Below are 144,179 nucleotides of genomic sequence, written 5' to 3'. Positions count from 1 at the left end.
AATTTTCTTTCAGCTGACTAGGTTAAAAGGAGTTTGTGGACCACACTTCCTACATTCGTATTTATGCAATGGAAACTATGCACAAAGAGTTCTAATACATTTGATTCTCATTTTATTCAATGAACACAGGCTATCTCTGTATGAAAATAAGGATGATCAGGAATAAAGGGAAACAAGGCATAAAGGAAAATAGAGACCAGAGGTGACAGACATCAAGCAAGCAAGCAAACAAACCCCCTTAAGAGTCTATCTATGTAGGCGGAAAATTCTGAACAAAGGTAAAGAAAGAGTTACTTATTAAATCAAGTTTCCTCAGTAGTCTGCTTTTCTTTCTTGGTAATGGGTAGGAGAGAAGTCTGAGACATGGAGAATTCATCTTCCATAGTTGTGTTTTGTTGCTACTATTTTTCCAATCTATATTTGTCATTTTGGGGGATGGAAATAATTCCTCAAAGAGTACAATTTCCAAAATGATAGACTAATTTGGACTATAGGGAGAGCTGTTCTGTCAAGTTAACCAATTCACTAAAGAAGATTCTGATTCTGTATAATAAATTGTTCTGAGAAAGTTGAATGGAAATCAGTATAATGTGTGTTTCTTTAAATTGGTAATATACATACAATTTTATGTATCAATTTAAAATAAATAAGTTGAAAAACGGTTATTCATCCAATAGTGTTCATAAATCCTTCATCCTCATTGTTTTTCTCTGGATGCATTCAATTGCTAGTGTTGAACCTCACTTATCATTAATTTTATATTAGTAATAAAAATGATAATTTCAAACACAGACTGTGTGCAACTTGCTTATGAAAATGTGCATGTGAATAAACATCACTTATAATCTGAATGATATGATTATCAGCAGAAAATTTGATGACCTTTTATTTCTGGTCTTGTTAATTTGTTCTTGCAAAGTCCATCTAGTACAAAACTTGAAGTTAAAAAAAGAATAAATACATTTTTTTCATGCTACACAAACCCAAACCAATTGTAATGACTAATTTATATTGAACTTGCTTTCTGTACACATTATAGAATAGTTTGAGCTTCGTGGGAACATTAAAGGAGAAAGAAGTAGCAGACTATGAAGACAACATGCAACCAAAAAGCTAAGAAACTGAATCAATCATCTTGGTATAGAAGAGAGAAGACACAAACACTGCTACCTAGACATGTTGTTTCAGCACCGTAGATCACTCTACATAAAGATATAAGAATCAAGTCAGTGTCTTGGGAGTCAGATTTCCTAAAGTCACATTGCCCAAGTTGTCAATTAGCTATTTGAAAAAGGTGACTAATGGATTGTCTTTTCCGCATATTAGTAGAAAACAAGGTCCCCATTTGTGTTAACCTTTTAATCTGAATAATTTCAGTAGGGATAAGGAGCACTCAATGTGATTTTAGAAGTTCCCTATGAATCTATGGTTAGTTAAACTATTTTTCCTTGGGCATATTCATTGCATAGGTTACTTAATATTGTCAGATTATTAAAGCATAATTTGGGGAACCCAGAGTATCCTCAAGATAATTTGGACAACATAAGGCTACTTACCTCTAAAGAGAGAGAAAAATAAATAGAGCTTATTTTCTGTTCATTTTGTTTTGTTTCGTGTTACTTTGTTTCTTTGTGTGTGTGTGGGGGGGGGATTTAATGTGTATGGGATTAGAGGCAGCAGTGATAAACAGTATGCAACATGCAAATGTAATTAAGAGCATTCCAGAGAACAATGACAGAACTAAAATACTGAATAGAAAACTGACATTATGCCTGATCTGTTTTAGGAGAATAGATATTTTGAACTGACATAAGGATGGTAAGTCCTAGTTGAATTTAATGAGACAGGAAAAGGGAGCAGAATAGAAGTGGCATACATGCCGCTAATATCAAGGATTTGGGGCTTTTTTCAATTTTCTTTCCCTCCTAAATAATAACTGCACTATTTTTGGAATAGGCATGAGTTCCTATTGAAGTTGTAATTATATTTTCTTGTGAAATCTCTTACAGTGGTAACAACTAGAAACAAAATTGTTGAAAAAATCAAAGTTTTGAAACAAACTAATCAAAAGGAAAAACTGCAGTGGCATTATTAGCGGAGTAGTTACATATATTCAAAATTTTTTAATGGATAAAATTTTCAATTCAATTTTATTTAAAAGTGATTTAAGATCTGTTTGGTTTTGTATAGATTGATGAATGGCCAGAATCAGATGAGGAAGAAAATGGGTTGGGCATAAAGCACAAATATTTTTGTTTTTCTTTATGTTTCAAGGCTAAAGTTTTTAAAATGTGGGAACTTCTAAATATTTGTATGGATATAATTGAATTGTAGAATATGATCTCAAAGACATTAGAGGAAAAACTCTTTTTATAGGGCAATGATAATAATCCAAGTTCCCCATACCCCAATTAAAAGAAGTAGCCCTCCAGTGCAAAGAAGGAGGAAAAAAAGTCCTCTTGTCACATTATTTTTTCTTTAGTGTGAATGGACGAGTATAGGTCCATGCTACTCAAAGTACAGTCTATGGACCAGTAGTTTCAGTATCACCCAGGAACTTGTTAGAAACACAGAATCTCAGGTCCCATGCCAGATCTTCTGAATCAGAATTACCATTCAACAAAATAACCAGGTAATTCATATGCATCTTAGCCGCTGAAGGGGTCGTTACAAACTCTGGTACTGTGAATTAGGGCTATCCAATAGAACTTTGTTCAGTGATGGAAATGCTCTATGTCATTTAATACCGTAGTCGCCAGCCACAAGTAGCTATTAGGCACTTCAAATACGGCAACAGCTAATGAGAAACTGATCTTTGTATTTTATGAAATTTTAACTCATTTAAATTTAAATAGACACTGGTTGTCAGTGGTACCATATTGTATAGTGAAGTTGTAACTTTTTATTAAAATGTATTTATGGGACTAACATAAGCCTCTGAAGCTGTGGGACATTTGTTCCTTTTCTATCGTCAGCCTTCACAGGGCTTGCATAGTACACTGATACTTCTAAGTGTTATTTATATATTTATGCATCATTTGCACTATTCCTAGGATGTACTTATATTACACTACAGTTATTTGTGTACCTGGCTGTTGCTCACCATGTTCCCACCATCAAGCTAACACACCAAGAAGAGTAACTAGAAGTTTCTTGAGGGAGAGATACGTCTTAACGATCTCTGTATTCCTGTACACCCACTACCAAGTTTGGCATGTATCAGGTACTCTATGCACATGCATTGAATTAAATAGGCAAAGAAATTAGCCCATAGGCATTTATCTTAATAAGACGTAGTAAAAGCATGGTAAATTTAATGCAACATTATCTCAGACAATATCCATTAATGCTCATCCCACCAAAAAATAAAATAAAACAAAACAAACAAAAAACCAGCCAAACAAACAGAAATAATAACAACAATAAAATGTTGCGTAGCTCTAATCTGTTTTAGCCCTTTAAAATCAGGCTGATGTAAGGAAAATGCTGATACAGATTACTAAACCCGTTGCACATCTTGGCTAGGTTATTTATGAATAATACGCAAATGAATATTTTGTACTGTCTTTTCTGAATTGGCAAGAGCACCAGAAGTGGACCTGGGATGCAGAAGAGGGAAGGCCTCCCTGAGGGACTGGCTGGCTGAGACACTGAGGGTAAACAGCCAAATTCTCCAAGTCCCAAGCTGATATGAGCTGAAAGATCAGCTACAGAAGGCAAATAACCCTGGGGTCCCCGGCAGTAGGTGGGGAGCCTGACCCTCATGCCAGGGTATGAATATCCAAATGCCTTTCTGACCAGCAGTTCAAACAGCCAGGTAAACAGCTTGGGGCCCAAGCAGATGGCTTTTTAAAGCTGCCTTCCCCACTCTCCCAACCCCAGAGATGGGGCAGACTGCCTGTGTCAATAATGGCTTCTGACTTTGGACTCAACAGTCCTTCTCATCACAACTCTCAAATTGTGTGGCTTGTGAATAAACTATGACTATACTATAACCCAATTCATGTGCTTTGGTTATTTCCACTGCTTTGTAAATCAAGATATGTCTAATTTAAGACTGGAGCTATCCATCCCTTTATATTATCAGAATTCATCACACCTTAGGAAATATATATTCTGATATATTGAAATATTTTATTTGATGAATTTCATACTCATCATTCATTTTTTAAAAAAATGATTTCCCAATATTTATTAAGAGTTCTGGCAAACAGAGGCCTTTTGTTTGTTTTCATCTTTCATTATAGAAATTGTCAAACATATGCAGAAATGGAGATAATTGATAAAAATCCACATACCTAGCACCCAACTTCAAAAATGTTAATCTATCTCATCTCATTATTTATCTTTATATTATCTCACCTTATCTATCTCTCCCATTATTTTCTCTCTCACACATTTATTTATTTTTCAAATGGACTATTTTAAGCCAAATCTCATCATACTGGTATTTCACCCATAAGCATGTCACTACAAATCTGTAACAGTGAAGGAATTAAAAAGAAATAGAATAATACCATCATCACAACCAAATAAAACAATAATTTATTGTATAATATTCAATTCTTTTTCAATTTTCCCTGGTTATCTCAAAATTATCTTCTTATATTTAGCTGATTTGAATCAGAATCTGAGAAAGGTACAAACTGTATTTGTCTAGGATGTGACTCTTAAAATACCACTTTTAAAAATTGTGGTTAAAAACACTTAATGAGATCTATCTCCTTAACAACTTTGAAGGGTACAATACAGTAATGTTAACTGTAGGCACAATGTGTACAGTATATCTCTAGAATTTATTAATCTTGCATAGCTGAAACTTTTTACCCTTGGAATAGCAACTCCCATCTTCCCCTCCCCTAAACTCCTGGCAAGCACCATTCTACTCTCTGTTTCTATGTGTTTGGCTATTTTAGATTCCTCAGGTAAGTGAAATCATGCAGTATTTTTCCCGTGACTGGCTTATTTCACTAAGCATAATGTCCTCAAATTTTAATCACGTGGTCACATATGGCAGGATTTACTTCTTTTTATAAAGCTAAATAATATTCCATTGTGTGTCTATATCACATTTTAATTAATAACAATTCCTCCTCCCATGTTTCAATGGCACCTTTCGTCAAATGAACTGTATTATTTGTGCTATAAAATTTCCCACATTCTGAATTTGACTAATTGTATTCTTGTGGTATTCTTTAATATGTTCCTTTCTTAGCTCCTATATTTCTTGTAAACCTGTGGTCTGATACAGAGATGTATTCGATTCAAGTTCAAAGTTCTTTAGCAAGAATTTTTCTTTATGGTTCTCTGGCCTGTTATTGCATTACACCTGAAAGTTTCTTCGCAAAGTAGGTCTCTGAAAATGGAAGTAACTCATGGTGTTAAGTTCTTTTTCAATGAATATTTGAAGTTTACTCAAGGGTTAAAGTGAACATGGATACTAGTGAGGCTTTTTCTTTTTTTTTTTTTTTTTTTTTTTTTTTTTGAGATGGAGTCTCGCTCTGTCGCCCAGGCTGGAGTGCAGTGGCCGGATCTCAGCTCACTGCAAGCTCCGCCTCCCGGGTTTACGCCATTCTCTCGCCTCAGCCTCCCGAGTAGCTGGGACTACAGGCGCCCGCCATCTCGCCCGGCTAATTTTTTGTATATTTTAGTAGAGACGGGGTTTCACCGTGTTAGCCAGGATGGTCTCGATCTCCTGACCTCGTGATCCGCCCGTCTCGGCCTCCCAAAGTGCTGGGATTACAGGCTTGAGCCACCGCGCCCGGCCTAGTGAGGCTTTTTCAAAACATTCCTAGTAGAAGAGGAAATGTGCCTTAGAATTTTTAATCCTAATTAATGGGATTTTCTTAGTTTCAGAGAGAACTGGATTAACACAATAACAAAAATTAATTTCCACATTTCTCAGGTGAACTGTTTCATAGGTAGCAAATGTATACATGAGTTTGGAGAAATACATCTACAAGATAGACCTCAAGATTCATCTGTGGTTGCTCGTCAGAGGATGGGACCAATATCCATCGAAAATTTGGTTTGGTTGTGGAGACTGATGATACCATACATGATACATACACCAAGACTGTGTGAAGAAATTTATTATGTACATATTGGAGCTTTCTGGGGAGAGCAGGGCAGGCTCAAAAACAGATATGACAATGACTCAAGAGAACATGGAGGGTGCTATAGCTCTGTTTTTATTGTAATTAGGGGATGAGGATAGGAAGAGGATTCCTCTGTGTGGTTTGAACTTGCCATATCCAAGCTTCCTTACTGGTTTTCCCAGATGTTGGGCAAAAGGGCAAGGGACTGGGGTGGGCTTAAAAACGATCACAATCAAGTATCAAAAACAGTCTGACTATTTTGTAAATTAGTAATTTGATTTGATATTTGAAAAATACAATGAACAGAAAAAATTAAGACATTTGGGAAATTTTGCTTATAGATATATATTTTTTTCATGACTGTGTATGTGTGTGTTTAAACAATACCATAACTAACACTTATGGAGACCCCCTCTGTCTACAGGACACTATTTGTTTACTGTATTATCCATGTAATACTATATTTATAACAATCACATGAGTTGACTATTTTTTTAACCTTATTTTTCACATAAAGAAATTGAGGTCCCAAGACATTAAGTTGTGCACATGTACCCTAGAAATTAAAGTAAAAAAAAAAAAAAAAAAAAGACACGTGCTCAATGTCATATAGCTAAAAGTGGTGGAGCCAGGGTTAAAGTTCATGGATGTGGCTCTGCAGAGATATTCCTAACCACTATGTATATACCTAGAGGCTCTAAGCTTTACGTACATAAAAGTCTATCCTCATTAAAGCTTATGTGACTGGACTAACCAAAATTTGTTAGAGCATAGTCTTAGAAATCACATCTTAATCATAATTAAGAAATCACACCATAATATTACTCACTCCAAAACTAAGAATGATACAATGCAATCGTTAAAAGTTTGGTATTAGAAAGACCCAGGTTTCCAATACAAAAAAATTAGCTGGGCGTGGTGGTGGGTGCTTGTAATCCCAGCTACTAGGGAAGCTGAGGTGGGAGAATCGCTTGAACTTGTGAGGCGGAGGTTGCAGTGAGCCAAGATCACACCACTGCACTCCAGCCTGGGTGACAGAGTGAGACTCCATCTCAAAAAAAAAAAAAAAAAAAAAAAAGGAAAGAAAAAAGAAAGACCCAGGTTTCCACCTGGCAAGTACTTTAGTATTTTAGCCTGGCATTAAAGATTGGTTAATGTCCTTACCTTGACTGCCCAATTTAAGGTTTAATATCTCTTGACATTAGTTAAATGGTTTCCCAACAGTAGCTCCAAGGTTTTAGCAATTTTGCGAAAACGATCTTTGAAGGTGTAAAAATTATATTTGCTTTTATAACTTGCTATAAGTAGATTTTACTTGCAGTTTTGAAACGATTTTTGAAGAGCCATACTCAGAAAAAAATAACTTCATAAAAGCAAGTTGTACCCTTCCATCCTGTAGGAGAATATAGAGGATTACTTCTTTTTTAAGTAGCTCATACAACCCGAAGCAAAGGCTTCCAGAGTCACAGAACCATTTTTGTTGACTCTATTCTTCAATAAAATCTACTGACGCTATGTCCAACAAACAGGATCAATTTAGTCATGTTTTTTTTTTTTTTATCTCCAATACGGTCAAAATAATTACATGATTAGCAATATTTTCTGTCTTGCAGACTGGAGTTTTGTCATTATAGCAGATGCTACGAATTGTGCTATATTGTCTTAACACTGAAATGAAATAAGTTAACGTTGATTTTGTGCTCTATTCCCTCTCAGTTTGTACTGCACTGCCCTCTGGAGGATAGAACTCACCATAGCGCATGCATTGTAATTTTAGGAAAAATCTTACACTCCTCCACAAAAACTGTGCTTCAAGAATGTGTGGTTCATGACAGTAACACTAGAAAAAAATAGCAAACTTAAAATACATATAATTTATTTTAATATTTTAATTGGCATTATTGAGAAATGTTGTTGGTTTATGTGAAGTATTTTAACTTTAAATAATTGTGCATTTTGGCCGGGCGCGGTGGCTCAAGCCTGTAATCCCAGCACTTTGGGAGGCCGAGACGGGCGGATCACGAGGTCAGGAGATCGAGACCATCCTGGCTAACATGGTGAAACCCCGTCTCTACTAAAAATACAAAAAAAAAAACTAGCCGGGCGAGGTGGCGGGCGCCTGTAGTCCCAGCTACTCGGGAGGCTGAGGCAGGAGAATGGCGTGAACCGGGAGGCGGAGCTTGCAGTGAGCCGAGGTTGCGCCACTGCACTCCAGTCTGGGCGACAGAGCGAGACTCCGCCTCAAAAAAAAAAAAAAAAAAAAAAAAAAAATTGTGCATTTTAAGAGTCTAAATTTTTCCCTATCTTACAATAATTTGAACTCTGAATCTATCAGATTTACTTTCCTAATATTGTTTTCCCTTTTTATTTTGAAAATATGTGGAATTTCCTAAAGAATAGATTTTTTTTAATTCACTTGCCATTAGTTTTCATACACAAAGTTAGTTCTTTAAAAATGTACATGTGTATGGTGTTTTACTCTGTTTTCACACTGCTGTAAAGACATACCTGAGACTGAGTAACTTATAAATAAAAAAGGTTTAATTGACTCGCAATTCCGCATGGCTGGGGAGGCCTTGAGAATCTTACAGTCATGGCCTAAGGTGAAGGGGAAACAAGGCACGCCTTACCGCAGAAAAGCAGAAGAGAGAGAGAGAGAGATCAAGGGAAATTGCCACTTTTAAGTCATCATATTTCGTGAAAAGTCCCTCACTACCACGAAAACAGCACGGGGTAAACCGGCCCCAGGATCCAATCACCTACAACTAGGCCCCTCCCTCCACACGTAGGGATTAAAATTCGAGACAAGATTTGGGTGGGGACAGAGCCAAACCACATCAAATGGTTAGGTTATAAAAATGAGCTATTAAAATATTTTTAGAGAAAATAAATCTATTGAACTTCACTGTTAATATCAGTGCAACCAAGAAAGAAAGATGGGGAAAAAATCTCTCAAGCATATCTCAATGACTTTAAAAAACATCTTGTACTTTGAAAGTGATTGTTTTTTTAAGTCACTGTCACAGAAACAAACTCAGGGTGAACTTCATGAGACAAAATTTGTGAAAAATGACAGTAACAGAATTGACATTGGTCTGTATGAACTTGGTGTAACCAGAGAAGCTACTTAATGGTATTGTGTGTGTGTGTGTGTATGTGTGTGTGCTTTAGACAGGCACTCCAAGATTTCTTTGGCTGTGACCTTTGGGCTGTGAAGTATATTAATTTAACCAAAAGAACATAGGAATCTTTTGGATTTCTTCTATTTTCCTTCCTATTTTTAATCTAGATTTTTTTTCACTTAACAAAAGCATATACACGCTGACCTCAGACTGCTAACTAAAGTCTCATACGGGCAAATTCTCATGTAAAACTTTCAATTTGCCAGTCCAAATCAGGATTAGTGACCAAAAATAATGCAGCAAAAAGGGTAAGGTTTGCTTACTCTTATAGCTGTTTTCAACTCATATAACTTTAAGGCTATTCTACATTGTCCTATGTCAAGATCTAAAAGTGAACAAATCACTTTCTTTTTCTTTCTTTCTTTCTTTCTTTTTTTTTTCCTGGGCTCAAGCACTCAAGCAATCCTCCCACTTCAGCCTTCCCAGTAGCTGGAACTACAGTTGGGTGCTACCACACCCAGCTAATTTTTGTAGAAACAGGGATTCACCATGATGCTCAGGCTACTCTTGAACTGCTGGTCTCAAGCAATTTACCAGCCTCAACCTCCCAAAGTGCTGGGATCACAGGTGTGAGCCACTGAGCCCGGCCCAGATCACTTTCAATTTGCTTTTGAGCTATAATATAGGCACAGTCCAAATAGCCAACTAATACACACAAATCAAAACATGAGAATCACTTTCCAAATGATATTGCATGCAGGAGGTGTGATTTAAGAGAAACCAGGGAGTGCGGCAGGAAAAAAAAAAGAGGGAAGTTCACTTTTTTATAATTGTACTTCTATTACTGGGTTAGACATTAAAAATACATGTTAATTTCTAAATCAACAACCTGAAATCTATAGAACTGTGTTAAAGAAGTATTGCTTTTTAATATTTATTAAATGAATAAATAGATTCATTCATTTAATAAATATTAGTTTATTGAATGTCAGATTTGTGCAAATTATGGTGCTGTTCACTTTGATTATCTAAAACAGAAAACACTGTGCTTTAATATGTATGACTTAGAATCTCTATTCATTGTCCCTTTCTCCACTTGGATTGTCAATATCCACCTAAAATGTGTGAGAATTTGAAATTCAAATGTGAATTAGCTTACATAAGCCAGAATCAGATGCAAGATTATACCACATATTTAGGGTTTCATTTTTACCTATTATAAAATTATTATTTATTTAGCAAACCATCAGAGTATATTTGCTCTTTTCTTCTGGATATACACCTTTTACAGTAAGTGCTCACTCTACCTATCAGATTTCATTTAAATTCATTCAGTAAGTCAGGGAGTCCCTGTGTCAGTATGTCATTATGTCATTGCGTTACATTGCTTTTCTGGTGCATTTTAGCATTCTTACAATAAAGTTAATTCTGAACTCATTTCCACTAATTGCAAATTTGCTTTTATCCCATTCTGACTATGGAAATATTTTAATAAGTTTATGCCAATAATTGTATAACCTAATATTCATGTACTTTATCTGTAAATCACTATAATCTGAATTAATCTAGCTACATATATGATTTATTTAATATTGTTTAGTGATCCCAGCGGGGTTACAACATATTTCAGAGTCTTATGTGCATGAGCTTTCACTTTTCTTAGAATTTTACAGTAAGATTTTGGCTTTCTGTGTTTAGTTTTTAAAATAACATTTAAAAGAAAATTTTGAGGTTGCCAAACCCCTTGCTCATCATATAGAATTGCTTAGAATTGCTGACTTCTACATAGTGCATATACGGCTTCTCATTTGCTGATTTCTTCACAGTAATAGAAATGTTGCTAATATGATCACCATCACCCCCAAAATACATTTCCACCCTCACCCTTGAAGAATTTGAGATGCAAGTTTCACCTATAATTGCACTGGTATAATTTTACGTTGCTCTCTGTATTACAAAAATTGTTTTAACTAGAATGAATAAACTTTGCCCCAATTCTGACTGCCGATCTCATTGTTCAATTGCAGAGTTAGATTCATACATCTACCCCTTTACTTTCTTGGCTAAATATACTTACCCTTTATTAACTGTCATAAAGTATGGTTACTATGAAATATATACACAAGTGGATTTTACTGAAATGAACTTTGAGGAATCCTGTGTAGGAACTTATTGAATGTGTTTTTCTTTTTTTTTTTTTAAATTATACTTTATGTTCTAGGGTACATGTGCGCAACATGCAGGTTTGTTACATATATATACATGTGCCATGTTGGTGTGCTACACCCATTAACTCGTCATTTACATTAGGTATATCTCCTAATGCTATCCCTCCCAGCTCCCCCGACCCCACAACAGGCCCCTGTGTGTGATGTTACCCTTCCTGTGTCCAAGTGTTCTCATTGTTCAATTCCCAGTAAGAAAATGTGGCACATATACACCATGGAATATGCAGTCATAAAAAAGGATGAGTTTGTGTCCTTTGTAAGGACATGGATGCAGCTGGAAACCGTAATTCTCAGCAAACTATCGCAAGAGCAGAAAACCAAACACCGCATGTTCTCATTGAATGTGTTTTTCAAAATCTAAGCAGCTGAAATGAGGTACACGATTTCAGGTCTCCAGTTTTTTCACTAATTTGAAATACACTGCCATTAATAAGCATAGCAAAAGGCAAAACACATGTGATACAATGTATTTTCTTAACCAAGATGGAACTCCACTGTTAACAATAAGGCAAATTATTTTGTCCTTTGAGACAAAGTCATGAGAGCAAATACTGTCATATGAGAGTCTTTGAGGGGTAAAATCTGGTAATAAGTCTAACTGAAGCTCCATATCCTAAATGGGATTAATATATAAATATCTAAGGAGTGAATTTATTTAATTAATCTTAAGCAATCCACACCTCTCCAGTCTTTACATCTGGGGCAACTTTGACTTTTAATCCCTGTCTTTTAAAAGTTTCTAATAGAACTAGATATTATCAGCATAGAGAGCAGTTGTACATCCACTATTCATAGGAATTATCTATACCTTAAGCTAATGATCTTTGGCATCTTTGTTCATAGCCCTGAAGAGGGAGTATAACCCACTAATGCATTTTTGTAGATGATCTAAAGGTAGGAGTTTCAGTGTATACTAGTTAAAACCAGAAAACTGTTGTAATTGACCTTGAAAGGTTAAAAGAATAAAGAGGAAAAAAAAGTTTAATAAAAAAAGTTTAAAAATATGAACTTCTAAAAATTAATAAAAAATAATTTGGATTATTCACATAAATATGAAATTCACAACTTGGAAAAGTATATACAGAATATTACCCATAGCTGTTTTAGATCAAGACAGAAGTTAAAGTATAATGCTCATTTTAAAACTGTACTACTTTAAATTATATCTATATGATTGTTTTTAACTTAGGAAAGCAATTAACAATAAGTTTTTTTAATATAATTGAGAAGTTAAATCTTTTATCGGTTGAAATTGACTTAATCTAATAAACCTCAGGTTATTTTTGTTCCTGATTTTTTTTACTTCCTAGAAACCAAGCCAGGGAATGGATGGTCTCTTCAAAAAACAGCACTGGGAAAACTATCTATCTACATGTAAAATAATAAAATTGGGCCTTTACCTTACACCACATATAAAAATTACTCAAAATGAATCAAAGACCTAAATATTAAGAGGCTACCACACGCTTAGAAGAAAACATAGGAGGAAGTTTCATGACATTGGATTTAGCAGATTCTTTGAATATGATATCAAAAGCATAGGTAACAAAGGAAACACTATATTACTTGGACTTGTCAAAATTAAAAACTGTTGTGAATCAAAGGGCATTTTCAGTGAGCAAAAATGCAATCCACAAATAGGAAAATATATTTGCAAATCTGACCTCTGATAAAAAATTAATATCCAGAATATATAAAGAACTACTACAACTCAAAATGAAAAAAGCAAATAACCTGATTTTAAAATGGCCAAATAACTTGAATAGACATTTCTCCAAAAAGATAAACAAATGACCAGTAAGCCCAGGAAAGATGCCAAATATCACTAATCATTAGGAAAATGAAAATCAAAACCACAATGAGATAACACTTTACACCCACTAGAACGGCGATTAAAAACAAACAAACAAACAACAACAACAACAAAAACAAAAACACACCAAAACCAGAAAATACCAAGTGTTGACAAGGATGTGGAGAAATTGAAACTCTTATGCACTGTTCATTGGGATTTAAAAGGTGTAGTTACTGTGGAAAACAGTATGGAGATTCCTCAAAAAAATTAAACAGAGAATTAACACGTGATCCAGTAAATCTACTTTTGGGTTTACATTCAAAATAATTGAAAGCAGAGACTCAAGCAGATAGCAGCTTTATTCACAACAGAAAAAAAAAGGTAGAAACGACCAAAATGTTCATCAACTGATGATTGAATAAACACAATGCCATATATTCCTACTGTGATGGTTAATTCTTTTTCTTTTTTCTTTTTTTAACCATCGACATAATCACTTTATTAGATTATAATAGTAATTAAGAGCTTTTTCAAAGTTACTAAAGAATACTGTCAATTACATATAAAATATTTTTAAGTGTTACGGTATCACATAAAGAGATAATCAATTTTTTTGTTTTTATTTTTATTTATTTTTATTTTTCTATTATACTTTAAGTTCTAGGGTACATGTGCACAATGTGAAGGTTTGTTACGTATGTATGCATGTGCCGTGTTGGTTTGCTGCACCCATTAACTCGTCACTTACATTAGGTATTTCTCCTAATGCTATCCCTCCCCCATCCCCCCACCCCACAAAAGGTCCCTGTGTGTGATGTTCCCTGCCCTGTGTCCAAGTGTTGTCATTGTTCAATTTCCACCTATGAGTGAGAACATGTGGTGTTTGGTTTTCTGTGCTTGTGATAGTTTGCTCAGAATGATGGTTTCCAACTTCATCCATGTCCCTACAAAGGACATGAATTTATCCTTTTTTATGACTACATAGTGTTCCATGGTGTATATGTGCCACATTGTCTTAATCCAGTCTGTCATTGATGGACATTTGGGTTGGTTCCAAGTCTTTGCAATTGTGAATCATGCCACAATAAACATACGTGTGTATGTGTCTTTATAGTAGCATGATTTATAATCCTTTGGGTATATACCCAGTAATGAGATTGCTGGGTCAAATGCTGTTTCTAGTTCTAGATCCTTGAGGAATCACCACACTGTCTTCCACGATGGTTGAACTAGTTTACACTCCTACCAACAGTGTAAAAGCGTTCCTATTTCTCTACATCCTGTCCAGCACCTGTTGTTTCCTGACTTTTTAATGATTGCCATTCTAACTGGTGTGAGATAATATCCCATTGTGGTTTTGATTTGGGTTTCTCTGATGACCAGTGATGAAGAGCATTTTGTTACATGTCTGTTGGTTGCATAAATGTCTTCTTTTGAAAAGTGTCTGTTCATATCCTTTGCCCACTTTTTGATGGGGTTGTTTGATTTTTTTCTTGTAAATTTGTTTAAGTTCTCTGTAGAACACTTTTTGACAAATGATGTTAATTCTATGTGTCAACTTGGAGAATGTTTGGGGATGAAATTAACATTTAAATTGGTAAACTTCGAGTCAGTAGATTGCTCTCCATAATGGGGGTTTGTCTTATCCAATCAGTTGATGTCCTGAATAAAACAAAAAGAATGATCTTCCGGAGCAAGAGGCAGTTCTCCAGCAGACTATTTTCAGAGTTCACGCATACCATCAGCTCCCCTGTCTCTCCACCTGCTGGTCTTGGGGTGGGAATGACACCATTAGCTCTTGGGTTTCAAGCATGCTGGTCCAGACTGCAGATTTTGGACCTTCCATCCTCCATAATCATGTAAGCCAATTTCTTGTAATAAATCTCTTAATATGGAAATTGATTCTGTTTCTCTGGAGAACCCTAATACACCTACAATGGAATGTAACTCAACATTAAAAAGGAATAAAGCACTGATACATGATAAAACATGAATGAACCTCAAAGACTTTATGCTAACTAAAATAAGCCAGAAACAAAGGACAAATATTTTAAGACTCTATTTATGTGAGGTACTAAGAATAGTCCGATTTACAGAGACATCAAGTGGAACAGTGTTTCTAGTCTACAAAGATTGGGGAGAAAGGGAAATTGGAAGTTATTATTTAATGTGTACAGAGTTTCAGTTTGGGAGGATGAAAAAGTTCTGGTGATGAATGGTGGAACTGATTGCACAATAATGTGAATGTACTTAATGCTGTTGTACTGTACACTTCAAAAAATGATTAAACTGGTATAGCAAGTTTTATGTTATATATATTGAAAAGCAATCAATATTATATTTCATTGACTTGCAAATACATCTAAAGCCATTTGTATGGAATCACAGAACTTAGATTTGGAAGAGATCTTAGCAGCTCTACCATTGAATCACTTGTTTTATACTTACATACTTGTTCTTCTTTCCCAAATAGACTTAGTTTCTGCTAGAATAACACTAAGATGGAAGGTCCTCCCTTCCTGTGGGAACGTGTTCCTTCATTCAAAGGAGTCTTTCAAATGGTCAGATGGTTATTCCTCAAATCTAAGCCAAATCTACCTCCCCATATCTTCCCCATGTTGTATATATTTGCAGCCCCCAAGCCAATCCCTGAGCAAGACCAAATAGCATGCAAGTGTACACCTTCCGGAATGAAAATAGCTATTGGATTCACAATGTCTTGTCTTCCCCAGTCTATAAATTCCTCATGATTTTTCAATTGTTTATCTTATGCCCAAGTTCTTACACAGGCCTTGCACTGCGGGCTCCTCATTTCCTCTCTGACCTCTTGCCTTCCTACCCATCCATTCACCCACTCTGACCGAGCCACACTGGCCCCCTTGTTCATCATGGAATACACTGGGCATGCTCCTGATTTTACCTTGGCCATGCCCTCTGAATAGAATACTCTTACCCCAGATATTTACACTGTTCCCACCCTTACCTTCTTCACTCTTTGCTCAAATGTCCCTTTTCAATGAAGCCTATTTTGGCCTCCCTGTGGAAAACGATAATCTGCCCCTACCCACTCTGAATGTTGGGGCCTTCCTACTCTACTGTATTTGGTTCCATAGCTCTTATTGCTTACTAGCATACTATATAATTAACTTATTTGAATTAACCTATCACTGTATCCCACCATCAAACATAAGCTCACAAGGGCAGGGAATTTTGTCTATTTATTCACAGATATGTCACAGATGCCTACATAGTACCTGGCCATGATATGTTTATTATCTGTCATATTTTTACATGTTTAATAAATATATGTGGAATGAAAGAATGGCTACTTTTAGACTAGTTAAGAGTGTAGGCTTGGGGCATCCAGATGCCTACATTTAAATCCTGCCTCCATTACTTCTGAGTTAGTGACGTCGAGCAAATTATTTGATTTTCAATTTGTACTTCTCTAAAGTTTATATATATACTTTTAAGTATTATTATTTTTCTTTTCACAATGCTCTATATTTTTCTTTAGAATTCTTCCTGGTAGACAAGCTGCAGAATATTGATCCACATATGCCAGTAATATGCCACCCCACACCCCACACAGTGATTTTACAGAACGCTTGTTCTGTGGGATACTACTAGATGTGGCAGCCAGAGAAAGTCATGTGGTCAAACACATTTGATAAATGCTGGAAGGAACCAAGCCAAACGGCTTTTTGTTTTTAACCCTGTAGGATTTCTCAAAGCTTTTAATACGTTAATGTACAATATAATCATCCCCAAGTTGGAGAATATAGTACACAGTGTTTCCTAAAAATAATCTTAGAAATCTACTTTTCTGCTCATGGAGCGTATCAGAGGAGTAGTGCCCTAAGAAACGTACTTTGGAAACTTCCTTCACCACCACCAAGGATAATCATGAGCAGGAGAGACATGGAAAGCTCTGGCTGAGCACCATCAACTTTTCTGTTCATCCTGTCTTTGCTTGTTTCCCAGTCCTAATGTGATATGTGTCAAAATCTTTGTTCTTGTTCCACTTATATTTAGCTGTAAAAATTCTCAAATCTCAGTTGCTATGGTTAGTGTCCTATACTTTACTTTCAGAGTTTCTTGATACTAACCTTCTTTCTGTTTTGTGTGCTCTGATAGCTCAGTATTTCACTCATTTATTTATTTATTTATTTATTTTTTTTGAGACGGAGTCTCGCTCTTGCCCGGGCTGGAGTGCAGTGGCCGGATCTCAGCTCACTGCAAGCTCTGCCTCCCGGGTTTACGCCATTCTCCTCCCTCAGCCTCCGGAGTAGCTGGGACTACAGGCGCCTGCCACCTCGCCCGGCTAGTTTTTTTGTATTTTTTAGTAGAGACGGGGTTTCACCGTGTTAGCCAGGATGGTCTCGATCTCCTGACCTCGTGATCCGCCCGTCTCGGCCTCCCAAAGTGCTGGGATTACAGGCTTGAGCCACCGCGCCCGGCCATTTCACTCATTTATAATACTGCAATGTTCAGTCTTGCTGGCATGAATCTTATTTCAAACATAAGTCAGTTGCTGCATTTACCTTTAATGACTCATGACATTCTCCTTCTTATCACCTTCCCTGCCTTCCTGCATTCATTCTAACACTGGCATCCTAATCACAAAGCACCCCATCACCTCTGGACCACTCAGTGGGCACCTGAAGTGTAAACCCCTGAGGTCATTTCAGTCACTACTAGGGAAGGGAAGGAGTGAAGTTCCAGGCTGCATGGTCTGTAAGAAAAGTCATAACAGGCCAGGCACGGTGCCTCTTGCCTATAATCTCAGCACTTCGGGAGGCTGAGGCAGTCAGATCACTTGAGTTCAGGAGTTCAAGACCAGCCTGGCCAACATGGTGAAACCCTGTCTCTACTAAAACACAAAAATTAGCTGGGCATGGTGGTGGGCACCTGTAGTCCAGCTACTCAGGAGGCTGAGGCAGGAGGAGAATCGCTTGAACCCAGGAGGCAAAGGTTGCTGCAAGCCAAGATACCCTGCTGTACTCCAGCCTGGGCAACAGAGGTGAGACTCTGTCTCAAAAAAAATCAGACCTGCAACTGAGTAGGAGCCAAAGAGAACAGGCTGTGCCTACACAGTGCTCCCAAAGGCTCTAATCAAGGGAGCTTAAGAAGGCAGGAAGAAGCTGATGTCCACCAACTGCACTCTACAGATGCAGCTGGAATACACAGTAGGTACAGGAAACAGAAGAGTGCCTGAAAATGGTCAGGCTGGTACTAGCAAAGGAAATTGTTCTGATGTTCATAAACTTTAGTATTTAAAAATAAGTTAAATGTCAAGGACTTTTAATTTTATATAGTTTCTGACCATTGTCTACAATAAGATCCTTGTATTAATATGAATCAAACGCTGACTAATTTTGCTGTAACATTGCATTCATTAATGTATATGTTAACTATCTCTTCTCTGAAATCATTGCCACTGTGTTTTCCACTCATTGAGCATCCCCGTCCTTATATCATACCCCCGGGGTTGCCAGAGTTAGCAAATAAAAATACAGGATACCCAGTTCAATTTAAATTTCTGATAACCAATGAATATATTTTAGTTGCAAGGGACATATTTAATTATATAAATTACCTTGAATTCGAGATAAATAAAACATAAATTTTAGTATAAGTATGTCCCATACAACTAAAGTTTATTTATTATTAAAAATTCAAATTTAACTGAATGTCTTGATTTTATCTGGCAACTTCACACACCTCCCAATTTTGACTATTGACTTTATCTGGGACTTTCAAACAGCAAACTGTGGCCCCAAAAGTGGACTTTCTCAAACCCTGGTAAGCCTATCTCTTTGGAACCCCCCATCTCCCATTAATCCAGAACATCAGTATCTATGTCTTAGGTATGCCAGCCAGTACACTTTTGATAGTGTTTGCACTTGGAAACAAATACTATACTCTACTCAAGATGCGACCTGAGCCAAACATAACAGGACTAACACCTTCCTCATTGCAGACTCTATTTCTGTTGAGGGGCCTAAAGGTAATGTCGGCCTATTGGTCAACTTCATCACACAAGTAGCTAACATTGATCTTCACCTAATTAATATTTCTTAAGTATTTTTTTCATATGTTCAGCTGAATGATATTTTATCCTGGTTTTCTTCTCAAAACTTACTTAATTCTGGCTCTAAATGTCTTAACTCTGTTTCAAAAGCCCATAGCAAACAAAAGCCCATAGCAACAGTTTTTACTTATCCTTTTTTGTAAAAAAAGTAGTTATTTAATCACAGATTTAATAGGTATATACAAGATCAAACCTGGGGGAATGAACATATGATAGGAGAGTTGGATCAAATTCGTGTACTCATGATAATCCATTCGGGAAGTGTATTTGTACTTTTAATTTCTGAAATTCTATGAGAATAGGTGAATCGACCCATTGGCATTGCTAGTTATCCACTTCCTGATTTCTAATCAGACTTGTTTGAGCTTGCTTTGTTAGAACTTCATGTTATCCCTGAATTTTTTTTTCAGAATTTCAAAAATGTAATTCTTTAACGTATACGTCAATCTGTGCCCATGTTTTAGGTACTTTACATGTTATCTCTTTGGATTCTCACATAACCATGGGAGGCAAGTTACACTATTTCTAATTCACAGGTGAGGGAACAGAGATCCAATGAAATCAAGTAACTTGTCCAGGTCAAGACATGTAGCGAACGTCAAAGTGCTAGAAATGGAAGAGGCAAAGACAGACATTTGCAGACTAGATGATTAGATGAAATGCTAACATCTGAAACAGCAATGGGGGCACCACCTCTGGAGAAGAGGGAAAGCCTTGGGGCCTTCCAAGGGACCACAAGGACAAGATGTTGATCTCACAGCAGCAGCTGCCTGACTGCCCAATGAACTCGTCTTCAGGCAGATTTCGAATAGATCTTTGCCACTAGGGGATAAAATAGAAGATTGTACAGGCCAAGTATGAATGAGGCTAACCTGGCATGTGGTTGTCAAATATCTGGAATATGTAAAACACAAAAGAATTTTTATAAAACAGTAAATAAAACTTAAATTTTAAAAGAAAATATAAATTTCTTCAGATGTCTGAGGAAGTTTAATTTTTTATATGCTGTTTCAAATGGTATTATAGAATTGTAGCATTGGAAAAGGATGTTAGAAATCACTATATTGGCATCATTGTTAATAGTTTATCTCTAAGTGGATAATAATTAATTTTAATTCATGACAGAATATACTCCCCATTATCAACAATTACCTTTCTATCTATACAGAGTCTCTCTCTCTCTCTCTCTCTCTCTCTCTCTCTCATCTGTCTTGCATTATCCACAATTACCTTTCTATCTATTTGTTCAGTAATTTTCCTTCTTAAGGCTACTTGGTAGGTCTGCGACGTTTGCTCTTTGTAAATAGGCAACATGCCATCTAGTGGTCATACGCTGAATTGCAACCAGGAGTCCCTCAGAAAGCATGCACTTCCTTAATGTCAATGGAACTTGTAGGACTTGCATAATAGCCAACTGGGTCAACCGGGCACTAATCCACATGTCTCAGACACGTAGAATATCTCTGTCATTTAGTCAAAATCCTCTATGTGGCCTTTTCCTTTTTATTTTTTAGTCACACCTTTTTAAAATCAGTTTGGTTTTCCAAACCAGACAGCAAGCCCTGGGCTGACCCAGGTATCCAAATGCATCATGCTGTCCTAGAATAATCATCTACCCAAGTACTAATATTAAAATATTTAGTAACAGAGTGACATTCCCTAAGATACTGTCCAGACAGCTTCCTGAGAGTCTGTCATAGTGTCCAGAAGTTGGTGGCTTGATAAGTTCTGTTACTAGTTATCTTCCAGTGAATATAAATTTAGCTACTTAAGACGACTCAAGGGGCTAGTTATAAGGTGATTATCATCTGCCTTAAAGTTGACTTTATTTGAAATTAACATAGCAACACTAGTTTCCTTTTCTTTAGTATTTCTCAGTGTATGTTTTATCATCACTTTACTTTCAGTCTTTCTGTGTTTTGATGCTTAGATGCTCTCAGGAGACAAAGCTAGAACAAAACAAATTTAATCTTAAAATCTATATTTTATTAATTCAGTTACATTTTTGTGATTATTAGCATGTATTTGGACATCTATCATCTTTTTTACAAATATTTTACATCCTTTCTTGCTTAACTTTCTGCTTGTTTTGTAATTTCCCTTTTATTCTTCTACTACCTTAGAAATTATGTATTTTATTTTCATTTTCTTTAGCAGTTGTCCTTTTATTTTTAACATTCATTCTTGATATAACAAAATATAGCATTCAATAATATCTCTGTCCCTTAAAAATATTAGAACAATTTACTTTTTAACTTACTCCTCTCTTTAAGGGTCTAGTATTTTAGATACTACTTGCTTTGGAAGTCTTCAAAATCAGATACTTTTTGCAATCAAAGGTTATTGAGTTTTATCAAAATGTTTAAAATTTATTCAGGGAAAATCACTTCATGTATCATCATTTATTTTTTCATCAGAGTTCTCTTTTGTACATACTTAAATGTATCACTTAATTTTTCTTTCAGTAAAATCCACAAACTGAAAAGCTCTCAGACATTGCCTGAAAAATATGCCTTTATTTTATCTTTCCTCTTTATCAATCATTTAGCTGGGTATAAAAGTCCATTTGTTCAATCATTTCTCCTGAGTCTTTTGAAAGTGTCTTTCCATCACCTGTGGTAGCTCTTGACGGTAATAAACAGTTCTCATTCTGCTTACCTTTCCTGAGTAGATGATGTGTCTTTTCTTTTGAAACCTTTAAATGTTTTCTTTTTTGTTTTATGTTCTGCAGTTTCATAATAACCAACTCGTTGTGGAATTTATTGCATTTTCTTGCTCTGGATTTGTGTGCCACTTAAATCTAAAATCTTATTTTTTCTCTTACATTTGGACAGACTTTCAAGCAGTATTTCTGTAAATATTGTTTCACTGCTAGTCTCTACCTCTCCTTCTAGAACACCTTCCAAACAAACATCAGATTTTCTCACTCTATCTTCCGCATATCTTAATATTCACTCATTGTGATGGTTAATTTTATGTGACAACTTGGCTGTGCTAAAGTGCCCAGTTGTATTGGTCAACAACCAGTTCAGATGTTGAAGTATTTTTAAAAGATATGATTAATATTTAAATCAGTTGACTTTTAATAAAACAGATTATCCTTCACAATGTCATGGGCCTCACTTAATCAGTTAAAGGGCTTAAGAGAAGAGATTGAGATATTCAGAGGGGGAGGAAATTCTGCCTCCAGACTACCTTCCAACTTAAGAACTTAAGACTGCAACGTGACTCTTCCCTGGGTCTCCAGCCTGCTGGCCTGCCCAGCAGATTTGAGACTGCCAAATTCCACAATAGCATAAGCCAATTCCTTAAAATAAATCTGTTTCCCTCATCTCTGTGTATGTTTCTGCCTCTCCCTCACATGTTTGGACTTACTTCTATCACGTTGTTTTGTTTACTATTTTCCCTCCTTTCTTTGCTTAATTATCTGCATGTCTATATATCTATCTATCTATATATACACACACAGAGAGAGGCATATTTATAGATATATCTATATCTATATAGAGAAGCATATATACACATTTTATATATGTATATATATGCATTTATATATGTATATATTTATATGTGTATATATAATTTTATATATGCATTTATATACACATATAAATATATATATATATATAGAGAGAGAGAGAGAGAGAGATCATATTGCTTTTGTTTCTCTGGAGGATCCTGGCTAATACAATCATATTTTCAATTCCATCTCTCTGTGCTACCTTTGACATATACTGAGTGATTTCTTCATCTTCAACATCCTCCTTACTAACACCATTTCAGCAGTTCCTAATCTGTTTACCTCTTCCATTAAATTATTTTTTTCTAAATAACATTTAAATCTTGTTTGGTCCTTTTTTTCTAGTTTTCCTATGTAGGTCATAGCATTCTATCATACATTAACATTTTCATTCCTGCTTTTCTGTCTTTAAAAATTATTTTGAAATGCTTATTTTATAATATTTTAGATGGTTTATCATATCCATATTTAGAGTAGGGGGTGAAATCTCTGTGTGTTGCCCCTCCTAAATGTCTATCGTGGTAGTTTGATTCTTCATGGGATTCAGGTTATTTTTCTGTGGAAAATTTGTGATTCTTAAGTTGTGAAAATGTCTGTTCCAGACTGGCTTCTCCAAAAGCCTTGGAAGTTTCTATGATTCTCGTCCTTGAGCCCTCCTTGAGAACTGGCTCGCTGTACTGTCTTCATCTCTCACCCCACCTAATCTGGATCAGCCACTATCTAGATCATCTTCCTTCAAGCAAGATTTTGTAGACTACTTCTTATTTGATATCACTTATCTGAGTTTGTAATTATATATTTATTAGTATGGTTATTAGACAAAAATCTGTCACTTCCTCATCTTAAATAGACCCTTAATTCTGCCAGTAGAGAAAATATTTATATTTTTATTTACCCACTTGACATAGTGCCAGACATATAGTAGTCACTAAGTTAAATATCAATTCATTGACTGAATGAATGAGCAGTAAACACACTATTTTCTGCTAACTACCAGAGTGTTCTTCCTGAATACATTTCATTCAGATATTGAATAGATAAAACTTTTTGAAACTATTATTATTTTGTCCTATCCCTGTTATTGTTGGTGCTTCTATGGTCGAAATATTCAAATGCCTGAAATAGCCATATACTCATATATTACTAATTAAGGAATTTCTATCTGAGTTTTTGAAATTTTGAATTTGGAGTTATGTAAAAATCACCAAAAGCTATCTTCCATACATCCGCAAAGCACATAAGTGTCTCCAAAAGAACTGCAAGTTCTCCCACTCATGAGGAAATGTTTGATCAGGGCAAATATCAAGAAGTGATCACAAACAAGAATGAGATTCCTAACTCATGGTTTTAGGAAGATCAATCATTTTCTGAGGTTTGAAGACTGTAGCATAGTAGCATCTTAATGCTTAGGTGAGATGTTTGATTCCAGAAAGCTTTTGAGTTTTAGAAAGGAAGTGTGATAAAGGTTTAGCTTAAAGTAGATTGGTACCAGTTTTTATTATCTAACATTATGGGAATGTTAATTTTAGGGTATAAATGAAACTTCAGTTACCTCTCTCTAGCATTCTCCAACGTCCCTGTATCAGGGGAACTTCGGCCCCCGATATTTCATGTGGGTCCTTTTCTATTTTCCCTAAGTGTCTGCTGGTCTGAGAAATAAAGGGAAAGAGTACAAAAGAGAGAAATTTTAAAGATGGGTGTCCAGGGGAGACATCACATTTCTACAGTTTCCATGATGCCCCCCAAGTCGCAAAACCAGCAAGTTTTTATTAGTGATTTTCAAAAGAGGAGAGAGAGTACAAATAGAGTGTGGGTCACAGAGATCACATGCTTCACAAGGTAATAAAATATCACAAGGCAAATGGGGGCAGGGCGAGATCACAGGACCAGGGTGAAATTAAAATTGCTAATGAAGTTTCCGGCAGGGATTGTCATTGATAACATCTTATCAGGAGATAGGGTCTGAGAGCAGACAACCGGTCTGATCAAAATTTATTAGGCAAGAATTTCCTCCTCCTAATAGGCCTGGGAGCACTACAGGAGACCAGGGCTTATTTCATCCCTTATCTGCAACCGTAAAAGGCAAATGTTCCCAAAGCGGCCATTTCAGAAGCCTCTCCTTAGGAATGCATTCTCTTTCTCAGGGATGTTCCTTGCTGAGAAAAAGAACTCAGCGATATTTCTCCTATTTCCTTTTGAAAGAAGAGAAATATGGCTCTGTTCTGCCCGGCCTACAGCAGCCAGACTTTAAGGTTATCTCCCTTGTTTCCTGAAAATTGCTGTTATCCTGTTCTTAAGGTGCCCAGATTTCATGTTCAAATACACATGCTCTACAAATAATTTGTGCAGTTAATGCAATTGTCACGGGTCCTGAGGCGACATTCGTACTCAGCTTACGAAGATGATGGGATTAATAGATTAAAGTAAAGACAGGCATAGGAAATCACAAGATTATCGATTAGAGAAGTGATAAGTGTCCATGAAATCTTCACAATTTATGTTCTTCTGACATGGCTTCAGCCCGTCCCTCTGTTTGGGGTCCCTGACTTCCTGCAACATCCCTGTGTACTATAATAGTCATTAAGGGGAGTAAATACAGCTACTGCGTTCTGAAGCCAAAGAAAGATCCTTATTGCTGGATTACTAGTTGTTGGCATCTCATAGAAGGTCCAGTTTCATGTTAACAGGTGTGTGTATGTACAGTCACGTGTTGCTGAATAACAGTGATGCTCTCTGAGAAATGCATTGGCGATTTTGCCATTCTGTAAACATCATAAAGTGAACTTACACAAACCTAGGTGGCACAGCCTACTACACACCTAGGCTATATGGTATGGCCTGTTGCTCCATGGCTACACATCTGTACAACATGTTCCTCTACTGAAACTGTAGGCAATTGTAACACAATGGTAAGTATTTGTGAATCTAAACATATCCAAACAGAAAAGATGCAGTAAAAAATACTGTACAACAGACATAAAAAGGTGCATGTGTATAGGGCACTTACCATGAATGGAGCTTGCAGGACTGGAAGCTGCTCTAGGTGAGTGGTGAGTGAATGTGAAGGCCTGGGACATTACTGTACAATACTGTAGAATTTGCAAACACTGTACACTCATGTTACACTCAATTTATTGAAAAAATTTCTTTTTTCAATAATAAATTACCCTTATTATTGTAATATTTTACTTTATACACTTTTAATTTTAAAAGTTTGACTTGTAATAACACTTACATAAAAACACAAACACATTGTAGAGCTATACAAAACTATTTCCTTTATCTTCTAATTCTATAAGCTTTTTACAGTTTTAAAGTTTAAATTTTTTTTTAACTTCTTAAGCTTTTTTGTTAAAAATTGAGGCACAAACACACACACATTATGCTAGGCCTACATAAGGTTAGGGTATCACTGTCTTCCACCTCTACATCTTATCCCACTGGAAAGTCTTCAGGGTCAATAACATGCAGGGAGCTGTCACTTCCTATGGTAACAATGCTTCTTCTGGAATACCTCCTGAAGAACTGCCTGAGAATGTTCTACACTTAACTTTTTGTGTTTCCAGGAAGGAGTACACTCTAAAATAATGATTAAAAAGTGTAGGCCGGGCGCAGTGGCTCATGCCTGTAATCCCAGCACTTTGGGAGGCCGAGGTGGGTGGATCACGAGGTCAGGAGATCGAGACCATCCTGGCTAACACAGTGAAAACCCATCTCTACTAAAAATACAAAAAAATTAGCTGGGCATGGTGGTGGGTGCCTGTAGTCCCAGCTACTAGGGAGGCTGAGGCAGGAGAATGGCGTGAACCTGGGAGGCGGAGATTGCAGTGAGCCGAGATCATGTCACTGTACTCCAGCCTGGGCGACAGAGCGAGACTCTGTCTCAAAAAAATAAAACTAAAATAAAAATAAAAATAAAAGTGTAGTATAGTAAATATATAAACCAGTAACATAGTTGTTTATTATCATTATCAAGTATTATATACTATACACAATTGTATGTGCTAGACTTTATCAACTGGCAGCACCAGCATCACCACACACCCATGAGTAACACATCATTGTCCTATGATGTTTGGACAGCTATAAAGTCACTGGGCAACAGGATATTTTCAGCTCCATTACAAACTTATGGAAGCTCTGTGGACTATGCAGTTTGTCATTGACTGAAACGTCGTTCTGCAGCACATGACTCTGTGTGTGTGTGTGTGTGTGTGTGTGTGTGTGTGTGTGTGAATGTGTGTGTGTAATTTTGCTGGCCCACATACTTACAGTCAAACTAGTTTTAAATAGCAGTATCCTTTTCAATTGCTTGGGGATCCCATCTGATTAACTGGTGTCATTGCTGAACCAGTGGTCAAATAACTCAGTTGTTAGCTATTTTAACTTGTATATGTGCATGTACATGAGGTAAGATGAAAGGATAAATGGGTGGGAAAGCCACCTGTTGCACAGATGTATTTGGTTTAGTCAAACTACACATAGCTTCACATAAGTGGTTTCTAAGCAATGAATGAATTTTTAAAAATATTCAGACCTTGACATTAAAAATAACCAGGTCTATAGACCTCTGTTATATTGTCTCCCTTAAAAGAATGTTGAATTAATTTTAATTTTCTAACTGGCATGACTCATAGCTTAAATGTTTTAATTTACCATAAAGACAAAGCAAAAGTTTTAATCAGAAGTATAATTTAATTATTGCAAATGTAATGGTTGGTCAATTACTAGTGGCCATTTTTCTTTTCTTTCTTTTCTTTTAGCCTCATAAATAGTCATCTGGCATTAAATATTTGTGATCTAGGCCAGTAACCTTTTTCAATCTCACAGGACCTTTTTTAATTAAACTATATCTTTGTCCCATGTCTGTAATCCTCTCACTGACATTTTATATACAAGACACCTTGCTGAAAAAAGGTCAAGCAGTACAGTTATAAATGGAAAAGAGATTAAAAGAATTCTCAAGCCATGGTGTGATCTAAGAGCAAGTTAAATATGGAGCAGGTCTTAGTAGACATGCTCAGTAGACAAGGAGGAATCCTCTGGGTAGATTTTAATGATTGGGGTAGGAAAGCAAATGAAAATTATTTTCATGGCAAAAATAAAAAAAAAATGCACATTTTTTCATAGACCACAGTAATTATTGTAAAAGACCACCATAAGGTTTTAGTAGCCATAAAATGTTCAGGAAAACAATTGCAAAATACATTTATGGTGTTTGTATAATTCTTGCCTACAAAGACATTTTTGTTGCTCCAGTAAACCTGGCAAATGTCAGTCTAGTATTTAAGGTTAATTAACTCTAGAAGTTAAAAAAACAAAAAGAAAGAAAGAAAAGTTGAAATGTATATGCATCAATGAAGAATAAGAACAAAATTCAAAAACTGAGTAAAGAAGTGGGAGTAAGCAAATGCCACATTACTGAAAATTCTATTTTTACCTATATATTTAATAGTAGTTCTTGTGTTGAAAGGTAAATACATTTACAGAAGTGAGTTACATTATTTTCACCAGAACATTAAGCAGAAATTGAAAACGGATTTTCCCCCCTTAATATTCTCCAGCTGGCATGTTATGACTAAAACTTGCTGAATCCATGCCACACTGTGATGCATTTAATGGTGTACATGGGTACAACTAAACAATACATTACTTGTAATGTCTGAAATAACCCAGCAAAGCATGGTACTCAAGTGTTAAAATACCACTGTCTGCTTCTCAAAGGTTGCTTAGTTATACCCAAGAGGCTAACCTTCTCTGAAAAGCCTTAACTGCTAATTTCTTTCTGTCACTTTTATATGGTCCAGTCATAAAAGGGTACTCTTTTGTTCCTATGTCATCAGAATGGCGTTATTTAGATGTTAATGCAAGAGAAAAGCAGTTTACACAGGAGCTTTAACCATAGGACTTGATTAGTGCTTTCAGGGTTCTTAGTGTTTTGTTTATAAACAGTATATTTGATTCAGTCAAACATCTCTTAATTTCTAAAAAAAGAAAAGAGGCCAAAAAATACAATAAACTGAAACTAGAGCTTCAACTCTGACTTAAGCTGAACCTCTGCGGGTGTCTCCCAGGCTTTGGGTTTCTGGGTGGAATCTTTGCCAGTGCTAAATTGAAAGGTTACTGTTTGTATCCTTCAGCTATTATAAGACTGCTGGCAGGGACAGAACTGTCAGGATCCAGCAGGCCATTCCCTGCCCAAAGTAACTGGATGCTGTGTTTCAGAAATGTGATAGTTGACAGACTGACATTATGACGCTTGTAACCCAGCCTGTGTCCCAAGCTTCAAATCAGCTATCAATCCAAACAATAAGAACAGTTTCTAGGCATAAAAACCTGGAGGTTGTTTTGCTTGTACATTTGCTTAGTGGAAAAATATTTTATCTTAGTAATGTGGGTTATGTTTCTAAATATCAGGCAACTTAAACCAGTTCATTGAATTCACCTGGTTATTTTCAGCATCTTCTACTGGAATTCAGCCTTTTTTCTTTTCAAATGATTTGCTTCTCTAGATATAATTGTAGACCTTAACCAATTGCAAAGACAGACAAATTCAGTTAATAAAGTAGTTTCTTTTCCTGAATGAACACTTTCAACCAATTTTCTGAACTGACAGAAATGACTCTTTTGCCATAGGTCATGTTTGGCTATTGGCATGCAAACTATGTTAACTTTTGTCTGAAATAAGTCAAAATGAACCTAGGCAGTCAAGACAAATTGAGTATTTGATAAACGATTTTTGTTCAGTTTACTTTCTTAACAGGTTCGCCTGTAAAATAGTCAAAAACAACTTAGTAGGAGATAAATTATGCCAAATAATCTATTGAATTATATTCCATGCAAAGCACTTCTTCTCAATACCTCATTATTACTGTTGTTGTCATTGTTGGCAGGTTGACGCTCAGGAAACTAAGATTTGAGAGAGGTTATATAATTTGCCTAAGGTCATAAAAATAGTAAGTTGGTTTATGTCCAAACTCGTGTTTTCCTACTTACAATACTCTACTCCATTTAATAAACTGTCTGCACTGTCATCAAGAATAACAATATTAAAATATAAATTTATGATTTATGAACTTCCCATGTATATCATTTTACCTAGCTATAATAGACAAGGCTTTTAGTTTTATTTCATCCACAGACCAATAAAGTAAACAATTGAGAATATCAAATATTGGCATGTGTTAAAATTGTATTCAAGGAGTTGCGTTTAAAAAAGAAAAGCATGTATATTGTATTCTAATGCAAGGACTTATATATAGGAAATAGAATTTAGAAGTATGAATTTAGAATGCCTATCTAATGAGTTATCATTGAGAGTATTTCCTTCTGCTTCATAAAAGCTGTAATTTTCCACAACTCTGAAGATATTCAGCAAAGTATATTCACTACCAGAAAAAGAACAAAATGTTTGTGATGTGGTAAATACACTAGGAGTTTGCTAGATGGTGCTGCAACATATATTTGTAAAACTCTACTAAATGTGTCTGAATAGGAAATTTTCTTGCAATTAGAAATATTCAGACCTATATAGATATTTAAAGTTGTCTTATTATGATATCAGATTTGCTTTAGATTTCAATCTTCATTTTTATTTAATTTGCCCTATATTTAACAAATTCGTTTTTGTTATTATAGGCTATTTTAACATATCCTAGGCACAATAAGCCACTGCAGAATAGCAAAGTTCAATTTCTTATATTACGTTTCTTGTAATAAAGACTTTTTCCAGCTATACTAGTAGTACCTGAGCATAATCCAAAATAAAATGATTTTATTTTAAGTGTGCTAATAATTCAGTATAAACCAAAACTACTTTAGAGTCCTTACTAATCTGAAGCATAAAGCTATCTCTCATTTATGGCATTTGAAAATCTTAAATACATGTATGTTAATTAAATAGATTTAAAGCAACATAAAAAGAAGTGTTTCATTGCTTTTAAAACTTTATTTTTAAAAACTCAACAATCAATGACTATTAACCTTAATTGTGCATTTGTGCCGTCCACCCTACATGCTAGACGATTTCCTGCATAATTAAGTCTCAGTACTAGAGAAGTAGTGGCTATGTACAAAAAAAAGACTGGATTAATACCCTTATTTCAAAAGGCTTCAGAGAGAGTGTGCCTTTCCTGCTCTTCCATCTTCTATCTTTGAGGATACAGCAAGTCGCCATCTTGGAAGTAGGGAAAGAGGGCCCTCCGCAGACATAAAATTTGATCCAGGACTTCTAGCTGTCAGAACTGTGAGAAACATATTTCCATTGAGTATAAATTACACAGTCTGTGGTATTTTGTTATAACAGCAAAAAGTAGACTAAAACACCCATGCTATAAGAAAGTTGGTTTAGCTTCATTGATATGAGAAAAAGCAGATTTTAAAGCAAAAATAGATACTAAAGATAAATAGGGTATTTCCTAATGTTATCTTCTACCATGAAGGGAAAATTATTCTAAATTTGTATGCACTTGATAATAGTTTCAAAACTATAAATAAGAAAACTACATAAATAAAAACAGTAAAATCTACAGTTAAGTTACAAGAAAATTCTAACACTTTCCTCAGTAATTGAAATGATATGTAGATAAATCATGACTAATTGTAATAAGCAAACTTGGCCTTAATGAACATATAGAGAACACTGAATACAATTGCAGAATATTTTTGAGTGCGTAGAAATCATTTAACAAAATTTACCTTATTCTGAAATGTATCAATTCTCTAACAAACTAAGATTGAAACCGCACAGTGAAATAAAGTTAAATATCAATAACAAATATATAAAAGGCAACTAGAGGCCAGGCGCGGTGGCTCACGCCTTTAATTCCAGCACTTTGGGAGGCCGAGGGGGGCGGAGTGGATCACAAAGTCAGGAGTTCAAGACCAGCCTGGTCAACATAGTAAAACTCTGTCTCTACTGTAAAAAGAATACAAAAATTAGCCTAGGGTGGTGGCGTGTGCCTGTAGTCCCAGCTACTCAGGAAGCTGAGTCAGGAGACTTGCTTGAACCCGGGAGGCAGAGGTTGCAGTGAGCTGAGATTGCGCCACTGCACTCCAGACTGGGTGACAGAGCAAGAAAAAAAAAAAAAAGGCAACTAGAAATGCATCCGAATGTTTGGATATTAAGCAATTATTTCTAGATAATCACTGGATAAAAGAAATCACAAGAAAGGTTAGAAAATATTTTGACTGGATAATAAAGCAAACATCTATCACATCTTGTGGGGTGTCTCTAAAATGATAATTTGAATGTATTTATGCCAATAAATCTGAGACTTTTTATGAACAAAGAACTCCTAAAATAATACAATTACTGAAAACTGACACAGAACAAAATATAAAATCTAAATTACTCAGTATCCAGTTAAGAAAACACATGTGTAATTAAAAACCCTTCTCAAAAGAGAACCTTAGGCTCTATTGGCATCGGCAGTAAATATTTCCAATGTAAGAAGTAACACCAAGCTTATAGAAACTCTTTCAGAGAACAGAACAAGACACATTTCCCAATATATAAGGTGAATAACTTTGAGATGAAAATCTGACAAAAGCATTGAAAGAAAGCATAATTATAGGATAATCTCTCATGACTACAGATATAAAAATTTTCAAGAAATTAGCCAAAAGAATTTCCAGAGCTAAGGTACGAATGTCGCCACTTTCCCAATACCAACAATAAACAAGTAGAACTTGAAATTTAAAACACAGTACCATTTACATTAAGACCCCACAAAATGAAATATTTAGGTATAAATCTAATGTAATATGTGCAAGATCTATTTGAAGAATACTATAAAAATCTGATAAAAGTAATCAAAGAACTAAATAAATAGAGAGACAGTCTATGTTCATGGATAGGAAGATTAAATATTGTCAAGATGTCAGTTCTTCCAAACTTGATCTATAGGTTCAATTTAATCCAAATCAAGATCCAAGCAAGTTATTTTGTGGAGATTGAGAAACTGATTCCAATTTTAATATGGAGATGCAAAAGACTCAGAATAGCCAACTCAATGTTGAAAAAGAAAAAAGTTGGAAAACTGGCACTTCCCAACTTCAAGATTTGCCATAAAGCTACAGTAATCAAGACCATGTGGTATTCATGACAGAATAGACAAATAGATCAATGGAACAGAACAGACAGCCTCCTACACAAACATAGTTAACTGATCTATGAAAAAGGAAAATAGGTGATATAATGGAGAAAAGATAATCTTTTCAACAAATGGTGCTGAAATAACTAGACATCTATGTGTTCTCAAAATGAAAATCTAAGACTGATTCTAATAAGTAAGACTACACAAAAAAGAGAAAACATTTTTAAGATAAATTAAAGGAGCTACATATTTTCTGTGTTCAGCTTCATAGAGACACACCCATAATATGCATATAAACAAAATTTCATAACTTTTTTCTGTCTTCCCTGTTGCCTAAAACCTTTCAAAGTCAGACTTATCTTCAATATATGTAGTCATATTTAGTGATGATCTTTCCGATTCAAATTTCAGTAACTTCCTTGGACAAATAAATTAACCTTTCAAAGTCAGACTTATCTTAAATATACATAGTCATATTTAGTGATGATCTTTCTGATTCAGACTTCAATAACTTCCTTGGACAAATAAATTAACCTATACAATTTAAAAATATCTTTATCCCTAATTATTCCTTTTGTTGCTGAGGTAATTTCATCTTTAAGATTTCCATACTAAATGCAAAGCCTCTTGTGAGGGTGAAATATCAAGCTACATTTTGCTAATACCTCAGATAACAGGAAAGTACAATGAGAATAGGTTGGGGTGCAGGAAAGGAAGAATACAGGAGAGAGGAGGGGTTTAAAGACAAATGTTTAATAATGCTTTACAAACCCTGCTAGCCCCATACAGATCCTTTTATTAAAATTAATTCTCACTTATTACAGTTAAGAATAAAGAAAGGAATACTTATTTACTAAGGTAAGTTTCTTAGAGGAAAAAAGGCTACTATAGAGATCTTGCTTTTTTTTGAATGATCAAATTCTATTTTCCTCTACAGCCCCATTCTTGACCCACAAATCAGTTCCACTGCCCTCTTCTGAATATCATGAATATTATTAATATAAAACTGTAACTTAGTCAATTTTGTTTTCTGCAACACTTACACATTTCAGTATTTAAGACATGTATTATGTTATAGGCTATACATTCCACAGTCCCAAAGTAGGAAATACCATGTTTTTCAGTGTCATTCTTTGTGGGATATAATTGTTATAATGTTAAATTGTAGACACTCAGAAACCATGCCTCTGATCATATTTTTGAAACTTCTCAGAGATTTCAATATCTGAAGATTAGAAAAGAATCTACATATATATAAAGTCTAACCCCATCATATTACAGATGAGAAAACTGGGGTTTCCTCTTCTAAAAGCACAAAGTTACAAATGATGAAGAGCCTAGAATCCTGCCTCACTGGCCCAATCCTTGAAGTGTTCTTTTGTGGTGAATAAAAATCATTCATTTTTTTTCTCGTCTTTGTCAAGTGAATGTTTCATTGTTCAACTGAGCTGACAGAACAGATGAAGGCAAAAGAGGCAATACTCAGGAGCACAGTTACTGATAAATAATTACAACAAGGACATTATAATTATTTAATTAAAATCTGCGCATGGGGAGAGATTATGAGTCTTTCAGCTTGCTACCTCATTTAGATGATACTAGTCATTAACCAGTTTAGCTGGAGTCAGCGCCTAAATGTCCACATGCTCCACTTTATCTTTGAAACCTGTGCAGTCAGCAGCCATGGCTGCATGCTCTGTATCCTGCTGCTGGTGCACACAGGCACACTCTCTAATAGCTTAAGAGACACTTGAATGTCTTACCTACCCATAGCCATCTCATAAACCTTCTCTGGAATTCTGAAGATTTTCCTTTGAAACAGTGCCCAGAATTTTTGGAGAAATGTACTCTTATTAAGAACACAGTAAAACTTTTGTGAAAAAAAAAAAAAAAGAAATTAACAGCATCAGGTCAGTTTGAAGCTGTCTCTAAAAGGGTTTCTTTTCTGATGCATTGAAAGGAACATGTTTAAGAAAAAGGAATCACCTATATGGTAGTTCTATGCCACCAATCGCAAAGAAAATTCTGTGGTAAAACTCTGGGGTATCAGTATTTGGATGCCCACATGGAAATTAAAGTTCCTGTTCTTCAACTGTTTCTATTAAAAGAAAGAAAAGAAAAAAGAGAACTTTATTCTTATCACCAATGAGACTGCTGGGACAAAGGAAATAAGAGAGGGAAAGCATTGATATTAATTTGTTATTGGATCTCTCTCTTGCTTTCTCTTTCTTTATTTATTTTGGTTTTACCTTGATAAGTCATTTGTTTTACTCTGCCTCGGCCCAATTCTGGAGATACATTTCTAAAAATGTAACAAATTACTCTGTTTCTAAAATCAGCTTGAAGTAGGACACCCTTGCAAATCAATAAGTCCCACAGGCACAGTACCTAAGAAAAATAAGACAACTAGAACTGTGGTCAAGTAGAAATTTTAATAAAAATTTAAAATGTGAGTTTTGGACCCTTCTTGGATCCTTGAAAATGTAATATGATGCGACCACCCAAACTGGTAATTCATCTCTGGGAACTTGAGAATGAATAGCAGTTTTGCAATTGTATGCAATCTAAAGAAGTTATGTAGACAAGGTCTTAGGTCTTTTAAGGCCTCCCCATAATATAAATTTCACGAATCCTAAATGTTGCAAATATGATGAAAAATACAAAAAACAAATATGCCAATACTTTTTTGGGATGCTTAATTTATCCGAACCCCTTTGTTGGCATAGAAGAAGAATATGTTGTCCATCTAGGAGAAATTAGATCTGGACTAAGTAGAAAGGGGTCAGACTTTTAGGGTCCGTTTGATCTATTTTAATAGTCACTTATTGATACATAGGTTCATATGTCTTTCTATGTACATTTCTTCTTATATAAAAACCTACCTTCTTTCTTCGCTCTTATTAATATATCTCCTGCTACAGCAACTGTCCCTAGTTCCAGGAACCAATCTAGTTTCTGTCTTGGGGATTTGGCCCTTGTACTTCTCTCACCTGGAATATGCTCTTTTTACAGACTTTCAAATTTCTAGCTCCTTTTTGTCGTTTATTAGCTTAAACATTACCTCCTCAGAGAGGCATTTCCTTACCACCCCATTAAAAGTGTGTAACCACCTCTTATTCTGCATCAAAACATCTTGTTTGTTAACTTTCCATCACTCATCAGTATTTTTAACTACAAAAGCTTTTATTTTACTACTCATATATGCACTGTTTATCTGTGACTTTAAGCTCCACAAATAGAAATGCCATATTGGTCTTACCCATTTCTATAGTACCATTATCTAGCATAGTATATGAATAAATAAATGAATGAAACTCAAACAATTTAGAAGTATTAAACAGAAAGCTTCATTTAAATAACTTTGCTACTTTTTTGTTTTCTCTTTTAATCTGAGAGAATGAAATTATCGACTAGTGGTTGAATATAATTGACAAGTATTGTCTAGATCTCAGTACATTACCATGTAACTTTCATCCTTATTCCTACGATATACTTTGTTTCTTTTGATTGTTTAGTATTTTCCTTCAGCAAATTTCATTTTATGTTTGACCACTTCTCTAATTGAATGATACAATTAAAATTTGAACACTGTCTCACAAAAACAATATAATACGTTATTTTAATTTACCTTTATTTTTACTATTTCTTTGTTTTATTGGGATCTTGATTTTTATTATTTTACTTGATCTCTATCATTTCCCTCAAAGTCTTCAACTGCTCTTCCAGCTCAAAATTCTCAAGTCAATCATTAGAGAATCTATGCTTACTTATAAGATTACTTTTGCAATAAATAAAGACTGAGAAAAATGTTCCAGTAACTAGCCTGTAATACGAAGTTTTTAAAATTAGGATATATCCTTTTATTAAAGTAGGCGTATGTCATTTAGACTAATAATAAAAATTAAGATCTTTCTGGTGCTACGAGCACACAATGGGGAAAGAACAATCTCTTCAACAAATAGTGCTGAAAAAACTGAATATCCACATACAGAAGAATGAAAATAGGCCCTTATCTCACCCTTATCCAAGAATCAACACAAAAATGGATTATAGACTTAAACACAAGGCCTAAAACTATAAAACTACTAGAGCAAAACAGAAGGGAAATGCTCCATGACATTGGACTGCAATGATGTTTGGATATGACCCCAAAAGCACAGGGAATAAAAGTAAAAATAGGTAAATGGTATTTCATTAAACCAAAAAGGTTTTCCACAGCAAAAAAAAAAAAAAAAAAAACTATTGATAAAGTCAAGAGACGACCCACAGATTGGGAGAAAATATTTATAAACCATACATCAGTAAAGGGACTAATAAAGAAAATGTACAAGGAACTTAAACTACTCTATAACAAGAAAACAAATAACCCTATCTAAAAATGGGCAAAGAATTTTGTTACAGTTTGGCAGTTTCCCCACCCAAATCTCATCATGAATTGTAGCTCCCATAATTCCCATGTGTTGTTGGAGGGGTCCAGTGGGAGATAATTGAATCATGGGGTCAGTTTTCCCCCATACTGTTCTCATGATAGTGAATAAGTCTCACAAAATCTGATAGTTTTATGAGGGGACACCCCTTCTGCTTGGTTCTTACCTCTCTCTTGCCTGCTGACATGTAAGACGTGCTTTTTCTCTTCCTTCACCTTCTGTCATGATTGTGAGGCCTCCCCAGCCACATGGAACCATGAGCCCATTAAACCTCTTTTTCTTTATTAATTACCCATCTTGGATATGTCTTTATTAGCAGCATGAGAACAGACTAATACAGATTTGAGTAAACATTTCTCATAAAAAGACATACGAATGGCCAACAGATACATGAGAAAATATTCAACATCTCTAATCATTAGAAAAATGCAAATTAAGTTACAATAAGATAGCACTTGACATCTGTTAGTACGGCTATTATTGAAAGATGAAAAAATAACAAGTGCTGGAGAGGACGTGAAAGAAAAATAATCCTTATTCCCAGTAGTGGTATTGTAAATTAATACAGCCATTGTGGAAAACAGTATGGAGGTTCCTCAAAAGACTAAAAATAGAATTACCATATGATCCAATAATCTTACTACAGGGTATATAGTCAAAGGAATTGAAATAAGTATGTCAAAGAGATGACTGTACTCTCATGTTCATTGCAGCATTATTCACAGTAGCCAAGATATGGAAACGACCTAAGTGTCCAACACAGAAGAATGGATTTTAAAATGTGGTATGTGTATACATATATATCCATATGAAATACTAACAGAATGCACTATACCATTATAAGATAGTATGCTATAATACTAATAGTATATAGAATGCTATTCAGTCTTTAAAAAAACAAAATTTTGTTCATTTCTGACAACATGGATAAATCTAGAAGCCATTATAAGTAAAGTAAGCCAGGCACAGAGAGACAAATACAGTTTGAACCCATGTGGAATCTAAAAAGTCAAATTCATAGAGGTTAAGTAGAATGGTGGCTACGAAAGGTTGGAGTTGGTGTGGCTGGAGAAAGGGAAGATATTAGTTAACAAGTTTCAGTTAGGTAAGAGGAGTAAGTTCTGGTGTTGCATTGCACAGCACAGTGACAATAGTTAATATTAAGTGATGCATTGTATATTTCAAAATAGCTAAAAGGGAGGATTTTAAATGATCTCACCACAAAGAAGTTATATTTGAGGTGATGAATATGCTAATTAGCTTGACTCATTCCACAATATATATATGTATGGAAACATCATATTGTACCCTATAAATATATACAATTATTATTTATCAATTTAAAACAAAATAAAACTTTAAAAATTAAGACCTTTCTAAATTGGTTTGTTTGCTCGTTGTATAATAACCTGAAAAATGTTTTAATTAACATATACATTTTGTTACCATATAAAATAATAAACAAGCTTTGAACAATATTTATTATTTGGTTTGCAGTTTCATGTATTCCTGAGACAGGTATGAGAGTACTATTTATAAGTAAGAACAAAGGCAATTCTAGAGCCAAATATATATATATATAGTTCTTCAATTATTCATTATTTTGAATTTTCTATTAATATCCCCTGGTCAGAGACATGAATACTTATGTTTGCTTAAATGTTTCATTTTTTTTTTAAAGCATTTAATGAAGACAAAAAGTCATTAGGAAATAATAAAACACCTAAATAGTACTAGAAAGGCAAATATCATAATTTCACCCTGGATCTAAGTATTTCCGTGTTATGTCATCTCCCTGCCTCAAGATTGTGAGCATCATGAAATAAAATTTTTTCTCATTCCTGTTTGTATCCCTGAAGTTCCTACTTGGAACCTTGGTTCTATAAGTACTCATTCAACATTTGTTGAAAAGAATTGAATTAAAACTCCCTGCATTGTGAATTACCAGCTTTAAAAATGTATAAGATTAAGTAATCTGAAACTTTTAAAGTGAAAGCTCACTGAAGCCACGGAGACTCTAAAATCTCAGTATATACAGTCCTCGCTGGGTATACGCAAGTGATTTGTTCTAGGACTCCCACATATGCCAAACTCCAGTTATGCACAAGCCTCATAGTCGCCCTCAGAACCCATATATACAAAAAATCAACCCTCCGTAAATATGGATTTCACATTCCAGAAATACTGTATTTTTAATCTGCATTTGGTTGAAAAAAAATTATGTAGAAATGGACCTCTGCAGTTCAGACCCGTGTTGTGCAAGGGTCAACTTTATATCCATATTGTTATCACAAAATTTATGCATGTTGTGTTTCCAATCTAAACCAATTGCATGATAGAAATAGGCTTTCCCCAAACAACCTATTCAGAACATATGTCCATTTCAAAAATAACACCATTCTGGAAACCTGTGCAGTTAGACTCAACAACATACAAGAGATTAGCCGATCCAGAAGGAACCCACATCCACTTACAAACCTTTAACACAAATCAGCAGCAAAAAGGGCTGAAAAAAAAAAAAAAGAAAAACAAAACTGGAGCTAATAACACAGTGGATCTCATGCAGATAAACTGGCATTACAGTTTCTGAAATATCACTGCAAAGTTTTGCTTCTCAACTAAGGTTGACTCTCTCTATAAGGGTAACTTCATGGGAGATGTTATTACATCACCTTCTACGCGTGATCTGCACATGGTTGTTAAAGACTTTTAAATCTAATGTGCACTGACCTCTTGAACGTTTGCACTCACTGACGGTTTCCAATTTCTTCTATGTCAAATGGTGACCTTAACATTCTATTTCATGGATATAACTACTAGAATTGAGCTGACATGATAAATGACTATTCTTGCAACCCCTGGTCATATTTTTTATTTTTCACAGATTCAGTTGATAGTTTGGTCTTTTCTTCTCCTTTTTAATGATGATTTCATTGTTAATTTGCGTGACCCTAAGAATAAAAAAAGAAAGAAATACTCAAATAATTTAATTAGCAAAAATAACCTCTGTATTTCATGATTTAACACTATTGATCAGTTTCTTTGATTTTTTAAATTAATTCAGGAATAGTGTGTGCAACTGCATCTGCTCATGATATCTAAAAAATCCATCATCTTCCATATTTGAAACTTTTATCATTTACCCTTTTTCTACTCAGTCCTACAGTTCTCATACTTGCCTCCAAATATTTTTAAATGCTTTTATGGCTTAGATGACTACCAGAATTTTTTCCTCTCGGCCTCTCACCATAGGTTAGTTTCAACGATGTATCTTTCTTATTGAAGTTTTTCTTCCCACTACCTGATACTAAGCCTGAACCCAATGTTTTCTCTCCAGGTCCTGCTATCCTCAAAGTGTCTGTCATTGGTTATTATCAGGGGCAAAATAGCTTTTTTCCTAGCTTATTACAGTAAAAAATAGAGATTCATCCCTTAGTTATGTCCGCATAAGTTATCTTTATTTCCTGAAAGGTTATTTTTTATTTTCCAAGATTTTAGCAACCCTAATTAACATTTGATGTTTAGTCTAGCTGTCAGCTTACTGAATTTGTAGCTATATGTTTGCCTAAATAAATTTGATATGCAGCTACAAGATAGATAAGAGTTTTTAATGTTAACATCTTTCTATTATTTAAAAACAAAAAGGCTAAATGCTACAGTCAAAAACTAAGCTATATCCTAAATTATTAATCTGTTTCCATTTAGATATCATCCATAGAACATTTTATAATCTGAAACAAATAGTCTGTTGTATGATCATTAAATTTTACTGAAAGAGTTAAAGTATTTTCTAAGTGTCTTTTAAGTGTCTATGCCCTGTACACATCAAAAAATAGCTTATTTAGCTTGATAAACATAGCCAAATACATATTGAAGCTATTTTGAAAATAATGGAAAAATCTTATTAATAGCTATTATCTCTTGTGGGGTATGGTGAATAATAATTTAGGGCAGGTGAGAGCAAAGCAATTTAACATTTCCCTTGTTGGTTCCTTTGACCTACTAGTTTGGAGGTCTCTGCAACACCCTTGAGCTTTTTCCACAGGATAAAGTGATAGTTGCTAAGACTTTACCAAAACGTTTCCTATTTCACTGTTAGGTTCTACTTGTATCTTTTTCAGGTATTTATTTTTAATATATTCCTGTCTCCAAGAAGAAAAAAATTATATGCACACATGCACACATACACATATTAGTTTCTTTAGACATCAACTACCTCTAGATTGAAGTTAGTATTGCTCAAAGGAATGATGCTCTCGAAGACAATCTTGTGTAATAATTCATGTGTTTGATGAAAGAAGTATAGTTGACGCTTGAACAACATGGATTTGAACTGCATGGGTCCACTTATATGTGGACTTTTTACAATAAAAGTTATACCAAGTGTGCCTGCCTCTCCTTCCTCCACTTCTGCCTCCTGCATCTCTTCCACTCTGACACAGCAAGATCAAACCCTTCTCTTCCTCTACTTCCTTAGCCAACTCAACATGAAAATGATGTTTGTTGATGGTCCATTTTCACTTAATGAGTAGTAAATATATTTTCTCTTTTTTTTTTGTAATTTTCTTAATAATATTTTCTTTTCTCTGGTTTACTTTATTATAAGAACATAGTATAGGCCAGGCACAATGACTCATGCCTGTATTCCAGCACGTTTGGAGGCCTAGGCAGGTGAATCTCTTAGGCCCAGAAGTTTGAAAGCAGCCTGGGCAACATGGTGAAATCCTGTCTCTACAAAAAAATAAAAATTAACTGGGCATTGTGGTGTGCGCTTATAGTCCTAGCTACTTGGGAGCCTGAGGTGGGAGGATCACTTTAGCCCAGCAGGTCCAGGCTGCAGTGAGCCGTGATTGTGCCACTGCACTCATGGCACCTTTGTTGAGACTGTCTCAAAAAAATAAAAAAAATAAAAAAAAGAACACAGTATATAATACATATAACATACAAAATACATGTTAATTGGTTAATGTTATTGGTAAGTCTTCTGGTCAATAGTAATCTATTAGTAGTTAAGTTTTGGGAGAGTCAAAAGCTATATGCTGTTTTTTGACTGCATGGAGGATCAGAGCCCTTAATCCTCGAGTTGTTCAATGTTATGATGGTTAATACTGAGTGTCAACTTGATTGGATTGAAGGACGCAAAGTATTGTTCCTGGGTGTATCGTGAGGGTGTTGTCAGAGGAGATTAACATTTGAGTCAGTGGACTGGGAAAGGGAGACCCACCCTCAACCTGGATGGGCACAATCTAATCAGCTGCCTGCGCAGCCAGAATAAGAAGCAGGCAGAAGAATGTGGAGAGATTAGACGGGCTTAGTCTCTGAGCCTACATCTTTCTCCCGAACTGGATGCTTCCTGCCCTTCAACATCGTTCTTTAAGTTCTTCAGCTTTGGGACTTGGAATGGCTTCCTCGCTTTTCAGCTTGCAGATAGCCTATTGTGGGACCTCATCTTGTGATTGTGTGAGTTAATACTCCTTAATAAACTTCGCTTTATATCTATCCTATTAATTCTGTCCCACTAGAGAGCCCTGACTAATACAAAGGTCAATTGTACATGTTGTCTCTATTTTAAATTGTATTACTCATTGGCTTTGACTCACCAATGTGGTCACTTCCACTATCATGGTCATTTCCATCTTCACTCTCAGTATTACTAGGCCAAGAGAATAAGCTCATATAAATACATTTTAAAGAAAATTAAATAAATTTCTACAGCAAATAGTTAACTGGAGTAGACAACTCGATTTCACTTAGAATGTATCTAAATCTTTTTATGCTCTTGATTTGTGGTTGACTGTATATTTTCACGACTCAGAGCCAAAACCAAACCAAAGCATGATCTGGTAAAGAGTTCTTAGCGCTGTGAGTCAGCCAGCCTGGGTTACAGTTTTAGCTGTATCATTACCTAACTGTGAATTTAGATAATCCCTGAAATTTCCTGGCTCTCAGTTTCCTTATCTGTAGTGTGAAGTGTTTGGACTGGGTTGTCTGAGATTTCCTGAAAGCTCTGTGATTGAAAAAATTCTAAACAGAATTGAGAAAAAGTGGTCTGACTTCAGTAAATTTCCATTCCCAATTTTGCCTTATTCCCTTCTGAGGTGCTAGGTACATTTATACTGCGCAAGACCTATGTGACATGTTACTTACTGCCTGACTCCTGACAAGTTTGCACTGGTGACCTCTGAGCCTAGGCGATATCTGCTTTTCCTTGAAATAATTCAGACCACCAATAAATGCAGCCTGAGATTAAAGTAATATCCAAATACCTAATCTTTCTTATTATAATCTCCTTCTTGGTCTCCTTCAGTAACTCAAGTGTTCTGCAATAATACTAGCAGTAATTCACCATTTTCAATGATACTTTAAATTAGTATAATTTTTATAAAAAGTAACTTTATAATAGGAAACAGGAGGATTTCCAATTTTTTCATAATCTTTAACCCAGAAATTCAACTTCGTTTTTACAAGTATCAGGAGAGGTGCATAAATATATGAATACAGTGCTATTCCTCAACAAGCAAGAGTAGGAATTGAAAACAACAAGAATTATACAAAATATGATATATATTAAACAGTTATGACAGACTCTTATTGTCTTAGTGTGTTAGGGCTGCTAAGAAAAAATGTCATAAACTGGGTGGCTTATAAACAACATATATTTATTTCTCACAGTTCTGGAGGCTAGGAAGGCCAGGATCAAAGCATCAACAGATTTCACATCTGGTGAGGGCCTGTTTCCTGGTTCATAGACGGCACCTTCACCCTGTGTCCTAAAATGGTGAAAGAGGCAAACTCCCTCAGGCCTTTTATACATATATAAAGGCTCTAATCCTCCTTATGAGGGCTCCACTCTCATGACCTGATCATTCCCCAAAAGGCCCCACCTCCTAATACCATTGTTTTGAGGGTTAGGATTTCAACATATAAATCTTGCGGGAACACAGACATTCAAACCATAGCTCTGGGCTAAGATAGGATTTATTTTTCTATTCTTGGATGGTTTGTCTAAGATAGGCATTATCTCTTGATATTTGGTACAACACAGCAGTGAAAATGTGAGGAGCTTTTGTGTTTGTATTTGTTTTTGTTTACATTTTTGTTTGGAAGTTAGTTTTCTTGTTTTTGTGGGTATTTTTTTGTGTGTGTGTAGCTAGATTTGTTAATGCAAACTTGTTATTTTGTGATAATTGTAGATTCATCTGTACTTACAGGAAATCATACAAAAAGATACTATGTACTCAGTTTCCCCAGTGGTAACATCTTGCAAACTACAATATCACAACCAGGATATTGACATGGAGACAATCAAGACACAAAACATTTCTATCATTGCAAGGATCCCTCACGTTTCTCCTTTATAGCCATACTCACTTCACTCTGATACCACAAGCTCCTTAATACCTGACAACAACGAACCTTTTTTTTTCATTTCCACAATTTCATCATTTCAAGATTGCTATATTGAATTAATTTTTGTATAAGCAAGTGAGATTTATGTTGCAGTTCATTTTTTTACCTATGTATTTCCAATATATATTGTATTGTATAATAAGGAATTTGGCTAGCTTTTGTCCCTGGTTTCTGAAAGGTACTCTCTAATATTTGGAATTTTCAGAATGATGAGAGTCTGCTATTCATGGTGAGCCCTAATAGTTTATGCTAGTAAGGTGACTCATGGGCTCCTGGATAGTTTCAGAAAGAAAACTGATCATGCTGGAAGTACCTGTCTGCAATTAGGGAATTGAGGCTTTGAGTAATGTGACACTAGTCTGTCCTTTCAAACTCCAAGGACGGAGGGGGACTGAAGATTGAATTCAATCATGTGGTCAATGATTCAATCAATCATGAATCAATTGATTCATCAATCAATTCTTGAGGAAAAACTCTAGACACCCAAAGCTCCACGAGCACCATGGTTGGTGGTACACATCCATGTGCCAGGAGGAGTGACATCCCAAGGGCACTGAAGTTTCACATATGAGACTCTCCTAAACCTTGCCCTATTTTTCAATTCTTCTCTAACCTAGATAAAACAGAAAGGATACAATGGGTTGACATTGGGTATTTTTCTTTCCCCAGATCAGTTAGGATCTGATAATACACCAGCAGATTAGGTCCTGGTTAACTAGTTTCTCCTGAGAGTAGGCCTTGAAAAAAAAAAAAAAAAAGAAAGAAAGGAAGGCAAAGAAAAGAAAAAAAGAAAAGAAAAGAAAAGAAAAAAGACAACAGAGTGCTCTGGTGTGTTTCAAAATAGATCCTCATCTTGCTTAAAGCATGAGGGGATGTTTCTCCAATATTTTCCTATGAGAACCTGATTGATCTTCTGGTTGAGATAAAACTCATAAAATTGTAGGTGCTCCTCTGTGACTGGGTCCAGCGCAGTTTTTAATTCTCAGACTTTTCCACACTGAGCCTCCAGCAATTTGTCAATTCCAATTCAGATATTCCTACCGCAGCACTGGTTCCTGCTGGTCTCCACTCATGAGGCACTGTACCTGGAAGCCATGTCTCCCTATATTGGCCTGTCTGTCTCTCCAGTCTCGTGGGCAGTAGTTTGCCCCGTGTACTTACCTCTCTTATAGATCCAAGAAGAGTGTTGATTTCTCAATCTGTTCAGCTTTTTACTGTTGTTAGGACAGCGTGGGAACTTAAGCTCCTTGCATGCATTGGTAGAAAGCAGAAGTCCATTTTATTCAATTTTGATAATTTATATAACATATGTTTTTCAAAAATCATGTATTATATTGCAATTTAAATTTATTAGCACAAGAGTATACATATAGTTATTTGTTTTTAATTTTCTCTGTTGCTTTAAATTCTTCACTTTTAGTTAAAAGTGCTCTTGTGTTTTCCTTGTGTGTTGAATGCAAGAAAAAGTTTTGAGCCAGGTCACACTGAAGCTCTAGAATATTGTTTTGAATTAATGGATATGATTTCTGTTTCAGAACAGTATTGTAAGGGAAGTTAAGATTACAGACCATCTGTCACAGATTGAAATCTTACTTGTGCCACTTCCAGTCTTTGTGACCGTGGGTGGTCATTAACTCTCCAAGAGTCCCCTTTCCTCCTCTCAGATAGATATAATAAAATTTACCAGATAATGTTGCAGTAAGGGTGAACACTGATATATAAAATTATAAAATTTTAATAGTTATAAAATTTAACAGTTATAAAATTATAAAATAATAAGTGCATGCAGGCAATTAGTACAGTCTCTGTCTTCTAGGAGGTACTTCTGAATGTTACTTTTTAGCTACTTTAGAATATAATAAAGGAATATATTATAATGATGTTTATATTTTCAAATTTATTAATAAATATTTTAGTTTCTGTTTTCAGTGAATTTGTCTTGAATATTATATAATATGTAATTATTAATGTTAATTACTAAGGAAGTTCTTTGATAAAATAATTTCTCAAAAAGAATGCAAGCCAAAGTAAATAAATTCATCATGTTCACTTTATTAAGTGAATATTCATTTTCTAATGTGTCCTCTCTGTTCATATGTGACCATTATGCTCTCATTATCTTGACACATCCCGGATGTGTTTAATCTCCATTTTTCATGCTTTCTCCTCTCTTGCTATTGCCCATAGATCCACACTTTATCAGGCCACATGCATAAGAATTTTCAATATTTAAACACAAAAACAATTTGGAAATTTTAGGCTTGATGATAAGTGATTAAAATATTTAAATACTTTCATTAAGCAAGGCGGTTCAGCTATGTTAAAGAGGCCTAAAAACACTTGATTCCAGTGTTTTGTTTTTCAATCTAGGTCTTGCCCTGTGACGTAATTGTCTAGAAACTGAAACTGACCAGAAACATATCATGTGCATTTGGGCAACTGTTTGCAGGAGCAGAAGTTAATCTTAAGCAAGTGTGCTACCCACAACTGCCAAAACTTGTCCTTCAAAGGATATTTTCCACTTACTAAGTTATATTCAGTGTACGGATTTGTCCATCATATAAAATTCTCTTTCCTCTTTTAGGTAAATGAAGTAAAAAAATAATATTTAGACTGAAACATTGTTAAGTAGCTATGCAAATACATCTCTTAATTCTCTGTCAATTAATGTTAAACCAATGCTCTTAACCTGAATATCTGCTTTACATCTTTCTCTTTTTCTCTATAACATCACTCAACCTGTAGCCAGTGTTTTTTCTTATTTATTTATTTATTCATTGATTTATTTATACCTATGTTTGAAGTTCCTACTATGTGCCAGAGATTTTTTTTTCAGGTGCTAGAACTACAACAGTGAACATAACAAACAGGAAAATCACTATAGATTATGTAGAACATTTATGCTAGTGGAGAAAATAGATGGTAAATAAAGTGTGACAAGAATGGAAGAGCAAAGCGTGCAAGGAGAATGGATAGTTGGGGAGCACAAACCATAAACATTTTACTGAAGTGTAGCATACACACAGAAAAGTGCACTAATTATAAATGTGTAGCTCAATGAATTTTCACAATGTGAGCACACTTAGGTAACCATCATCAGGATTAAGCAGCAGAACATCAGGAGAGTTTCAGTAGCCCTTCATGCCCCATTCCAGGCATTTTGTCCCCACAACACACTTCCCCACCCCTTCCTGCTGCTGAGGGTAACACTATCCTGTGTTCACTCCGAAGTCCTGCCACACTGGCAAGAACTGTATGGTATGCCTTCTGGTAGGATGAGAACATTCTATTTGAGACGCAAGAGGAGATCAGATTTCCTCATTTCATGACTGCTACGGTGCTTTTCTCATTATATAACAACACGAAAATCCCCATCGCCCAGCGTCTTAAGCTCTTGAGACTTAACCATTCCATAGCCACTACAAAGACACAGTTTTAACTAACTGCCAAAGTATATTATGTAATCACAAAAGGATGCAATGAAGTAGAGACTATTTATAATTATTCCACATCTAGAGTTGATGAAAGTGAGGATAAGTTATTTAGCAAAAGTCCAGGATTAATAAATGACTGAGTCAGGACTGTAACCCAAATAAGTCTGATTCTAAAGCATAAATCCTTTTCTTTTTCTTTTTAATTTAATTTAATTTAATTTAATTTTAAGTTCCGGGATACACATGCAAGACATGGAGGTTTGTTACATAGGTAAATGTGTGCCATGGTAGTTTGCTGCACCTATCAACCCATCACCTAGGTATTAAGCCCCACAGTAAAGCATAAATTCTTAATAAATCATAGTCTGTTCTCCCACTCTGCACCAGATTTCAATAATTGTGATATTATTGAAACACTCTCTTTTATTTTGCCTCAAATGTTTCACATTCAGCAATTCATTGTGAAAATTGTATTCATCATTTGGTACTTTTGGAAGTCAAATGTAGAAGAAAAGATAAAGAAGAAGGCTGTTAGAAATGATGTATCCAGTAAAAACAAATATTCTAGAAATCTGCATGCAGACCCTTCCACCTTAGATGCTGTACTATATCCTTGGCATTTAACTATTTAAAATCATATGAAAATTTCCTCTTGGCTATGTTTGGATTCACAAATAACCATTTCCTGAAAAGTTCATGTATTACACCTTCTGAAATATTTTTAACTTTTTGAATCAATAACGTTTACCTGGAATTGGGTCATTAAGTTGGCATGGGATATTTTATTTATATTTAAAGGCTTAAAATCAAAATCATTTTAAAATGTGACCATCCCTTAATCAATGAAGGTAGGATTTCCAAAGAATAGATTTTAACTATCATTATGCTTATAGCAGAAACAATGTTCTCTAATAAATAAATTCACATCAAGAAAGATTATTTAAGATTTCACCTTTTTAGCTTTTTACCTGAATATTGTGCTTCTAGGAGACAAAACACATAGTTACTTTAATAAAAAACATTTGTCCCCATAGTTCAAGTATAGAGTAACAGGTTGATGATGAAATAGAAATTTTTTCTGCAGAATCAAACTCTCATATTATTCCTGATATATTAATACATAGTACTTTGTGCCTTTGATTTAAACAGTCTTAAAGCAAGAAGAAAAGCTTATTAAAGTTAATTTTTCCCTTAGGAATTATTCTGGACTTTCACACACACTACACAAGTGAAATGGTTTTTTAAAACTCATGCTTTTTGTTATCCTAATTGTTTTACACATCTTGGCAACTTTTCACACCCTGCATAAAACAGGGGTTCATTAGGAGTCATTAAAAGAAAATATCTTTCTTGGGAATGCATTAAAGCATTTGCACATTATTTTATGCCATTTTCAGAAAAGAGATGTAAATTGTGACTAAGCACGAAGCAAAAAGGGTCACTTAACACTAATGCAGGCAACAGCCTCTCAGTGACAACATTTCAGAAATGAGAAGTTGATGGGATTTGGAAATTGAATCATCATTCCCTTATATAAATGTTTAATATTGTATTTTTACTTTTTTAACTATTAAGTGGTTAGGCAATGTTTTTATTTATTTTTGAGTATTAGAACAAGAAAATACATATAAGTAAAACAAATAATAAAATCAAAATCAAAGATAAAGATTGTATGCATAGTTTACTCTTACCAAATGATTTATTGAAAGAACATAGATATGGATAGGACAGGGATGAGAGTAGAAGGAAGTTAAGGTAATTTAGCACAAGTATGCAGTGCGGTGGTGACTTGTTGAAAAAAGAAAAAAGATAGTTATGTATTTTGGTATTACTCATATAAACGGATATGGGTCAATTTGTATTAAATCATACAAACGGATATATCTGATTTTACAGCTACTTTATGGCGGATCCAAAGTAGTACTATTAAATCCCTAAGAACAACAACAAAATAATTAAATCATTGTCATTTAAATGAAGCACAAATAGGAACAGTACGTAAAATGCATTCCCTAAGTTAATTTCTCGGAGCAACCTGCTTTGCTGAGTCATATACAATTATACGCGTGCTTAGGACTTAAATCAATCGTTAGAACCCTGTACTAGTGACATTTACACTCTGACCATGCCTATATGATTTCCATAATAAGCTAGACAATAAATCAGATCATCAAATGGATTGTCTGAGCCAAACACATAAGCCTGCCAATGCTGACTTTTGATCGCATGACAAGGGAAGGGTCATCTTAACCACTGTAACAGGGATTACTTCAATACCTACCACTATGTGTGAGCCAAGTCATAGAAGTCATTTTGCTCCTTCATGTAAAGATTGCCTTAACCTCTCCTTTTGGTGGGAGAGGGATGAGATATATATATATATATGTGTGTGTGTGTGTGTGTGTGTGTGTGTGTATCCATTTCAACTTTTCTTTTTAAATAATGAGATTTACAGAAACGTTACAAAGATAGTATTGCAAAACCTTCATCAGCGTCCTCTATTGTTGCTACCTCATATAACCATGCACGTTTATCAAAACAATTAAATTAATATTACCGGAATTACAGACTATACACTATTATAAAACCATTAACTAAGCTACAGACTTTATTCAGATATTGTATATTTTTCCACTGATGTCCTTTTTATTTTCCTAGATCTACTTCAGGTTACCTCATTCTATTCAGTCATATTTCCTTAGTCTCCTCTAATCTGTGATAATTTATCCATCTTTCCTTATCTTTCATGACTTTGATACTTTCAAAGAGTTGGGGTCCAGTATTTTGTAGAATTTTCCTCAGTTTGGGCTTGTCTGCTGTTTTCTCATGATTAGCTTGGGGTTATAAGATTGGGGAAAGAATATCACAGAGATGATGTGCTCCTCTGATTGCATTATATGAGGTCAACTCCTTCTGTTAAAATTCAATCTAATTTGGTACCCATTAGAAATCATTTTCATGGTACAGACTTCTGGGTATGCAAGCCATAGTCAGATTAGCCTTTCTTAGTCTAATAAAAATCATTGAAAACATCAAAAAGAATGTCAAGGCAATTTTGTGGACTAAGTAGAATATTAACAGGGGCTAAGAAACTCTGAAAATTGTTTTCAAGAGTCCCAGAGTCATTTTATGCTATTCATTATTATTTATTTATTTATTTTTATTTATTTATTTTATTTTTTTTGAGACGGAGTCTCCCACTGTCGCCCAGGCTGGAGTGCAGTGGCACGATCTGGGCTCACTTGGCTCTGCCTCCCGGGTTCATGCCATTCTCCTGCCTCAGCCTCCAGAGTAGCTGGACTAAGGCGCCTGCCACCACAACCAGCTAATTTTTTGTATTTTTAGTAGAGACAGGGTTTCACCATGTTAGCCAGGATGGTCTCGATCTCCTGACCTCATGATCCACCCGCCTCGGCCTACCAAAGTGCTGGGATTACAAGTGTGAGCCACTGCACCTGACCATTTTATGCTATTTTAATTGAACACCCCCCACCATGCAGAATTGACATCTGTGTTTTTAGTCAACTCAATTAAGAATAAATAACATCAATGACAACTGTATTTTGTTTACTATTTGTAACTTACCCACGTTCAATGAATATTCACACTAAGGCAGCTTCTGCATCAGGAGAAAGGTAATGATTAATTCATTGTTCGCTGAACTTGGCCTGATAGATGGTGAGGGGATTGTATCCAAAGACGCATTTATACTCATCTTACTTAGCTGAAAATACGCTTTGTTAAACATTCTGTTTACAAATCAGCCATGGGTTTCACACAATTTGGTTACACAGGTAGACTTTGGAGCCTGACAGTTTGGTTCAAATTCTTGTCCCTCCCCTTTGAGCTGCCGAGTCACTATTCCTTGCCCCATAGTTTTCTCTGTTTCTAAGATTAAGAATATTAAGTTGAGTTAATGTACGTAAAACCCTAGAACAACAATGGCTGGCACACAGCAATTACTCCATAAATGTTAGCTACTATCATCATTATTCAAAATTATATGTGCTTATTAGTAAATATTCTATGTATCATATTTTAGTGAGAACAAATAAAGCACAGAACTTTTTAATGGGAAAGTAGCATTATATAAACAAAACATATTCTCATATAGTTTGCCCAGCCTTTTTTATATTATTCATCATATGTATTTTTCCCTATTTCAACGTTAAATGCTTAGTTCCCCATTTAAGATTAAACTCATGTTTACTTTTCAAATTATATTCTTCCTTCAGTTCTAACTTATTTTACTAACATTTATATCATGTTTAGTTTTCAGATATCAGGCCTCTTGGCATCTAAACGTTCCCCCATTAATGCTGACTTTTAGATTCAAAAGTTGGCCTAGGAATTCTGGAGAATTTCATATTTATTTCTGGTATACCATGGCAGTCAAAACCGTTTATTTATGACCCTTAAATAGTGTATTTAGTAGCTTATCTGCTAATAAAAATGGGAAATAAAAAGATTGTAAATAAACTCATTAAGGTTTTGCAGAATAGAATATGAAACACTGTTTACATAAATAAAAAGTAATTATGTAATTTTTTAATGGTTTGATTTGCCTGGTTTTGTCTGTGCAAGTAGGATGGCCTTCTATGTAAGATCAACCTTTGCTTCTCTGAATCAGAGGATCCTAGAGGCTACACAAAATAACACTACAATAAATTTAAATTCCCATGAAAATCCAGTTTTTCAATCTTCACTGTGAAGAAATAATATTTGCTAAATGATATAAACACTCCTGATTAAATGAAGGAGTTCCTTCCACCTTGCAAGTGCCATGACAATGATCAAGGAAACAAAGATAAATTTGTCCTTGAAACTCTTATGTAAAAATGATTAAAAACTTTCTCAGAAATCTCTGCCAAGTCCCTCATCAAGTCTCATTGACTTCCATTGGGCTGCATGTCCATTCATTGCTCACCTGCCACGGGCACCCACTGTTTGAAGCTGGCCTTGGTCCAGTTTGTCCAGATGTAGATTAGCTGAAGGCAGAAGGTTGAAAAGTGAAATCTCAGTTCTGTTAGGAAGAAGGGAGGTGAGGGATGATGAGTAGGCAATCCAAAATATATATGATGGTAACATTGGTTACAAATTAATTAAACAAATATTTCTGTGCCTGTTTATTACATGAGAGACACTAGTCTTAAGAGCTGAGGCTCTAATGGAAGCAAGAGAAATGGTCTCTGCCTCCATGAACTTACATTCTGCTTGGTGAATACAGATCTCAAATTAATGATATAATTTCAATAGTTAATATGTGCTATGAAGAAACTAAAATAGGGTAATAGAGTAGAATATGTGTGAGATGCTCATTTTAGGGAGAGTGGAAAGGAAAGGCCTCTCTAAGGTGGTGACTTTCAAGCTGAAAGTGGAATGGTGAGAGGAGGTAGCCAGGTGATGACCTGAAAGAATGCTTCAGTCAGAGAGAATAACAAGTGTGAAGTCCCTGAGAAAAGTGTGGCCTTTTCCAGTGTGAGGAGGAAGGCTGGCAGAGATAGAGCATCTTGAAGGAGATAGGCATGAAGTCTAAGAAGTCACTGGAACAGCTCTTGTGAGGCTTTACCAGTCATCAGAAGAAGCTCACATTTTATTCTGTTTAACTGTGGAAGCCACTGGGCACCCTATGGACCTGTCAGATGGACTATTTTAAAATTCACTCTGGTATGTAGATGTGGCATTGGATTTGTGTGGAGAAAATAGAGAAGCATCAAAAGGAGGTAAAGCTTTCTGGTGTCTATCTCACAGTTTCACTGGTATTCATTTGTATTTCCCAAATCAACTGATCTCTTTAATCATGGGATTAAAGAGATCGTGGGGTCAGAGGCCACTCATTTGAATACCCAAATGATTCAAAGTTTTTGTTTGTTTGTTTGTTTGTTTTGCATTGAATCATTGGTCAGTTTTTCACATGCAGCTATTCTACAAAATGGGTCATTTTCTAATTATAGAAAACCCACACCATTAACTTGAAAACACAATTTTACAACTGTCCTATATGAAATTTGGGCTTTATTGCAGAAGCACTGAGGTAGTCAACACGGAGCTTGTATAGCAACACATATCAATAATAATAAGCCCAGGCACAAACATATACATTAGTTTGGAAAACTTTCTTATAAAAAAGCTTGCATTAGGATGAGACAGGAAAACTTAGAAATAAACCTGGATATTGACATAGTTATTTGGCAGTAAAATTTTTAATTTGTTTAAATATTTAAATAAATTACTTCTTTCCTATTTATATTCCCCACACAGGCTACTGTGCAAAATAAATTTACTCGCCCATACAACGCTCACATTGGCTGAGAAGCATTCCAAATGAGCAGCTTTGTCATGGCCGGGACCACAAGTGAGAAGTAACTGCTATTCATTGTACAGTCTAAACTGTCAACTCCATCTTCCTTCTGCATAAAAATAAACATTTTTCTCCACAATAAAGACTTTTTTATAAAGGCAATAAAACAACTCAAGGGAGCATTGTTATCATGAGCTAATCACCCCCTTGGGGAATTAGAGACACTTAGCTGCACCCAGTGCCTCAGAGCACCTGAGGGCTGTGATTATTTCATGATAACCTCCCAGTCTGTCAGGACTTGTTGGTTAATTAGATAATATTCAGCTTAGTAATATGATATTTGAAGATTCTTTTGGAAGTTGCATAAGCAAACACAGTTTATAAAACATACAAACACCACCCACACACATGATAGCAGCATAAATTTGATAATTAGCATTGCCTCCAAATGAACCCAGGAATTTAAATAACTGGGAAAATAATAGAGTCCAAGAACTAAACCCTGAGGCACTACTTTAACAATGAGTAACTCTGATGAATTTGACCAGGAAATCTTTGAGAAAAACTGACAAAAATTACATAACTTGGTCTCTTTCCAATCAATAAATGGCTGTGGCACTTCAATCCTTCTCATAACATCCAGTTGTTCATTGTTTAAAAAAGAATTGGGGCGGAATAATAAACACATATCATTAATAATAAATCCAAGCACAAACATATGCATTAGTTTGGAAAAGTTTATCATAATAAAGCTTGCATTAGGATGACACAGGAAAACTTGGAAATAAACTTGGATATTGACATAGTTATTTGGCAGTTCAAATTTTTAATTAGTTTAAATATTTAAATAAACTACTTCTTTCCTATTTATATTCCCAACACAGGCTACTGTACAAAATAAATTTACTCACCCATACCGTGAGTGTAATTCCTATGAATCTCATAAATTATGGCATTATATTAATAAATGAGTAAATACTTTTATAAAAGGTGCTATATAACTGAAAATATTTTATAGCACTATCACATTTTACAACTGCCAGAAAATTAAGGAAAATGATTTGAATGTTTTGCTTTTCTTTGTTTTCTTATGGTAATTAAACAGGGACAAATGAGATGGACCTGAATAATAATAATTACAAGTAGAGTTTAAATTTTGAAAATTAAGCTTATGATGTACTATGCTAAGTAATATGCTAAGAAGAGATGATGGGACTTTAAGGGGAATAGTAGGAATTTAGGATAAGTGTCTAAAGATAGATAAAAGGGAGACAAATTGAAATACATTTCTGAGAGAGCTTATAAATTTTTTCCTCAAGGCATATTGTCAAAATGACAACAAACAAAACAGGATTTGTTGAGTCACCACTATGTGGCAAATGCCTTTACTACCTGATCCTATATAGAAGTCAAAATTCAAGCAAGATAGAACCTCTGCAATTTAGGAGTTTATGTTTTTGTTGGGCACCAAATATTTCACATGTCTGAAATTTATAAATGTTTATATAAGTCAACACAAACAATAAATTAGTCCGGGATCTCATTGCTTGTCCAACATTTATCACCAGGGAATGTTAAAACACACATACACACACAAATTCTTAGACCCTGAGAAATTCTAACTCAGCAGATCTGTGGAGAGAGCGTGTGACTCATATTTAACAGCTATATTTGGAAAAAACTTCTATGTTGTTGAGGAAATATAATTAAAAGCAAAACCTTCCCAACCCAAAAACCTCTCCACAAAGGTAGATGGGAAAGATAACAGTTTTATTATTGGATAAAGCATTAAACCAGAATATGATGCCTATCACAGGAAATCTACTAAGAGATCATAAACACAGAAAGAAATTTCACCCTTACATAAAGGCAAACAGATACGACCCATTTCACACATGTTTTCAGGGCAAACGATAACTACTACTTAAGAAGGTTTGACAGCACCATTTGTTTTACATAGTTCATTCTAAATTCACCTAGTAATTGGGTTTACACAAAGGAGAAACAAACTCATGTCTTTATGACAGGTGGTAGTTTTGAACTGGGAGCAAGGTAGCCACCAGTTAGGCTTCTATCTTCACAAAGAAACTGGAGAGAGGGGTGCCATCTCCCTTGATGGTTACATTTCAAAAGGATGGCTCCCAGACCCTTGAGAAAGACATTCTTGGGTTGTAAAACTGGCAAGAAACTTTTTAAAAGACTTACATATATCTTGAAGGGCAGAGAAAGAATTTACAATTATAAATTTATGCTCTAAGAAATGAGCATTATATAATAGTATAGTAGAGATATATCCTATTACATTTCCAGTATTCAATATAATATTATTAACTGTAGTCTTTATGCTATACATCAGATCTTGAGGCTTCATCCTACAAAACTTCCTACACTTTGATCTACTTATCCTCATTCTCCACCTACCCAACCCCACCCCTGCCTTCAGTAACCACTGTTCTACTCTGTTTCTACATATTTGATTTTTTTTAAAGATTTTACATATAATTGAGATCATGCAGTATCTGTCTTTCTTTGACTTATTTCACTTAACATAATTCCTTAGAGATTCATCCATATTATCATGAATGGCAAAATATATATATATATATATATTTATTTATTTATATTTATATCTATATATACACTATATATAAATGGTATATGTAGCCATTTATATATGTAACCACCAATATATGTAACCACCATTTGGGCTATTATGAATAATGTTGCAATGAACTTAGAAATACAGATATCTCTACAAGGTGCTGAGTTCATTTCCTTTGGGTTCATACCCAGAAGAAGATTTCAGGGACATATGGCAGTTCTATTTTTAATTTTTTTTTTTTTAGCAAACTTCATATTGTTTTTCATAACAGCTGCATGAATTTATATTCCCACCAATAATATAAAAGGGTTCCTTTTTCACCATACCCTTGTCAACACTTATCTGTTACCTTTTTCATAATAGCCATCCTAACAGTTGAAATAATATCTCATTGTGGTTTTAATTTGCATTTCCCTTATAATTAGTTACGTTGAGAACCTTTTCATATATATATGTGGATCATTTTTATGTCTCTTTGAAGAAATGTTTAGTTAGGTCCTTTCCCCACTTTTAAATAGGGTAATTTCCTGTTTATTTTATTTTTGTATTTTTTTGCTATTGAGTTGTGTGAAGTTCTTACATAGTTTGGATATTAACCACTTATCAAATTTATAATTCACAAATATTTTCTCCAAAACCATTGGTTGACTTTTATTTATTGTTTCCTTTGCTGTGCAGAAGTTTTTTAGTTTGATGTAGTACCACTTGTTTATTTTTGGTTGTGTTTGCCTGAATTTTTGGTGAGATATCAAAAAAATTATTCCCTGAGTTTTCTCCCATTTGTTTTCTTCTAGAAGTTTTACAGTTCCAGGTCTTACAATTAGATCTTTGGTCCATTTTGAGTTGATTTTTGCATCTGATGTAAGATAAGAAGCAAATTTCATTCTTTTGTATATGGAGATCCAGTTTTCTTAACAGTATTTATTGAACAAACTTTCCCCATTGTGTTTTATTGTTGCCTTTGTTGAAAATATTTATGGGCTCTCTACTGTGTTCCACTGGTCTATGTGACTGTTTTTATACCAGGATTATACAATTTTGATGATGATAGCTTTGTAATATAATTTGAAATCAGAAAGTGTGATGCCTCCAACTTTTCTTTCTCAAGATTGCTTTGGCTACTTGGCATCTTTTGTAGTTTCATATAATTTTTAAGATTTTTTTTCTATTTCTGTGAAAAACACCATTGGAATTTTGATAGGAATTTCATTGAATCTATAGATCAGTTTGGATAGTATGGGCATTTAAACAATACTAGTTTTTCCAGTCCATGAACCCATGACATCTTTTCATTTATTTGTGTCTTCTTCAATTTCTTTCATCAACGTTCTGTAGTTTCCCGTGTAAAGATTTTTCACCTCCTTGATTAAATTTATTCCCAAGCATTTTATTCTTTTTGATGCTATTATAAATAGGGTTGTGTTCTTCATTTCTTTTTCTGATAGGTCATTATCAGTGTACAGAAATGCAACTGATTTTTATGTGTTGATTTGTATCCTGCTACTTCAGCAAATTTATTTATTAGTTCTAACAGTTGTATGGAGTATTTAGATTTTTCCACATATAGGATCATGTCATCTGCAAATAGGGATAATTTAACTTCTTTCTTTCCAATCTGAATTCCCTTTTTTTCTTACCTCATTGCTCTTGCTGGTACTATGTACTAGAAGTAATGAGAGTGAGCATCTTTGCCTTATATTGAACCTTAAAAGGAAAGTTTTTAGTGTTTCCCATTGATTATCATACATGCCTTTTATTGTTTTAGTACATTTTATTCTACAACTAATTTCTTGAGTTTTTGTTATGGAAGAATGTCGAACTTTGTCAAATATTTTTCTGCATATATTGAGATGATCATGTGTTTTTAATCTTTCATTTTGTTAATCTGATGCATCACATTGACCAATTGCTTACGTTAAACCAACCTTGCATCCCAAGGATAAATCCCACTCAGTCATAATGTACAATCTTTTTATTATAATCTTATTGAATTTTATTTTCTAGTATTTTATTGAGGATTTTTGCTTCTATGTTCTTCAGAGATATTGACATAAAGTTTTCTTGTAGTGTTTTTGTCTACCTTTGGGGTCAGAGTAAATCTGGACTCATAAAAACAGTTTGGAAATATTTCCTTTTTTTATTTATTGGAAGAGTTTAAGAAAGATTGATAGTCATTCTTTTTTTAATGTTTGGTAGCATTTAGCCATAAAGCCATGTGGTCCTGAGCTTTTCTTTGTTGAGAGGTTTTAAATTACTACTTCGATCTCTTTATTTTTTATTGGTCTATTCAACCTTTCTATTTCTTCTTGATTCAATTGTGGTATGTTATATGTTTCCAGGAATTTATCAAATCCTTAGCTCAATTCATTTTTTTTTTTTTTAAAGAGGAAAGACTGAAAATCAGAAATAAAAATGGATAAGTTACAACAGATGCCTCAGAAATAAAGAAAATCATAAGGGGACTATTATGAACAACTATATGCCAACAAATTGGATAACCTAGAGGAAATGTAATGTATATTTTGACCATAAACTAAATGAACTAGACTTTAAAGTGACTGAGAGAGGGTCATATCTTAAGCCTACCTCCTAGTAGAGGACTTTGTCCACATATGCTCAGTAAATACTTAATGAGATCAAAGGTATATAAGATCTTCAAGAATGTAGACATTGAGGAAATCTTGGAAGTCTGAAGAGTAACGTATCTTTAAACATTACTTTCTTCCTTTCACACTAGCTTCTTTGTTTTCTTCCTATAATAATTGGCATAGAAAAAAAAAAAATCCCAGAAGGCAATTCAGAAGTCTCCTAAAGTGATTGCATTTGCAGGCAAAGTTATATCTAAAAATAGACCAGCTCTACTTTGTGAAACCACAGGAAAAGAACTACAATAACATGAAAATACTAAACATAGTGCCTCATACCTTCACATTCTGGGTATTTGTTCACTTGCTTTATGTGGTTGTACTCCATAAACTAGAAAGTTTTAACATAGACATATTTAACATAGACAGATTCCATTGAATCTGTGGTTAAAATAACTCCCAAGTAGAGAAACTCATCAGTAATTGTAAATGAATGTTTCATTTTAACCAAAATGATGTTTACACTTAGGCTTTGCCAATACGTAACCTTTATTAAGTTGCTAAGAAAAAATGTTTTGGGAATATACTTTCTATGTACACTAGGAAGCATCTTTATTCTAGTCTCACACAATTGATAATTTGGCTGGGTGCTTTAAGCTAAGCTAAAATTTGAAAGTATTGCTTCATTATTTTCTAATTCTCAGTGTTATTTTTAAGATAATTCCAACTGCATTCTGATTTCCAGTTACCGTTTATGATCTATCATGTGTCCGTCACTTTTTGGATCCTCTATTTTTATAGGAGTAGCTCCATGTTGTTTTGCAATGTCTTGAGAATGTCCCTTGTCAAGGATCTGTTTTCATTCATTGTATCAGGAAGGAGTGTGCCCTTTAAAGATGAGAGGGGTGGTAGTGAGTTTCTCAGGAAGAATGAGGAGCCCCAAGGACCCAATTGCTCTGAATAAGACCATCAATCTCATCCTCCACCTTCTGTCAATTAGCTGATGCTTCTAGTCACTGTTTTTCAGAGTTTCTGGAAGCAAATTGTCAATGCTTTTCTTGCTTTCTCTTTTCTTCTTACATACATATCTTACATTGCCTCAGTTCCACCTTAAGTTAGTTACCAGTCTTCCTTTTGATTTCTTTCTTTTAAAGTTTTGTTGAAAGATTTTATCCATTTTTCATCTCTTCCCCAATATTTTATTCTTCCTTTTAGCCTAAAATTTTACTTTTGTCTTTACTGTCATTTCAATGGGGTTTGAGGGATGGGAGATAAACACAAGAAGCAAATCTATTATGTTTAAACAGATGTCCAATTTAACTCTAAGGCAAGAACCCATGAACGTAAACATTGCTAATGCTGGCCTTAAAATACTTTCCATCTAGTCCTCCAAAAAAAGAGGAGGGTAAAGGGTAAAGATATAGAAACTTTTAAAAGACGAAGTCTTTCTTCAATACCTCCTGTCTTTCTCTACCTCCTACTCCTGTACTTCCTTTTGAAATGGGAAACTTTCCCTTGTCCCCCTAGTAGGGCATGCAGTGGGGGTGTGGCTCACTTATTCAGTGCCCACCTGCTCAAACCTCTAGGGGAGCATACAGAAGGGCAGGCTGTGGGGCTCCGACCTCACGGCTGTGTCTAGGGGTAAATGTTTACAGCTCCTGAAGCCCCAGGGGGCGTGTGTTACAGGGTGCTCTTTTAGTTTTGCTCATTTAGTTTTTCCATATCTAGGATTGTGTTAACCAGCTCAGTTAGACCCTCTACCTTGTCGTAAAGACAGAAGGCTTTCTGTATACTGGGTTCTTGCCTTGGTGTACCAGAAGAATCAGATCACACCTGGGCTTGAAGAATGAGTGCAAGGTTTTATTGAGCTGAAGTAGCACTCAGCAGATGGGGGAGCCAGAAGGGAGATGGTTTTCCCCTGGAGTCGGGGCACTCAGTGGCCCAGGCGGCCTGGGCTGTCCTCTGACTGCCCTGGCCAAACTGTGCTTAGTTCTGCCAGTTGGTGGCCCATCAGCCTGCCAGTGCCTATTGATGCATTCCTTTCAAAGTCCAGCTGCCTGTGTGTTCCTCCACCCATACAGTCCTCTCAACGTCCAGGTGCCTCCGTGGGTTCCTCTGCTGATGTCCTCCTCTCCAACTCCAGCTGCCTCTGTCTCTGCCTTGCTAGGGTCTCAGGTGGATGGGGGTGTGGCAGGTCAGGGTGGTCTTAGGAAATGCAACATTTGGGTAGGAAATGCCTGTCCTCACCTAGGTCCATGGGGGTGGAGTCCTAGCCAGGGACCACACCCTCCTCTACCCAGTACTTCCCTTCCCCTCTTCCGTGTAACTTAAAAGGAATGATGCTCTTCCCTTCCCAGCACTTCCATATCACTGTCATATCCCTTTCTCTTCCTAGAAGCTACTTATACTAAACAGGTATATTGTACTTCTTTTTTACTCCCTGGCATATTTTTCTCCTTCCCATAAATATCTGTAGTAATTTTACTTTATATTGCTTTTTCTCAAGCAAATGATATTGTATTTATCTAATTTTATGAATATTGGAATGCATATCATTCATGTTAGAAAGATTTATACCACAGAGACAAAATGAGTAATATTTTGTAACATATTTGTAAATATCATTTATGTGAACTCTTTATTTCTCTATTCCCAAAGGAGACAAGATACCTCAGAAGAAAGGGACCAATGTGTTTCCTCACTTGACCAAGTAGTGTGTGATGAGAATAGAAATTCAAACATTTTACCAGCAAAACCTCCATTAAAAGTCTCATCCACTCCTAATCTCCTTTTCCTTTACTTCCATCATAAAAGAAACAAACATGAAAATAAGTAAGTACAGCCAACATTTCTTACAGCAAAAAAACTGTATTAACATTTGTACTGTCATTAATGAGGTGTGATACAGAGTACTAAATGCATACAGATTTCTGTGGGCTCCAATTCAATAGAGCATTATCCCCACAATGGCATTTTATGCTATTACAAAGATAATTGTGCTAAAAAAATAAAAGTGCTCTGCAAATATAACTGAGTCATGTAGGCTTCGTATTGTCTAACACCCACTGTATAATAATAATAGAACCTTGTATTTATAGAATTATTTTCTGTAAGGAACTGAAAGAACTTTCTAGGCATAGTTTCAATATGTATGTTTCACAAATAAAATAGACATAAAGGATAAAAGTGTAAGTTCAAAAAGTGATTTTATTTACTCATCGCTTTTAAAATGAGGAAATGGTATTTAAAACAAATATTAGGTATTTTATAAATGACTTTAAACAGTATAGAATGCTACCTAAAGTGACATCCATATAACCAATTGTGTTTAAAATAACCAGTTACTAGCAAGTTAGTGATACACTTTACTGGTTGTTTAACTGAATTCAACCATCTCCCTTTTCTACTCAACCTTTTCCAGTCCTTCACCTCCTTAGATATCTTGTATTTGAACCTGGCAAACAATTAATGGGCCTTCAACTTAAAATGAAAATCACACTATTTACTCCCTGCTGTGTTGCCTGGGCTATGCTGAGTATTAATAATAAGGCCGAAGAAAGCGGAGGAGTCGAAGTCTACTTTGATCATAAATTAAGCAATGGTTTAATGTGTCACACATACTAATCTCCATCACAATACCTCTCTACCATTATTCCCTCTTTCATTTTGGAAATTTTAGTGTTCAAATCAGGCCTCCCTTGTCCTCTCTGAATTTAGCATTTGTTCTGTCCCACAGCCTCCAAACGATCAAAACTGCCACTCCTCTTCTTTGGCATGGCAAGGGATGCACCCATTTCCTACTGATTAAATAGATGCTGCTGCAGATAACTGAACTTGAATCATCTTGTATTAAAATGACTGATTCTGGTATTAGAATTATAGATTATGATAACTGGAAATGACTGCAAAGCCTTGGAAATCTGCTTAAAAATTCTTAGAAGATCTGTTACCCATCAGGAAAATAAGATTTAACATAGTCCTTATTGGGGCAATGATTGATAAAAAAATAAAATAATTTCATATTATGTCCTAGTGAGTTAAATATTCCAATAATCTGGTTACACACATCTCTTCAGAGTTTTATATAGTGAGGCACAGAGTTATAGTGATGGGTTACTGCTTTCATTAGTACTTAATTTTTAAAACTCAGAGACAGGTGTTAACTCACTATAACAGCATGGGTTATGATAGGAAGGAATATTGTATCAAACTACTGTCTGAATATAAAGTGCCTACAGGAGTGCCTATAAAAGTAGTTTCCAATATTTTCAAATCATCAAGTAAATTATTAAGAACCCTTTTAAATATTTTTCTATTTTGCATCTAAACTGTCTCATTCTCCAATCCACTATAAGTTTATTTTTTACTAACTGAAATGTTATTATTTTTTACTTGTCCATCAAATAGCTCTTCTAAATATTACTCTTAAGATACTATCCTCTTAAAGGCGACAACATTGTCTTTCTTGTTCACAGGTATATTCGTAGCTCCTTGCTAATGGCATATATTCAATAAATATTTGTTGACCAGGCATGGTGGCTCATGCCTGTAACCCTAGCACTTTGGAAGGCAGAGGCAGGCGGATTGCTTGAGGCCAGGAGTTTGAGACCAGCCTGGCCAATATGGTGAAACTCCGTTTCTACTAAAAATACTAAAATTAGCCAGACGTGGTGTTACACACCTGTAATCCCAGCTACTCCATAGGCTGAGTCATGAGAATTGCTTGAACCTGGGATGTGGAGGTTGTAGTGAGCTGAGATCGCACCACTGCACCCCAGCCTGGGTGACAGAGGGAGACTCTGTCTCAATAAATACATAAATAAGTAAAATAAATATTTGTTGATTGACTGAACATAGCGCTTGCCCAGGCATCTTGTATATAATCCCTACTAAGCATATGATATTTATAAGTTCTAAGTATTTCATTTCTTATAGGCACAGCAGAATTGTGACACTGAAATGGTGTCTTTTCAGTCCAAATTACAGAACCTTAATAAAACCTTTGCTTTACCACAGAGCTAATGTACAATTTTCCAAATTGAATATGACTTCCCAAAAGAAATAAATGATGCACTGTTGCCAAAATAAAACCAATGTGCTGCATCAAAACTACATAATAAATGTATATAAATGCCAGATGGCAAGATAATAATAGTGTTTAATGTTTCTCAGTTTTTACTTTCATTTGGTAAAATGAGTTATAATCTTATTTACTATTTCTTTGTTGTCAGAATAAGTATCAATATCAAATAGTGTTATCACAACATTATTATGCTTACCAAAGACAATTAAATACACTATAATTTATTAATTTTTTATTTCCAACAAGTTCTTGGAGACAGAAAGCACCAGACCTGGATTTTGTCTACATTTCTCACTGGATCAAAATTTGTCTATTTAAGAATTCCAAAATGTTAAAGGTTTTCATGAAACTTTGCATCTATCTTTTACACAAATCCAAAGCTATTAATTCTCCACATTCAAAATGATTAACTATAGAAATTAGTAATATCACTCAAATGCTTCTACTTGACCCTTAGTTTACCTTGGAAGGACATCCTCAAATTATAAACAACTCTAATTTAGGGAAGAAAAGTAAAACATAAATTTGAGCCTTTTGGAAAACAATACAATCTCTCCAACACTCATTTTAATTAGCATGCATTACATGGGTAATATCCCTTCCACTAAAATCAAGAAAGAAAATCTCTCGACCCAAAGTTGAAAAGTTAAACCAATCAAGATTCTAACACTAACAGCAATAGCCCTGAAGGATATTTCCTTTGTAGAAATATAAATTTGAGGGATTTGAAACCTGGAAAAGCTGGATTGTATAATTCAGAAAGCAATAAATGTAGCTCACCATGATTTAAAAGTGATTTTAAAAATTGGGGAAATAATAGGAACACTTTTGACTTATTGTGAACATTTGTCTTAACTCCCAATGGCCGCTAGATGGCACCTAGTATTTGGCAACCATAACACTTCTGTATTTCTAGCGCTTAAAATAACTATAGCACCAGGTCAGTTCTGACAGAGCAAAAATTAATCCTGCCACAGACATGTAACACTTCCCTGTCAGATATCTAAATTTAAAGTGCATGTGGTTTTCTGGTCACTCAAGAAAATATACAATACCATTTTGTTTTTCCCAGGTACTTGATTTGCATCATTCAAAAGTAGGGATTGGGAGTATTTTGCCCTAGATGTGCTCTATTCTTTAAGCATTGGTTTAATTCTGCTGAGGCCACGTTAAGGTAACATTTAAAATAGATGTTCTAAAATTAAATGAGTCCATTGTGACCAACACTACCTTAAAGGGATTTAGAGTAACAGATTCCTGTTTTATTCATGTATTAATTTTATTCAATAAACATTTTTGAAAATACATATGACAAAACCTTGTGCTTTGTACAGTAGCCTCTGTATATACTACTGTTTATCTTTTTAGAACACTTCATTGTGAAATAAGAACACAAAATAAAAATAAACTCTACCTATTTAAATGTATACCTGTTGTCTAACAAGCTAAGAGAATGGAAATATTCAAATGATTATATATTTCATATCATTGATGAATTCAGACTAATAGGACAGATGAAAAAAGATTTTCAGGGTAAAACAAAAACATGATTTTTAAGTGTTCAATTGAGATGTTAATCTTTTTACTCCTGGTTGTATATTTTCATACTGAGGAACAATATAGGTATGGTACGGCCATGAGAAGAGAAATGTCCTCCTGCTTTCAAAAATACCAATTGCTCTTGTGTCTCTGTTTTCTTTCTCCTGTGATTCTTGTCCTTCCTTTTCATTCTATTTTGCCACCTTATTTCTTTTGCCATCCTCTTCTCACTCTACCCATTCTCTTCTCTCTATGTGCAGTCCCCAGGGTCCTCTCATCTCTGTTCCTGGATTTGGCAAACACCATACACACTAGTGATATTCCTGTTTTTCCCATTCAGCTTTCTCTTCTGAGGAATATATATGTGCTTACTTGACATACCACCTATATATTTGATAGACAACTCAAAATCACTTGACTCAAAACTGAAATTTTAGTCTTCCCACTCAACCTCCTCACCCTTTTGAATGACTCACTCATTTACTCACTCAAGCCACAAACTTGGAAGTCCTTAGATTTTTCCCTTTTCCTCACATTTTAGATCTATAAGTTCTGTAGTCCTTATCTTTTAAATATTTCCTACACTCAATCCCTCCTCTTTGTTAAGTGCAAACCCTTACTATTGCAAGTAACATTCTCCTTCCTTGATTGACCACCTACTTGCTTCTGCAAATTCCTCTTCATTCTCTGTCTACACTCTAAACTTGCAGTTGGCTGAAATATTCAGATTTCTACTCCTTTTTATCTCTCCTGCCTCTTTACACTGGCTGTTCCCTTTGCCTATCCACTGCCTTGATTTTCCTGCTTGGTAAATTTGTATTCCTCAGAGTTCAGCGCATCTGTGGAGTTTTCCTTGATATCACCAGATAGAGCTGGCCATGGTACCAAATTAACACCTTGACACAATAACCATCTGAGCTTTAGCTTTGTCAGAAAGAAAATGGATAAATCATGCATCTACATAGTGGCATTTTTAAGAGCAATAAATGAATAAATTCCTCAGAAAAATTCCTGGTATATAATAAACTTTCAATCTCAGACATTATTATTATTACTACCAGTAGGGTACTATTACTATTACTAATAAATTGCCCTCAGTATGCCAGGTTCTGACTAGGTGCTAGAAATATATGACAGATACGTATTATTCACACGTCTGTTCTTCTTGTAGACATTAAGATATTTGAGATCAGAAAATTCACTTTATTTAACTTTAAATATCAAATGCCTGACATAATTCCTGATACAGACTGGGGTCCTAAATAAATTAAGAAAGGATTGGTAGCATGTCAAATTCCTTTAACCTGATTATTTTCATCATCATGCCAGGATGTCAATCTCAGGAAAAGGTAGATTCTCTAATTTGAATATATGGAGGAAATAGGGGAAAAACCTATATATTTCTATAAGACAGAATGCATAGCTTAGGATTAATATACAACCACTGCTTTATTATATATGTGAACTATTCAGTTGGAGGTTAGAGTGTAACAGGGTCTTGCTATCATGCTATAATTTCAGGATCAATATTAAAGAAGAATCGTATCTTTGATATTTTTATTTCTTCTGACCCTGACAGTAATGAATTCACTTGAATGTAGTACAAGTTAAACTAGCCTTATGCCAAATTCTACTTTTCAGGGTATGTAGAAAAGATGATGTTATATGTCTTCACACTATTTCCAATATCCATCTTACAAAGGTATAAAAAACTGATGCATATTAAGAAATCTGAATAGAAGATGTTGGTATTGATTTAAGCCAAATGCATTAAGATTTTCAAAAGGAATTAACATGTAGGTGAGTTTTATGGCCTCTTCCCAGAAATACTAGGTGTAGCTGTGTAACGGCTTATACATAGCTGAGAGTCTTCGTTTTAATAACGCATTTCCCTGTTATATTATTTATTATTTTAAAAAGTATAAATATACTTTTTTCAAATATATTGATGACACTAAACAATTAAACAATAAAAATAATGAAGTAGAATTGCAAAAATGACAAGAATTGTATATGAACAAAATATTTTAATTAATTCCATGATGTAAACTTGGCACAACACATTTTACACTGACACAGTCATTTATATGGTGTTTCCTTCTCCTTCTGTCTTCACTGGTAAGCAGAAAAAATTTAAACCTGAATTAAAACACAATTACTGATTACTTAAAAGTTTTCCTACTCATAATTGCTCTATGGAAAATACTAAATTAAACCATAACTTCCAAAAGATAAAATTAAAATTATGCATTTGGTTGAGCATAGAATTTGGTAAAAAAGACAAGACAGACACAACAGAACAATGAGAAAGAAAAGAAAATTCATCTATTGACGTTGTAATCATGGAACTCCTTATTTTCTTGTCTTGTCTAAGTACCTTGTCAAAGATACCAATGCTTTTCTTACCTTATGTGAATATCATAAGGAAAGCACCTGCATCGGCCTCTTCCCGTCATAGAGATTACTGAAATGACTCTAAGGCATATGAATGGGAAAAAATTTATAAATGTTCCAAGAATAAGAATAACTTTCATTCAATTTTTTCAGCAATTTTTAAATTTAGGTATGGTGCCAAATTAACACCTTGGCACAATGGACATCTGGGCTTTAATTTTATCATAAAGAAAGTAGGCAAATCATGCATCTACATCATTGCATTTTTTTTTTTTTTTTTTTTTTTTTGAGACGGAGTCTCGCTCTATCGCCTGGGCTGGAGTGCAGTGGCCGGATCTCAGCTCACTGCAAGCTCCGCCTCCCGGGTTTACGCCATTCTCCTGCCTCAGCCTCCCGAGTAGCTGGGACTACAGGCGCCCGCCACCTCGCCCGGCTAGTTTTTTGTATTTTTTTAGTAGAGACGGGGTTTCACCGTGTTCGCCAGGATGGTCTCGATCTCCTGACCTCGTGATCCGCCCGTCTCGGCCTCCCAAAGTGCTGGGATTACAGGCTTGAGCCACCGCGCCCGGCCATCATTGCATTTTTGTAATGTTTTTGTTTTAATTTAAAGTAATTATTTACACAAAATTAGATATACCTTTCTCTGGTTAAACATAATGAATGATGCAACAAGACTTATTTGTTGAATAAACACTTGTTTGTTCAGTTGCTTATTATAGTGTTTTAACCCCAAATCAGAAATTTAAAAAATTTAAAAAGCAATAATTGTGGAAAAACAAGTATTTACACAAATGATTTTATATTCTCGTCTCAAAACAAAAGCTATTCACATCAATAATGAAACTAGGGATGGGAAGGGAAGAGGTGAGCAGTTAACAGTTCATTTAAATGGTCTAATGTAAAAAATCAAGGCTTTACCCAATTCGGAAGTTAGGTAATTGAACACAAGACAACCAGGTTGTATTGATCTGTTCTCATGTTGCTATAAAAAATTGCCTGAGACTGGGTAATTTATAAAGAAAAGAGGTTTAATTGACTCACAGTTCTGCAGGGTTGGGGAGGCCTTAGGAAACTTAAAATCATGGCAGAAGGGGAAGCAAACACATCTTTCTTCACATGCAACAGGAAGGAGAAGATTGAGCTCCCAGTGAAGGGGGAAACCCCTTACAAAACTATCAGATCTCATGTGAACTAACTCAGTAGCATGAGAACAGGATGGGGGAAACTGCCCCATGATTCAATTATCTCCACCTGGTCCCTCCCATGACATGTGGGGATTATGGGAATTACAATTCAAGATAATATTTGTGTGGGTGGGGACACAGACAAACCATATCACAGGTTGACCTCATTTTCTTAAGAAAGGAAAAAGAAGAATTTGAGTTGCTCTAGTTTACTATTTCTCACTGAAACTAAGATTATCACTCTTCAAATAACTAAATTATTCATGAAAGTATGAGCATACTTATGAAAATTTGAAAAATGTAGAAAAAAAATTCCAAATTACTCAAAAACTACCATATATTATTGTCTTGGTTAATTTATTTGTAGAGTGTTTTTATATACTCATTGTGCCAGAGATTTTTAGTTATTTCCCACCTTTTCTTTCTTGTTAGACAAAACTCCCTTTCACAACAGAGGCTGAAAATACCAAGTGCTTGTTTTCCCAGACTCCCTTGCAGAAAGGACATGTGGCCAATGGGAGCTGAGAGGTAGTCTGATTAAGGTAGGGCAGTTATTTCTTCTGGGAAATATTTTACTTCCTGTTAAAATAGGAACATATGAGAAGGATTTGAGGAGAAAAATGTTCAGCCATCTTATGACCATGAGGTGACAGCTAAGAGAAATTCACACAGCACTGACCTTTGAGAGTCAACATTGAAATAGCATACCTTTATTAAGGTGTGTACTTAGTGAAGTGAGAAAAAATAAGCACTTATTGTTTACACCACCTTTAGTCAGATATTCTGTTACCTGTACTGAAAAATATCATAAATAGCATATTTATATAGGTAGTTACAATCACAGTATGCATAAAATTTTACGTCTTATTTTTGTCATACAATATTTTATTATTTTCTTACATTGCAACATAGTCCTTAGAATTGTTGTTTCATGGCTGCATGATGTGACTTCATATGAACATATTACAATGACAGTTTCTACAAGACTCACAAATATTATTGCAAATGAAATCATATTAAGACCAATACCTCCAGTTCTGGTGTTTTTGAACTCCCATTGCCTACATGACAATGTTACTTTCTAAAGCAGGGGTCTATGAATGGGCAAGCCCTCCTGTAATTATCTGCAATATTTAGGTTATATTTTGTGCCGGTGTTCATTTATGGAAATACAAGGCTGAAAAGTTTAAAATAGATGTTTTTCTTGTTATTTAAGTTTCTTTAAAAGATAACTGACTGCTTAAATGAAATAATAATAATAGTGTGAGGTGTATAACATATGTAAAAATAAAATGTAAAGCAACAAAAGCACACAACCAGGAGAGAAATGAATGTATATAATTATAGTTTCTATATTAAACATGAAGTGGTATAATATCACTTGAAGGTAAATTGTGATTATTTTAAAATGTTTACTGTAAATCCGAGTGCAATTATCAAAGTAAATAAGGAAATAAAGGCACCCAAATAAATAAAATCAAATCATGAAAAACGTTTTCTTAAAGGAAGGCAGAAAAAAAGGAAAGGGGGAAAAAAAGATAGGATACTAGAAAGCAAATTGCAAGATAATAGACTTAAACCTGACCATATTGATAACCAGATACAGTGAGAATAACCTACCCACCCCAATTCAAAGGTAGATTCTGTTAAATTGGCTAAAAAAGCAAAACCCAATGATATGCTGCTGACAAGAAAAAAACACTTTAAAGACACAAATAGATTAAAAATAAAAGTATGAAAAATATTATAGCATGCTAATGTTGTTTTAAGAAGAATGACTATATAAATATCAGACAAAATAGATTTCAGAGCAAAGAATGATAATGAGAATTCTTTTAAACATTTCATAATGATAAAGGGATAATTCATTAAGAGTACAAAACATTCCTAAATATTTGTGCATCTAATAACAGAGTTCCAAAAGCTATGAACAAAGAAAAGAAACAACAACTGATAGAACTGCAAGAAGACATAGACAAATCCATGACACATGACAAAGATTTAGGTACCACATTCTTAATAAATAATTAATGGAACAAGTGGACAGAAAAATCAGTATGGATACAGAAGGCTTGAAAAATATCATCAATGAATTTGAACTTTGCCTGACATTTGTAGAACATTTCTCCCAACAATAGCAGAATTCACATTCTTTTTAAGTGCACATAGGACACTTACACAGATAGACTAGAATACGGAACATGAAACAAGTTTCAATAAATTTTAAATGATCCAAATCATACAAAGTATGTTCTCTGATCATAATGATCAGAGAACAATTATTAGCAGAAAGATTTATTTAAATTTCCAAAGATATGAAAACACCTTTGTATAAAGAAGAAATAAAAAATAAAATTAGAAAGCATTTTTAATTAAACAGTGAAAAACACAACAGGCCAAAATGTATGATTGGCTGCTAAAGCAGTGCTTAATAGCACTAACAAGTTTCTAGGCTAAACACACAGATTAGAAAAGAAGAAAGGTCTCAAATCAATATCCTCAGCTTTTAACTTAAAAGCTACAAAGAGAAAATAAAACCAAAGCCAAAGTAAGCAAAAGAAAAGAAATAATAAAGATTAGAACGGAAATAAATGAAAAATAAAACAGAAAAACCACAGAGGAAATCAATACAAGCAAAAGCTAGCCCTCTGAGCATAGCAATAAAATTGATAAACATTAATTCAAGTTGATCAGAAATAAAAGAGAAATCACAAATTACAAATATCAGCAATGAGAGAGATGACATTACCACAGAATCTACAGATATTTAAAAGGTAAAAATAAATGATTGTGAATAACTTTATTCCAGTAAATTAGACAACTTAGCTGAAATGAACCAATTCCTTAAAAAACACAAACTACTAAAGCTCATTCAAAAGGCAATATATAACCCACATATTTCTATATCTACCAAAGAAACTTAATTTTTAGTTAAAAATCTTTGCATAGAGAAAACACCTGGTCAATTTTTTTTTTTTTTTTTTTTTGGCATCTTGCTGTGTCACCCAGGCTGGAGTGCTGTGACACGGTCTCAGCTCAATGCAACCCCCGCCTCCCAGGTTCACATCATTCTCCTGCCTCAGCCTCCCAAGTAGCTGGGACTACAGGTGCCCACCACCGCGCCCAGCTAATTTTTGTAGTTTTTGTAGAGACGAGGTTTCACCATGTTAGCCAGGATAGTCTCAATCTCCCGACCTCATGATCTGCCTGCCTTGGCCTCCCAAAGTGCTGGGATTATAGGCATGAGCCACCGCACTTGGCCCTCAAATGGGTTTTATTGGTGAACTCTAACAAATATTTAAAGGAAAAAATGTTATCACTCCTAAATAAACCTTTCTAGACCTAATATTCTAGTCTTGACAATATATGATACAACTTACTAAATGAATGATCACCTACCAGGTACTCTACTAACATTATTTTACTTAGTACTCACAGGAAACCTAAAATGTGGATGGCCATCATTTCACAAGTAACAAAAATCAGGTCTAAGAGATTAACTAATGTACCCACCTTCCTAGGATGTGGGTCAGGAAGTGACAAAGCAAGGATTTTATAATTCATATATCCATAATCCTTTCATTATTCCCTAGTGAATCTCTTGTAATTCCTGAAATATATTTTTTGATACTTCTTTGCATTTTTACATACTGTTCCCTCTGCATGGAATGCATTTCTTCACTTCTTCACTTGGTAAACTTTTATTCAACCTTCAAGTCTCAGCATGTCTCTGAAACATGTATTCCCTGACACTACTGGTATCAGTGTAAACTGTAAACTATCTGGATAAAAATTTGAAAAAAATTAATCATAATTCTAAATTATATTTTTTTATCAGAAGATTCACATATATAAATTTATCCTCAGGAAAACAAATTGAACTAGCATATAAAGGGCATATAGAAAACTGATTATTATAGCACTAATATTTTATAATGCTTTCCAGCAACATGGTGAACTGAGTGAACCCAGAAGTCGCTCTTCCCATACATATATAGATGTACTAGACAAAATAAAACAAAAATACATAAATCACAGCCAAGCATTAAAAAGAAGAAAAGGAAAGAATAAAAGAATGGAAAAATCCTTACTTCTGAAAAATGAAGAGAACAATCAAAGCTGTAGATACGTAACTGATGCCATGACAGGAGATTAGGGTATCAGACACGACACAGTTCTGAAGCTCTGGCAAATGAATTACTACTACTCATATGGGAGTAGGAAAGTACCCTTAAACCAGTTCACAAAGAGTAGTTGAGACTGAGTGTCCTGGAAATGCCTCACAGCCTTGAAGGATGCCACACTGATGTAAAGGGGAGTTGAAAACAGAGTCACAAGAGCCAAAAAACATTGTGGGCCAGGTGTGTAGTTCATGCCTGTAAACCCAACACTTTGGGATGTCAAGGTGGGAGAATTGCTTGAGGCCAGGAGTGCGAGACTAGCTCAGGCAACACATAGTGAGATCTCATCTGTACAATATTTTTGTAATTAGTCAGTCATGGTGACACGCCTCTATAGTCCTAGCTACTCAGGAGGCTAAGGTGGCAGGATATCTTGAGCCCAGGAATGAGAGGCTGCAGGGAGCTGTGATCACGCCACTGCACTCCAACTTGGGCGACAGAGTGAGACCCTGCTTCAACAAGGAAAGAAAGTTGCAAAGTATCTTGCTGGGTGCTAAATTTTTATAATGTGTTTTCATTTGATCTAATAATTTACTGGGTTCTAAATAGGTATGATCACTTTTCAGACAAGTTATAAACACTCTTTCTCACTACCACTCCAAATATATTTAGAGATTTGTATTTTATTAACCCTGATCCATTATGCTTACAACCCTTTACATAGAACCTTCAGTTTCCAGCCAGTATGAGCTTGGAAGGAGACGATGGACAATGGGAACAGAAAGTGTGGTAAGGAAAGTCATGATTGTCCTAAACTTCCTTACAAGACCTGGTAGCTCATAGCACAGGCTTTTGAGGCAGTAAACCTGGGTTTTCCATTTATATCCATGTAATCTTGACAAACTCATTTTAATGTTCTAAGCCCAAATTTCATAATCTATAAAGTGGGGATAATGATAATAGTACCTACTTTAGAGTTGGTTTATAAGAACTAAGTAAGACAATGTATGTGTAACATCTAGCAAGGTGCCAGGTTCATAGAGGAAACTTTAATAAAGTTTAGATGCTGCACTGTCACTATCATCTTTACTATAATTGCCTGCTCCCCAAGGTGGTGCCTCCCTGCAGCAGGATTGTGGAGTTTGCAGATACATTCTCTTTGGCAGCCATTACGGGAAGTCTGAGAAATGTGTGGCCCTCTCTGTCCACTACACAGCCTTATTGACTCCACTATTAACTGCATGCCAGTTGCTGATAACACTGGACCTCATGACTCTGCCAATTGTCATAAGTAGAGCCTGCCAATGTCACTCAAGTTACTGTCCAGCAGCTGCCAACACCACTCACATGTATTTGTGCAGGCCTCCTTCTAAATTTCCACCAGTAGTATTCTTCTCACTATGCTGTTTTCAGGAAGTCTTTCTCTTTTGTGTTTTTAATAATGCCATAGCTCTTTTATTAGAGTCTGTCTCCCTCCAGCCACCCATAACAATGGCAAACAAGAAAATGCCTTTCTATACACATTGCTCAGAGTCCAGCAAAGGAGATGGGCATAATAACAATAGGCTCTATATAACATATTAGTTTCACTGGCTATCATCTTTTTTCCTTCTCTTTATCTTCTTTAATGGTGTTTATGTTTCTGTGTTTCAAGTCTGCTTGTCAGAACCCTAGTTCAGATAACAGGCTTCGTTGTCTCATTGGGCGTCTTGTCTGCAGATTCTCCTTCCTTCTAATCCAACATGTCATTTCTAGATTAATCTTTCCAATGACTTGCTTTAATCACATCAGATACTTACATTAAAAAAAAAAAAAAAAAACAACTTTTAGTCTGTTTACTTTGCTTCTTATAAGTCCTCTTTCTTGAGGACCTGGAAGAAGATCTTTGGAGACCAGGTCCCAAGAAAATTTAGGTACACAATCACCCCTGCTGAGACCACTCAAGTGCTGAAAAGTAGCCCAGCTCCTTCACTGTCTGTATCTCAGGATGAGCTCCCTGTCTGCTAGGAACACCCCCTGGAATTTGAGAGAGTGCGTTTCTTACCATCCTACCTTCACTTTATTTTTGAAATTTGTAGATGCATTAAGGAGATAGGCCTCTCTGTCTTCTGCTGACTATTGCACATTAACTTAGTTCCCAGGCCAGCTGACTCGAGAAGGACTGCACAGTGTCAGTCTGAAACTCAGACTGTTGGGCACACTCCTCAAATTACAACTGAAATTGGAAGGCTCCTATCTCTAGCAAGCACATTCCTCCAGACATAGATCCCAAGACCTATGTTCATTTGTTCTGCTTATCAATCTATTGTCTCTTAGCTCCAAACCCACTTATCTATACTTGACTTTGCAACACTAGTGCTGCAACTCTGCAAAGCGCATTTCTGCATTTCACCTCCATAGTAACATTTCTGTTAGACTCTGCCAATAGGGGACACTAGAGGGATTCTGCTAGAAGAAAAGAGGAGGAAGAGCCTTGATATCTCCTGTTTTGCTTCCTGCCTCCTTACTGTTCCTCTGAGCATCGTGATAGCAATGACTCTTCATCCCAGCAGTAGAAATTCCTTTCTGCAAAAGCAGATAAATCAGTTTTGCAGAGTTTTGAACACTTTTAAAATGAGCTCCCTCATGACCTCCCCACTACCACCATGAGACAAACACACTAGTGGTCTGGCACCCACTTTCTTGGAAGTCTGGATCCCAGACTCATGGGATCTCAGACTCCTCTGTAGTCTGAGTTTCAGCTCTACAGAACCCCTTTGCTAAGTCTTAACAATTTTAACCATTTCCCTTTTTCTCCTTTAGGAACTCATCCTGTAGTTGCTGGATCCGTAACACCCTAGAGTTCCCTTTTACCCTATAGATTACCCAGTTAACAAATTTTTGACTACATCCTTGCAGATACAACATCATGAGACTATTGGTCTGTCAATTCTTTTTGCCGCCTCCCAACTTCTCCATCAAAATGTAGAGGTGAGCGTGCACAGGGTAGGGGTGGGATGGCAGGGGGCATAGCCTTTGTAACCTCAGTGTTTCACTTTACCATTCTCAGCACTCCAGGACTGTTTAACCAACACTGTAAATTAAAATTTATCTGTTAAATGAACTATAATAAAATCTTTCTGTTTTCCTATCTGGATTCTGACTGATACAGCCATATTCTTGGTACTAAGTAATGTCACTATAATTGCCACTGTTAATTGGACAGAGGATGAACACCTGTTCCAAAGAGCCCAGACCATAAAGTCAAACTGCCTGGCTCCATATCCCAAGCCTAACCCCTGCTAGCTGTGTAAAATTGTTACATAACCTTTCTCTTTCTTTCTTTCTTTCTTTCTTTCTTTCTTTCTTTCTTTCTTTCTTTCTTCTTTCTTTCTTTCTTTTGAGATGGAGTCTCGCTCTGTCACTCAGGCTGAAGTGCAGTGACATGATCTCGGCTCACTGCAAGCTCCACCTCCCAGGTTCACACCATTCTCCTGCCTCAGCTTCCTGAGTAGCTGGGACTACAGGTGCCTGCCACCACACCTGGCTAATTTTTTTGTAGTTTTAGTAGAGACGGAGTTTCATCATGTTAGCCAGGATGGTCTCGATCTCCTGACCTCGTGATCCACTCGCCTTGGCCTCTCTTTCATTTCTTAAATAGACAAATAATACTTCATAAGGTTGCTGTGAAAATTAAATGAATTGATACATGTGAGATACTTAGAATAATAATAAGTATTATCTATTATTTTTATTAAAATATTTCTTTTTCAAGAATTTGAAATACTTTTCAAAATCACTTAATTAGTAGTAGAATATGCAAAAGAAGGCTAGAGTATGAGAGAAAAGCAGAAACAAGTTGAGTAAATACTGTAGTTAGTGCTGGATAACTAGATTTCTCTCAGACCACTAGAACTATAATATCCTGAAAGAAAATGAAATCTGTTACCCATCACATGTCTCTGCACTTTCTATCCTATCTTCAAATAACTTACAGTCAATTACAACACAGCTTGATAAATGCTAAAACAGAAAACTGTAAAATTGTATAGGGTCATGGGAGAAAGGCTGGAGATGATTCCCTGGAGACAGGATATAAAAAGGGAAACAATGAAGAAAGGAGACAGAGCATATGCAAAAAGAATGCTCAAGAGAGAGCTCAATATTTCAGATACATGTAAACAATTATCCTGCACCACACGATACATGTAGAATGTGGGAGAAAATAAAGCTAAAGATGTGAACAGAGGCCAGATTATCAAGTCATGGTTACAAAGTCAAGGAGACTGAAAACCAGGAGTAGTTCTCAATTTAGTTTCTTCCCCATTATCTTGGTAAAGCAGAGACAACTCCATGTGTTTATTATGCTATTTAATTTCTTTCAGTGTACCCAGGAAGACTACATTTTCCAACTCTCCTCATTAGAATTAGATGTGACCTACTGACAAAGTTCAGACCAAAGGAATGTAAGTAGAAATAGTACACACTAATTAAAGAATCAGTGATCAGCTGTGCAAGAGGCAGGAAAATTTCTTGGCTTTCTGTTCCAGGAAAATATCACCTGCCACCAAGGGGAAAGATGACAGAAAACATGACTCCCCCCCTACCATCCTCCACTAATGCTAGGAAAAACCAACTGCTGCTGGTAGACAATCAGGAAATAAAAAATTTGTGCTTAGGGCCTTGTACTGGTATAAAAGAGATGTCCAAGGCTACTGGGGAGAAGCGGGAAACTTATACATGTCAACTCTCCCACTGACAGAAGACAGAGTTATGCTGAGATCAATGAAAGGAAGGAAAGCTGCTTGCCCTCTAAAGTCCATGCTGTGTTGAAGGGAAAACATGTCTGTCACCGGAGGAGAAACTGAACATTGTAAAAGCTCTCCCTTGAGACACCAGGGCACAGGCCCTGCATAATACTGAAAATGGAGGACAAGTGAGAGCCACTTTTTCCCCCTTGGGCCATATACTTGTTGCTTGAGTAACAATCTGTGTCTTTGAGAGGGTCAGAAGCAAAGAAGTAAATAGATGGCCCAGGTATGCAGGGCCTATGCACATCTATGAAAGCTGAATGGAAAGCAGGAACACTGAGAAAAACTTCCTGGCATCCAAGCCCCTGAACTAAACACAAGAGAAACACAAGAGAGTAGAACTCTACCATTGAAGTAATTTGAAGTCTGCAGAACATAAAGGTAAATATAGCAACAAAATCTAGGTTAAGGTACTGATTAATTGAATCAAGCCAAAACTAACAGCCTGATAGAAGAGATGAACTTATTTCCAAACATAAACATTATTTACCTTGATCTTTACTGTTCTTTTATACATGATATCTAGAATGTAATAATAAACAATGCAAAATAGCAAGGAAATCTTCACAATTTTTTAAGATGTAAGCAAGATAACTGAATCACACCCGAATGTTGTAACTATCAGAGAAATACTAAAATAACAATGATAATATGTTTAAAAATTTGGTATGAAAAATAAACAGAATGCATGAGCAGAGAGATTTCTGCAGAGAGGTGAAAATATCATAAAAGAGCCAAAGGAATGTGCTAGAAGTAAAATACACATCAGAGAGAAAGCATACTTTGCTGGGCTTCTTAGCAGACTAAACACAGTGGAGGAAATAATCAGTGAATTTCAAAACAGAGCAACATAAATTATTCAAACCAAAGCAAAATAAAAAGAGGAGAGAGAGAATCTGAAACAGAGCATCCAAGAATTATGATATGACATGTCATGGTCTATCACACATGTAATTGGAAATGAAGAAAGTGATTAGAAAGAGATAAAAAAAGAAATGTTTACAGAGATAATCATGAAGACTTCTTCCAATCAGCCACAGATTCCAAAAATTCTGAGAACCTCAGAAGGATAAATAGGAAGAAAAACACACCTAAGCGCATCATCATTATCATCAAACTGCTGTAAACCAAAGGTAGAAAAGTTAGATGAATACCAAAGAAAAAAGACATAGTATATACAGAAGAGAAAAGATAAGAATCACCATAAACTTTTCTTCAAAAAAAAAAAAAAAAAAGCAAGTCAGAAGAAAATGAACCATGAACTAGTATCATCAGGTAATGAAAGCAAAAACAAACAAAGCTAATAAACAAAAACACTGTTAATCTAGAATTCTATACCCAGTAATATATTCCTCAAAAACAAAAGTGAAATAAAAACTTCCCAAGACATAAAAGAAGAAATGCATTAGAAAATATGTTAAGTGTTTTTGGCCAAAAGGAATATGATTCTAGATAGACATTTTAATATACAATATAAGAATGAAGAGTTGTAAGAATGTTAGATAGGTAAGTAAATATTCAAGATTTTTTAATCTTTCTATTTTCTTTAATATATGAATGTGTAAATAAAACTGGGAAAAAATGTTCTTTGGGGATTATAACATGTGGAGAAGTAAAATGCATGACACTAGTAACAAAACGGATGGTAAAGAAGAAATGAAAGTATATTCTTGTAAGACCCTTACACATGACATGAAATGCCATATTATTTAAAGGTAGACTTGATAAATTAAAGACATACATTTTAAACTATAGAGAAACCACCAAGACAGTAAGAGAGAGAGGGAGAGAAGACTGACAGACTAATAGTGGACATGAAATGGAATAATACAAAATAAGCAATCTGATAAAATAAAAGATAGGAAGAAAAAGAAAACAAAACGTAATTAAGAGGAATAGAAAACAAAAACACTAAAATAGATTTAACCCAAACATGTTAATAATTACATTAAATACAAACGATTTGAATGCCAATTAAAACATAGAGTTTGTCAGCTTGGATGGAAAAGCAAGATTCAACTACTTTGTTTACAAGAAACCCAAACAGAAAGACACAATTGGATTAGACAAACTTGTAATCAGGTCAGGAATGTGTAAGCTAAGGGCTAAACACTTTTTTACGAAGTTACAGCCATAATTTATTTATCTTTTGCATTATGATGTAATTTTCTCTTCTGTTGTTAGTCTTTCTGGAGATGGCAGGCCCTTTCTGTGAAATTAGAAAGTCATTCCAACATCATCACATGGGAGACTATAGACCCTATAAAAAAAGATACACAATATTATCTCAATATGTTTTTAAAAGTAAAATACAGACAAAATGAACAACAAGAGCAGCATTGAATAAGAAAAGATTAGACACATAGCAGAGGTAAGTAAAGAATGTGTTGTGATGTGGAAAAGAAAGCATCATGTTCTGGTGCAAGCTTAGGGTCCACCAACCTAAGCATCCTAGACCCTTGAAACAAACAGCAAAAAAGAAAAGAACTAGTAGGCATCCTTATACAGCTCTTTTCTTCTTGATTCATGTACCAGTGACAGCTATACAATAAAACAAAACAAAAACAAAAACAAATTTAAAAAAATTTTTTTTACCCCACTGCCTATTCAAACTCTACAAAGGTATGATTATTTTCTCTGCTACTCGGATGAAATTGAGAGGAAACGCCATGACTTTTTGGTTACTCATAGGTAATAAAAAATTCTCTGATTGCATCTGGTCACAAAGAGAAAGTCTCGTTTCAGCAATTAAAATGTCCTATCCATGTAATATCAAACTTCATCTAAAGTTAGAGCTTCTCCGCAGCCCTAGTTGGCCTACTATAGGTTGTTACCTGCAGCAGGAAAGAGGTGTTGTGGGTTCCTTCTCTATTTCCTCTATTACTTTGCAAGTCCTACATAGGTGGTCTAACTTTAGAATGTGGAATAGCTGGCAAATATTGTTTTGGGGCTTTGGCCAAAACACAGAGTCAGAAATAGTTCAGCTTTAACATCCTGTTGCATATCCTTGGTAGAACAACTAAAACGCACAATGTTCATGCAGCTTTTCACTCCATATGTTGCATGTTGAGCTGGATAATTCAAGGGCAGGCAGTAGAATAACAAAGTGGGCATGCTCAGGCTCTTTACAGGAAATACCTAACCACACATGTCACAATCAACTGCAGTGTTTCCTCACTTTCCCACCAGCTTACCCTGATTCGCTAAGGAAGAGACAGACCCCTGTAGGATGTGAGATCTTAGTCTAAAGAGGTATTTTTATTTATGATATTTCTTAACAGGCTTATGTTTTACTAATTAAAACACACAAACTTGTGTTCTATACCAAAATGCCTCTGTTTTAGAATTAAAAATTATGTTTTTTTCTCACATTTTTCTTAAAATTGTTTCTCTAGAGACATGTATCACACTTAATGTCTAATTCCAGTTTAAAACCAGCAAAATGTCATATGACCCAGTCTGGTCAATCACAGTCTGGAAATCATGGTGTTTATGTAATTCTGAAGGATGCATTTGGACTTAGATTTTCTTGTATTCCTCTTGTTAATACACGGCCATTTACATTGTTTTTAGCAGAAATGTTTAAATACCTGCTTAGAGGAAAGCACACATTTGTTTTCAGAAAGCATATTAACCAAATAAACACCTGGGCCCTTTTTTAGACATTGGTTTTGTTCCCTTCACCTTTCCTCTTAACATATCCCCTTACAGTCTTGATTAGTCTCCAGTTTCAGGAAGCACTAAGCTTAAAATAGAAATCAGTAATATTATTGGAAAGAGAAAGGAAACTTTAGAAATATAACTTTTTTACTCATTCTAAAGGAAATTGGTCCTGCAAGAGAACCAAGCTAAAAGCAGTGTTGAGTTGAGTACACTTACAAATTCATTATGTGACAACAGGTCTGCTACACCTGTTATGGGCTCATTCACCTATCAGAGTTTATCTATAGTTTTTCTACCTGTAACTTCAATGATAATGAGAACAGGGAGATTCCTCACAAAACTCTATAAGCTCAAAGCTGATACTCTGGTGAGACAGGTACTCAGAGATAAGTGGAAACTATTCAGCTCTATTTCAGTTCAAAAAGCTAACTCCTGCCATTCCAAGATAAACATCCCTAGAGTTATTGGTGAAGTTAATATCACACTGGGAAATGAATGGCTGTATGAGCTAGCTGCAAAAATAGGCAGAGTCACTGAGTCAGAACAAGAGAATAAAAAAGCTAGTTAGCTATTTCTAATTTTCAAAAATTAAAAAAAAATCCTTCTAAATTCAAGAGGTTAAACCTAGAACTAGGGATATTAGTGGTTTAGTGAAAATTGAACTCAAAGTCTAGGAAAGTATTTTTAAAGTGTAACTCCTAAGACTTGCGTCAGGATCACAGGTGGGGATGTGGGTTGCCCAGCTTGTTAAAAAATGCAGACTCTTAGACCTAACACTAGACCTGCTGAATAAATATTGGGAGTTGAACATGGCCACCCAGGAGATCCTTATTGATGTTGTTGATTGAAAACCACTGGATTAAGATCTAATAGATCAATAATACAAGGAGGAAGAAATTATGAGTCTCTGAGAGTAAAATAAGCTACTAACAAGAGGGCAAAAGATCAATAGATTCACCATCCCTGATTCACAGCTGTGAAATCTATAAAGTTCTGAAAAACCAAAAGTGTTTTTGGTAACTTACTTAGAGGCCATTTCCAATCGGATCTAAACTTATTTCTTGGCCAAAAAAAGTAATTCATACTTGAGTGAGATTATGTATAACCTTTATTTATTCGATTTTGTTTGTATGTTTGGGTTTTTCAGCATAGTCACTATGTGTTGGCCCAAATGAAATTAGTTTGTAATATAAGATAGATGGTACTTTATTCTGAATTCACAAATGCACTTAGCTCAAAGAGTTTCAGATGAGGGAATGAGTATCTGCAGTTGTTTAAGGACTTTTCAGTTGCAGGAAAATAATACACCTAAATGAGCCTCAACCTAAACAAATATTGGGGGAACATCTGTGAAAGATAAAGGGGAAAGGCAGGAGGAGGAGGTGGGATGAGCCATTGAACTGCAGTGCAGACCTGACACCTGTGAAAGGAGAACAGGAGGGAAGGAGTGAGCCTGGTGAGCTTCGGACTTCAGGCTAATCTTATTCTACCCAATACAGTTCGCATTTTGAATTGTCTTTCTCGATATGTATTTTTCAAACCATTTATCTTCACTTAAGGTTTGTAAAATATGGTTACTATAAGTTAAATACGTAAAAAATGTTGTCCTATCATGGCCATTCTCATTCGGGCCATTGAGAGCCTGAGAAAAAAAGCTCTCAAAGGAATCACTGGTCTCCAGATTAGAGAAACCATTTGGTTATCTGCTGTAATATACATTTTGCCCAGTCCATTGTTGCTGATGGAAGAGACCCGAATCAAAACTGCATTGGTTGACAAGGGCTAGAGCCAACTGATCCCAGTCCTTTTCTTCCATTTGCCCTGCATAGTTGCCATGGTTTTTGCTTCTCTGAATATCTTCTGAGGACCTGCGCTTAAGGAATCTGTCTGGCTGTTACAAGCTAAAATTAATAAACAAAAATAGACCTTATAAGGTTCTTACCTGTCTTACTGATTTGGACACTTTGCATATCCTCAAACTCTACCAGACTTTTTTTTTCTTTATAGCCAGATAAAGCGGAATTTTCCAGACAAGTTTTATCAGATACTGATAATAGCCATTACATGACAAGATTAAAGGGATAAATTAGCACTCCATGCTAACCTCTGTTACTAAGACATAAAGGAAATCCGATATGTTTTAACTAGGTGGGATTTTTCCATAAAATAGACATTTATAGGGCCATTTATTTTGTAACTTTTCTTGTTAATGGTGTTTAGGTGTAACTCTTTTTCCTTTGTTTCTTTGCTTTTTCAAAACAGTGGTCACCTTGAAAATCAAATATTTTTTAAATCACCAACTTAAATGTTTCTTCTTGTTCTGGTTTTCATGGGTCCTCTATGGGTGTCAGGTGTAAAAAGAAAAGAAGAGAAAAAATGTTCACTAGTCGGTGCCCTTGCCTCAGAGTTCAATTCTACTTGTTCTCAGAGATTTTAGCATCACACTCATTACTTATTTATATCTTTCCTCTTTTTTCCACTTTGCAGATAATTGCTACTTAATTGATACTGCTTCTATGCAAACCTAGTCACGAGACACACTGCTAAATACAGGAATCATTAATCTGTGTGTATGTTGTAGATTTCCTTTAAAAGGGAGACTGAAATAAGCAAAGTCATTAGCAGTTTATTTGCAACAGTGCACTTATGGAAAGCTCTGTGGAGGACACATCGACAGTCAGTATGTAACTGAGCAATTAACACAGGGCTTCTGTACTTTGGGTGTTAGCATGGGAGTAAACAGAAGCAGATGTGAAGTGTTTGTGCTGTTAGCATGCATGGTCTGTTCTGACATATGCAAATACCACTCACGCTTACAGAACCTGCAACCCCTATTGTACCATGACCTTAGCGATGAAGCCCTATGACAGAAGCGCTTCATTTGCACTGGGTGCTTTTAATTATTAACAGGCCAATACCACCTTTTCTTGTTATTAGAGCTTAGCAGAAAGCCAGGTGAGGAAGCATACACAAACAATTTGATAATACTCTAGTTCTCAGTTTGCCTTGACAACTGCTCTCTTGCCAGTAGGCTCCCTGAAAATAGAGAACAATTAAAGCCAAAGAACACATAAAGAGTCTCAAAAGACTGACAGATGGGATCACCTGTGCAAGTCAGGCATAAAGTTGGATAGTTTTCTCTGTGGGACTCAGGTAGAGCCTGTGATGAACCAGTGGTTTCATGCAGGCAGGAGAATCTTGGTCTTGAGATAGATTTGTCCACGAGAACTCAATTTATCATTTTTCCCTTTCTTAACTGGGATTTGGAAAATTATTGCTCACTAGAACAATTAAATTAGAAGCAAATGGCATGACTTTCTGTCTGTGTATCTTTAAAGGACATGTCTTAGGCCTCATCTTTTATACCACTTGCCTTCTGGAAAAGAAAGCAAATTTCATTGTGCAATATGTAATTTCTTCCATCTCACTGTCAGTAAATTGTAAGATATCTCACCACTAAAGAAAGGTTCTTTGAGTATTTTAAAAGTCATATATGCATCTCAGAAATGGCAACACTTCATTAAAAATAAAACTGCAACAAAGATTATTCTAGAGCCTTTGCAGTCTATAAATGGGAAACCTACTTGTGGGTAGATTGATGAAAGCCACGTGGTAGCTATTAGCTAGTAAGGATTTTTTTTTTTTTAATTCTCTAAATTATAGCACAACATACCTTTAGGGCGATGAGGAGAAGCTTGCCCTCAATTCTTTATTTTATAAAGAATATTTTTGAGACCATGTGTTGCTGCATATGTATATATATTCCAGACTTATGTTTTCCTATGACTAAGCTAGACCCACTTTAAGTACATCCCAGTGGAATGAATTAATTTGAACCATTAGTACATTCTACTATAGATATCCTAACATTTACTCTGATCTTTTACCAAAACCCTGGTTTTCCATCATCCCTTTGTAAAAATACCTTACATACAACTTGACTAAAGCTATTAAGGTGAGGGGCTGAAATAACATATCTTAGACTTATTGAATTGAAATCCTATCCTCTCTGCGAAAACGGAATCAACTAAATGAAATATGAGGCAGATTCTTTACTCCTAAAACTCATTCTATAATACAGGTCTCAGATTTGGGGGGAAATAGCAAATACTAAATCCTGTGCAGAGTGTAAATCTTCATTTGCTCATAATCTTAACAGCATTGTCTCCATCTTTATTTAATTTGGATATGAGCTCTATTTTTCTAGGTTTTTACATTTCTGTCCAGATAAAGTAAAATTTTTCCCCAGTCACATTCTACACATAGTGAGCCTTATGCTTAGGAAAATAAATTAAGGTCAATTTCATTTATTAAAACAGTACTTAAATTCTTAGGAATATACTCTATCAAGTAAGCAACACTTCCATGAGCAAGGTCAGAAGGGAAGTGAACAGAGGAAGTAGGAAAACTAGGAAAGGCAGTAAGGATTCACGAAGTGCAATATAATTTGCTTTGAAGGCCTTGATTTTTGAACTGGAATATGTCTCAATATAACAAGAATTCCAAAAGGAAATGTTTAAGATCTAAGTATTTTGTTTATTATGGTGAGATGAGGCAGATACAAACTTCTGAATTGTGGAATCAGGTGCCCTGGGTCATGGGCTGTGGTGGAATATGTAGACAGGAAGTTGATAGGAGAAAATATCCACAAGTCTTTTACATTTCTGCATGTCTTGTGGGCAGAGTTTTTTTTTTTTTTCCTTTCCAGACTCTCTTGTTAAATATGTTTGTATAGAAAACAGCCTTAGAATATAGGGATGGTGCATTCCTCCAGAGGAAGAGGCAGATTTATTTACTGTTCAGTAAAATAAAGACAATATCTCCCTCCAGGGCATAATCAAGCACACTTACTATCCATTATAAAATATTTGGCTACCCAAGCTCCAATTTCATTTGCCTGGAGCATAGTCCAGTGCATGTGCACTTATTATCTGGCCCTCTTTGGTTGTGAAATCTAGGGCTCAGAGACCCAGGAGAGAATATGCTGATTCTCCTGCCATGAATAACGAAGTTTTTTGACTCTGACAAAGGAATCTTACATATTCTGTAATCATTCATAAAGCTGTGGCAAGCTAACTTGTTCACTCCCAAGTGGAGAAAAATCTCAGAACTTTCATAGTTCTTGACAGTTTGGCAATACATGTGGGATACTGACAAAGACATGATTTCTGGAAAAGAGTAGATTAAAGCCTCATGAGGCAATTAACAACATTTGGAAAAAGTCCCTAGCAATCAATGGTAAACATATAGACCCAATTGGATAGCCTACCTGGCAGTAAATGGTCTTCATTTTATTGCCTACTAATGAGTAGGTATAGGGAGGTTATTGTAGGCCATTACTAGGAAGCAGGTTCACAAGCAGGTGCAGGAAGGGTGCCCTGTTTGTTGCTAACCCTTCTAAATAGCTACTGCTTCTTGGAGCCATAATGGTCCCAAACAAGGGAATACACCCACCATTATAGGCAGAGCACAAAATAAAGAAGTCTATGTTTCTGCTGCAGAAGCTACTGCTGAAGCCAGACCCCTGCCAAAAGTTGACTCATTGGTCTCACTGGGAGGGAGAGAGGCTGTATTATACAGGGCATGTCACTAACCTCTCTGGCGTTTTGGCTACATCTGGCCTTTCACTTCCTTTCAGGGTTATCTATGATGCCTTACTACCATTGACACATTTTTAGTTTGTATTTGTTCCATTTCAATCAGCCAACTCTGGCCACTAAATGGTATGAGGATTTTAGTTTTCCAGTCTATTTTCAGTTGACAATTGTATACCTCTTATTACAATAGCCACCAAATAATAGATTGATAGTCAAAGATTTTAATAATCTTCCATGCATTATATTATTCACAATCATCTGGTATTCTTGAGTGTTGGAATCATTTATAAATGAAGGATTTCAAAAACTTTCTGAGTCTACCTTTCTCCTCTCTTTCTTGTCCACACACTTCAGTAGGACAGATTAGTCACCAAATATGGCTTCTTACAGAAATTGTTCATCTTTCTTTGGCCACTTCTTGGATAATGATCAGTTTTAAAGGAGAGTGGGGGAGGTTATATAGACTTATTCTGAAAAATTGAGATTCTGTATAACCATTCCTAGACTTGAAGAATCTTTCTTTACTCTAAAAGCAACCCCAGATGGCCTGGTTGGTACACCCTCCTAGTGGCATCTCAACCAAAAGGGGAACTAGTGAATTCAAACTTAATTTTTGGTTAGCCACTTGGTTTATCTTGTTGGATTGACGTGGTCATAGAACACGAAGATAATGACCACTAGGTTGAGTATACCACTTTGAGAGCCCCCCTGTAGTGATCAACATGGGTCAAAGTGGGAGACAAAAATGAGTTTTTGTAAATTTTATTAAAATATCTGTGTTCATCTTTCACTTAGTCCATTTCTATAAAAAATCTGGATATGAATACAAGATAAATGGAAATAAAGGTAATGTTATAGCTATTCACCAATATCCTAGTGATGGAAGGAAGACAACATCCTTGCCCCCTGGGAAGGAAATACTTCAGACCCCAGAGGGTATGTGAGGAGAAGGCATTAAGGATTTCTGTCTTTCAGAATCATCGTGCAGCTTCCTTCAGGAATAAAAATGCTCTGTTGTGGCTCTCTCAAGCTGTTGCAAAATCTTGAATATAACTGAGTCCTACATCTGCTGTGGCCTGCCAGACAGGCCTGACCACAATTTGTTTGCTCTTACCCAGAACCTCATTCAGAAATCAATCAAAATTGTAGGTGATGGTCCTGAAAAATCTACCTCTCACACAAAATATCCATTGACCATGGGATATCTTGCGCTTCCTTATTCCTGTAGTTGTCACTCAGTAATTTCATGGGGCAGATGAGTGTCACCTGGCTGGTGCTGTGGATAAACAGGGCAGGTTGGAGTGACTGCCTAATTCAAACAGAACTAAGAATCCTAAGAACTATCAGCCAATGGGAGGCCATATTTCCTACTTGATTGCTGTAAAACTGTGATACCAATTAGTGTAAGTGTCAGTGGTAGGGTCCAACAATTGTCAAGAACATGTTTGCATGGACACCATGTGTACACAAATACTTCTCGTGTTGAAGCCAAGCATTACCTTGCCTCCTTCCCCAAGACACGGTGACTTGCATAAGAAGACCTTTCAGTGTTTAAAGAAATACAAGCAGTAAATAATTTTGCCTCTCCAAACGAGGCCACCCTTAGTTACCTGGGGGAAGCTTGCCATAAGATAACTGCTTCATCATTTATGTGTACCCTGAAGGCAGACATCCCTATGATGGAAATCACCTAATTAGAAAAGATAGCATGAAATTTATGCTGACATCAGCTGAAGTGATTAATGACTCTACTGGCCAGGATTGTTATGGATGACAAAATTTGCCCTAGATTTTATCCATGTACCCTTATACCTGTATTAATGCCTCAAGCCTAGTGGAAAGGTCAAAACAAAGACTGAAAGACTGTAATAGTCTTGATTAAATTCTATATAAGACAAACTGAAAGTATTTTGATCTCAGCCTTTATTAGTCAGATCAACTGGAATGGTTGATGAAGTCATGTACTCATGGAAAAAATTACCGGAAGCCAAGAGACTTTACAAACAAGGAATGAGTACTATTTGGAGATAACTATCTATGGATCTTGCATTTCTGCTTGTCTTGAAAAGTGAGACATTGACTGCTCTGTTTCAGACTACCTTTTCAATTATGCTTGTCTAGAAAACACCCTTGAAAGATAGAGATAATGTTTCCATCTGGAGCAAAAAGCAACTTTGCTTATAGACTTGGAAGATAGTAGGGTCTTCCTCCAGAACAAAGAGTAGGCATGCTTACTGCCCAGTATAATATAAATAATGTCACTCTCCAAGGCAAAAAGTAAACATGCTTCTCACTCATTTTGAAATATCTGGGTTTAAAAACCTCAGGGTTCCTTTCCTTCAAGGCAGCCTTATGGATATGTAGGTATTATCTGACCCATTTTAATCCATCCTGTGAACTTGTGACTCAAAATTTATCTTAAAGAAATCATTGCAAAGTGTGCAAATATGTAGGGCTATATACATAAGGAAAGTCTTTGTAGAATTGTTTACAATGGTAAAATACAACTATTTATCAACAGAGGACTACTAAAATATATTACGGTTTATATTATACATGTTCTATGGTATTAAAGCTCAAGGGTGAGTTCCAGTCTAGAGGTGTAGATCTGGGAGCTGTTTTACACACACACACAAAAACCAACATTAAGTTATTAACAGAATAGGATACCCCACAGAGAGCATATAAAATATGCCAAATATTCCAAAGATGAAATGTACAAACCAACATTTTTGTCATAAGCAAAATAAATTTAGACAATGAAAGCAGGGTTATTAAGTCTAAAAAGAGTCTTTAAGAATAAATGTGTTTTATTCTGAAGAGAAAATATATTCCTTAAATACAACTTCTTCTGTTGGCACACATAGGTTTATTGCCATAGACAATTTGGAAAGTTCAGTGAAACCACAAAGAGGGTAAGAAAATAATGTCAGTGGAGAGTATAGACACATATTTTTAAATTCTTATAACATACTTTTTGAATAAAAAATACTAAAAACAAAGCTCTATATATTTTTGGCTAGAAGCAATATGCAGAAGCCAGTGATTCTCAAGATAAATAACTGAGGGAAGATATGAGACATTTATCTTCCTAAAAGAAATTAAAAAGAGGGCATAGGTTTTTAAATGTCCTGAAACCAGTCTGACCAGAGTCGGGGTCTGCAGACCATGCCCATTAAGCCATGGATGAGTGCCTTTTCCTCAGTCACTGTGGTTTTCCCAACCAGATGGGAAGAGAGGGTTAAGAATGCAGATGTGTACAACTCAGCCCTATCTCAGGGGTCTCAGGATCTATTTTAATTCTTCTTTTAAAATAACCTGATTTTCTAAAATTAAAATTCATAAAGGCCGATAATAAGGAATATTCTAGAGAAATGTCAAACATCATGAAGGTTATATTTGCCAATTGTTTGCCCTGTTTAAAAAAAAGAAAAAAGAAAAAACAAGAAAAGAAGAAGAAAGAAAAACTGGAAGAGAGTATGTTACATTTGACAAAGGATTTCAAAGACTGTTTCTTTGATTCAACTGTTTGGAAATGTTATGGAAGGGAATCCTGATAACAAAACAAAACATATCAAAGAATTAATTTTGAAATATCTGCCCTCTCACTCTCTCCACTTTCCCCTCCCCGCCCCTTTCACCACCATTAGGATCTTACAGAGTTGAAAATCAGAACAAAGCGGTGAGAGCAGACAAACAGAACATAAGACCTGACACGTCTGTGAAGAAGAATGACAGGTAAAGTGGTCGCCTGTGTTATGTGGAGGAAGGTTCATTATAGGATGGTAATTAAAATTATCCCTCACATTGGTAAGTGAGAAGAAGCGGAGCATACTATTTCTCTGAATTATTTCCTAGTCTCCTAAGACTGATCCCTCCCTCCAGTGCCCTCCTGACAATTTGTGCAATGTTCCCAGATTCTCTCCTCATCAATTTTCTTCTTGGTTTTTGAAAGAGAGAAGCCCAAGTCATTTTCCAGACCTAGTTCTTTGTGCTTACTATCGCAGATTGCCTTAAAAGGTATGTGCCATGAGACCGTGCGTATTAAAGATGAGAGAGGCTCACCATGGAGCCTATGCGTCACATGAAGGATTTATAAAATAAAAGGCTATTTATAGATTACAATCTAAACTCTCATCACATTCTTTTCCTTCCCAGAGAATCCCACTTGGATTTCTCTCCATTTCCCTTTCCTTGCTAATTGAATCTTCCTTTTTTAATGTCTCTTTCCATTGTCTTATCTTTGTTTTCTTTGAAGAGAAAGTTAGGCTTTTATTTTCATTTTATCTTTTTTTAGTCCTGTTTTCTCTTGAATAGACGGTTTGTTGTTTTGTATCTCACCACTAAGTTCAGAAATTCTCCATATTATTTATTTAATGAACTAATTACAATTCTCCTGACTTTAATTTGGTCAATTACAATTTGTGTTTGGTTAGCTTGAGTTCCTAGACTGACACAAATTGTGTCACTTCTACAGGCTACAAATGCCATTGAAAATAAAAATTTGGTGTCGTTCCAATCAATCAGCTCTCCCTTCTCCTTTTTAATTATTTATTTTATTTTTAAGGCTCAAACTTCTGTCACTATGAAGAGGGTTTTTCATTATTCTAAAAACTGCTAAGAACAGGATTGCTACCCAAGCAGAAGAGAATCTGTTTTAAGTGGTGAGACATTTGGGTTGATTGTGGAAGAAAAAGGTGTCTCATGCCTTTCCTTCACTGATAGAAATGCTTTATTTTAGAATCCTCAGACCTGGTCCTTATTCACATTATTCCCGAAATAGAATGTAGTGACATTTATAAAAGGAGGAATGAGTTCTACTTTGTTTCCTTATGACTCAAATGTTTTAAAACTTAAACACTTCATAAAAAAAGATTAAAAGTATATACCTGTTAACACTAATATACTTAATTTAGTGGATTCGAGTTTGTAGAATGTTAAAACCATAAGATTAAGTATTGAAAGAGTCATTCTAAATATTTATTTAGCCCCACTACCTGTATCAATGTAATTGGTGCTTCTCTGAGATACAAAGAAAGCAGAATTAAATTTAATTCAACAAATATTTATTAAATTGCTAATATGTCCAAGACACTGTGCTAAGTATTGCATGGAATACAAATAGACAATATGTAGTCCAGCAAAGAGCTAAGTTTAGTTCCGCTTATTTCAGATAAGATTTATTGAGCAGCTAGGTGCTGTGCTAAGTTTTGAGAGATTTAACACATTTTCTGTATGCAAAGGAACTTACAGTCTGGTAAGCTGAGGTTAATGAATCTTTAAAATTACATGCAAAATTGTGTGTGTAGGTGGCGTGTGTGTGTGTGTGTATTCATATTTTTTTCTGAAAAGAGGTGTATTATATTCTAGATTCTCAAATAGTTCAATGGCCCCAAAACATTAAAACCCATGTGCAAATGCAGAGTAAACTCAGAGCTGTAAAAGAAATTCAAACAAAGAACACTTTTTGTCCCAGATCCTTCAATTGCCTACATGGTGCTTAGGACTGGGCTACGTGCTGGGCTGGCCATTTACAAAGAATTTTACAAGGCAAAGGAACACAAGCCTCAGAATTAGAAAGCAAGTTTAAAAGTTAGTGCTAAGGAGTGGGATATTAAATGTTACAAGAGATAAGAGAATAGTCAGTAAATCCTGAAATAGGAGAAGCAGACTCCCGGAGGAAAGATAATTCCGAGTGGAGCGCTGAAGGATGTGTAAGCCTTGAATGATTAGAACCAGAAGTCCATGCCTCTGTCTAGGTATCGAGAGACATGTAAACAAAGCTACAGAGGAGGAAGTGAGCAAGAAATGGACAAGGATGGAAGCTCCTCCGGATGCTTCCCGAACTAAGGGGATTCTAGACCCAAAATCTGTGCAACTCAACCGTTCTTCAACCCAGCTCCTGAAGTTGCCATACCTGTTAAATTATTGCTGGCTAGACTAGAAAGAGAGATTGTGTGTGTGTGTCTAAACATATATGCATACACGCACACACACACATTCATATTAGCTTCTCCTACATATGTATGTGCTAATATATGTATGTTAGCTTCTCTCACACAGCCCTTTTGATTGTCTTTTGATCACTGCTCATTAACTCATGTATTCATTAAGAGCCTACCTTTTGCCAAGCTTTGAGTAAGAACTGAAGATGAAAGGTAGTTTCCATCATTCTTGTTCCCTAGGAGAGCATTACAAAGACAGCAGCATGCAGAAAGCCAAGGAGGTGGGTAACCTGTAGCCCTCCCTGGAAATATAATAGCAAGTATTTAATTTGAATGGCTGTTGAAAGAGAGGCCCAAAGAGGAGTGAATTTGATGAAGTAAGACCTCGTGGAAAACAACATGCATCATGTTCAGACTTTGGTTTCGGATACCAGAGAAGCTATGAAAGGTTTTCAGCAGAGGAGTAATGTCAGTAGATGCAGATTTTAGAAAGTTGGTGTGGCAGCAATGTGAACAGTTGGGTAGAGGAAGTAAAACTAAAGATCAGGATAAATATGCAGAGTGGTACAATAGACTAAGGGATAGAAGATGTCATATAGAGGTAAAACTATTTAGGGTTGGTAATTTATCAGATGTGAGAAATGAAGGAAAGGGAGGTATCTAGGATAATTAATTACCAGGTGTAAGGTGTGGGTGACTGAGTAGATGACAATTCTGCTAACCAAGGTAGAAAATACAAAAGGGGGAGAATCCCAAATTATTATAAACTTGCTTGGGAGAGTTTAAATATGAAGAATCTGCAGAAGTGAAGCTCTTGAATAGTCTGCTTTATAAAAAAATGAAGCTTGGAAAGGATTCCTAGATCAGGGTCAGCAAATGAGGTCCAGCAGGCCCCATCTGGCCCGTTGCCTGTTTGTGTACGACCTGTAAACTTAGAAGAGTTTTATCATATTTAAAGGGTTGAAAAAAAAAGGAGAAGAATATGTTGCATTCGTTTCCTAGGGATGGTATAGTAAAATATCACCAACTGAGTGTCTTAAACCACAGAAATTTACTTTCTCACAGTTCTGGAGACTGGAGGTTCAAGGTGTCGGTAGGACTGTTTTATTCTGAGGCCTCTGTCCTGGGCTTGTTGGTAGCCATTTGTGCCCTCTGTATTCATAAGATTTTCCTTCTGTAGTCATCTGTGTCCTAACCTTCTCTTCTTATAAAGGATGCCAGTTATACTGGATTAGGGTCCACCATAATGATCTCATTTTGATTTAATTATCTCATTAAAGACTGTTTCCAAATACCGTCACATTCTAAGGTACTTAAAGTTAGGATTGCAACGTATGAATTTTGAGGGGACATGATTCAGCCCATAGCATACATCACCACATGTGAAAGTTGCACGAAATTCAAATGTCAGTGTCCATAAAAACACTTTTAGTGGAACACAGCCATGTTCATTCTTTTCTGTATTGTCTGTGGTTGCTTTCACACCACAATAGCAAGGGTGAGTAGTTGTGACTGAGACAGTATGGCCTGTTAAAGCTAAATAATCTACTCTCTGGCCCTTTACAGAAAAACTTTGCTGTCTTCTCTTCTAGATAGAAGATGAGTTGGTAGTTACCAGTTTAGAGCTGGTAGTAGAAGTGATGAGATTATTATGGAGGAGTGAGTTGTGTGAAAGAAAAAAAGGGCAAGGCTTGCACTGTTAAGACACAAACAGGCCAGAGAAGGAAGGGGAAAGATGCTGCCAAAGTGATAGAGACAGAATGAGCAGGGCTGTCAGAGGAAAACGAGATTGAGCTGTGTATACTGTATTTCACAAAAGAAGGCTCAATGACTGAGAACAGTGACAAGAAAAACCGGGTTCTGATGTGGAAGCTAACATTTCACAATGATTATAGAGGTAATATAATAAGCATTTTAAAAGGCTTTTAGATTTGCTAATGATCTGTTTTGGAAATCATATATATATATATGTAATACACACACATACACACACATACACACACACACACACACACACATATACACACACCCCTGTGGTTTTGCTATTTACATGACTTGCAGAACGTTCCTCAAGAAAAAAAAAATCAGTGTCTGTACTATAAGTATTTATATTCTGAAAACCTTTCTTGTGAAATTTTCTCTAGGATAATATTTTATTTAACCAGTGAGTAAAGTGAGATAAAAAGAACAATTTCAAATACATTCTAAAGCCAGTTATTGGGTACACATTTTAAGGAGTGAGATTTGCAAGTATTTCTGCCTATATATATCAAATTTACCAGAAAATGCTAAATTTCTATTTCACTTTGTGCTGAGGAAATCATTGTACTTTGTAATTTATTCCTTTAATGTTACTCTCAAATTCTTAACGATTTCTTTTTAAAGTAAACCAGTTTCATATAAAGAGTGGATTCTACTAAACTTCCATATTTTGTGTTGTTTCATATTTTGTGCCTTGAATTTTCTTCAAGAGACATGGTACTGAGAACTTTATCACTAATAAAAAAACATTTGAATAGAAAAGCGAGCCATAATCATGAACCAAGAGTTTCAAAATAATGTTTACATCAAAACAGATGCACCCTTTCTATGCATTATCAGTGCAGAAGAGCTATATATGGATATAGGCATTGCTTACCATCAATAAAATATTAATTCAAACATTTAAATTCAGAGTATAAGAGCATAAGCACATGGCAGAGCACTGAAGAGGGAACTGTCCTAAAATTTAATACAATAAAGACAAATACAGGATGAAAACGCAGGATAATCGTTTTTTCAGTGCAATTATATTACTATTAAAATTCTTTGGCCAGACTTGGTGGCTCACGCCTGTAATCCCAGCCCTTTGGGAGGCTGAGGTGGGTGGATCACTTGAGGTCACGAGTTCAAGACCAGCATGGCCAATACGGTGAAACCCTGTCTCTACTAAAAATATACAAATGAGCCTGACGTAGTGTCACATGCCTGTAATCCTAGCTACTTAGGAGGCTGAAGCAGGAGAATTGCTTGAACCCAGGAGGCAGACATTGTAGTTAGCCAAGATTATGCCACTGCACTCCAGTCTGGGTGATATAGTAAGACCCATCTTAAAAACAAACACACAAACAAACAAAACTAACTTTATGTGACCTATCTTTACTCTTCTTTTGAAAATTACTTATTCCTCTATCATCATCATCATTATCTTGGTTATTATCTTTAAATCTGCATTTTCCCAATAGGTTTTCAACCCTGTCTACATTTCTTGGTACATTATTTATATATTTTCTAGCTACAGTTATTTATTTTCCAGCATTTTTCTTCTTAGCTAAGAAAAAAATTGTTGAAAAAAATAGAAACTATTTTTGAGTACACGTCAATTGGAAGTAAGTGCTTACTTTAATGCACATTCTTATATTTATATTCGTCTGGACTTCTAATTACTTTATCATTTCAGGAGCAATGGAATAGAGTGGTCTGCACATGAGAAAAATATTTCCATTTGAAAGACCCAACACTCTATTTAGAAATGGTGCCTGCATACCAAAGTGCTGAAAATAGATTTCTTAATTGGGTGATTTTAATAAGTAAATGCAAATGATAATGTGCTTAGTGCTCGTAACTAACACAAGAGCATAATCGTAATTGCCAAGATAAATAGTTCTTCAGCCACATTCTTGTTGTACTTAAATGACTGTCTCCTTCTTAGGAAAACACTTGATTTCAAAGGAAAAAGTCTGGATTTCTTGAATGCTTTTATATCCAGACAGATTTCCTATTGAATGTCATGAACTAACTCTACCTTGAAGAGCAGCTTTAGTATAAAGTCCCTTAAAATGTGTTCTCTAAGAAGACTATTTCCTAGAAAATGAGATCATCATCACTTCGGTCCCAGACAGTTTTGTTAAATGGATACTACATTGATACCACTTCTAGTTGCATTTTACGTTCAGGAAAAAATATTCCTGGCTGATAGAGGAATTGAAAAAGAAAAGAATGTGTGGTTAAAATATTCTTAAAGCTGTCCTGACTCATTGCTTTTTTTTTTTTAACGGAACTCTATGCTTTGTAATTCTTAAGAGTATGAGTATGGATGTTTAATTCAGCATACACTAAAATTCTCAAAAGACAAGCAAACATTTTATGAGAATGTGGTGATTGTTCATATGACCAAAGTTTATATGCTGGGTACTCAGCTCCGGAAGCACTGATAGAGTGGGCAAGGCTGAACTCTAATGTCACTGTGAGGCCTGCTAGTTGCTATCATTTTATATTCCTAAATCATTAGTAGAGGAGGGAATTTACGCCTAACTTTTCTTTAGTTAAAGTGCATTTGGGGAACAGCTGCACAGGCTTCAGCCTATTTTCCAATTAATCAAGGGTTAAATTCAGGAATACTGGAGAATGAGTGAATAGTTTTACTTTTTGGCTGTATCTTTGTCAATTGCCAAAGTTTTACACAAGTCAAATTACCCATTTCTACATATATCATTTGTTTCTTTATTTTTCTTTATTTTTTTGGTATAAACCATGAACAATCTAGTATTTGACCCAATTTTGTAAGGTACATAGTTTCGGTTTATTTGTTTATGTGCCTGTTCTCCAATTGTGCTTAATCCCTCAACACTCTTCATGCACATACTACACTTAGACTGCTGGATAGCCAAGCAGAAAAAATCTTTCCAGTCTAAGAAGGTTGTTTCCTAAGTTAGGCAATATTTTAGCTTTCCTAAAGATGTTTTCTTTCATCACTTTTTGATGAAAATACCATATGTCCCTATGGCTCACATAATAGAAAATGTAATCATATACATCTGGGCAGGGTGAAGAATGCCAAGGCTGACCCAGGAGCCAAATTACCTTACCTTAATCTTCCACACTTAGTTCAGGAAAAAATGTTAAAACTTAAAATAATAGGGTCTAGAAGCACTAAAATGGCTCTATTTCATAGAATTTGGAACAGTGATGTTAAAACATTTTAGAATGCTCATAACGCCACCAATTAAGCTGCTAAAATTTGGAAGGTTTTTGCTTCAATATAACACTTCCTCCCCCTGATTCAATTTTCATTTGAGCAGTCAAGAATAATACACATAGCACCTGTGTGAATTACAAGCTTCGCCAATTTTGTTTTTCCTTTCTTCATTTACAGGCTCCCCTCTTTTTATCTTCTCCAGTCCATACTTTGGCCTATTCCCTAAGTCCTTCTTTGTTGCTGATTATCTTTTCAAATTAATATAATTACATATTAACTGGAGCTCCTAAAAGCCCATATGCATTGTCACAAAATAGTAAAATAAAGGACCTGAGAGGCTGTGAAAACAAGCTATTTCTCCTCCTAAGTAAACTTTGGTTATTATATTCATGTATTAAAATCCAGTTTCTGTCAATATTGGTTATTGGATCACAGGAGAATGGCTAGATTCATTTGGAGGGTGTGTTTGGGATGATACATACAAAATTTGTTTTGGTGTACCCTGACTGATGGTGGTGATAAATGTTATCTAGAAGGGTAGACAGTCATCCACAAGTGGCAGATTTGAGGCTGCTATGGAAAGGGAAAAGAACAGTGATTTCAAATATGAGCCCCAAAAGGCAGGGGTTGATTTGCAATTAGGCAGTTTCACTTGTAGACATTCCCATAGGTGAGCAGTAACAAAGACTTCCGTTTAATGATTTTTTTTATTCTTCTAAGCAATTCTGGAATGTCTAGCTGGTACAGAACAATGCCATATTATTAAAAAATAGTATATATAAATTATATATATATATATGTAATCTATTTTCAAAATGGTATAAATGGATAGTTTTATAATATTTACATTTTGACCAAAATACCTCTGGGGAAGAACAAAGACAAATTTCAGGAGAAGAAACCAAGTTATGAAGAGGTCAAGGTGATTCAACATACTGCTTTTTGTTTTATTTTCTTTTGTTATCTATCAAGTGTCAAGTACTATACTGTTGTGTTATGTTGTTTCTGCATTGCTATAAATAAATACTTGAGACTGGGTAATTATAAAGAAAAGAAGTTAAACTGGTTCACAGTTCTAGAGGCTATACAGGAAGCATGGCGCCAGTATCTGGTCAGCTTATGGGGAGGCCTCAGGGAGCTTTCACTAATGATGGAAGGTGAAGTGGGAGTAGGGACATCACATGTCCCTTAAACAATCAGATCTCATGAGAACTCACTCACTATCATGAGGACAGCCCCAAGCCATAAGGGATCTGCCCCCATGACTCGAACACCTCCTGTGAGGCCCCATCTCCAACATTGGGGATGACATTTCAATATGAGATTTGGATAGAGACAAATATCCAAACTATATCAATAATGCATAGTGGTAGACAGTGCACCATGCTGACACTGAGCAAAGCTGGCTTGTCTTTCCTGGTTATACAGAAAAGCTTCGCTAAGGCATCTGCCTCCATATATAAAATCCTACAATTTACACTTCGAAGATGTTTTGCAAAGCAATCATTTATGCCACTAGAGGTCTAGAAAAATTTTGCCAAGACCAACCAAAATAAAAACTTTGAATATATAAACCTACCTAATTTGTTTGGACTAAAACCTTAATCAACAAATATTTAAATTCTTAATTCACATAGAAACTATGTGAATTAACAAATATTTACTATCTTGTCTTTCTTCTTCCCATTTCTTATCCCCTCTCCCTTTCAATCTTCTCCAGCATTGTCCAGAATTCTTTTCCCTCATTTCCCTTGCCCTTGGTCTTGACCTCCCAAACTAATGGAAAAAGCAGGACTATCTAGGGAGGAAATGGGAGTATGGGCAAAATGGCATTTGGGAGTAGAAAGGCTACCTGAAAAGGCAGCGTTAGAATAGAGCATCAAAGGCCCTTGGTGCTATGGGGAGTATGAACTTACTCTGTAGGTGTTTTATTGAAGGACTATAAGCAGGACATTGACAAGATCAGATCTATATTTCTGAAATATGATTACAACAGCATAGAGATGAACTGAAGAATAATTTAAATAGTCCAGAAGAGCAGTAACGATAATTTGAAGGGCTGTAACATAAAGATCCCATTATAACTTTTTGGCATAAGAGGCTGTATTAGTTTGCTAGGGTGGCAATAACAAATACCACAAACAGAGTGACTTCAACAATAGAAACATATTGTTTCACAATCCTGGAAATTAGAGATCCGAAATCAAGGTGTTGGTAAGGTTGGTTTCTACTGAGGGCTGTCAGGGAAAGATGTGATCCAGGCCTCTGTCTTTGACTTGTAGTTCACCAACTTTATGTTTACATGGTATTTCCTCTGTATATGTGACTGTCTCAAAATTTCCCATTTTTAAAGGTACAAGTCTTTTTGGATAAGGACCCATTCTACTGACCTCATTTTAACTTATCTCTGTAAAAACTCTATCTCAGCCTGGCACGGTGGCTCACACCTGTAATCCCAGCACTCTGGGAGGTCAAGTTGGGAGGATCGCCTGAGTCCAGTAGTTCAAGACCAGCCTGGACAACATGGCAAAACCCTGTCTCTACAAAAAAAAATAAAAATTAGCTGGGCATGGTGGTGTGTGCCTATAATCCCAGCTATTCAGAAGGCTGAGGTAGAAGGACTGCTTGAGCCTGGGAAGTGTAGGTTGCAGTGAGCCGAGATTGCCCCACTGCATTTCAGCCTGGGTGACAGTATGAGACTCTGTCTGAAAAAAAATTTTTAAAAAAACCCGGTATATCTAAATAAGACAATATTTTGAGGTACCGGGGCTTAAGAGTTCAACATTTGAATTTAGTAGAGAGAGCACAATTCCACCCATAAGAGCAACCAATAGCCAAGGATTAAATAACTTGTTTGAAACACACACTTATCTGGATTGTAATCTAGGTCTGTTGACTCACACTCCAGGAATATGTCTACTCTACTAGAGGGAATGCCAGAAAGCACTCTATTGCCATCCAGCATTGTGGCTTTAAAAAGGTAGCTTCTAAAGTGCTGCTACTGCCCACAGGAATCATTTATTAGCAAAGGGGTTGGCTAATGTCTTGAGAAATTTTTAAATTAGAGTACCGTTTTTAGAAACTAAATTGATTTTTAATAGAAATTAGAAAGCAGAGCTATTCCTCTTAGAGCAAACATCATGAGGTAATTCAGAGTACTATGCCCAAGCCCTCACTCACGCGGCATTACTCTGTATTATCCAGGGGATGCTTTCAAGCAAAACCAAGGAACATAGTTTATAAAAAAAAGTTAGATAGGACAGTTTATTTTTATTGCTTAAAACATCATTTTCTCATGTGAAGACAAGAGGCACATATCTGTCTGCTTTCATAATAATGCTGTAAAACCAATAACATAGTAGCCAAAACAAACCAAGACATGGACTAAGTGGAGATAATAAGGAGCCTAAACTTAGGAATATATCTCAAATTTGCTTTCCCTCATGTCATATGTCAGCTTGCATGATACTTAACATAAGATTTATATGGGCGGTGCTCAGTTGCTATTTACCATTAAGTAGATAGATACAATCACAAAAACCTCAACTTATTTATTATATTAAATTATTGCATTATCGTATGGAAATTTATTTCCATATGAGACTACACAACTTGAAGAGGTAGAACAGTTTTACTAGTTTGTCAGAATTGTTATGTCAAGGCAAGGACATTTATTTTTTTCAGTGAAATAGAGTGTATAATAACATTTCTTAATAAGTATGAAGCTAGCTACATGGAAATGTTCCTCAAAGAACTTGGACGTAAATGAGTTTGTGACGGAGAAGTAAATTGTAAAAGCAAAACATAATGGATCAGAGAAGATATGTTCAGTCAATGGAAAGAGATAGGGCGGCTCATAGACCATACAGTTGAGTTTAACTCTAATCCAACTATACACAAATATGCTTACACACACATCCCTCCAAAAGGACTATGACCATCAGGAAGGCAATTGGTCAGCATGGACATAAAAAGAGAGTCATAGAGGTGCCTATTAGCAGCCCATTCAAACACTTCTTAGTGTGAAGACTCGGCTTTCAGCTGTCAGCTGTTTCTAATCCGTATAGCAAGGCTATCCCTTCAATGGAGGTGGATGGAGATGATGATAGCTGATGGACTTTACTAATTTCCACTCCCACTGGCAAGCCTCTTACTTTGTGAGAAATTTGTGTGAAGCCACCTTTGAATGAGGCCACTGCATATTTAACTTATTTAACTCTTTCTGTTCATATTCTGTTCTCAAATAGCATTTTCCTGATTACGATTTAGTTTCCTAAGTAGCTTGACAATGGAGACAGAACATGCTAATCAAGAAAATAAACTATTCAAGTCCATATGATTGCCCCCGTTCTAATCGCAATTTAATACACTGACATTTTGGTATCTGTCCCTCAGACTTTTATACATAGCAGTTACGTATAAGGGATTTTCTTAAGGCTATTTTAAGGGTAACAAAGGCAATTGGCAACTGAATCTGGACTTTATCTCATTCTGTCCAGCTCCGGGAGGCCTTACCTTAGATGACACCATGATCAACTTCTTCTCTTTTTCCACTTATTTCTACATTGAATAGTAAGAAAATGCTCTTAAAACCAATATATTTCTGTGAAGTTTTTCTTTTTCTTTTCTTGCTCTGTCACCCAGGGGTCTTGCTCTGTCACCCAGGCTGGAGTGCAGTGGTGCGAGCCTGGCTCAGTACAACTTTGACTTCCTGAGCTCAAATGATCCTTCTGCCTTAACCTCTCAAATACCTTGTACTACAGGCACATGACACCATGTCTAGTTGATTTTTTAAAAAATTATTTGTCAAGATGGCAATCGCCCTTTGTTGCCTAGGCTGGTATTGAACTCCTGGGCTCAAGCTATCTTCCCACCTCAGCCTCCTGAGTGACTGGGACTACAGGTGCGCACCACCATGCCCAGCTAATTTTTGTATTTTTAGTAGAGACAGGGTTTCACCATGTTGACCAGGATGGTCTCAATCTCTTGACTCGTGATCTGCCTGCCTCGGCCTCCCAAAATGCTGGGATTACAGACGTGAGCCATTGCGCCCAGTCTTTTCCTCTATTCCTAAGCAAGAGAAACATATCTAGTTGGCCTTAAGTCAACCATATGCATCATATAAGTCAAAAATTATTCTCTTTAAAACACACACACACACGCACATACATACACGCAAGTTGTTACTTTTACAAACTTAAAGATTTCATCCAATTAGCACTGATTCAGTTTCATTGTAGAACGAATATTACACCCTCTAAGAAATACAATTTGCATTCCATTATTAGTTCATATCCTTAAAATGCTTCAAATGAAAGTGTCTTTAAGTGTTAAGTAGTTTAGCTTCCTGAAGGCTTGCTATTTATCATTAATGCTTCATCAAGAACGGACTTTTTTTTATAACCTAGTTTTAGAATTCCATCAATAAGTACAAAGCTTCACAATAGGTCCTTGAACCTCCACTCTCAATAATAAGTAACATTTATCTCTTTGTTTTATATATATTATATGGAATTAGAGTCCCCTGGAGAGACATTAGATTAGAAATTATAAAACCAATGTGGCATGCAGTCATTGTCCTGATATTTTCAAACCAATAACAAAGAATGGAAAAAGGGGCAGCTGGGCCCTGACCTACCATGTGGGACCATATTATGCAGCAGGGTATCGCTACAAGAGTCACTAACTAGACTGCTTGTGTAAAGTTAGATAAGGGGTAAGCTTAACGTTGAGAAAATCTATAAATAATTATGCAGCTCACCAAGCAAAGTAACACTGCACCCTGTGGGGTCTGAATCAGATGACTCAGTATGTGAAGGAAAATATTTGTATTTAACTGGAATTTAATTTAGTTTCACATCCTCGCTATAGGTTAATCTTCCCTAAAAGTAGGTCACTAAATTGGCAGTGTTTTGAAGTGTTAATTTCTTTTGCCATGTCTGTCATCCCTGTGGACAAACTTTTGTAGTTTATAATGTAAATCCACACTGATCCAGACTAATTTGAGGGGTTAATTCCATGGTGATCAATGAAATGAATAAAATGAAGACCACTGTTTAACTACTAACAAGAGGATTTTAAGTAAAGGTCCTTCAAAACCTAATTCAATGAGAAGGGATTCATTTGTAATTAGCTCCATCATTTAAAAAATGTGCTAATAACTATCGCTAAATAAACATTACCCGAAGTTAAATATACATGCTCACTTCTCAATTTGTTTCATCAAAATTTTGTTTTTTCTTTATATATATTGTCCAGACAATCTCCATATCAACTCGGATCCAATTTTCATCACTCATAACTCACAAATGGCTTTGTAATACACAGTGGATGATAGGCATTTTATTGTATCTCATTACGAGCAGACATCATAATGCAGAATCAACTAGAGCTTCCTGAAGGCTTGAAAGGAACATCAATTTATGCATTCTTCAGAAGAGAAATCTTCACTGTTATTTTTATTGTTACCTCATTAATTTCCCCTGTTTTTCCTAGCAGCATCTAAGTATTTAGCCAGGTAACAATGTAAGAAGTTCTGATGTTTAGTGGAGATGTTTCTAATCTCACTAGCAAATATACTCTGAAACACTTGAGCTCGTAAATTAACTTGATTAACTCATGCTTTATAAGAGCCAATAAATATCTCAGTTCATTCTGGCAATCTAAGGAGTTTTTTTAATAAACTGGAAAAGGTTAAGAGATGCAGTTCAGGTTATTGGAAAAATAATTGACATGCCCTAACTTTACCCAAGGAAAAGCTTTTCTTCCTTAGAATCTTAAGACAAGTACATGATTCATTCTGTATCATTACCCTGTGAATCTATGGCACAAAACAAGCTTGGAGGTGGAGAGAAACAGTGTTTATTGAACAACTATTATGTAATCAGCGACTGATAGGAACTTTACCCTGGTAGTCTCATTTTGTACTAACAAAGATCCTTCAAGATAGTAGTGTCAACTTACCAACTTCATTCAACAAAGACACCAAAAGTCAGAGAGAGAGAAATCTGCTTGACTCTAGTGAGAAGAGAAATTGAAGACATGCTCTTTACACTGTGCAGCCTCCAACTTAATGAGCATTAACCAGTCATAGTTAGAATTCTTCAAAATCTGTTTTTAGGAGTTAAAATGTGCCCTTTGGTTCCTGAACCAAAGAGGGAGAGAGGTTGTTATACAGGATGTGTTAAGATAATAACTGACCCTTCATCTACCTTTCAAGGTAAGTTCTAGTAGGTTCTGTTTTGAATGACTGTAATTTGATGTATGATTATCATGGGCATCAAGGAAAAATTAAAATATTTAAATAAAAATTTGAAGCTCAGGTTCTTTTGTATTCTCTTCATCATAAACAGTATGGTTACAGATGTGCCTGTGTTGTATATAGTGTGTGTGTGCCTGTGTGTGCATCAGTCTAGGGAAAACTCTAAAAAATTGTGCGTGTATAATTAATAAACACAGTTAAGACCAGTTAGGAAGAAGAATTTCATAACTGCAGATCTACCACTTAATTAGCTTGGATCCAACAGAAAGCCAAATCAGTAGTCATAGAATTAACACCACAGAGTTAACTTGCTTAATCCTGATCAAAGAATAGTCTAACTTACATATCAAGTAACTGAGTGTTTTGATTACATTTTTAAAAGGTGTTTTATGTTACCAAACGCCTCTTTCTTTTTAATACATTGGCATTTAGGTACAATTTAAATGTATGGTCTAACAAAATACACCTCTGAATTGATAAGATTAGTCCACGGAGAAGTGCTATGAACATCTATGTTGCTCACAATCATATGTAACCCAGTGGTTGACTGCTTGGGTGTACCCAAACTTCAGGCCTCCAGCACTCTGAAATACTCTTTTGCTGAGATCCTCAAATAAAAGTGGTTTCAGTCCGCTTACAAGAGAGGAAACTTTGGTGTCCCTATAAATATGGGAATTCTCTCTGGGCTTAAATGTTTCACCTTAAATTTCAGCTTTTTTGAGTTGTCCATTTCTGCTCCATCTCTCATTTCTTGCCATCCCTATTTTATATTTTATATACATATATACATATATATATATATCCATGCCATTCCTATTTTATATTGCATTATTCCATCAGTGAAATCACTTACTCAATAAAATTCTACCAGAAAAAGGTGGTAAAATTTATGTATAATCTACATATGACGATGGTATTGTGGTTTTGGTTTTTCCTTAAGTCCTTGTATTTTAAAGAGAGATACAAATATTTATGGATAAACTGGTATGATGTTGGCATTCACTTCAAAATAGAAGAAGGCAGATAGGCAGCAGGAGATGAGGCGTCACTTATAAAATATGAGGCGTCACTTATAAAATAAAATTGACTATGGGTTAATTGTTTAAGTCTGATGCTAACTTAATTATATGAATCTCGCATTTGTATATTATTGAAATTTTCCAGGATAGAATGTTTTTGAGTGTTGAAACAATATACATTAGAAATATAGTTCCCTGACTGTATAGTGTACATCAAAATATTTTTTAATTGCAATTTTAAAAAGGTGATGTCTGTACCAAACTCTGAAAGTCTGATAACAGAGACCAGGGTTTTTTTTTTTTTCACAACTGCATAATAAATGATATCTAGCTGAAGATGAGCTACCCTTGTTCCTCCATGTCCCCTACCCTTCTCCCTCACAGAAACACCTCCCTAAGCCTCTCTTCTTGTCCTTCTATTCACTTACACTCTTCACTTATTCTTCCTTACTCTGTGTTTACTCTGGGCTCCCCCAACTCCTCTCTCAACAGCCAACCTGCAAAACTATTTTTTAATGTACAATAATTAAACTTCATTTCATTTTCTTTCTTGCTAATTGACAGACAGCCTGAGAACCATCTTTCCCTGTACAAAGTAACCTTGAAATTCCACTTAACGAGTTCATTTTTAGGAAATCTCTCCTCAAGTGTAAATCAACCTTACTGTGTTATATGCTCATTGCTTTATTTATTAAATAGTTGTATATTCTCAAACATCTTAGCCTTTTCATATGTTCCTTAATTTATACTATTTTTATAGCAGAGAATCAATCTGTAAGGAATGAATAGTATTGTTTTTAATTTTTTTTAATGTATAGACTCATTTCATTTGCTAAGAAAAAGTATATAAAAAGATGCACATTTAAATATATAAAAGAACATACAGGGTATATATCATCAAAGAAACTACTGTTTTTAATTATTCCTGAATTAAGGAATAATCACATAGCAAGATAATATATTATAAAGTCCTCATCTCTTAATGTTTAAGTCAGAAAAAAATTACATTAAGTAGTTTTTTGACATTTTATTCCCCCAGTCTGCCTCCAAATCCTTGAGATCTCACAACTACACAAGTTTCAATCTACTAGAAAACTTTCATATCACTTTGTAGTTAACTTTTACTCTCTGTGGCAATGTTTTCTGCTGTGCAGAAATTTTCATAGCTGCCATACTAAAAGTCATTTCTTATCAATTCAACAAACAATTGTTGAGTTCTTCTATATATACATAAAATAACATACTTATATATATATGATATATATATATATATAAAAGTTGTTGACAATACTGAGGTATCGTTTCTTTCCTCTGTATCCCTAAGGATCCCTGGCAGAGTCTCATCTTTTTCTAAAGGTGCATGGCTATAAAATACAAATTCAGCTTCCCTGCAGCTTCTATAGATGAGATCAAGAAGATTCAGTTGATTCCTTCCATATTTACTTGGTGCACAAAACCATTGACTTTTTTCAAATCCACATATCTCAGAGAAGTATACCATTTACTTCTGGAGAGCTATTTACTTATTTTAGTCTTGGACAAGATTTTTTATACTGCTTCTAGAAAAAGAGCGAAATATGTTCATTAAAAGATCCCTAAACCCAAATGCATACTTATGCAATAAATTATTGTTTGGTTTAAATACAGGAGCGTGATATCCTTGAAAAGGCTAAATGTAGATAGGACTGTCAGTTTTAGAAGCTAGAAACAACATCATAACTTTTGGAAATGGTCAACAATGAATTTGCCTCAGTGATGTCATGTGTCCAATATATACTGTCACTTGGTGAGTCTTGGAACACTTTTTTGCTGCAGTGTAAGGAACTTTCTTTGTACGGTATGCACTTTAGTTGATTAGTTTTTAAATTCTCTGCTGTAATTGATTATTAAATGGGAAAATATGCCTAATTCCTTTTTCCTAGAAGCAAGTTCTTTTAAAGAAATAGCACATTATTTAGCTGGTTGGTTTGAAAAAAGACACAGGAACTATTTAGTTGAGCCTTCCCAAATACAATAGGAACATTGTTTCCCATGGTTTTGCATTCTTTTCTAGTGCCTCTTACTCTGAAATTTCTAACTTAATGCAAAAGCTCATGTCACATGTTTCAGTCCTGAGGGAAATTACTGTGACCTGTTTTTATTTTTCATTTTTATTTGTTACTTTCTTCAGGGAGTTAATTTTTTTCCACTTTCCCCTTCCCCAAATTGTTGGCTATTTCTTACCAGCCTCACTCCTCTAAATCCTCATTCTGGCAGGAGCATGCCAGCTGTCTACTGAGGACGCATCTAATCTTGGCCCCTGTCATTTGGCCTTTTTAAAATGGCCCCAGTTAAAAGTGTTGTGTAATAAAAATAAATAGGTTTGCCTCCCTAAGTGATATGACTCATCCTCATTAAAGCCATTGCTGCCTTAAAGGACACTGATTTTACCTTTCTCTTCAGAGGAGAAAAGCTTACATGTGTACTTCCCAATGGAGTTAAGGACAGAAGTTTCTTGTATTTTAGCTAATCTAGAATTACGGATCACATAATATATACGTGGATTAGGAAAGTGTGACCAAAGTGTATGGGGGTGGGTGGGATATCCACTATTTCATTCTATCATATTTGTTTTTAATATCAACAGTCTAAAACCCACAAATCTTTCAAGTTTTTACATCTCAAGAATTTCTTTAGGTGTGCACTCTTGGTATTTACAATTCTGAACAGAGGATGTATTTTAGTTGTTTTTACTTCCCTGCAGTCAGGTTCTCCTCCTGCCCTACCTGCAGCTCCCTCACAGCTGCTACATCTTCATTGACAAAAAGTCCTACGTGCTGGATACACTTCTGCATAGTTTTCTTTTCTTTCTGTTTTTTGATTTTTTTTTTTGTATGTCCAGATTTCTGTAAATAGTGTAGGTTATACTTGAGTTTTTAAAAATTATAAATTATTAAGCATTAGCTTACAAATATTACATGTCTACCTCTATTGATTTATTCAGCACCTTATCAGAAAAATTTATTTTGTAAAGGAGTGACATCTGTATGAGTAGGTAAAAGTCCATAAGACATTTCCTCTTGTTTATTTGTTCTAAGTATTCCTATCACATGTTATACAGTTTATCCTAGTAAACTTTCAAATACATTATGCATATATTGTACACAGACAAGCAAAAAACAATGCCGAGTATTGATTAAAGTTGATACTACTAAGACAAATATGGCACTTATATTTGAAAAAGCAGGTTTTGTTATTTGTTTGTTTTTTTAACTTACCATAAGCAAAATCAACTTATTAGTAGGTTTTTTTTTTTTCCTGTTACTTCAGTTAATGCGCCCACTTTAAAATCATGAGTTCCTTAGCCAATATTATATGGGCAAATAATTTGTCTAAGCAGCATGCGGTAATCCTAGACTGTCATCTGCCAGTTCTTACATGGCAGGGCTAAAAAGGGCAGCAAAGACTAATGGGCAATTTGCGCCAGTGGTGAAGTTCACACTCTTAGAAGGTAAAATCATAGGGTTTTCATTATGAACACAAGGGACTAGATAAAGAAAGTAAATAAAGAAAATTCTAAATTATAACTTTATACATTAAAGGTCACAGTTCTTTACTAGAAAGGTTTCCTTGTGGGTCCATGATTCTTTCTGTCCATTTATTTGGCTCTTAGAAGCACTGTTCTTTTAAAATTGAAAGTCAAAACAAAATTCAAGGTGAGCTGTTACCACATTTTTGCATAATAATGAGTATCTCACCAGGAGAATTGGTCAGGGTTTTTAGCAGAGTTCCTCAAACTGGGTTGGCAAGATGTCTGCAAAATTTGGAAGGACACAGGGCATGCATTTTCAGGGTAAAAATGTCCACAATAGTGTTTCCAATTTGTGTTTTTATTTTGATAATAATCTTTAAAAATATTACAAGTTCTAAAAGTTCTGTTTTGCAGTATACAATTTAAATAAAAATGTTTCCATAGATTTGGAGGTCTGTAAGGAGCTTATTCCCTCCTACTCTTTAAAAAAGAGGTCTATACATGACTCAAGTTTGATACATGCTTTAGTCAAAGAAATAAACAAAATGGTCCTACTACTTCACAGAGCAGCAGAACAAAGACACATGGTAGGAACTCTCAAAGAAAAAATGCACCAAATACAATCAAACAGGCAAGAAAGGCTTTATGCAAAAATACTGCAGTAGAAGTCAGGGCTGCAAGAAAAGATACAAAGGTGAAACAAAGGCTGGAGACTCTTCTCTAATGTCCTCCAGTACTTTTTCACTAACTCTCCCCAGTGTTTAAAAAGTCTCCAGCCTTTGTTTCAGGTGAAACAAAGAAGTGAGCTCGTGAAAAACTACTGGAGGACATTAGAGAAGAGGCTGGTCAATGCAATCAGGCCATTCCTTTTTGCTAATTGGTGATTGTCTAACTTAGGCTCCTATCCTCCCAGAAAGACTGGGAGAAAAGGGTGCTATTTTTCTTGATAATTAACGTTTCAAAGAGATGGTTCCCAGGTCCTTGAGAAATAGATTCCTGGGTTGTAAAACTGGCAAGAGCTGGTAGACTTACATCTCAAAGAGGCAGAGAAAGTGTTTACAATTGCAAGGTCTTCAAAGTAAACACTCTAAGAAAAGAGAGCTCAGGGGCTGTATTAGTCCATTTTCACTCTTCTATAAAGAACTACTTTATAGAAGAATTTCTATAAAGTAGAAATGGGTAATTTATACAGAAAAGAGGTTTAATTGACCCACAGTTCCACATGTCTGAGGAGGCTTCGGAAAACTTACAATCATGGCAGAAGGCTAAGGGGAAGCAAGGCATGTCTTACATGGCGGCAGAAGAAAGAAAGAGATGGGGAAAGTGTCACACATATTTAAACCATTAGCTGTCCTGAGAACTCACTCATTATCACAAGAACAGCATGGGGAAAACCACCCCCAAGGTCCAATCACCTCCCACCACGTCCCTCTTTCCACATGTGGGGATTACAATGGGTTTATAGTGAGAAAGAAACCTATCTAAAATTTTACTAATGCTGAGAAGTTGTTTTGGTCATCAACTTGTGGAGGAGTCGAAGAGAGAAAATGGCCATGTCTCAGGGGAGAAGAACAAGCTATGAATTAACAAAAGAGAGTAAATACCAAGAGAGTTTGGTTCTATCGTCCAGGCTGGAGTGCAGGGGCACAATCTTGGCTCACTGCAACCTCTGCCTCCGGGATTCAAGAGATTCTCCTGCCTCAGCCCCTCGAGTAGCTGGGATTACTGGTGTCCGCCACAACGCCTCGCTAATTTTTGTATTTTTAGGAGAGACAGGGTTTCACCATGTTGGCCAGGCTAGTCTCAAACTCCTGACCTCATGATCACCCGCCTTGGCCTTCCAAAGTGCTGGGATTACAGACATGAGCCACCAGCCTTGGCCTGATCTATCTTTGCTAATGCGTTTAAAAACGTGTTTGAATGAGTGAAGGAATGTATTGATTAATTAATTAAAGATTCCCTAAAAGCAGATGACACTGTTTTTGAGGATTTATTCAGAATGGTTCTTTGCTTTTCTCTTTCCTTTCAATGAACTGAGTTAAATGAGACAATATTTGTGTTTTAGATGTTTTAACATACCTGGCATTATATTTGTTATTCTCTTTAGTTCATTGAATTTCTGAAAATCTTGTTTTGAGACAGTCTCAAGTACAAGTAATGACTGAGTTGGGAAATATATGTTTCCCACCAATATAACCCCATCAATATAACCCATGGATACACAATGCAACCCTGATAAAGATAAAATGCATTTTCTCATGGTAAATACTAATTGAGCCTACTCTTGTCCCACTGCATCCTAATATTGAGATGAATAAGACATAGTTTCTATCTATTAGCAGAATAAGACATAGTTTCATCTATTATCTTTCTATTAACAGGATAGTACAGAGTAAAGGCAAATAAATAGATTGTCATTAATGCATCATGAAAAGGGCATAGAGGAACACATATCTCCCTGATTGTAATACCTGCATAGACTGTAGTTTATTGTGGTATTATTCATTCATTCATTAATCAAAAATATATTTATTGAACTTCTGCTATGTGTCAGACATTTTTCTCGGCACTAGGGATTTGGCAATGAACAAAACAGTCAAAACAGGCAAGATTTCCTAGAGTTTACATTTATTGTGAGTGAAACAGAAAATCAACAACTAAATATGTAACATACTGTTAGGAAATGGTAAGTGCAATGAAGATATTAAAGCCTGGAAAAGGGAAAGAGAGTAGCAGCAAAGTCCTATTTTAGACATGGTGGTTAGGGAAGGATTTTTAATGAGGCAAGTTTTCAGCAGGTATCAGAATGAAGTAAGGAAGGAAGTCATTCCAATATATAAAAAACAGCATTCCAAGCTGGGCAGCAGCAAGTGCAAAGGTCCTGGGGCAAAAGCATAAATTTGGCTCCTATCAAAATAGCAAGAACGCCAGCGTGACTATAGCAGAGAGGAGCACAAGAAGATTGGGAGGAAATGAACAAGGAAAGTTAGCCAATGGCCAGATTATATAAAAATCTTATTAAAACCATGGTAATGTATCTCTGTTTTATTGTGGCATGATGGGATGCCAATGGGGAGTTTTGAGCAAGGAAGCAATATGATATGTTTTTACTAAATTTAGGTCTAGAATGAAGCTGGTGGGTTAGATAGGGAAAGGTATCTGGAGATAGAGGAGCCTGAACTTTATTTGGAGAGACACATAATAATGAGGTGAATAGGTTCATCTGAGCTTCAGGAAGTAGGGAATAGGGTATGAAAGTGTGGCAGGCAGACGAAGTCGTGTATGAAAAGTTCAGAGATAGGAATGATTGCAGTGCCATGGCAGGACGGTTTTACCCATAGGACAGTCCTGGAGGCAGAATGCCAAGGGTCCATAAGCTTTCAAAGGCTGGCTGACCTAAAACAAACCAACAAAAAGCCTAGTTTTTTTGTTCTAAAATATGAAAGGGAGAATTTTAAAATCAAATGAATGAGTAACTAATTACATTAAAATCTAGTTAAAAATGGAATGTAGGCTCCACAAAAGTAGAAAAATGGAATGCAGGCTCCACAAAAGTAGAAATATTTTAGGTATTTTAGTACCTAAACTAGGGCCTTGCCTGTAGTAGCCACTTTTAAGTATTTACTAAATGAATGGATTTAATTTAATTCTATTAAAATTGCTATTATGTCAACCAATCAACTACAATCTCATTCAAATCTTATTTCTAAATTATTAATGTGATATATGAGTTTACTGTAATATATCTGATAAAATGTAGCTCTCCAAAAAGAATTCTGAGGGTATTTTAAAAGGGTCTGTGTCCTGGAAACCACCAAGTATTTGGAGGGTATGGTGTGAGTGGGTGAAATAGTAAGAAACGAATTTGAGGTGTCAGCAGAAGACAGGCTGTGGGCAGCTTTGCGATGCCCTAAAGAGAAGCATCAGCTTTCCCCTGGAGGAAATATGGAGCTATTATCCAATATTAGGAATGGAAGTCAGAGTCACTTGTTAAAAGGGGCACTCTGGCCCGGTGCAGTGGCTCATGCCTGTAAGCCCAGCACTTTGGGAGGCCAACGCCGGCAGATTACATGAGGTCATGAGTTCAAGACCAGCCTGGCCGACGTGGTGAGACCCCTGTCTCTACTAAAAATACAAAAATTAGCCAGGCATGGTGGCATGCGCCTGTAATCCCAGCTACTAAGGAGGCTGAGGCAGGAGAATTGCTTGAACACAGGAGGCAGAGGTTGCAGTGAGCCCAGATTGCGCCACTGCACTCCAGCCTGGGCAACAAAAGTGAAACTCCGTCTCAAAGAAAAAAAAAAAAAAAAAGCACAGAATAACAAAGCCAAACAAAAAAACATGGTGGGGGCACTCAGATTTTCACTTTGACAATAAATTTGACTGGGACAAGACTGTAATAATTGACTGTAGACAAGGTGAGAAGGCAGTTGTCACCATATGAGTGTAAAACAAAGATGAATTGATCTATGAGGTAATGCCCATAGGCATAATGAGAAAGGAAGTGATTTAAGTATCTTGAGGAGATAATATTAATAGAAATTGATAGCTAATTGGTTGAAGTAGAGAGAGGAAAGCATTACGAATGACTTTCAGGTTTGTAGCCGTATCATTAGGTGGATGGTAGTGCCTTTCTCAAAAAGGAGAATAGAGAAAATGTTTATCAAATTAATTAATTGATTGATTAATGAAATGAAGCTTCTAGCCCTTCTCCAAGATTTAGCAGCAATTAGGCCTTGGATAAATGACCTATATCTCACCTCCAGCATCTGTAAAACAAGGGCAATTATATCCGTTCAGCCTGACACACAGGACTGGTTTGAAAAACAAATGTAATAATGTATCTCCTAATTTTGAAAATATTTAACATTTTATACATACCAAATATTACTTAAGTTATGAAGCATAATTTTAAAAATAAACCCTCTGGAACCTTCTGTAAATATTTTGAAAGGGTTATTACAAATGTTGTTTAGGCAGTATGCTTCTCTCCTTTCATGTTTCATTCTCATGAATTTTATGTTTGACATTCTCTTACATTAAAAACTAGTTTTATTTAAATATATATATCCCGTAACAAGATATGACCAAGTTTTTCTTGTTTTTGAGCTTTATTAAAGTTACATTTTTTAGTCTTATCCATTTTATTTATTCAGTATTATGCTTTCATTACAGTCATAGAAGCATTGTGCACAAAAGCAAAAATAAGTAAATAAACAAAAAATAAAACTAGGAACAATCCAAATGTCTGTTTACAGGAGAATGACACCTAAATTGTGATATAGATATATTCTTCCACAGAAATATTATATAGCAGGAAAAATTACAACTGAATATAGCAATAAAGAATGTCAATTACCCACTTTGAAAAACTGCAAGAAGGTATGGAATGATAGCAAATAATACTCTCTAAATTCTATGTAGGCCAACATGGTGAAACCCCATCTATAATAAAAATACAAAAATTAGCCAGGCGTAGTGGTGCACGCCTGTAGTCCCAGTTACTCAGGAGGCTGAGGCAAGAGAATCACTTGAACCCAGGACGTCACAGTGAGCCGAGGTCGTGACATTGCACTCCAGTCTGGGCAACTGAGACTCTGTCTTAATAAACAACAACAACAACAAAAAAAAACGTAAATAAACACTTACTGAGGACAGTCTTTCTTACTAAAACAGAATACCACACTTGATGAGAGAGGATCAAAGCAAATCAGAAAGGAGATTCTTTAGTGAGAAGGATTCTATTTGGTTTTCCTGGGAGTTCTTCCTTTTACTCAATGTTTGGTTACTTAGTAACTCGGTTACCACAGCCACTAGCTGTGAGGGACTCTGTTTTCCTTCTTAGAGAAGGGATGTCTAAAGAAATACTCTATACTTAGCAGGGTTTAGAAACTAGCTGACCTGTTATTTTGTTCCACTCAGGGATAAAGGCCAATTCCATTAAAATATCATGATAAAACATTACCCAACTCAAATCATGGGGGTTTTTATCATTTCATTTCAATATGGGAGGGGGCTGCATTTTGTTGAAGGTTTTTCTTTTTAAGCATTGTGCTTTTGTACAAAATGCTTCTATGACTGTAATGAAAGCATAATACTGAATAAATAAAATGCATAAGACTAAATAATGTAACTTTAATAAAGTTCAAAAACAAGAAAAACTTGTAACTACAAATTTTCACATTCCCGAAATAAGATCCAGAGCTGTAGAACTTTATTTGTTTCTTTTTTTTATGGTAATACCTATAATTAGAGCCTACTGTTGTAGTACTAATTAATCCTATGGAAGGAATTAAGTTTTTAAAAAGCATACATGTCTATGGCTAAGAATTATTCAATTTCATTGAAATCTTTTCCTTTCTGTATCCTCAATGTTGAAGGAGTACAACATTGATTAATGCCAGCCCAAATCAACACAACTTCACTTCAACCAATATTCATTATAAAAAGGGAAAGTTTATTTCCTGGAAAGACAAAGGAGGAAGCCTTGTTTATACTTTCATCTCCATATAAACAGTATGCTCCTCATTTAAGACATAACTTTCACTAATATCACAACAGTGCTTCATTTGTCATCTATCTATACATATATAGCACATAATTATTTATATATATACATATATAGCACATAATTATTTCATCACATAATTACAATTATTATGCTTCATTTAAATATTTTATTTTGCTAGTAACCACTAATACTTCTATAACTTACACTTCAATAGGTACAGTTCTAAGAGCTTTGCAGTTAAACTTTGCAATCTGTGAAGTAGATACTCTCATTATGAGCATTTTGCAGATGAGAAAACTGAGGCCCAGAGAGATTAAGTAATGTGATAAAAGTCACACAGTTCATAAGTACAAGAGCTGACATTCAAACCCACAGAACCTGGCTTGAGTGTCAATGCTCTTAAACCTTAATCTATATGGTCTGCACTAACCTGCTATATAAAATGAAGTCACTTAAAATATCAGCCTAGATAGTTAAGCTAGCAGGTCAGCCCAAAGGAGCTATTAATATTTTAAGTTTGGTTAGTTATTTTGAAAATTACTACTCAGAATCTTTTGCCTTTATTAGAGCGATACATTTGGTATTTGTTTTTTTTTCATTAGCACTGCTTATGAGACTATGACCACTTCCAACATGAGGACCATTTCTAACTATTTCTGTTTTCCGGAACCTAGTGTCTTGCCTATCACACAGTGAAAAAAAAAAATATCTGAAAAGATAAATGAAGTATTGACTGATGGAACAAATTGGCAAATTAAAGGAAGTGTTGAAGCAAATGGATGTTTTAGATGAAAGTTTTGTTCTCAAGAAATAATAAAATAGTTTTCTCTGAATTAAAGACATGATCAGCTTAATCTATTTCACTGAATTATAAAATTGATCATTAATTTAATTATCTTAAGTCTATCATTTGTGCCCTTGTGTAATAAACTACCAGAGATTATTCCTGTGATTATTTTAAAAGGGTCCAAAAATTAAACTGGAAAATTTGAGTCCACAGCATTTTGATAACAACATAATGTTGTCTAACATTGCTTTTCCAAACTTGTATTCAAAAATGAACATTTTCAGCAGGTATATACCATACCAAAATACTACAATATATTTTGAAATTTACTAAGTGGCACCATTGAAAACAAGTTCGAAGGGTATATTTTCAAATAAAGAAGCATTTAAAACATTTGCTTAAAATTAGTGAAACAGAGTCAAATTTTAATCCTTACAATATTATTAGAGAAAAGTATAAGTATTTATAAGTTTCCTATCTTTATCACTGGTCTTGCCCCATTGGTAGGTCAAGAATCTGACTTACCTCTCTCACATGTATTCCATACCATCACATATATGGAAAACATGAGAGAGGTAAGTCAGATTCTTACCCCACCAATCTCCATATAAAAATCTGGGCCAGGCCAGGCACGGTGGCTCATGCCTGTAATCCCAGCACTTTGGGAGGCCAAGGCAGGTGGAACACCTGAGGTCAGGAGTTCAAGATCAGCCTGACCAACATGGTGAAACCCTGTCTCTACTAAAAATTCAAACATTCGCTGGGTGTGGTGGTGCACACCAGTATTCCCAGCTACTTGGGAAGCTGAGGTGGGAGGATCACTTGAACCTCTGAGGTGGAGGTTGTAGTAAGCCGAGATAGCACCACTGTACTCCAACCTGGGAGACAGAGCAAGACTCCGTCTCAAAAAAAAAAAAAAAAAAAAGTCTGGTCCAGTTATCAACATGGTACTGGTTTTTCTTAAATTAATATTTACTGGACACCCGTGATACAAAGGCATGCACTAAGTGCTCTGTAATAGCACACTGCATGTATATGATGTGCTTCCAGTATTCACAAGTATTGTCTTGTTTTGAGTTACAATACAGGCAACTTTGATGTCCTTCTGCCAGTATCAAGTGTGGACAGTGAGGCCCTGTGTGGGTTAATTTACTACCCAAACTTACAGACGTGGTGGCAGAACTGGGGCTACAAAAGCACTAATAGTAATAATAAAAAGGAGAGAGGGAACAGGCCAGCATGATCCTCGTGGAAATAGCCCATCAAAAGGTTCTGCTTCATAAAAGTCTTCATTTAAAAGCAATGTTAAATGGCTTGGTCATACATGGAATGCACACAAAACTAGCTTTATCATCAAGGGTTAAGTTTCTTTTGATTAATATAGACCGACTTCCTAAAATAATACTGTTTTAAAATATGGTTGGTGTATTCTTATATCATGCTTTTCTCTCTTCTTGCTTAAATTTAATTGAAAAAACAAGCTTCACAAAAGGCACCCTAGGAATAAATAGGGTATGTAATGAGCAACCATTATACATGATTTTTTCACTCATGTGGAACCCCTATAACCCACTAATGAGTTCACCACTTGTGAGGTACTAAGGCCCTTTGTTTCAACTAGGTTAATCATATTTTATGGCCAACCATTATGTCTCTTCTATTCATGTGTATACTCTTTCATCGCTAGGTAAAGTGTTCATACTTTATGGTCCAATTTATTATTTGGCTGCATCTGAAAATCAAGCTTATATGAATATTTTGTTTGATATGCAAAATATACTAAAGTTTCTATTACTTTCATAAACATACAATAAATTGTATAAAAAGGCAGAGTTTAGGAAAAGAAAGTTGGGGAGTTCCCAAGCTTTCTCATACTAAGTATACAAAAATTCATTTAGCTCAATATTAATGACAATAATGGCTACTATTTATGGAATACCTTCTCTGTGCCTTACTCTTTATATATTTATTGTTTCACCTAACCAAGTCTTTAAAACGGTTGTATACAATAGTTATCTCCCTTTCACAGCTGAAGAAACTGAGGTTCAGCAAGCATAATTTTTCCACGTCACAGAATGGCAAACTTAAGCTTATATTTCATCCTGAACACACTGCCTACTACATCATAGCTGTTGTCTATCCTCACTCCTTCCATTGTATCAGACCAATAGGCTGAAACTCTTAATTCTTATTCCATCATCTCTCCAGTTCATTTAATCAGTTATTTATTCAAAATACATTTATTGAATACCTACCACAGGACAGACGTTGTTTTAGGAACTGAGGACATAAAGTTAACAAGACCAAGTCCTTGCTCTCAAGCATTTATAGTGTCAGGACAAAGTCAGGCAACAAGACATAAACAAACAAGATAATTTCAGAAAGTGATAAGTGCTGGAAAGACTGACAGAGTGAAATGATAGAGAATATGGGAAGGGGGGGCTGGTGAAGTGGGGAGTGTCTATTTTAAATGGAGAGACCTTTTTGAGGAGATGACATCTGAGCTGGACTCTGAATGATATAGAGAAGACACCAGGTGATCTGGGGCTGAGTGTTCCCATCAGAGGGAACATCAAGTGCAAAAGCCTAAGGCAGAAACAAATTTAGTATGTTCACAGAATAGCCAGAATGCCATTGTGGATGGAATTTACTGAGCTGCCATGAAAGTGGTAGGAGGCGAGATGGGGTTCAGGAAATAAGCAAATATAGAGCCTTATTAGCCCTAGTAAAGTTTGGTTTTATTTTAAGTGCAGGGGAAGCCACTGGAGTATGTGGGAGTCCCCCATTCTTACCACCATAGGTAATTCTGCCTCTAATTACAGCCAGTTGAACTAGCTCATTTTTAACAGATTTCCTGCTTCTCATACCTCTAGCCACTGTCTGTTATTCTATTGTGATGGAGGAAATTCTCAATCACCCAATTGGAATCTCTTCTCTTTCCCTTGGATTTTCCTGACAAATGTCACCTCCATGTACTGATACCAGAGTCACATTAGCTTGATATGCTGCCCTAAGCCTGCCCTACCACTCATGAAAATTATCTTTACCTTCTCAGCTCCGATGCTGATCATCTCAGCTAGATGTTAAGGGAAATCTCAAGGGGGTAAAAGTGGATGCCACTTGCTTTAAAGTATAGTAAACTGACACTACTTATTGGATCCTATAAGAAATATTCAAATTTTGAAAGAGAACTCATGTTAATCCAAATGATTTTTCAATCTGTAGGTATCATAACTGTAAGAAAGTGACTTGAATTATAATCAGGTGACTTGGGATCATGACAAGATCCCAACCCAGGTGTCTCCAGGGCTAGCCCTTCTAATTCAATCTGCTTTTCAAAGTTTCTTGACTTTCTTACCTTCTAAAGGGTTATTTAAAAGTTCCCAAAATCTATTCTAAATACTTGTGTGTATATAGAATTTATCTATCATGTATGTATACACAATTTATTGTGTATAAATCTATACATACAAGTTTATACTCTATATGTACAAGGATGTGTATATATATATTTGTATGTATATATTTATACTCAATAGCTGTACAAACCATTTCTAGAGAGAATGTGTTCTAATATGTTATTTCAAACTTCAATATTAATTACATTTTGAATCCAAAGGTAATTAACAGAAAAGATTCCAAGTGATTTCAATGGTGTTGAAAAGTAGTTGCAATCATGTGTTTAGTATTTTGGCCATAATTCAGTCAGATGAAAAAGCCAGAAAAAGCAAAGATAAATAGATAGATAGATAGATAGATAGATAGAGATAAGTAGTGGTCTCCTAATTTCTTTAGTATTTTATATAAAAATTATCCTTTAAAAATTTTCATACAGGCATGACTTCAGAAATTCTACTTCTCTTACACCTAATATTAGGAAGTAGCTTCAGTGACATTTGAGGATAAATCAAATAAAAGAGAGACATAGGACTCAGGAGAAATGAAATTAGCCCAGGTACCATAATCTGAATGCTTCTGTCCCCCTAAAATTCATATGTTGAAAACCTAATCACCAATGCCGTAGTATTAGAATGTGGGAACTTTGGGAGTTGATATAGTTTGGATATTTGTCCACGCCCAAATCTCATATAGAATTGCAATCTCCAGTGCTAGAGGTGGGGCCTTCTGGGAGGTGTTTGGGTCATGAGGGTGGGTCCCTCATGGCTTGATGCTGTCTTCACAATAATGGATAAGTTCTCACAAAACTGGTTGTTAAGTGTGTGACACCTTCCCCTCCACTCTCTTTCTTGCTCCTGCTTTCGCCATGTGAGATGCCTTCTCCCCTTTTGTCCTCCACCATGACTAGAAGCTCCCTGAGCCTCCCCTGAAGCTGAAAAGATGCTAGCACCATGCTTGTACAGCCTGCAGAACTGTAAGCCAAATAAATCTTTTTTCTTTATAAATTACCCAGTCTCAATTATTTCTTTATAGCAATGCAAGAACAGCCTAACACAGAAGTGACTAAATGATGAGGGCAGAGCCCAAATGAATGGCATTAGTACTCTTATAAAAGAGGACCCAAGGAAGCTTCCCCAGCCCCCTGCTTCCACTATGTGAAGTTACAGTGAGAAGACATTGTCTATGAAGAAAGCAAGCCCTCAACAGATATGTAATCTGCCCATACCTCGATCTTGGACTTCTTGGGCTCTAGAACTGTAGGAAATACATCTGTGTTGTTTCTAAGTCACCCAGTTTGTTGTGTTTTGTTATAGCTGCCCAAGGGGACTAAGACACATCTGGTGTCTTTTATTATAAGGGGCTCCCCTCATGAACTCTTCCAAACATAATTAATGCCCAAAGGCCCCACCTCCAACTACCATCACACTGGTGGTTAGGGGTCCAACTTATGAATTTGGGGCAAGCACAATTCAGTCTATAGCACTTGCAGATTCAAGTTAGGGGACAGGGATAGTATAGACCTGACTTCTGGGTGACAAGAGGAGCATCACAATTATATTGTAAAAAGATCATAAGGGATGGGCAATCTTGTAACCATCTTGAAAAATACAATATACCACTTTATGTGTGGATGTATATATACATGTACATATACATACACACATATGTAGGTGCACATATTCTGTAACTACATTAAATAAGAGAGCCTAAGGGTAGCTCTAATAGAAGTGAGCACACTTAGTGCTCATATGTTGGCCTCTGAATGTCACTCTTCTTTATAAGGAACCAGGGCTTCTTGGGGAAATTGCAGATCCAAGAGGTAGGGCAGGTAAAGCACAAGATGAAGATGAGTCTAGAACCTTCTGTGACAGGAAACAAAGAATGATGTGGGCTGCCAAAAGAACACAGACTTCAGCTTGAAGGAGTTCCACTGGCCAACTCTGCAACCATTTTAAACATCAAAATGAATAATGATAGTAACTAGTAACTGATTATAACCCATTGAATTAAGTAAGAGAATAAAAACATTTAGTGAGGAATAGGTTATGTACATAGTTTCAAATTATCTCCCCATGCAAATGCTACGTATTTACAAAAAGAGAAAAGGAATTTCACAATGAAGGCTGGCATACATCATCTTCATCAAATGATCACAGTGAACATAGTCATTAATGGGACAAATTAAAATTCAACAGTACCTGATAGGATGCAATGAGAAAAAAAGAAGGATCTCTTTTGTGATACTCCTGCAAAAGTTAAATAATTTCTATCAAATTGTGAGGAAGCATCAGACACCCAGAACGAGGAATCGTTACAAAACAACTGCCCTGTCGTTTTCAATAACTTTGACAAGGTTTGACTGTGTCCCCACCCAAATCTCATCTTGAATTGTAGATCCCATAATTCCCACATGTTGCAGGAGCGACGCAGGGAGAGATAATTGAATCATTGGGATGGTTTCACCCTTACTGTTCTCGTGGTAGTAAGTCTTACAAGATCTGATGGTTTTATAATGAGAAGTCTTTTTCTTGGTTCTCATTCCCTGTTGTCTGCTGCCATGTAAGACATGCCTTTCACCTTCTGCCATGATAGTGAGACCTCCCCAGCCATGTGGAACTGCGAGTCCATTAAACCTCTTTTTCTTTATAAACTAACCATTCTCAGGTATGTCTTTATCAGTAGTGTGAAAACAGACTAATACAAGTGTCAAATTCATTAATGTCAAAGAAAGACTGAAGAACTGCTCCAGACTAAAGAGGACTAAAATGATATGACAATTAAATGCAACATGTGATTCTGAACTGGATATGTTTGCTGTAAAGAACATTATTAGGACAACTAGTAAACTTGAACAGAGTCAGAAAATTACATGGTAGAAATGTGTCAGTGCTGAACTTCTGACTTTGATGATTGCATTGTGTTGATATAGGAAAATATCCGTGTTTATAGGAGACACAGTAAAGAATTCTGTGTGATGGGGCATCAAGGCGGCAACTTACTCTGAAGTGGCTCAGAAAAGGGTTTTGTTTTTATTTTCTGTACTCGTACTTTTTTTAAAGTGAAAGATTGTATCAAATTATATTTTTAAAAACTACACATGGTTTAGTGTCACATCAGAATTTCCAGACATAATAACCACATGCCTTCCACCTTTTGGTTTTTTATCTCACCTTATATCTTGTACGTAACACTTCCCTGGCAATGACCACCACCTGCTTCAGTTGCAGAGCTGGCCAAATCACTCATCATTTTCCAGGAATATTTTCATCTCTCCTCTCTCTTAGAAAATTTCTTTACATTCTTTATGACCCCTTGAGATGTCCACTCTCCTGTAGAACCTTTTCAATTCTCCTGAACACATTTACTTAGTCACCTATTCCCACCAGTTTTGTACATTACCCTAATACAGTACATGTAGTGAAGGAAAGGCCTGTGATGTGTGATGTATTTGTCTTTCCATTCCCATGATCCCTAGAATATAGGAGAATTCCAACACGTTGTGTTGAACGAGTAAACACTAAACTAATAAAGTGTCAAAATTGTTTGTTAGCATTTTATTCAATAGCAGTTCTATTATAATTTTTAATCAGTGATATCACACAAACCTGTGTATATAACATATTTTTGAGAGATTTTAGTGGTTCTATTATACATGCATAACATTATGAGTCCTTTCAGATTATTTTTTGAGTAGAATGAGGAGAGAAGAGGAAAAAAAGGAGGGAGGGAGAGAGGGATGGAAGGAAGGAAGAAGGGAGGGAAGGCAAGAAGGCAGGAAGGCAAGAAGGCAGGAAGGCAGGCAGGAAGGAAGGCAGGAAGGCAGGAAGGCAGGAAGGAAGGGAAAAAATGAGAAAGCATACATACTGTTAAATTTAGTGTAATCCAGTCGCAAAATAAGTGAATTATGTCCATTTCATTAGGAGGCTGAAGTAATTTTGAATACAAAAACTTCAGTGAATTGGTAGGACTTAGCATCATCTCTAACATCTGGTCTGCAAAGCTGCCTGGCCAAAGTAGACAAAACATCCACTTTAGGGTAGTCAAAACTAGATGTGACCCCCAACTCTGCCACTTTTCTGATATCTGATCTTGGACAAGTTAGTTAATCTCTATGATTCTCAGATTCCTCATCTATTAAATGGAAAAATACCATTAAATCTATCAGTTTATTGTGGAGATTAGAGGAAATTTTTTAAATAAAGACCATAGCATTATTCTTGGAATATCTGAAGTCCCTAGAAAGTAGAAGCTATTAATTTTATATCTCTAAAATATTGATGCTCTATACTGTCCAATAGAAAGGCTGTCACTTTGTTATATTTTACTAATAATTAATACATTAAAATAAATATTGTAATTATGAGGCAGCAAAAACTTCTGAATAATCCAGTGATTTCTTCTTTATCTATAAAATGTTATGTTTATGATTACAGGTTTTGTTTTCAATTTGGTTATTTTCCAAGTCAGATGAATTTTCAAGTTAGTTGTATATGAGGAAAGAAAATTGGACATTTTGCACATATAAAGCTTCTTTGGTTTGACAAGTTGAGAGGTATATTGTGCTTAGTTCTCAGGATCATTTTCTTACTTTCCAGACAAAAGGTTTTCTGCTGCTAATCTGTCAGTCTTAAATCTCATGGGATATGCTCTCTTCAACCCTCCTCTCTCGTTTTTTGAGTAAATAATTATCTGATGTTTTCCTTCTAATGCATACATTGCTCTAAATCAAAGCTCTCTAAAAGAAAAAATTACATGGAAATGAATGACCTAGTAAGTATTAATGGTATTTTGAAATAATAAACAGCAGCTATAATGGCTTTTAGCCAAGTCAAACTAAAAAAATAAAATAAAGTAGAGGTTACCAAGTTCAGACTGATGTTATTTTTCACATCACTTCTCTTAGAGTTAGAAAACCCATGAGGAATAACAATAAAGTCCCCCAAACCTGAGGCAACAAATGAATTAGAAAAGTAAGACCAAGATATCACACTTTTAACTTTAAGGTCAACGAGAGTAAGAAACCTAAGCATATAAATCCACTCAAAGTCTCTATTTGTGTGGGTTCCTTTAACTCTTAATACTGTGTGTGAATTTCTATGGTGTTCATATCCACATCCTTCACATGAATCGCTGAAGGAGTTTTTGTATAGCATCTCCTTCTGTATTCACTCTAAACAAGTCAGCAATCACTATTCGCTCTTGAGTTTGAAGAACTTTCTTTGTACATGCCTTGAAAAGTGTTGTATAAAATTGGAAATTTCCAGAGTGTTATTTATGTTCAAGGACAGATTCAAACAACGAGGAGACACCAGGCTTGGATGAGTCTTCGAAAACAAAGGCAACCTATAATCCTGTATGACAAAAGGACATTATTTGGAAAATGCTGTGCATGGATGAATCACAGAACACAGAATTACCAATGTAATTATCACTGATAAGCCCCCTCCTCATGCTCTGTGCCCATATTGCTAGGGCTTTAACAGTGCTCAAGAGCTATATTTTGCACTGTGGATTTCAGAGAGCCCCTAACAAGTCACCCATATTTTGGAAGCAGTGAGCAGGAGGATTAATGAGTTCCTTAGGCCCCCTCCTCTGAATGAGTATTTATTGATTCTGACAGAGGCATAGTGAAGTGAATGATAGAGGGTAGAGTTGCATACCCTCATCTGGCTCTCTGACTTAATTTGTTTGTGAAAATGGATTAAGACTGATGGCAAATAAGCCTGTGCAGGGAAGACAGGACACAGAAAACTATAATGGTCACAGAAGGAGAGAGCATTGACTAAAAAAAAAAATAGTTTTTAGCTGGGTGCTATATTTATAATCTAGGATTTTAGGCATACATAAGCTATTTTAATATCATGCATATGAATATATTCACAAAGTTATATGCAGTTTACAACCTTTAAAACAAGGTTTTCCTAACTTACAGCACTGTAAGCTCAATTTCATGTACCTGGGTGTGAAAAAAAAATCTGATTGTGTTCTTTTGGTCTCATACATCATCACCAATAAAAGAGATTTCTGGTGCTGGACCACAGATGGCACCTTTGTTAAAGATGCATGAAGTCAATGGAATAGACCTGATTTCTCTACAGCTGTGTAGGCTCTGGAGGTCTGACGGTAATAAGCATTTGTCACTTACATGATGCATAAATCATTCAGAAGGGAAGATACAATTAAGGGTGGGGGTGTCTGTTGCCTTTTTTGTTTTGTTTTGTTTTTGCTCAGGTGTGCTGTTGACCAGACCAAAATTAAGGCTAAAAATGAAGTGTTATTAGTATAATCTCATTCCACATGACTTTTATCCTCTTTTGCTTTGATAGAGTAAACAGCTGTAGTTTGAAGACTACGGTCAACTAGATCTCCATGTTGCTGTATTCTTCTACTAGTTTCCTAGGCCATGATAAGAAAGAACCACAAACCAAGTGGCTATAAACAACAGAAATTTATTGTCTCACAGTTCCGGAGGCTAGAAGTCTTAAAGCAAGCTATTGGCAGGGCCATCCTTTCTCCAAAGTATGGAGTTAAGAACCTTTACTTTCCTCTTCTATCTGTTGGTATTTGTCAGAAATCCCTGGCATTTCTTGTGTTGTAGATGCATCATTTCAATCTCTGCCTCTATTGTCACATGGCTATCTTTTACCTCAGTGTCTCATTTGCTGTGTTGTTTTCTTCTTATAAAAACACCAATTATATTGTATTAAGGCCCATTCTACTCCAGTATGGCCTCATCTTAATTACGTCTGCAAAGACCCTACATCCAAATAAATTCACATTCTGGGATGCTAGGTTAGGACTTCAACACATCTTTTTCTGAAGGACACAATTCAACCCATGGCAGTTCTCAATTGATTTTCCTAAACCTAGTGTGTTTTGGAGGATATATTTACATGTAAGAGGGTGAGAAGCACATGCCAACAAGGAGAAAAATTGCAATAGTACTTAAAGTTATGTTTGAATTTCACTGACTCTCTTACCTTCTCAATCTAATTTTAGCATTCCTTTGTTAGAATTTTAAAACTTTAGAATGTTTGAAGAGCAGAGCTTCCTCGTTTGTGATTTGTTTGACATAGTTTCTTTTAAAAATTACCTGGAACTAGTTATTCTGGTTTACCAACTAACTGCTAATGAATTAGCATACATACCTCAAACCCTGTCTTTGATACAGATTAGTTTTAGATAGGCTTGCAACTAAGGCTATAAACCAAATCCCTACTATGTGTCAGGCCCTGGGTAATAAACTTTTTATCCAACTCTCTGCAAAATCCTATTCCATTAGTTATTACTCTATCAATTTTACATATAAGTGGATAAGCTAATGATAGTTATGTGAGGCCAACAACTTCTTAGAAAGTGTTAAATGCAGCAAACCTACCTTTTGAATTTTCTCTTAAGCCAAAAAACTGGCTCAGCTAATTTTTCCTCTCTGACTTGACTGGTTCTTTTGGTATGACATATGTATTGACTCATTACAATTTTACACCCAAGCTGTGCTTATTATAGACGGGAAAAATTTGCCCTTAATTTACCTTCTGGAACATTTGTTTGTCTACTACTCTTTTTGAAGGTATACATAAAAAATTTTCTGCCTATTTTCAATTAAAAGGGATACAATTTTATTTTGCTTTAAGGTAGAGAACAAACTCAGATTGAAGTCATTATAATATGGCAATATATATCTTTACCTGATATAAACAATATTTACTTCAATTCAATTGACACAAACCTCTTATTTTAGTGTTATTATGAGCACAGTATTTTTAAGACAATAGTCTCCCACCTCCTACGTTAACCAAAACCTGAGGAAATAACTGACTTTGTTCTAATATCAAAACTTAGCTTTTATCTAGTGTAATATTCTCCTTTTAAAAATCTCTTTATTTTACTCTTCTCTGCTTATGACCTGTCACTACACAGAACCAAGAGAAGGCCCTGTTTGTTTCTACCTGAAGCCCATTACACATTAAATGAGATTCAGACACCCTTTCATAGAACATGAGATGCTGCCTGATATGAACTCAGTTCATCTGTGCTGGTGCCAGCCACATTCCACAGCACCACATTAGCCTCCTTGCAGTAGTTACTACAAGAACAGATTCTTTTCCTCCTCAGATCCTCCGTGTATGCTGCTCCCTTAGCTCCTCCATGGCTAGCTCCTTCCAATAATTCAGAAGCATGTTTGGAATGGAATGGGTGCTCATGGATGCTGTGATAAACTGGATGTCCATGTCCCTTCAAAATTGTTATGCTGAAGTCCTAATACTCAACGTCATGATATTTGGAGTTGAGGGTATTAGGAGGTAATTGGGTTTAGAGGAGGTCACGAGGGTGGAGTTTCCTCTTATAAGAAGAGACTGGCGAGCTTGCACATGTTATTTCTCTCTCTCTCTCTCTCTCTCTCTCTCTCTCTTTCTCTCTCTCTCTCTCTCTCTCTCTCTGTCATGTAAAGACACAGCAAAAAGATAGTCTCTGCAAACCAGGAAGAGGGCCCACACCCAGAACTTCACCATGTTGGCACCATGATCATGGATTTTCAGCCTCCCTAACTATGAGAAATAAATGGTTGTTTAAGCTGCCGAATCTATGGTATTTGTTATAGCAGCCCAAGTTAATTAAGACAGTTACCTTCTCTGTTTCCTCTTTTTAAGTCAAGTTCTCCATGTAATTTTCCAACCTCCTGCCTTATTTATTTCCTTAAAAGCACTTAACATCCTTAATTATTTATTTATTTCCTGGTTACTACCAGTTTTCCCTCTAGACTGTAAGGTCTGTGAATGTGCAGAATTACTTTTTTCTTGACCATAATACACTATCTATAATATCTATTTCATTGCCTGGTATATATTAGCTATGCATCAAATAATTGTGGAAAAATATAAATAGGCATTTAATACTTGGATTCACTCTGAAGTCTTGGAAGATGTTTTAATTGACACATAATGATTATGACTATTTCTGGGTACATGTTATATTTTGATACATGCATACAACATGCAATGATCAAATTTTAAATATTATTTTATCATGATACACTTATTATTATATGAAAGAAATCAAGAAATACCAAGATATTAGATGTTGTGCTTTTGTTTTATTTTTATGTTGCTTTTTTCATGACACTGAGACTTTAGGAGTTTTATAGTTAATTGTCAGCTCTTTCAAAGACAATATTTAACAGCACTTCTCCATCATTATTTTGTAAAAGTAACAGAAACATCCACACAGACATTCTGTTTGTGTCTCATATTTTACATGGATTAATTGGGAACCTAAAAGACAAAGCTAAACTTAATAGTAAATTTCAAAGCATAAACTTTAAAAAGATAACTCTCCTTTCTGGAAAAAAAGATAAGATATCGAGAAGAAATGTGTCACTATAAAAATTGATTATATCTCTCATAAGTTGCCACAAAATTTTAATGTTGATATAAGTACTACAAATAATGACTCAATTACATATGAAATGGTTGAATTTGTGGCTACTGTCTTTATTACCATCAGTTACTGTATCAAACTGCATTTGTTTAAATCATTAACGTGATACATTGTTCTTTAAAAAAAACTCTTCATGCTAATTGTTGGATATTCTTAAAACCTGTTCATGACCTAGCCCAAAATGATATACTAAGTAATCACTTCATATATATTAAATAAATAAGTGGTCATTAAATATATGCCCTTCCATTGGGAATTGGGCTATACATATCCATTCGGTGACCTTTCCTAAATATTACCTTCACCCCATAGAATAATGATCAGGAGAAGGGGCTTTAGGGCGTCTCCAAGCTTTGACACTTACATTGCCACTTACTCATATCTTCCCATAATATGTGAATAATAATGCTTATCTTATTGGGAGTTCCTGAGACTGCCCATTAAGTGCTTTGTACATCAGTTAGCTGGTTGTTGAAACTAATCGTCAGGCAGGCAGACAAACCAGATGGCCATTTGTGATCTCTTCTAACTCCTTAATCAAACAACTCCAATCAGCTTTTTAAGAGCCTATCTGGACAGCATTCTCTAGAAACTACAGTTGATATGCAAAATGTAAATGTGTTCAATAATAGCTAGTAAAATCCCAAAACATATGCCTGACTTATTCTGCGAATACAAAATCTCCAATGGTAATTAGTAAATAATAATAACAAATCTCATTGGGAGTTACTGATAGATGTTAATGCTTTGGTATTACCTAGCTGCATTCTGATATGTAGTAGCATCTTTTGTCCAATTACGGTGTACTTTTTCTTTAATTTTACCTGCAGGGGTCACTAGTGTCAAGATCTTCCTTTCTGTTTAGATTTTGATGGGTAATTACCTGCTGGCAGGTAATGTATTATAGGAATAAGGTAATATATTCTTACGATTTACTATTCAGTAAGGAATTTATTAACATAAAGATTATGACCTAGAATATACCCTTGGGAAAATTTCATGTTGATGTGCTTTTATTTGGAAGGCGAGTCACTATGTTTGCTAGCAGAAAATAGTTGACAGAAACTTCATTTTTAACTTCTTATTGGATGTAACTGTGGAATTCAGTCAAATGACAATAAGCCAAGAAAAAAGCAACTAATTTATTCAACAATTTTAAACAGATATGTTCTTGTATGTCATAAGAAGTATGATTGTCATAAGAAAAATGGATAATGTAAACCTAGTTAATGAAACTAACTTTACATATTTTAGTAGATACATTAGTATATTCTAAATAGTAGCCTTCATTCCATTCAGGTCATTAATATAAAGGCTACAAGAGACCCTTTCTATGAATTATTTAGGTAGGAGGGTGACAATAAACCTCAGTATTTTACAATCTAATGCAAATTAAATGTTTGTAACCACATAACTCATTTTATAAATAATGATATTTATCTATGTATCGAATGTTAATTTTAAGTATGTTTTCTAATAGGTGGAAATGATCCAATTAGACTTATTGTTGACTCTGAATCTTCTCTTTGAATAAATGTTATGATACAAAGGTTAAAAACAAATTGAACTAAATCCAATCCACTTCCTTTGCTGGGACAAAAAAAAAAAAATAGTATTAGGCAAGAAGACACTTTACATGTAGAAAGTCTCTGTGCAACTCTTGACTCAGGAGAATGTTTCATCCACAGGCAATTACACCTCATCTGTGTTGGGCAGAGAACATTAAGGTAAATTCATTGCTGCTGTGTTTGTTTTTCATGGGGGAAAAATGTGACTAAAAGAAGAAAGGACATTTGGTAATTTTCCACTAAAGCTTAGATTGGCAATACAATCACCTCAGAGAGTTTATTTTGAAGAATTGGTTTGTTTTTTCCTTAAAAGCCTGAACTGACAATGAGACCATCCTAAATCCGTAAGATAATTGTGTAACTCTATGATTGTTAGGACTGGACACATTACGTTTCAGGAAAATTAAAAGAGAATTTTCAGAGTTAATTTTTTAATTCCTTGGAAATTTCTTCACAACCTTTCTCTATTTTGCAATGAAAGGCAAACACTACCTTGAAGTTTAAATGCAAGTGAATTAATTCTTAAAAAAATAAATGTATTTGTACTAGAACTGCAAATGTTTGACAGAAATTAGAGAGTGGCTCTTAAAGAAACTCTCAGCAGAAGAATGATAATTAGTTTTAAAATGTACTTCTAGTATCTTCTCAGACCAAAAGGACTTTATTTGCTGTAGCATCTTAAAGTATCTAAGGGACATTCAGGCTTGAAATATCAAGGGAGACATGTTTTACTGTAGTCCAAAAAGGAGTGTGAAAATACGATGTGAAAGACACAGTGAAATTTCCCAAATAGAAGCTATTTAGCTTGAAATCAGCTTTCCTTATTTGGAAAATATAATACATTGTGAATTTTCATAATAAAAATATTTGTATAACTGTCTCTTACTCTATGAACTTGAATATTTATTTTGGGGAAAACATATCTTATTCCACTGTTTTTAGTGGTGTGTGTTCTGGTTTGGGAAGATATGAAAATATACAAAACAAAAATTAATATCTTTTTTAAGTTTACTAAGCAGTGATGGTAAAAAAACAAATGATCCTAACTTTACACATCAAAATTGTTCTAAAAACTGGGCCTGGCAAATTATTCAACCCACTGGAAAAGAACCGTAATCAAAACATAGAACTTTATCTTGTCAATAATCAAATAAGAATTATTGGAGTCTATATTATATACTAATCTCTATATGATATAAAAGCATGAAACACACAGTTTTCTCTTAATTATAGTTTGAGAAGAAAAACACAATGAAAATAAGAATTTACTAAGAAAGAGAAGATATTCGTATCTGTGAATCACCATCATGAACAAAACATACTTGTGAAAATATTTAAGCCTAAAGTCAAGCACAGAGAGTTTATGACCTCTATAAGCTAATAATCATATGCTTATCAATTCAGCTCTCTTTTTTGAGATAAGGAAACACAGGAACATAATAGTAAGTGATTTGTTCAGTGACATAAAACAAATTAATGGTCTAGTATACTATTAAGAGTTATTATGGTGGAACTAAAAACAAATCAATCCCGATTTGGTCTACATGCTTACAGTATCCCTTGTCCTCTCTTCCTCCACTGTATTCCCTGTCACCAAAATGATCTTCACAAAATGCCTTTGATCTGTCACTCACTTGTTTAAAGACCTCTTCAAGGCTCCACGAGATCTGAACTTAAGGTTGCTTTTCTGCCTTTTTTTTTTTTTTTTTTTTTTACTACCCTGCCTGTGCCCTCTGCAAATAAAAGACAAGCGAAGCTATTCTCCAACATACACTGAATATTTTTAACACAAAATGCCTTAGTGCACACTGTCCTTTTGCCCTGTAATGCCCTCCTCCTTTCCTTTTCAAATACAAACTTATGTATTCTATGTTCTGCTCAAAAACAACTGGGGTCTTTCTTGATTTTTTATCTTCCTATTGGAGATAATCTCTCCCATGCTTAGCCCATTACACCTCTGGGGTAAACAGAGTCCTCCCTCAGTATCCAAGGGGGATTGGGTCCAGGAACCACTAGTAAGATGTTAGATGCTCAGGACCCTTATATAAAAGGCATATTATTTGCATATAACCTGTGCACATCCTCCTTTATACTTTAAATCACCTCTAAATTATTTATAACCTAATACAATGTGCATGCTATGTAAATACTTGTTATACTCTATCACTTAGGGAATAATAATGACAAGAAAACAGTCTGTACATGTTTATAACAGGTGCAGTCATCTATTTTTTTTTCTGAATATTTTCTAGCGTGGTTGGTTGAGTCCTCAGATGTGAAACCCAAGGATACAGAGGGTTGACTGTATGTCTTTCTCCCACAAGACTGAAAGTTCACTGAGGACTGGAGCCTTCTCTTATCATATTTGTATCATCTGTAGTACACTGAATGACTTATGCATATTCACAGAGAAGTAACTTATTAATAACAATCAACATAATTAAAATAGTTCACATTTATAGACACTCACTCTGAGTCAGGCACTAATCCAAGTTCTGTAGATGAAGTTAGGATTGGAAGCCAGGCTGTTGGCTCCAGGGTTCTTGTTTTTAGCAGTGTGGGCTCTGGAGTCCAGTGTCTTGGACCGAATCCTGATTTTACTACTTAATAGCTGAGTAATCTCTCTGTGCCTCAGGGCTTCCTCTATAAAGTGAAAATATTAATGGTACCTAACTCAAAGGTATTTTAATAGATGAATTAAAATAATACATTTTAAATACTTTGAGTAGTGCCTAGCACATAGCAGTGCAGAATAGCTCTATTTATTTAGTTTGTTCTAAATATTTTTTTGAGTTAATTAATTCAACTCTCCTGGGAAAAGGAGGGCTTGTCCCACCTCCTGTCAAAATCCTATTCTAACTTTAAGGACCTGCCTATAGCCAACTTTTTTTTTTTTTTTTTTTTATACTTTAAGTTCTAGGGTACATGTGCATAACGTGCAGGTTTGTTACATATGTATACTTGTGCCATGTTGGTGTGCTGCACCCATCAACTCGTCAGCACCCATCAATTCGTCATTTATATCAGGTATAACTCCCAGTGCAATCCCTCCCCCCTCCCCACTCCCCATGATAGGCCCTGGTGTGTGATGTTCCCCTTCCCGAGTCCAAGTGATCTCATTGTTCAGTTCCCACCTATGAGTGAGAACATGCGGGGTTTGGTTTTCTCTTCTTGTGATAGTTTGCTAAGAATGATGGTTTCCATCTGCATCCATGTCCCTACAAAGGATGCAAATTCATCCTTTTTTATGGCTGCATAATATTCCATGGTGTATATGTGCCACATTTTCTTAATCCAGTCTGTCACAGATGGACATTTGGGTTGATTCCAAGTCTTTGCTATTGTGAATAGTGCCGTAATAAACATACGTGTGCATGTGTCTTTATAGCAGCATGATTATAATCCTTTGGGTATATACCCAGTAGTGGGATGGCTGGGTCATATGGTACATCTAGTTCTAGATCCTTGAGGAATCGCCATACTGTTTTCCATAATGGTTGAACTAGTTTACAATCCCACCAACAGTGTAAAAATGTTCCTATTTCTCCACATCCTCTCCAGCACCTGTTGTTGCCTGACTTTTTAATGATTGCCATTCTAACTGGTGTGAGATGATATCTCATTGTGGTTTTGATTTGCATCTCTCTGATGGCCAGTGATGATGAGCATTTTTTCATGTGTCTGTTGGCTGTATGAATGTCTTCTTTTGAGAAATGTCTGTTCATATCCTTTGCCCACTTTTTGATGGGGTTGTTTTTTTTTTCATAAATTTGTTTGAGTTCTTTGTAGATTCTGGATATTAGCCCTTTGTCAGATGAGTAGATTGTGAGGCATTGCCTCACCTGGGAAGCACAAGGGGGAAGGGAATCCCTTTTCCTAGCCAGGGGAACTGAGACACACAACACCTGGAAAATCGGGTCATTCCCACCCCAATACTGCGCTTTAAGCAAACGGGCACACCAGGAGATTATACCCACCCCTGGCCGGGAGGTTCCCACGGCCACGGAGCCTCCCTCATTGCTAGCACAGCAGTCTGCGATCTAACCAAAACGGCAGCAGCGAGGCTGGGGGAGGGGCGCCCGCCATTGCTGAGGCTTAAGTAGGTAAACAAAGCCGCTGGGAAGCTCGAACTGGGTGGAGCTCACAGCAGCTCAAGGAAACCTGCCTGTCTCTGTAGACTCCACCTCTGGGGACAGGGCACAGCTAAACAACAAAAGAGGAAGCAGCAGAGGCCTGTGCAGACATGAACGACTCTGTCTGGCAGCTTTGAAGAGAGCAGTGGATCTCCCAACACGGAGGTTGAGATCTGAGAACGGACAGACTGCCTGCTCAAGTGGGTCCCTGACCCCTGAGTAGCCTATAGCCAACTTTTCTGTGAAATCATTCCCAGTGCCAACAAGATTATTCCTTCACAATGTTTTACATTTCTAACCTTCTAACTTTACAGAGCAGCTAACTATATGTTAGCTATAGGAAACAGTTATCTTCAGCTATACTTATCTATAATGTTAGAAATAGTTAATGAATTATGAACTTTGTATCATAATAATGAAAAATGATCACCTAACTTTCTGTGTTTTGGATCCAGTCTTTCTTCTGACTTGCCTAAATATGTAAAAATGATTCTTGTAGTAGGCAGAATGCTTTGAATGACCTGAATAGGACTACACAAAATAAAAACTCTATACTTGATCACACCTACAGCAGAATTCTAATTTATAAATTGGAAGGAAAAAAAATCTCTCAGGGTGCCCAGGTAGTGTTAACATATCAAAGATGAAGTGTTTACTCAATATGCTAGTAAAATCCCAATTTAATTCAATCTTTTCCCATACAGGAATTGTTTTCATATCTGAGGAATCATACTCAATTTTCTAGGTTGTATTAAAGCATGATTTTTAAGAGGTAATCCATAAAGATGTATTTTCCTATAATGAAAAGTAAATATATACCAGGCATTTTCCCTGAATAAAATGAAAGGGATTTTACAACAATCGTGGTGACTTGATCGCTTGTTAGGTCAGCCATCCTCCATGATGAGACTCAGGAGAAGAGTGACACAAATAACCAGATGAGGGATTCCAATGAGGTATTTTGACGTTGCTGTATTTCAGCCATGCTTTTTGAAACTAAAGCGTGAGTAGTTAAAATCAATCACTGGCTAATTGGATTTTAACACTAAAGTAATTTTTCATCCTCTTTCTGTAGTGGGAATAATCAACATAATATTAGGTGTCATTTCATATTTTAGTGATTTTATTATTTAGTAGGAAAGAGCACTAATCTGCTTTGACTCAGGCCCAAGACTTTGTGAGATACTTTAAAAAAATGCCTAAGACCATTTCAAGGTAACAGTGAAATATTTATGTAGCAAAGTTTAGGAAGAAAAGGAGGGAGGGTGGGATATTAAATGAAAATAGAAAAGGAACAGCCTAGAAATCCAAAAACTGAGTTCTTTCTCAGGTTTCTCAGTGGAACTACATACCCTTTCACAAGTCACCATCAGTTATTCTGCAGCAGTATGAGGTATAGAAAAAAAAATAATACCAACTACTTTAAATACATGTACCTACATTTCACGACAAAGGAGGTTTTATTTCACCAGTCATTCAAATATATACCACTCAAGCCCTGGGGACCCTTGGATTACAATGAAATAAGGATTTTATCAAATGTTCAGGAACCTTTAATAATGAATCACTTCCTTCTCTTTCAAACATAATAATTTTCTAACATGAGTTCTATGTATTTGGAATTTCATAGAAGGATATGAGGCAGTATAATTTATGGGTACATCATAAATATTTGAAAAATTAATTTCACATAGCATCTCTGATCTAAATTCTTATTAATTTTAAGATACTCTTAGTGTCCATCTAGAGAACAAGAGGAAAGGTAACCTACTATACCAGTATCGCTTGTTTTTGTTAAAATTGGCATTGATCAATTAGGCCTTCTAAACAAAGCTTTTTGTTGTAGTCAAGCGGACTATGAGACAACCCTAAATATATAAGGTTGAAATGGAGACAGCTAGTACACCTATAATATCTTCCCTCTCCTTCTAACATCCACTTCAGCTAATGTAGCAGGGCTGAATCATTCTCCCCCACTCACCCCCAACCACTGCCACTTCCTAGTATATAATATATACAATATTGGGATAACTAAAAGCAACATTTAATAAAGTGAGTCAAGGCATGTTCACAATTTGAAGCCAAGGATTTGAGTGGGGTTTCCTTCTCAAGAAAAAAAATTGTAATAATAACACTGACTAAACTCTGGAATACAACTTTAACAGACTCTGAGCCTAGGAAGAATGCAGACAAAGCCTTCCTCCTAAGAGCAGCACAACAACCATAAACTGAATTTGTAATTGACAGAATATGCAACGGTTCTATTATCCCCATGGCACAGAAACCCCCAAGCATCATGATATGCTCTGATTCTGCATGTGAGGATTAAGAAGCCAAGTGAAGACTACCACAAAAGAAGGTTGAAAAAGAGAAATAAACCCGGAGAAAGAGGCAGTGGACTTACAAACAAAATTCTAAAACACACGATAAACTCAAATACCAAAGTACAGATAACCAAATCAAGAAATGGAACATGGATTCACTCCTCATCAAATTCTTTTTATGAAACAATCCAATGAAGAATTTAAATATCTATATTTGAGATACTCAAATTGATAAATGAAAGAAAAATTTTATTTTTTCAATTGCAAGGAATCCTTCTTATAGAAGAAAATGACTGTGTATGAAAAGAACAAATCAAATAAAAATCATGGTCATTAAAATTTAAAAATATCCACATTAAACAGAATAAAATAGAGGATTGGTGAATTGAAAAGATTATATAAGAAATTTATTAAGAATTCAGTACAAAGAACAAGGAGATAGAAAAACATAAAACATTATTTTAGAGGTCTGGAGGAGAGATTAAAATAGCACAACATAAAGCTGATAGGAATTCCAGAATAGAAAGAATGATGGAAAATTAATATCTAAAAAAGTATAGCTGAGAATTCTCCAGAATTTAAGGGTAAAATCAATTCTTAAATAAAATATATATTTCAGCTTCCAAGAAGATTTCAATAAATAAACACAATTTTTCTCGGAAAACTTTTCTAGATTTTCTCCATGTTTCAGCGTTCTGAAATTGTATGATGACGTGTTTTTTTTGTGTGTGCGCATCCATTTTCATCTTTAATTGGGACTATCAGTGGACCTTTCAAATCTAGAAACTTATGTTGTTCAGTCCCCGAATATCTTCTACTATTTATGTGATATATTATCACATCCATTATATTTGTTTCTCTCTTTGTTAAACTACTTGAATGTTAGACCTTCTGATTTGATGCTGATGCTCTAATTTCTCTTGTTTTTTTCTTTCTTTTATTTTCCATATCTTTTTCATTTCATTCTCATTTGTGAGAAGTTTCCTCAATTTTCTTTTTTGACACTTTCCAATTTTTTATTCTCGCAATTATTTAATTGTTTTGTTCATTGGCTAGTCTTTATAATTGTGTGTGTCTATGAGTGTTTCTGCAATATTTTCTTCTATCTCTTTTGAGGATACCAGTTATAATTGTTGTGATTTTCTTTTCTGCTCCCAAGTTGTTTTTTTTTTTTTTTTTTTTTTGAGTTTATTGATCTACTTCTTTCTTTCGGTTTCTGTTTTTATGCTAAAGATTTTCTTCCAATGGCTGTATTGGCTTTCTAATAATATTTAGGAGTGAACAAGTACTAAAAAGCTAATTGAAGGTTATGTGTGCTTACCTATCTTAGGGAGAGGCAGGGAGATGTGTTGACTGATGGATCTCATAATAGGATGGTGAAACAGCTATTTCAATGATAGATCTTCACATGATGCACCTCCAAATTTTGCCATCCCTGAAGACTATTTTACCCTTCTATTTATAGGTTTACCAGTTTACTCAGAAAATAAACTTCTGGTCCTGCTAGGGTGAAGGAAATACAGTTGACTGGCTATGTAGGGAGGGCAAAGAAATCTAGGGGTCTAAATGCATCTTACACAATCTTTCAACTATTCCTTATGTTTTCAAGCCCTGACTGCATTACCAGTTTAGAGGCATTTCACTACATTTCTTGTGTTGTGTGGTACAATTGGATTGATTCTGAGCTTCTGCATATGCTAGAATAAATTTCAGCCTTATTTGGTATTTTAAGTAAATTATCCTCATCAACATGTGTTATAGCTTCCAAAAATTTGTTGTTATAACATCTTTCCTCAGTATTTTTGTATTATATTATTTTACAGTTTTTTTATATTATTTTGTCCTTTTAATCTCATTTTTATAAAGTTTTAAGAAGCATAAACATTAACAATTATTCTGACTCTACCATGTTTATCTAAAGGGAAAAATCTTAAAAGCTGCCCAAGAGGAAGCATAAATTATCTACTCAGATGCCAGAAGATGATGGAATATCTTCAAGGTGCTAAGAAAAAATAAGTATCCACATCAAATGCCACACTCACAAAAGAATCATCACCCGAGAAGGCATTTTTTAGGTTTACAAAGACTAAGAAATATTCGTAAACAGACCCTCAGTAAAAGAATGGTAATCGGATGCACTTCCATAGGAAAAAGAGGAAACCCACACAAATGGCATGAGATACAAGAAACAAGAGTTAACACCTAGCTGGATAAGGTATCTGTACATTTAATGATTGATTTTAAATATAGAAACTGTATTTGTGTCATATTGGTTTAAAAACCTCCAGAAAACAATAGTAATATGGGGTAATCAAGACACACTGCAGCTTCATTTTTGTTACTTTTTTTTTTTGACAGAACAGAAAATATAAATGACTTTGTTAAAGAAAAATCATTAAGCATAAATTTAAAAAATTAAGAGTGACTACTAACAGAATTGAAAGAAAATATGCAGGTTGAGGATATCCTTTGTTGCAAACATTTGGAAACAGAATTATTTCAGATTTTAGATGCTTTGGATTTTGGGATATTTGCATTATACTTACCAGTTCAGCATCTCTAATCCAAAAATCTGAAACCCGAAATGCCCCAGTGAGCATTTCCTTTGAGCATCATGTCAGCACTTTAAAAGTTTCAGATTTTGGAGTATTTCACATTTTGGAATTTTTGATTAGTGATACTCAACCTGTGTCACTTCTAAAAAACCTGCACAAAGCACTTCTAAAGCAGCGGAGAAAATAAAGCAAAAATTTTAAGATTTTACTCCCTAAAGCATTAATAAATAGAGAAAAATAATGTACAAAGATGACTAACAGAAAATTCAAAATAATATGATAAAAATAAGTTCAAACATAGTAGCTAATCAAAATAGTGTAAATTGCTCAAACTTGTCTACTAAAAGATTACAGATTGGATTTTTATTATTATAGTTATAAATTCTTGGCAAGAGCCATGATAAAATGATGATGAAAGCTGTGATATGTGAATAGTAACCATAAGAAAACTAATGCAGCAATATTAATATCAGATGGCATAGAATTTAAGGCAAAACATTAATAAGCATATTATGTACAATAATAAAAGGGAAAAATTGCTAAGAAATGCTAACAACCATGACTTTGTTTGCAACTATGAACTAAGAGCCTTGAAATATACAAAGTAAAACTGGCACAACTGCAAAGAGAAATGGGTACCTCAATAATATTAGTAAGAGACTTTAAATGACCAACGTGAACTATATATTATTATATATGTTACTTGCAATATTGTTTTGAACAACAAACTTAAAAAGCTTTAGCTAATAAATATGTATAGAACTGTGTGTCCAAATAAAATAGGTATACATGGAATAATAATCAAATTAACAATGCAGTAGGTCACAAAGGCAGTATTATCACATTACAAATAATTGCCTAAAAGCAATAGTCTATGATAACATCCTAATCTAAATGGACATCAATAATAAAATAAATTTTAAAAAGGAATATCCTGTTTAAAAAAACACATATTATATCACAGTAGGAATCAGGAAATACTCTGTGACTGGCAAGATGGCCAAATAGGAACAGCTCCAGTCTGCAGCTCCCAGCAAGATCAACACAGAAGGTGGGTGATTTCTGCATTTCCAACTCAAGTACCCGGCTCATCTCACTGGGACTGGATAGACAGTGGATGCAACCCATAGAGGGCAAGCCGAAGCATGGTGGGGCATTGACTCACCTGGAAAGTGCAAGGGGTTGGGGAACTCCCTCCCCTAGCCAAGGAAAGCCCTGAGGGACTGTGCATGAGGAACAGTGCACTCCAGCCCAGATACTATGCTTTTTCCCATGGTCTTCGCAACCCACAGACCAGATTCCCTACATTGCCTATGACACCAGGGCCCTGGGTTTCAAGCACAAAACTGGGCAGCTGTTTGGGCAGACACCGAGCTAGCTGCAGGAGTGTTTCATATCCCAGTGGTACCTGGAACACCAGCAGGACAGAACCATTCACTCCCCTGTTAGGGGGCTGAAGCCAGGGAGCCAAGTTGTCCAGCTCAGCAGATCCCACCCCCACAGAGTCCAGCAAGCTAAGATCCACTGGCTTGAAATTCTCACTACCAGCACAGCAGTCTGAAGTCGACCTGGGATGCTCGAACTTGGTGGGGGAAGGGGTGTCCACCATTACTGAGGCTTGAGTAGGCAGTTTTCCCTTTACAGTGTAAACAAAGCCGCCAGGACGTTCAAACTGGGCAGAGCCCACCTCAGCTCTGCAAAGCTGCTGTAGTCAGACTGCCTCTCTAGAGTTTTCCACTCTGGGGATGGCATTTCTGATAGAAAGGCAGCAACCCCAGTCAGAAGCTTATCAATAAAACTCCCACCTCCCTGGGACAGAATACCTGGAGGAAAGAGTGACTGTGGGTGCAGCTTCAGCAGAGTTAAATGTTTCTTGCTGCCAGCTCTGAAGAGAACAGTGGATCTTCCAGCACAGTGTTTGAGCTCTGCTAAGGGACAGACTGCCTCCTCAAGTGGGTCCCTGACCCCCATGCCTCCTAACTGAGTGACACCTCCCAGCAGGAGTTGATAAACACCTCATATAGGAGAGCTCCTACTGGCATCTAGCAGGTGCCACTCTGGAATGAAGCTTCCAGAGGAAGGAGCAGGCAGCAATCTTTGCTGTTCTGCAGCCTCCGCTGGTGATACCCAGGCAAACAGGGTCTGGAGTGGACCTCCAGCAAACTCCAGAAGACTTGCAGCAGAGGGGCCTGTTAGAAGGAAAACTAACAAACGAAAGGAATAGTACCAACATCAACAAAAAGGACATCCACACCAAAACCCCATCTGAAGGTCATCAACCTCAAAGACCAAAGGTAGATAAATCCATGAAAATGAGGAAAAACCTGCACAAAAGAGGCTGAAAATTCCAAAATCTAGATTGACTCTTCTCCTTCAAAGGATCATAACTCCTCACCAGCAAGGGAACAAAACTGGACAGAGGATGAGTTTGACGAATTTAGAGAAGTAGGCTTCAGAAGGTGGGTATAAGCAAACTCCTCTGAGCTAAAGAAGCATATTCTAACCCAATGCAAGGAAGCTAAGGACCTTGATAAAAGGTTATAGGAACTGCTAACTAGAATAACCAGTTTAGAGAAGAACATAAATGACCTGATGGAGCTGAAAAACACAGCATGAGAACTTGGTGAAGCATACACAAGTATCAATAGCCTAATTGATCAAGGGAAAGAAAGGATATCAGAGATTGA

The 144,179-nt window shown here is 35.6% G+C and overlaps 3 long non-coding RNA genes across 3 annotated transcripts in view; 1 reads left to right on the top strand and 2 right to left on the bottom strand.

The window, feature by feature from the left end:
• LOC117073465 overlaps positions 1-10,007 on the top strand; it is a 17,777-nt gene extending 7,770 nt beyond the window's left edge. Inside the window, exon 3 of the long non-coding RNA XR_004433241.1 lies at positions 9,996-10,007. This is a non-coding gene — a long non-coding RNA (uncharacterized LOC117073465). The remainder of the gene's footprint in view (positions 1-9,995) is intronic.
• A 30,159-nt stretch (positions 10,008-40,166) lies between these two features.
• Positions 40,167-53,243, bottom strand: LOC117072569. The gene is made up of 3 exons (XR_004432860.1): positions 53,153-53,243; positions 51,811-51,844; positions 40,167-40,332 (listed from the first exon to the last, which is right to left on the bottom strand). It is a non-coding gene; the product is annotated as an uncharacterized LOC117072569 (long non-coding RNA).
• A 1,276-nt stretch (positions 53,244-54,519) lies between these two features.
• Positions 54,520-116,531, bottom strand: LOC117072568. The gene is made up of 3 exons (XR_004432859.1): positions 116,427-116,531; positions 112,271-112,353; positions 54,520-54,635 (listed from the first exon to the last, which is right to left on the bottom strand). It is a non-coding gene; the product is annotated as an uncharacterized LOC117072568 (long non-coding RNA).
• Positions 116,532-144,179: the final 27,648 nt, after the last annotated feature.

The sequence above is a fragment of the Trachypithecus francoisi genome, unplaced genomic scaffold (genome assembly GCF_009764315.1).
Source record: "Trachypithecus francoisi isolate TF-2019V2 unplaced genomic scaffold, Tfra_2.0 Lachesis_group4, whole genome shotgun sequence".
Taxonomy (NCBI): Eukaryota; Metazoa; Chordata; class Mammalia; order Primates; family Cercopithecidae; genus Trachypithecus; species Trachypithecus francoisi.
Note: the sequence above shows the minus strand (reverse complement) of the source record. Positions and strands in the feature narration are given on the sequence as shown.